Raw genomic sequence first — 121,896 nt, forward strand, 5'->3', positions numbered from 1 at the left:
ACAAGAGAACAGATTCTTATTGAACTTATGCAAATAACTGTATTGCCATGAAAATAAGAACATTCACTAAATTTCTGAAGGGATCAGATAGAGAGAAAAAGATAAATGTTCCAATTCTTCTTATAAAAGAATAACTTACCAATTGCTGTAGTCATAGATGGCCTAGGAGAAAAATGTCCTAATATCTGGAAAACAAAGGATTAAAAAAAGTAATATTTCAGACAAAAAGTGATAAAAATTATAATCATATTTATCAGTTCATTCAGTCCTCTATAATTAATTCTTATTCTGTTTGAAGCCAGTTTTTCAATTAGTTCTCTTGACTTTGTCTGATGATTGAGGGTAATAGGAACAGTGATAACTCCGTTTGCAAGTTTTCTATTAAAGCTCATATAATTTGCACAGTGAAGTGGGTGCCTTGATCACTGGAGATTGTGGAAGGTATACCCTAAGTGGGAGATGCATTTTCTAACAGTTTTCTTTGTCACTGTAATGGCATTAGCTTTGTGGCAAGGGAAGGCTTCATTCTATCCAGAAAATATACACACAATAACAGGAACATATTGTTAACCCAGACTGAGTGGCAGTTGAATAAAGCCCAGCTGTAGGTGCTCAAAGGAACCCCAAGGGGAGAATTCTGAGGCTTCTGGGGACAGAAACAGGTTTTCCTGTTGTCAGTGAAGGAACGTAAAAACCAAAAAATGGGGTTTGCCAGGGAGCTAAGAACCAAGCATCCATCTAGTATTTCCTGTAGCCCCGATTGTTTGTTTAGTTTATAGCCATTGTTTACCCATCTTAATTTCTCTGATTCAGGAGCAAACTGTTGTCGTGTTGCAAGGACATCAGGATGGCAAAAAGCCTGACAATAAGGGGTCAATCTATTTATTTATTTTTGTAGAAGCAAAATAGACTTCATTCACATGCGTATAACTGTTCCAGATTCTGTCGTTGTGGCCTTTGCATGAAAGTCAGCTAAGGCACTTATCTGATTTTTTGGTTCACTCCTTTTGGTGTGAGCCTCAATTTTGATGACAGACAACATTTTATATTAGGACATTTTAGACTTCCATGAATTTCACATAATTTCTGGAACTCATAACATATACCTATACAGATACAACATAAAGAAGGCTTAATGTTATTTCTTTTTTTTTTTAAGAAGATTAGCTCTGAGCTAACTACTGCCAGTCCTCCTCTTTTTTGCAGAGGAAGCCTGACCCTGAGCTAACATCTGTGCCCATCTTCCTCTACTTTATATGTGGGATGCCTACCACAGCATGGCGTGCCAAGCGGTGCCATGTCCACACCCAGGATTCAAACCCCGAGCCGCCGAGAAGCAGAACGTGTGCACTTAACCACTGCACCACCAGGCCAGGGCCCCCCTGTTATTTCTTATTTGATAATGCTTCCCATGTAATTTAACATATCAAATAAGCCTAATTAGTTTAATGTCTCTCTTTTTATAAGGAGAGAGAACAAGTTTTTTGAGATGTTTCAGGGATCCTCCGAAAAATCCTAAAGTTAGCTAGTGGTCAAAAAAGACTTCATTTAGAATTTGGTTTGGGGAAGTTCATCAAAAACATCAAAAAGGTTTTAAAACACTTGCCTAAATAGGATCACAGATTATTATGAAACATAATATTTAATTACCTATTTAACCAAAGCAAGAAAAAGATTTCAAAGACAAATATAGAATATTACATAGCTTCAAAACCTTAAAGCACAGGAAATAGTTCTGATAAAATATAAAAGGGTAAGGAAAAACCTTTCATAATCTCTTATCAGGAGCAGATCAATATTCCATGAATATTTCATTCTTTTAAGAGATGAAAAGAAACTTAAGTTCCAATTTTATATAGATACATTATTGATATTAAAGGTTATTTTTAAAACTCTTAAAATAATTTAATTTTAGCTGACCTGACCACACAAGGTAAAATTTTTTTCTCTCTCTCTTTATTTTTACTGAAAACACATATTTTATACTTAAGATGTTTCCCTTATTATTTTAGTGATTTAAATTACTTATATTAACTAGAATTTTTAACCCTCAGAAACCTCAATTTCCAGTAAAAACTAAGAAGTAAGCAACTGAAACTGTCTGCCATATCACCATTCTTTAGATCAGCAAATTTATGAATTCACTTCACAATTTCTAGAAACATATGCTTCTTGATAGTACAATCTTTCAATAAAGCATGCATGTTTACTATCAGACCCAAATTTATCTTTTAGTTTCTCTGTAATAAGAGGTCAAAAGTGGATAAACTTAGACTTGTTTAGCAATTAATGTTTCAATATTTTGTCTTAACTGGAAATTATCTATGACATTTCCTGAATTTCCATCATTTAACATAATTTAGCAAAACTCTAAGGTTTCAAGTTACGAAAAAGATTTTGGAGTTATTTTTCAGTACACCTACCATAACACACAATTATTGTTTAAAAGTTCACCTAAAAATCTCTTTATTTTACTTACATGTATTTAGTTTACTTGTTCCCAATAATTATGTTTAGATTACCTACAAAACTTATTGAGACATTAGACAAAGTTAGCCATTTGGTTTTTTTTGCTGCCACATTTTATAACTGGGATAACATGAATTTGTTTGACTTTTAGTAAACCTGAGTAGAACAAAAATTTTATATTTAATGCTGAGTACGCTCAAGACATGCTTACTTTAATTAAACTAACAAACCTAAATTAGCTTTAATACCAAATATTTTCCTAGATCACATGATCTTGAAATTCCTCTGGGTTACTTTCTATTACATATACTCAATTTACATAGTGCTTGTTTGTTTTTAAGCCAATTAAATAGAGGTTTCTATGAATTAAATTTGTTAATAGCATCCAGAGGTAGAACAATATCACACATTTGTAACATACATGTATATAGACACACATACATGAAGACCCCATAGCTACCATTTTAATATTACTGCCATGAATTAGGTACAGTAATACAAAGCTCACTAGTTTTGAAAAAATAGTTGGATCCAAATTGTGTTTCTGGCGGATGGAATAAATTAAGGTTGCCTGCTTAGATGGCCAAAGCTTTTTTTCTTACTAATATTTGTGAAGAAGACACTTAAGGTGCCAGATTTTGGACAAGGGCTCTTCTATAGACTTGTCTCTTTTTTCCTTCAGTCTTGGGAATTGGGAATGGCTTAGATAAGAGTTCCCAGAGAGGGGCGGCTCTGTGGCAGAGTGGTTAAGTTCACGCGCTCTGCTGCGGTGGCCCAGGGTTCGGATCCTGGGCGCGGACATGGCACCACTCGTCAGGCCACGTTGAGGCGGCGTCCCACATCCCACAACTTGAAAGACCTGCAACTAAGATATACAACTATGTACAGGGAGGGTTTGGGGAGATAAAGCAGAAAAAAAAAAAAAAAGACTGGCAACAGTTGTTAGCCCAGGTGCCAATCTTTAAAAAAAAAAAAAAAAGAGTTCCCAGAGAGGTTGCAGCTTTTTCAGATAAACAGGGGAGGACTGGGGGATTAGAGAAAGGAAATGGGTGGAAGCTGAACACCTCTAGAGCTGAATTTCCAGTTTTTGCAAAGATTTGAAGGATAAGGACAGTTACTCTCAATTCCTCAGAAACTGGGTTGTAACTTAAATGACATCATAGGTTGATCTACCTGTTCAAGAACATTATCCCTAATTTTCTTCTTTCCCTCTGGGTATATAGATTTATTTTAACTTAGGGAAGAAAGCCTATAAAAGAAAATTCCTATCAGGTTCTGAATATCAGCTTCCAATTTGACCAAATTTTTTACCAAAGAGCTACTAAAAAAAAAAATCCTTCTAAATATCGTGCCGGTTTTTAGCCAGGACAAACAGTAAATATTTCTGACAGGATTGAACAACTCCATGAACTGAAGAGGCATTCTCAAGGATTACTACCTTCCCAAGATCCAGAGTCACTCCCAAAGACAGCCAAAAGAAAGAAGAAACAGCCTGCAGGTGCCAGGCAGACAGAAAGCCAAGCCAAGCCCTTAGGACAGAAAACAAGACAAGAGAAAAGACAATAGCTATGCGGGGGAGAAAAAGGGTCAATAACCAACGGGTCTGGATTTGGAAAGGAAGGCACAATGTGAAATTTTATTTTCCTCTCTTGACTGGGCACTGCATAATGGCCGTTGATCTTTCTATTCCTTTTCTACATTTGGTCGGCTCTTCTGAAAGTGGAGGTAACAAGACTTCACAATTCAAAAGATCTCTTGTTGTCCCAGGATGTGAATCCCTTGGGTGGGTATCTATGATATACCCACAAAAGACATTGCATAGGAAGTCCTGAAGCCAGGAGAGCCTAATTACAGAGTGGAGCAAAGCAAGCCCCACTGCCTGTTCCAGGTGCTGCTGCTGCTAAATTCATTTTCTGGCCTTCAGCATTTATTTGAGTAACCTGTAAATTCTTAGAGATTAGGTTGGAGCGCTGTCTGCAAATCTTGTGCAAAAAAGGAAGCTAAAACAGGCAGATGGGGCCAGATTTTAAGAAGGAGGTTTCACATTGCATTTTTGTTTTAAGCCTAACTTTTTGTTCTTTCATTTGTTAGGGTGTCCCTAGGTCTAGCTGTTACTTTTTTTTTTTTCCTTTTTCTTCTTACATGCTGGACAATTGTATTTCTAATGTCCTGGTTTTTTCAAACGTCTGAAGGCGAATAGAAAGGGATCTCAGTGGACCTTGATTTTTGTTTTAATTTCTGTCCTTCCATCTTACTAAGGAAGTCTTAATGGCCAGCCGTTAAGCCAATATGAGCACACTCTAAAAAAACTTTTTCCAATTTAGAAATGTTTCCAATTTAAAGGATTCATCATCTGGCCATTGATGAGTAGGATCTTAACACTGACTCAAGCCAATAAGCCTTTTTATGGCTTAACCATGGAGGCAGGAGGCATCCCCAAAAGAGAGCACAAAGGATGCAGCCCTCCAAAGACACAAAATGTACACCCAGAGTTAGACCAAGAAACTAAAGACGATAACTATGAGGGGCCCTGTTTTTAAATAGCTGTTCCAAAATACAGGAAGTTGTGTGTTTCCCACGGTTTTGAACAGAATAGGGTGATTTTTCAGATTCCCTAAGCTCGGATCCACAGTCTCCTTGGCCACCTGCCAGATGCATCTACCAGCTGGCAGAGACAAAAGAAAAACAATGACCATCTCTGGGAGGAACAGGATCAACAGAAAAGAAGAGTATTCATCCCAAATCTTTACCAGAGTCGATTTTTTGCCCAAGCAACTAGTTTCACCAATATCTTCTCTTGCTAAGCTAAATTTAGGAAAGAGAGAGTTTCTCACTACTATCACTTCCAATAAACCCTGTAGCAGGCAGAGATCTGGGATACTGACAGGGCCAGACACTTACCTTCTGCCGGTCCTTGTCAGATGTGCCAGGATCTCTGAGCTGCAGCAACCTTGGAGGGAGCAGGGTTCAGCCAGGGAAATTTACCCTGCCAACTATGCCAACTGTGGGGGAAGAAGAAATTTTCCTCTACCCTTCTAGTTTCTTCTGGCTGGTCTAAGAATTAAATTGACATGAGACAGATTAATAGGAGAAAGTCAAATTTAATTGTGTGGGTATGGAAAGCTCTCATATGTGTGGTATCTCTGACCCACTTATGTATGTGAGGTTCCTATAATCTGTCTCATGTTAATTTAATTATTAGACCAGCTGGAAGAAGCTAGAAGTGTAGTGGAAAATTTCTTCCTCCCCAACAGCTTCATCCTGCTCACTGGCTCTGTAAAAGTTTGCAGCATTGCACTTGAAGAATCTTAAGTATTTTAATAAATTTAAAAAATTCATTTAATAATGAATGAATAGAATGCCACATATTTCATTTCTTTACACTTTTTCTATGCTATGCATTAGAATTTCTCTTCAATTGTTTTAAATTATGCTCAGGGGGAACGAGCTTACTTTTCCTTATTCCCGTCACAGTCTATATGGAGATCTTAGGGTGGGTGGGACATTCCGGTATTTTAATTTTATGGCCTTACTGGCAGTGTTCTTAAAAATGTCCTCTAACATATTTTGTAACATATTGTAACATATTCTGTAAATCTAACTATTTTGTAATTCACTGAACTCCACCCTTTTGTTTTCCCCTCTTGCTTTTTCCTTCTCTTTCCAAGATTACAAAATATAATCAATAAATGATACAATGTTCCAGTTTTCATGCTGTGTGCCCCCAAATTGCATTTCCCCACAATGTCTTGCTATTCAAATCCAGTCTTTTAAAATTATAATCAGATGTGTGATCTCTGAGAACTTCCCTCTCTTCCTCTTTCTCCCCTCTGTCCATGTCCACTTGATATTTCTCCATATCTTTTCCCTGTTAGCTGAGACTGAGCATATCAGACAAGATCGGGCACAATCAGGGTGGTATGGCCATGGACAAGACTGAGCATACCGAAATGATTTAAAATGCCTCCTCTTGTCCTCTGACAGATGTTTGAAACGCTACTTTGGAGTCTCACTTTTTAGTTTAAAGTCTGTGTAATAGTGACATCACCTAAACCACTGTACCAGCTTAGATTTTAAGTTTGTTCACTGCAGTCTTAGTCCAAATCAGATGTAGAGTTCTCTCCATCGTGTCTTTAGGTATGTAGTAGCTACTTAGGCTTGTGGGCATTGAAATGTTGTGGAAAAGCAACCGAAAGGGAAGTGCCTCTGACGAAAAACAGTCTTACTGGGTTTTCAGCCAGTGGCTGGCAGGTGCAAAAGGGGCCACTGATGAAGAGATGGGGGGGTTGGGGGGTGGGCTGCATTCATCCCTGAAGGCAAAGCATTTGACTGGTAAAGTCTTCTGAGCCCTTAAAAGGAAATGTTATCAATGTAACTTTTCTACTGGGAGCTGGGCAGAGAGTGCCTACCCATCTTAGACAACTTCCCAGATAAGTTCATAGGCAACACCCCCATCGATGCTCCTCTCTTCTCCCTCTTGTCCTTCCCTGGATTCCCATCCACACTTCATCTTTTCCATATAAAAATGTCACTCCTTTTTCCTTCCACAATAGAATTAAACAGCCACTCAAAACCAGAACCTACAACATTAGGCACTGTTTTCTATTTGCTTGATGATAGGGAGGACAGGGTTTCCCAACATTGTACAGAAGTGAGGGGAAATATTTGTACTCTGCATAGAGAGTTGGAAGGGGGAAAAAGGAATCCTCCACCCTAGATTGGGTTAATCCATCAAAGCAATCATTAAATTTTCATGTTAAATTAAGTTGAACATTCATACCCTGCTACACTTGGAGCTTCGTTAAAATACAAAAGGACAAAGAAGGGTATCTGTTAGTTATTTGACCTAAGTAAAGATTAATTTCCAATCCTTTCTTTAGAGTAATTTTTGATAAATGAAAACTAGGGAGAGCTGGATACTTTAGAGAGATGCAAGAAAGGCATGGCCAGAGAATGTGACCAGGCAAAATAATGGGGAAGGCTGTGATGGTTTTGCTGGAGCCTTGTGCAAGTAAAGTTATATTTACTTCCTAAACCACAAACTTAAAATACTCATACAATTCCACTTTCCAGAGAAACATCATAGTTTGTTCCTTGGAACTATCTATTCATCCTATTCTCACTGACCATGCCTGTCTTCTCCATAGTTACACCCACCTGGTCTAGACTGTATTCTATTTTGCACCAAACTTAAACTCTCTGACCCTATCAGTGAACTAGGATGCAATTCCCTCATCTGTTCTTTGCCATGGGCCCAAAATAGAGATTTTGACCCCTGATACCTTTGTGTATACTTCAATGAGGGTCAGTAAATTCCATACCCTCAACCTACCTCTCCACAACTGCTCTTTTGAGCAGAGATGAGACCAGGGCAAGCCTTCGATGACCAGTGCAAAGATGCCTAAGGGATTTAAGGCTGACTTCAGACCAGAGCATGTCCAAAAAGCTGGCTTTTTCAACGGATTCCAATATCACTGGAGGGACTAAGAAAACATGAGAAAAATGAACATAATGGAAGCAAATGGAAAGCAGTTTGGTAGCAAGAGTAGAGACACTAAGTAGCAAAGAATGACCTATAAAAGAAGAGAAGCAAAAGCTGCCAAAAGATGGCTGCCAATCATCAGGAAAGGTCACTAGCATCAGAGCACTACGGATATTACCAGACATGTTACCCAAGGACCCTACACAAAAGGAGAGGAAAGTTTGGGATATTTTAAGACGTGGAAACCTTACTACGATAATTATTACCTATTATTTTGATTATCTTTAAAATTAGAGCCATTTGGGGATGCCGGGGCCATATTTTTATTAACTTTGTGACTACCCATCCACCTTTGTCCCAAAACCTCAAGGATTTGTGGCCTGGGGACATTTGTGTTATAATAAGATATCCCAAACCTGCTGGAATGTCCTAAGGCTCTGAAACTGAACTCCTTTTGTGGGAGCTAACGTATTTACCTGCTAACCGCAATAAGCCAAAGACTGCCAACAGACTCCACCGCAGGACAAAAGCAGACAGAGGGTAAAGGAATCCTACATCACTGGAGACAGTTTAGGATTTTGGCAAACTGTGCACACGTTTTGCTTTAAATTCTCTATACAAGCTTGGCAAGTTTTAGGGAAAACTAAAGTAACATTACCAGGGTCAAGTTCAAGATTAATGCTTAACCCTAAACCCCATACTCCTTAATTGACTTTCTGAAAATAAAACATTCAGCGGTTTCTCTGAAAATTCCTACTGAAGCTTTTTCTAAAAAAAAATTGGGGCTGAATCTGCACCAAGTTACACGAACTTCCTAATAGAAAAGTGTCTGTGACAGACAGAATAAACGAACTCTGTTCCAAATAAGTGAAGTTTAGAATGTAGATGGTCATTCTATATCCTTAGTCTTGGGTGCCAATGCAAATGAGTCAGAGGCTTTGCTCCAGACACTGAGTTAATTGTGTAACTCCACAGCGGAAAATGCCATTGGAGAGTACTTGCTGACCTCACAGTTGAAAAAAACCATTTAAAAGATGTGGAAACCAGATGTTTCAGTCACATTTCAGCCTCTGCTCTGAGAATTTATCCTGAGCAGCCCCTAACAGGCTGTTACTTCTCTACAACTGAGCTATGATCATCTTAATTTACGTACTTGTCTTGCTGTGGGAAGAGGCTCACGGATGGGGATTCAAGAATGGAATTTTTCATAACTCCATATGGCTTGGTAAGAAACTTCACTCCTGAGCTTCTTGTGGGGAATGCCATTTCTTTAAATTCGTGGAGAAGTGCATCAAAGCAATAAATTTTTCTTTTCTGTTCTGTTCCAGGCTGACGTTTTAAAAAAAACGTGCTTAGGAAAGATAGCTATTGGAATGTATATTCCACTTTCTAAAAAGTGTTCCTGACTTCCAAAATTGGAAAATAGCTTTTTATAAAGTGAACTGTTCTGTAGAAAATAGAGGTTAATATTTATATTCCGTATGAAAATATATTTTAAAGTTTTCAAAGCAGATGTGGTATAGTGGGGAGTGTTTCTTTAGCAAAATAAAAACACCAATATATTACTTTGTTTTTATTCTAATGCACTTGCAGTCAGATTTCATAACAGGTAATCATAACAGAATCACAACAGGTAAGTTGGAATATACAATAATTTTATAATCATTGCTCCACGTACCCTGACCTGTAGCATATTATCTTGCTTTTTCCAAACATCCTTTGACTAGTTTGACAAAACCAGCTTGTAATACAGAAAAAAATGAGAAAGGCTTATATTTCTGAATGCATTCTTACCACTTTGATTCCTTTTGTTCGAGCCATCCGTATAAATACTTTTCTACCCCTTTTGTTAGACAAGGAAAGTTTCTTTTGTCATTTTGTTTTGTTAGATGTAAGGAATGACATAGGTCTAACAGTGAATATAAACAATAGACGAAAAAAGGCAAGTACAGAAAACCCAAAATACCCCGTATAGTAAACGATGCTTTAATTGTCATGATACAGATTAATATTGCTTTATGTCCGTTCTTGTGTTTGATAGTGAAAAAGTTTTCACTATTGCTGGAGAAGAAAATTGACATTGTTGTATAAAACAAAGAGAAAGCAAAATTAACCTAGATCTTGGTTTTATGCTTGCCAAGCAGCACACAGTTGTAGAATATTTTCTCTTTCAGCATATTTCTCTCTAGTCATAACTGCAGCCACGCGGATTTCATTAAAAAGCTGGATTTGCAATGCACAGCCTTGCTGCCTCTTTTTTCAACTTGAGCCAGTGAACTAGTTTCATGCTGAACAGCGAGATCCATTTGGCCAAGATGGGGTCTGGGATCTACTAGAGGAATAAGCAAGTCTCTTTGTTTATTTTCATTGCACACTATCAAACTTAGGAGAAATACACCTATTTGTCAGAAATGAAAAAATCATCATAAAGCTAGTAAGAATTAAACCCATATGGATAAACTTGGAAACGCTCGAATGATCAAGTAATTTGGAGGTATTGTTGTTGAAGTAAGGTTGAATATTACAAAATATAAACCTGGACAATAGAAGTTCTGTCCTAGAGGTAGACAGGAGCAAACCCAAATGTTTGTTAATAGTATGCTGCAAATCTGAGGCCTGGGGTAATTGCAAAGAGCTACAATCTGGGACAAATTATTGACCAGTCAGCCCAGCACAAATTGTTTACAGTTGGTTAAGTCCATATAGTATTAGAAACTATTTAGGAAGGAAGGAGAGTTGGATGAGAAGGCAGGAATCTGCTAGCAACTGTCAAGAACAAGCACTTTAAACTCTTGTCTCAGTTCCACACCAGTAAAATGAGAAGGTTGGAGGGGACCCCTAAGGTTTGTTTTTAACTCTGGGATCCTCTAATTCCTTAAATAGTAATTTTTTTTAAAAATGCACTTAAGGACAAGAGATTTCAACTAGTTTACATTGACGATGAAAATTAAAGATGCACAGACAAGCAATTCTTTTTAGCCATTGTACTGAATCTGAAAAAGAGAAAAGGGAAAAGTCACATGATTGTGAGCTCCTACTTGGATCCAAAAGCTATGCTTACAGGTGTTAATGACTTATTTATTCCAAAAAGAGCTATTATTATTCCTATTTGATAGATGAGGAAACTAAGACTCAGGCAGTAATTTATGCAAGGTCACACAACTCGTCCACAGTAGAACCAGGAGTAGAAACGACAGCCATCACGCTACTGTCACCACTTGCTAAAAGGGGAAAGAAAGATCGGTTAAATAGATTTTCAGTTTCAGTGACTGGCTATTAACTAGAAAAATGAATATTATTTCTTCTGGATGGCAAACCTTTTAAAAATAAAGCATTGTCTAACAGACCACTTTAGTAGTTTAAAATTCTGAGTTGAGGAATACTTTAGTACATATGCCAAGAGTTCTCAACTTGTTCATAAGGCAAGATACTGGGAAGTTAGGTGCTCTTTCAGGAACAATGTGGAATGTTAATATTATTTAATAAATTAAAAATTATAGCATAGACATTTCTGCTATTTAAGTTACTATCTTATTACTAAAGTTTCAACAGGTACAAAGTGTTTAAGAAAAATTACTGGGAAGAAAACAAAATTATTTTTTAAAAATTTGTATCTTAATTTATTTTATTCCTGCAAATATTTGTTAAAAGATAAGCTGAGGCATAGTAAAAAGTTTTAAGAGTTTATTTGAGCAAAAACTAATTCGAATCAGGCAGCATCCAATCTAGCAGATAGAAAGGAGCTTGGAGGAACTGTACGAAAGGAAAGACTTTCATAGGCGGAAGGAAGCAGGAACAAGGAAGGTATCCTAGATGAAAAAGTGGGTTGGTTATTGCATGGTTACTTCAGAGGGTGGCAGGGATCTCTCAGGCTGATTACCTAACTAGTGCTGATCAGATGATTTCTACTGACTGGTTCAAGATTCCATTTCTGGGACAGTCAAGGCTGTAATTACATTAAGTCTCGGCTTGGTGGGGCTTAGCATGAGCGACTCCATTTGCGGCCTGTTTTCGTGTTTTTAACAAGAATCTCTTTTACAAAATATATGTAAGTTGAACATGTCTCCCTTCTCTCCTAAAAGCCTTAGTCCTCCTGTGCTTCAAAATAGAGGTACTTACATTGCCCACTAGTGTCCAATTGCTGGAGAACAGGACTGGATCCACAGCACCAAGAAAAGTACCTTATGGTATAGCCACAAAACAATCAAATTAGAAACTAGTTGGAGTTTAGTTAATGAAGCTTTACCATATGCAGGACACTTGGGCAGCAGGTGACTTTCAAAGGGGAAAACGACTTTGATGTTCCTTGTGTTCTCACACCTGGAAGAATCAGATTGACTAAGGTCCTCGATGTATAAGTGATAGGCCTTCTTACCATATAATGTGTAAGAGTAGGACCCCTTGGAGTTCAGAAAAAGAGAGAAAATGCCAAGCAACATCTCCTATTGAGCTGTGGCAGAGTCAACTTCAGCTTGGGGAGAAGAGCAAGGAATGGTATTTCTTTCTTTTCTTCTTTTTTGAGGAAGATTAGCCCTGAGCTAACTACTGCCAGTCCTCCTCTTTTTGCTGAGGAAGCCTGGCCCTGAGCTAACATCTGTGCCCATCTTCCTCTACTTTATATGTGGGACACCTACCACAGCATGGCGTGCCAAGCTGTGCCATGTCCGCACCCGGGATCGGAACCAGCGAACCCCAGGCTGCTGAGAAGCAGAACGTGCGAACTTAACCACTGCGCCCCCGGCCCAGCCCCAGGAAGGATATTTCTAATACTTCTGGATTCACGTCTTGCTGCATGCCAAGGAATATGTGTTCTCACTGAAATGGTCTTGATGGTGGTAGATTGCACAGGTCAGGGTACAAAGGCTTAACCGCGATCTGACAATCTACATAGAACTATTAGAACTATGTTATAATTATAGCTCTGGGAATCTTATCACATTGTTTCCATGGCAATATGCACTCCAAACTCAAAACACTCCACTTAAACAGTCATCTGTTCGGAGACAACTCATGTATGACTTAACACTACCTCAAATACGTGACTAAAAAAGACAAAACAGACAAAGAAATTAGAAACTCGTAGTTAGGTGTGCCCAAGTTTTTTCTCTACTGTGTTTGAATCTATTTTTCTTTTCTTTAATGAAATATTTGTTTGCTTGGATTCCTTAAAACTTTTCCTCAGTTTTTGATTTGTTTACTAAATTCTCAAACACATTGCTTTAGTCACTTCCCTCGTGGATATTTTGGGTTATTTTTTTCCACCATGTGATCCTACATAACGGATCAATTTTCATTGGCTTTCTTTTGCTTCACCTCCTTTTTCTCCTATTGCTTACCTTTCCAAGTTTTTATGTGACTTAAAACCCAAAAAAGGTCAAAACTTAGTCATCTTTGGACAGTGTAGAAATACAATGTTGTATTAAAACTTTCAGGCTATCAGTTCAGAAACATAATTTAGCCTCAAGTTTCTGCCTATTCCCCCAAATTCCCCTAAAATTTCCCTCATTCATATTTTTCTCCAAAGTTTTCTAACAATGAAAACTTAGCCACCCAAGGCAGCTGACCCAGGGAACCCTTTGGCAGGAACACTAGCTGATGCAATCTTCCAGCTGAGGCCACAAAATTTCCCTTATTCCACAAGAATGGATAATAGTGCATTTACGACATTTTGTGAATTCACAGAACAAGCAGCAGGAGTATACCACAGAGAAGCACGGTCTGGAAAATACAAGCTCACCTACGCAGAAGCGAAGGCGGTGTGTGAATACGAAGGTGGCCATCTCGCCACCTATAAGCAGCTAGAAGCAGCCAGAAAAATTGGTAACTGATTTGACAATGATTTTTTTTCTTTTTCACCTTTGGGGGAAAACAATTCCACCTTTCCTGTAACCCCTTAATAGGACTTCTCTCTCTACCCCTACTCATAGTTCTATGAGTCTTTATGACCTCTCTGCCCTCCAGCTTATCCCATTTTCTCTGCCTGGAGATGGTGGAAAGTTCCTAGGACTAGCAAATTATTTGGCGTCACAACCCATTGTGAGCTAATAAATAAAAGTCAAAAGAAAATGAAGACATCATTTAAATTCCTCATTAATTTTAATACCACTGCTATTCATTTTTAATATTGTTCTATCTCTTCTTAACTTCTGGGTATGGGTTTTCTCAGCTGTTAAATGATCTTACTATGTTGACTCTTACAGGAAAATTTTACTTGGTAGGAGAAATACTGAATTTAGCGGCATTTTTCCAATTATTTCTTTTTTCACATTTAGTGGGAGAACATATTTGTACTCTAGGATCAAAAGCTATGAGGAGGGGCAGCCCGGGGCGAGTGGTTAAGTTCGAGTGCTCAGCTTCGCTGGCCCAGGGTTTCACAGGTTTGAATCCTGGGCACGGACATGGCACTGCTCATCAGGCCATGCTGAGGCTGCATCCCACATGCCACAACTAGAAGGACCCACAGTTGAAAAATCTACCACTATGTACGGGGGGATTGGGGGAGAAAAAGAAAAAAAAAAAAGCTATGAGGAAAAGGAGGGTAAGCAAGTTGTAAGACAGCAGGGGAAAGAAACTGGGAAGATGATGTCAGGAGACCTGGTGAAAAACCTAGCAACTAACTAGTGCTATTTGCTCTCTCCTGGACTTTCAGGAGAATCCAAAAGGCCATCTTCATTTGGAAGGTTCTTCCTCATTGAAGATACCCCTTTGCTGATAAGAAAATACTTGGCAAAGCATGTGCTATTATTGTATATATTACCCGAGATAAAAATAAGAGTGTTCTCTGAAATGCACCAAAGTCTCCCCAGATGACTGCGCAGTCTATAAGCTGAGGTGATGCAGTAACTGGAATGACAGATACAATGGCCAGAGCCATTAGCGGCCATCTTGGACTTCTAGTAAAATCATTCTTGAATAACATCAGCAAATATTAAAACAGCCTCCAAAATTGAGCAAGCAAAACAGGGCTGACACTTTGTTTGAAATTTCTAAGTGCTTTTGTCCCTAATCAAATTTTTAAAAATATTAGCAACATCTTAATTGATCCTGAAATAGAAATGAATTAAATTATCATTTGAATTCTTCTCTCAGGATTCATAGTAATTTTAGGAATTATCTCATGGCACTAGATAGGTCATTTGCAAAAAGAAGCTAGATCTGAACTTGGATTGTTTTCATATCCATGGCATTAAGATTTCTAGTCTGTCTGCATCTTTTTTTTTTCAAGTAAGATGTCGTTTTCTAGTAAAAGTCAGATGTCAGATTCAATATGTGTTCAAACTTTATTTTATTTTTAAGAAAACAGTTTTCTTCCCTTTTGCATGAACTGGATATGGGCAGTCAAGAAACTGTCACTGTTGGAAGGGTCCATCATTGTTAAGATGAACTTTGTTCGGCTGAGGGAGCTTACCAGTTAAGCCCATAACCCTTTTATTCTCTTGCAGGATTTCACGTCTGTGCTGCTGGGTGGATGGCCAAGGGTAGAGTTGGATACCCCATTGTGAAGCCAGGGCCCAACTGTGGATTTGGAAAAACTGGTATTATTGATTACGGAATCCGTCTCAATAGGAGTGAAAGATGGGATGCCTACTGCTACAACCCACACGGTTTGTTAAAAATAATAATTTTATACTTTGCAAAAACAGTCACATGTTACTAAGAAGTTGTTAAAGAGAAATAGCTTCTTCTTCCAGAGACAAATCAATTTAGTAATGATAATATTAATAACTACCATTCACAGAGTCATTATGCTCTACCAGGCACTGACTGACGTTCCTTCATCTACAGTCACTTAATATTCACAACAACTCTGCAAGGAGCTATTGTTATACTTATCTTAGAAATTAAGAAACTAAAAGTCTAAGAGCTCAAGTAACTTACCCAAAATCAGACAGCCAATAATTAGTAGCCAGGTAGGATTGTGAATTCAGGTCTGTTCTGCACCGCGGAACTTCCCGACAACAAAGGGGAAAAAAGCAGGTTATAAACTTGTCACAGTTAAGTAGCTAAAACAATAAACTGATACTACCAAATGTTAACTGTTCAAAATTATCCCTTTGATAGAATGGGGAAAAGGAGACAGAATAAACTAACTCTTGCCCTAATTTCTTATTGCGCATAAATTCTTAAACTTCCAAACTAAACAACTCTCTCTGTGGCTTAACAATTATATGCTGGATATACTAGTTATTACATAGTATATTTTTATTCATATTCTTTTTCCAGGGTTCACTGTAGCTAGGAAAACATTAAACAGAAAATTAACTCATTATAATTATTATAAAGAGTTATTCTTTGTTCATGTTCTTGGAGACAAAATAGACTGTTCTTTTTGGATGTATTTCCCCAGAATATTAAAAAGTGTTACAAAGTCTCTCCCACATTTATGATCATAAACATTCTCAGGTTGTGTCCCATTTGGATCTACCTTATAAGGAAGTCCATAACACAATAGAAGTGTTATAGTGAAGTTCTAGCATACTATTATAGAATTTGTTATTTAATGATTTAACCACTGGAGAACAGTTTCTCATGTTTGTAACATATATCTCAAAATAATGTGTATTCCAACTAGAAAAGAATTTTTCCTAGACCTATCACTTATTCTCATTTGAGAAAAAAATACTTATTGCATTTATATAAGACTATAACTTTCAAAGCACTTTGACATACTTTAAGCCTATACTATAATCTATTTAATCCTATATTTAGTCATTGTTTAGTCATATATTTTATTTTCCTCCCTCTCTGCCTTTTCTTCAACATATTTATTCAGGCACCTCTCTTTTTACTCTCAAGAATAACTTTTATTTCCAAATATATTCTCTGATTCTTCATTTGCTTGGTAAACCTTATGATCTCTGAGCATCTGTTCATTTGCATAGGTCAAAGTCTAGGGGAGATGAAGAAGTACTATTGTAAACGTTCTTACATTATTTTATTGCCCTTTATAAGAATGCCACCATAACACAAATTTTTATAAGCTGCTTTTGTTTCTTGTAGAGTTCAGATACATTTTACTCTGGCAATACGTGTACGGAATCCCGGGAAACTTGTTCTTACTCAATTCTCAGCTTACTCTTAGATGCAATGATATGTCGCTTGTTGAGGATGTGGTTAACCTGAAGGGGACTGGGGACTGCTGAACTAGCATTGGGAGTTTATTGAAAAACTATTGGAATGAAAAAATCATAACAGTATCAGAAAAGTTAAGCAATGGTTATTCATTAATCAATGTCACCATGTTAGAGTTGATTGAATTAAGAAAGAATAGTTTAGGGGCTGGCCCCGTGGCCGAGTGGTTAAGTTTGCATGCTCCGCTGCAGGCAGCCCAGTGTTTCATTGGTTCGAATCCTGGGTGTGGACATGGCACTGCTCATCAAACCACGCTGAGGCAGCGTCCCACATGCCACAACTAGAAGGACCCACAATGAAGAATATACAACTATGTACCAGGGGGCTTTGGGGAGAAAAAGGAAAAAAATAAAATCTTTGGGAAAAAAAAAAAGAAAGAATAGTTTAGAACTAAACTTGTTTATCAAGTTCTAAATGTGTGACATGATGTTGACTGCCTTTTATATAAATACTTTTTAATCAATTAACAGTCCACAGGGACCCAGCCAGCGTTGAGAATCTGTCATTTTCTAAATAAGCAAGAGATGAGACAATAACTATACGTAACATAAAATCTAGAGCTGAATAGATATAGCTAGATTACCAAAATAGTTCAAAATTTGAACTTTTTTCCTAATCTAATGATACATACAACAAAGATAGGATGCTATGGGACAGAGCAAGTCACTCCAAAAGCTGGCACTGTACATGCTTATGTACACATATAAATTATGTATTATATAATATTTAATAATGCTATAAGATACAATATACAATAATAAAATAAGCTTACATTTTGCATAATATCCTTAAGTTATCCTCTATATTTTATCTTAAGAATAATTCTGTGAGGGAGGGAATAGGAGAGGCATGATTATATTTATTTTACTGTAGGGGAGGAAGAAATTTTGCTCTACTCTTCTAGGTTCATCTAGATTGCCTAAGAATTAAATTGACCTGAGAGAGACTTACAGGAGAAAAACAAAATTTAATAACATGTATACACAGGAGAGACCCAGGAAAACTGAGTAACTCACCTAAATGGCCAAAGCTCCCACCTTAAACACCACTTCAACTAAAGATAAAAGAGGCTGTTGGGAGTTGGGAGTGTCAGTTATGGGAGATTACCAGGAAAAGCACGGTAAACGAGGATAAGGTGGCTACGCAGATTTAAGTTGTTGCTTTCTCTATTGATAAGAGTTTCTAGAAATTCAGATAGCCTCCTCTTTCTGGTTCAGCTAGAGAGACACCCTTACAAATGGAGATTTCCTTTACAAATGTCTTTACAAAGGGTAACTTCTATTTGGTTTTCAGAGCTACTCCCATGCCTGCTATTTCTTAAAAAATAACCAGCCTAAAATAATCCTTATGCCAAAGAGATATGTTTTGGGTGGCAAATTCTGCTCACCTACAGTCCCGCCTCTGAAACTTCCCCAGGAAGTTTGACAGTCCAGAAGCTAAGTTGATGCATTGCTCCATATCTCATTGAACCAGTCACTCAGTCCTGAGAATAGGTCAGTTCAGTTAAACAGTTGTGTCTCATTTTAGGAGGTGGTGAGGCAGCTGGACTCCCAAAGTTAGATCCATACTGTGAGAGAAACCAGATATTTAATGAGACATTTCCATGGGAATAAAATAAAAACAAAGGTTAATGATTGAGCAAATTATAAACCAGTTTCTGAGTTCTGAGTGTAGCCAGTTGAGAACACTACTAGATATCAGAGTCAAAGCATCTTTTGCAGTTTGAAATATCTCTGATGATGTCATTGAGCATGCAGGCAAATTTTCTAAGTGGCTTACATAGCATCAGGCACACAGATTGTTCAAATATGGATTATTGTGGTGACCTCTCCTAAGTCTATATCACGTCATTTACATTCAGCTTGCAGGACTTTAGGAGAAAGGGCAAGTTTGGTTCTCAAGAATTCCAAGTCAAACATGGGAGAAAATTGGAAACATTAGTGTGTAGAGTTGTAGCCAAATATTTGAGAAAACTAGAAGAATTCAGGATCCAGCCCAGCATACAAGTGAAAAACAAAACCTCAAAAGGCAAATGAACAGCTCCAGAATCTAATATCCATAAGTGTATTATATTTTCTACTGAAACTAATTTTTCTCTCTAAAATCACCCTTAATTTTACAAAAAATAGACAAATCAAGACTAATTTGTTGCAAAATAAGTTTAGTTTCAGTAAACTTGGCTGGATTATTTACATAAGTGCAGCAAGAATAGCAATTGATCATATAGGCTCTTTTAAATCTGCTTTGCTGGAACTTTTCATAAGGAATCTCCAGAGGGAACTTTTTTTTTCCCCCTAAAGATTGGCACCTGGGCTAACAACTGTTGCCAATCTTTGTTTTTTTTTGTTTTTTTTTCCTGCTTTATCTCCCCAAACCCCCCCTGTACAGAGTTGTATATCTTAGTTGCCGGTCCTTCGAGTTGTGGTATGTGGGACGCCGCCTCAACGTGGCCTGATGAGTGGTGCCATGTCCATGCCCAGGATCCAAACCCTGGGCCGGCTCAGCGGAGCGCACAAACTTAACCACTCGGCCACAGAGCCGGCCCCAGATGGAACTTTTACTAGCCTCTTGAGGCTAAGAAGCCATGCCAAGGAGTTGCCATCAGACTCTGCCTACATATCTGTAGATTTGGGCAAGTTCCTCTCTTCTTGAGGTCCCCCAAAATATCCTGAGATTTCTACACCTGCTAGGAAGTGACCTTCCTTACTCACCTGGTAAGGCTGTTGGAAACCCTGTAAGCAAACAGCCAGTTGTTTTTTCAAGGGGCTTTATTGGCTCCATAAAATCAATCTTAGTACCTGAAAGCTATTGGGTCATATCTGAGTCTATGCATGTCTCTCTCAAATATGATATTTCAGTCAAAACCTTGGTGACATAACCAGTTTCCAATTGTGTCCCGTTACAAGGAGAAAAGATTCTTATTGAACTTATGTAAATAACTATATTACCATGCACATAAGAATACTCACTCACTAAGAGTTTGCAAATTCTGAAGGGATTATACAGGGAAAAAATTTTTCACCTTTGTTCACAAAAGTATATATTTTACCAAATTGCTCTCAGTCAAAGCAAAAATAGCTTAAGCAAAAAACGCTTCTTTAAATCTGGAAAACAAAGATTAAAGAACCACTAACATTTCAAATAAAAACTCATAAAAATTATAAATCATAATCAGTCATATAATCATGGTCCCATGTAATTAGCTCATATTGATCTTGATCTTTTGTTAGTGGTTTTATGAAGCCAGTTTTTCCTTAGAGTTCTGTAAATTTTTCCCAGTTCAGTTTTATGATCTTAACTGATACATTTCTGGAGATTTAGATATCCTCCTCTTCCTGGTAGAGCAAAGAAGACATCCTTCAAAATGGAGATTTCCCTTACAAATATGAATGTATTTTACAAAGCGTAACTTCTGTCTGGTTTTCAGAGCTCCTCTCATGTCTGCTGTTTCTTAAAAAATAACTGGCCTAAAATAATCCATATGCCAAGGAGACATATTCTGGGATAGCAAATTCTGCTCCCTACATTACCAATGAAGAAACTGAGGTCTAGATGTCACAGAGCTCAGACTAGATCCCTGACCTTTTGTCACTCCCCAGCCTTTCTAAGATCCTGTTCTGCCTTGGGGAGATAAGCTTCCTTAACTTCTATGGCATTAAGGCAATTTTTAAAAATAGTTATTTTAAAGCAGAATATTCATGTAAAAAGCCTCATTGATTTAATGAAAAATATCTTTTAATGCTACCCAGAGTCACCACCATCACCACTGCTCATATTATTTTTGAGATCCCAGGTTGTTACTGTTTTCAAGACACCAGACATTTATTTGTTGTGGAATTAAAATTAATTAGGGCCTCTCCATAGCTTTCCCTCTAGGTCATTCTGTAGAATCACTGATTCTGGCAGAGGTTGATTGCTTGTCCTTATAACAAGTTATAGTACATGGCAGAAATCTATGAAATGATAAATGACTTGAAAAGAAAACAACATAAATATAGCTGCCAAATCCTCAAATATTAGGATTAAGGTGCTAATTTAGGACCAGTAAAAGAGATAAAGAATTATTATAAACTATTCCTTTTAACTGGATTAGTGACTCTCAAAGTCCCTTGTGATCCCAAAATTCTATAATTATTTTCCAAACAAAATATATTGGACTCATTGAGTTCCCGAAGACACAGTGTGACACCACAGGACAAAATCCATGCCATCTTGATTGGACTGTTGGTAATATGGTGTAGGGGAACAGAATTTGCCACTCTAAATTTTCTCTTTGGCTTGAGGATTAATTATTTGAGACTGATTGCTTTTAAGAAGAAAAATCTCAGGAAGAAACTTTGACCTTCCCACTAACTGCCTAAAGGAATTTAAGATAGAAAGCCTGTTCCAGGAAGGATCTATCACCAGAGATAACTATGGTACAATATGAACTAGGTGTGGGAGGCAGGGAGAAATCTAGCAAGGCTTATTTGATCAAAGTCATCTCCATCTCTCATTGTCTTTGCAAGGCATGGCAAACATATGTTTACCAAGCATTAACTCTTTCATCTTCCTATAAATTGCCTCCTTTCCCTTTGAATGCCCAGACGTCTGTCCCCTTCTCCTTAGTCCAGAATGACATATATACCTCATTTTGCCTGTCTTTGGAATTCTTCATGCTTATGTGAATTCCCCGTGTGCACGTATGAAATTTTGTTTGATCTTCTCCTGTTGACTTGCCTTATGTTATTTTAAATATTTGACCAGACAGAAGAACCATATGGGAAAAGGGAGGAATTTTCCCCTCCTCTACAATGGGTATTTATATTGGTGAAACATACATAAGACTTGTGCATTCTATGCTTAAAATGTAAAAAGAAGCAAAAAATGTAAACAAGAGCACAATCAATTTAATTAGTATTTTTTCTTGCTATTTTACTTTTTAAAAAATTCAAAAATAGTCTATGTTCATTTTAGAGAATTTAGCAACTATTAATAAAAAAATTTATTCCTTAGCTACAAGTATACATAATATATTATAGATGCTGCATATGAAGCCATTTCTTTACCATTTCATAAAAAATAATGAACAGATGGACACTAAGACATGAATATCATTTTAAAGTAGGAATAATTTCTTTCTAATGCTTCCTTCTCTTTTTTTTCATTTTAGCAAAGGAATGCGGTGGCATCTTTACAGATACAAAGAGAATTTTTAAATCTCCAGGCTTCCCAAATGAATATGATGATAACCAAGTCTGCTACTGGCACATCAGACTCAAGTATGGTCAGCGTATTCACCTGAGTTTTCTGGACTTTGATCTTGAAGACGATCCAGGTTGCTTGGCTGACTATGTTGAAATATATGACAGTTATGATGATGTCCATGGCTTTGTGGGAAGGTATGTGTTGTTTCTCCACATAGGAAGTTAAATGAACATCCAATATTTTGTTTGATGTTTCTTTCATTTTCCCCCAACTGTCCCTACAATATTGGTTTTCCAGTATTTCTACTCTCCAGCAACACTATATTCTTTCTTAAGAAAGATTTTTTCTTAGAATATCAAATCACAGTCAGCTGCTACATGTACGTATTTATTACTAAAATAGTGATAGCTGCCTTTTGATTAGTAAGTTGTAACAATTAGTTAAATAGTCTATAAAGACCTCAAGATTTGACTAACATTATGAGGGAGAAGAGATATGTGAATAGGGAAATTGGTTGGAGTTTTTAAGTGTTCTAATTTATGTCAACCTCCTAAAAATAATTATAAATTCAAGGGCTGGCCCAGTGCCATAGTGATTAAGTTTGCATGCTCCACTTCAGTGGCCCGGGGTTCAATGTCTAGATCTGAGACACAGACCTCCACATTGCTTATCAAGCCATGCTGTGGCAGCATCTCACATACAAAAGAGGACAATTTTCCTCAAGCAAAAAGAGGCAGATCGGCAATAGATGTTAGCTCAGGGCCAATCTTCCTCACCAAAAAAGTAAAAATAAAAATAATAATTATTATAAATTCAGTAATTGTTGCCTCTCTTCTGCATATAAAGCATTGTGCTAGGCATTATGGATGTAAGGTAAATAAGCAAAGTATAACTCCTTCTCTCAATTTAGCAAAACCTACAATGGATATCTTCTTAAAAATAGCTTTCTTTTCCATAAAAAACAAGTGCTCTTGTCCTCAATATTTCTCTCTTGGTTTTTCAACGTGCTTCGACACAATATTTTTGCGTTCCCACTCTAAATCTTGTCCACACAAATAATCCATAATCAATCTGTAAATCAAAATTGGGGTGAGTTTATTATGAGCCAGGTCTGAGGACTATAGCTCAGGGCCTTCCTTCTGCAAGGAAGAAAGGGCACCAAAGAAGTAGGGTGTACAGCGTGGCTATTTACCATCTTGGAATAAAGAGTATACATCACACACAACAGGAATATCTCTTTTACTACTGTTGTGAGATGTTTAACGGGCAGAGCAGGTTGGTTGTCAGCAGGTCAGTGGTCACAAGGGGAGCACAGCAGGTCAGTAATTAATACTTAGTGTCCAGGAAGAGATGCTTATCCTTAAAGAACTGCTATTGTGGGGGGAAGCTACATCCCTACGTTTAAGGGCATCATTCTTGTCTTTGGGATATTGTAAATGTTTAAAGCAGATGTACAATGCATGCTCAACAGGCCACGTCAGGCCCTTCTGGAAAAACAAGGTCAGGCCGAATTAGTTTGAAACCAAATGGCTTCCTCACATACTCCAAAATATACTGTTGCTTTTCATTTATTTATCATTCTTTAATATAGTTTAAATTTTGAGAGCCTTATAAAATATCACAAATTAAAGAGTATATAATTAAGTGTTCTATGTATTCAGGTCCCCACCTAATAATGTATATTTTAGATTATCCATTATCAATAGACTATTAGTTATCAATTCTCTATTATCCATGATAGTAATTTAATGAAAGAAAATGGAAGAGGGGGCAATTAAAAAGAACAGATTCAATAGCTTGTTGTGTTGACTTTGAAATGAGTAACTTAAATACAAAGAAAAACAAAGGCATTTCTTGCACAAACAAACAATTTTTCGAGGACAAGTATTTTTTGTTTTGTTTTGTTTTGTTTTTTGGCTGAGACTACTGCTATAGAAAAAAATACAAATAGTTTTCAAAAATAGTTTGAAGAAGACATGAAGAAGGGTTAGAGAAATTAAAAACAAAGCCTTTTTTGAAAGAATAAACCTCCTACCTTGGGAATTAAGATGACATTTTTATTCTAAACCATTTCAGAAATCAATTACAGCCCTAGATAAAACATAAACTATTTTTTAAAAGGTTTTCAACATGCTAATTTGTGATTGAATGGATTTATATTTTGTGATTTACCTTTACAATAGACTTTCCCTCCTCTGGAATAAATTACATTTTTGGAAACAGATAAAACTCTTTCCTTTTATATAATGTGCCAGGGCGTTCAAGTCATGATTCAGATAAAAATCAAATCCTCTTTTAAGGTCCAACATAATTTCTCCACTTTTAAATCAGTCCACTCTAGAATTCAAAATATTAACACCACCAACCATACACCCATTCTTCTTTACCTGTGAAGGAAATGTTATGAGATTAATCAGATTAATTTTTCCAAATACATTCAAATTGTCTACTACACAGTTTCCCACATTTCTACAGAGTAGAGATGCCACATGTCCTTTCTTAAGAAACTCATTAATACTGTGAGAAGGTTATTTCAAACAATGTTTTAACCCTTCTTTTCCCTTACAAATTCAAGTGAAAAAAATCATGCAATAAAACATTGCAAAATAATAGGAAAATGAGCCATTACTCAGGGGAAATAAAGCACTTTAATTATCAGTGAGAACAACTTGAAATAGCTGTATAATATTCATTCATGTGATCTCTCGTTTTAAAACTTCCCTTTCAGATACTGTGGAGATGAGCTTCCAGAAGACATCATTAGCACAGGTAATGGCTCTAAATTGAGGAAAACTATGATTTGTTTTCTTACAGTGTCACTGAAAGTGAAGGATCCAGGAGTTACCATTTACTTTTTAAATTTGAGAGAACTGAGGACTGATGTAGCTTGCTGGCTTGTGAAATGCCAAGAAGTGTTTATTTATACTTAAAGAACGACTTATGCCAACTCCTTGCGCTAAAAATGTGTAGACTCTGGTTGCTGGCAGAAAATCCAGTCTGAGATAGTCTTGAATTTGCAAACCCATGAATACTGCTGTAGCTTATGATTTCCATAAAATCTGGTAATAAAAGATGAAAGTTTTCATTGATAAATGATTGAAGTAATTTATAAAGTTGTTAAAAATACCTGCTGTCACTGGAAAAATTTTACATCACTTTTATCGAATTTTTACCTTAGTACCACATTCCCCAGAGGATGTTGTTAAGAACACAGTTCTGTGAGATGGTTTTAACAGGTGTTACATGAGAAAAGGGCTCTAGGTCAAGTAAATTTGGGAAACATTGGGTTAATTGATGTTAAACAGATTTCTTTACTGGAAGATGTCAGGGAGCTTTTAATATGCTAATTATGCACAGTAAATCTCAAAAGCCTAGCCATAATAGGCGATGTTTTCCAAATCGTCTTCCTCCCGCAAATTGTGTTACTTTGTTCCATGAAATAGTCCTCGAGAAATATCCTTGTAGTAGCCTAAATTTATCTGCATAAGCAATACCACTGCAATTGCCCCAAACTGCTATTTTCTGCTTAAGAACCTGTTCTTTCTTAGATGTCTTCATTTTTCTGTTTCATTCACCAGCACTAATAGTTGGCATTCTTACTTGCTCTGTTTTTTTGCGTCCATAAAATTATCACAATGCTTCTGCATCTAAAAACAACAAAGCTACACTTAGTTGCAATTTCTAAGTAGTCTTTAAACTCAGATCTGACTGGCTAAATTACTCCCACAGCCTAGCCTTGCAGCCCACATAATTCTCATTTATGCTCATTCTTACAAGAGGAACTTCCAGGTCAGTCCTTGCGTGATTAATGCTTAAAAGTTATTATTTCATTACTCTGTTACAATAACCCTAGGAAGGAGAATCCATTAAACCTTTTGTTTATCTCTTGTTCTTATCTTAAGAACATATTTTACGTTAGCAGAAAGTTTAAAAAAGGCATCTTGCGAGGTGTAAGAGGTAGCTGGGGTATGAGAATCCTGTTAAAAGAAAGAAAAACAGAAGGAGAGTCAAAAGGAAGCCTGAAGCTTGGACATTTTTCTTGTTTTGTCTGAAACAGACAAAACTTACTCCAGTGTAATCAAATCAGTGTTTTTCTTGCACAACTGCAAGAAACTTAAAAAAAAAAAAAACCCACACAATTTATTATCCAAAGAGAAAAAAATTGACAAACAGAAAAGAACATAATTAAATACAAAAGCCAAAGATTTAGCAAAACAACAGGAAGAGGAAATTGGTACAAAGTAATAGAAAAAGAAGATATAAAATATATTTAAAGTACATGCCTATGAGTCAAGCATAATGCTGTTAACATTTTGATCTAGTTTTCTTCTGAAATATGTGCTTACTCACCCCAGAATATTTACATTAAGAAACAAGAAGAGGGCCGGCCCCGTGGCTCAGCAGTTAAGTGCTCACGTTCAGCTTCGGCGGCCCAGGGTTCACCGGTTCGGATCCCAGGTGCGGACATGGAACCGCTTGGCAAATGCCATGCTGTGATAGGCGTCCCACGTATAACGTGTAGGAAGATGGGCACAGATGTTAGCTCAGGACCAGTCTTCCTCAGCAAAAAGAGGAGGATTGACAGTAGTTAGCGCAGGGTTAATCTTCCTCAAAAAAAGTAAGAAAAAGAAAAAGAAACAAGAACAGAAAAAAATAATAAACTAAAAACTATAATTGCACCACTTTAGTAAAAGGTATACGACGTAAGATTGCCCACTTTCATCTCTTCCCACCCAAGAAAGGCTTTGGATAACTGAGTAGTGACCGTCCTTCTGGATGTTTTCCTGTATTATACAAATGTTATATATGTGGAGACCATGGACATATTTCCAAATCAGAGCACAATATATAGATCATTCTAATTCTTTTTAGTGGCTGCCTAATAGGTCACTGTGTGGATGTGCCATAATTTGTCATCTACCAATATTTAACATCCTAAAGATGGTTGCTTCTGATTTTGTTTTCTTTTGCTATTCACTGTTTCACAAGACATTTTTAAACCTCTACTGTGTAGTGCTATTTTTTTTTAAAGTAGATTCCTAGAAGTGAAATTTTGGAGTCACAAGTGATGTGCATTTTTAAATGTTGATCGATGCAGTCAAGATAGCACTAGCCTTACAGTGCCAATTTGTGTTTTAACCAGCTGAATAATCTGCAAAGAAAATTTTTTTTTTTTTTTTTTTAATTTAGACAACTCATCCAAGTCTGAGAAAAGTGTAGTGGATCAGAGAAAGAACTCTTGAGCCAGACTGCCCAGGCTCAAACCTGGTTCTGCCAATTTAGCTCTGTGGCCTTGGGCAAGCTACTTAGGCTCTCTGTGCCTCAATTTCATCTATAAAATAAATATTTTAATAGTATCCACCTCATAGTGTTGCTGAGGGGAATAAATGAGTTTGTAGATGAAACACACTTAAAGCTGTGCCTGATACACATTAGCATTCAATATATAAGGGGGTTTTTAGTAATTACTTGCGGATTTGTGATCTGGATTGAGAAGGCCTTTCTCTCCCAAAGAAGAAAAATATTCCTATATTTTATTTTATATAATTAGGCTTTTCCTTTGAATTTTTAACATGTTTTGGTCTTTAATGCAGGTAAAATGTAGTTAGGTACTCTGTATAAAGTAGGAATCTAACTTTGTGGCTTTGTTTCTTACAAACGTTAAAGCTTGCTGCCCCCGCCATCATTTAGTAAATAATCCATCCATACCTCACGGGTTGAACTGCCTGCCGTTCTTCTGTAATTCCGTGGATGTTCCTTCTACAGTGAACACCTTTTAAAACAGAATAGACAAAATTTCCTACAGGATAGATTAGAGGGCCAGAGGGAAAAATGGGAAAGTCTCTCACCCTGCTCCACTTGGCAATGAATCTATAGACTCTAGCTGGATTCTGCTTGAGAGTCCTGCTCTGAACTCTGGGGATCTTACCCACAAGTTGTGATATTCTCCTCTGAGAAGGATGAGTCTTTGAATTGTCAGCCAAACTGAAGCAAAGTAACATTGTTCTTCCGCGATCTTCTCTTCCCCAGGAAATGTCATGACTTTGAAGTTTCTAAGCGATGCTTCGGTGACCGCAGGAGGTTTCCAAATCAAGTACGTGGCAGTGGATCCCCCATCCAAACCCAGTCAAGGAAAAAATACAAGCACTACTTCTACGGGAAATAAAAGCTTTTTAGCTGGAAGATTTACCCATTTATAAAACAAAAAAAGGACATTCAGTGTTTATGGTTGTCTCTTTTGGAACCCCTTTGATCTCACTTTTGTATTATTATTAACATTTATTTATTATTTTTGTAAATGTGAAAACCATACCTGATAATTTGGGGAAAATTGGAAAATACAGTAAACTTTAAATGAGAAAAATAAAATCTCTTATAATTCATCTGCATAAAAACAGCAAGTGTTTTTCTTTTGGTCATTTTTCGACTTGTAGTATATGTATATATATATATCTATATGTATTTGCATGTGAAATTTTGGAATCCTGCTTTATGTACAGTTTTATATTTTGGGTTTTTTAACCTTGAGCTTTACAGCTTAATTATTTTCCCATATCACTGAGTACTCTTCAAAAATGTGATCTTGAACACCTGTAAAATATTCCATGATATGATTGTTCTATACTTTATTTAAGCCTGTCTCTATTGTGGGAATTTTAAGCTGTTTTCATAACTATTGCTTAAATAAACATCCTTAAACATATGTATTTGTACAGCTCTCTAATTATTTGGGATACGGTCCTAAAAGTAGAATTATTGAGAAGTATTGGATCAGAGATTATTTAAAATAGAATTTCTTTCTTCTTCTTCTTCTTCTTCTTCTTTTTTGCTGAAGAAGATTCACCCTGAGCTAACATCTATGCCAGTTTTCCTCTATTTTTTTTGTATGTGTGACACTGCCACAGCATGGCTGGTGAGTGGAGTAGGTCCACACCCAGGATCTGAACACATGAACCTGGGCCGCTGAAGTGGGCCATGCAGAACTTTAACTACTCAGCCACAGTGCTGGGCCCCAGAATTCCCTTTTTTAATAAGCAAAAAAGACATATCACTGTGGTTTGAATTTGCAGTGAGATCGATGGTTGGTTTACATATTTTTTGGACAGTTTTATTTCTTTTGTGGATAATTTTTATAGGTCTTTCACCCATTTTTTTTACTTGTATAATCTTTTAGTGATTTGTAAGAAATTATTATATATTAGGTATATAATTCCATGTCTTTCATATATGTTGCAATTTAATTTTAAGTTTGATGTTTGCCTTTTACTTTTATGATGTTTTTAATTTACTAAAGGTTAAATTTTATTTGCTGTCATACTTAGTGATTTTGCTGAGGTCATTTTTCTTGCCTTTATGTTTAGGATGAATATTCCCACTAAAAGATTAGATTTTTATTCCTTTTGTTTTATGGCTTTGCTTTATTTATTTGTATATTTTTTTGCTGAGGAAGATCTGTCCTGAGCTAACATCTGTGCCAATCTTCCTCTGTGTTGTATGTGGGTTGCCGCCGCAGCACGGCTGGTGACAAGTGGTGTGGGTCTCTGCCCGGGAACAGAACCCAGGTCACCAAAGTGGAGCACACCGAACTTAACCACTAGGCCATGGGGCTGGACCTGGCTTTGCTTTTTTAGAGGGAAAAGGTCACAGTTGTTATTCTGTATATGTGAAGGGCAATAGTCACCATCCAATTAAATTCAACAAAAATTTATGTGCCAGGCACTGTTCTAGACACTTGGTAAACACCCAAGAACCAAATAAACAAAAATCCTTAGGCTTGGGAGCTTATGTTCTGGTTGAGGGAGAGAGAAAATAATTAATATACATGATAAACTAGTGAACTACATCTTAGAAAGAGATTAGAGAGCATTTCTTTTTAAATTATTAATGGTACAAATATAGTTGGAAAAAAATAGCTAAAGACTGACCCTGGAAGAGGAAGAGCAGCAGAGATGACTGAGAATGAGCAAAGGGTGAATTAGAAGGAAAATCCTTTGGAGTCCTAGAAGCCAAATGGAAAATATATCACGGAGGAAAAGTGATCAACTGTGTTAAATGCTGCCAGTAGATCTACGAAGATGAGCACTGAGAGTGGTCACTGGGTTTAGTAACACAAAGATCATTGGTCACCTTGCGGAGCAGTTTCAGTGATGTGGAGGCAAAGGTCCAATTAGAGTGTGTTGGAGAGTGATCTAGAGGAGAGGGCTGGAGACAGTAAGTTTGGCTGTCAAGGAAGTGGTAGCTGTCAGGAGAACTGGGTTGAAAGAAGGGAGAGATGCTGAGGCCATTTCCTTGAGTCTGTGTGGTAGTCAGGGTCCTAGCAGGAAGCAGATGGCACACTCAAAAGAAGGAGACCAAAGAAATTACTAGGGAAGTATGGGCTGACTTAGGGGAAGCTCCCAAGAGATGGTGACTCAGAATCCACCAGTTTACCGAATCCGGAGAGGTATCTTCGGTTGCAGGAGAGGGTTGCACAAACAAAGCTGGAACCAAGCTACTGACAGCCCAAAGCTGTGGGGAGGAATTATGGATGAGTACCCAACTTCTCCCTCCTCCCACTCTTCTGTGTCCTGCTGGTGCCTCCCATTGTCTGAACCCAAGCAGAAGTCAGAACACAGGAAACCTAGTTGATGCTGTCCACAGAGACCAGCTCCAGGGCCAACAGCAAGGAGGAGAAAGCAGAGCACAGATCTGGAGGGGCAAAAGGAGGACACGTGGCACAGTGGGTGAGAGGAGATGGGATCTAGTGCACAAATAGAGGTGCGTACTGGCTTTAGATAGGAGCACGGATTGTGCCTCCTTAGAAGGGGGTTCTTAATCCTCTTTTATGCCATGAATCCCTTGATAGGTGAAACATATGGACACTTCTCAGAATAATGTTTCTGAATGCATAAAATAATAGGCATGCAAAAAACCCCTAATATTATATTGAAATACAATTATCAAAAACTTTTAGGGGCTGACCTTGTGGCCAAGTGGTTAAGTTTGTGCACTGTGCTTTGGTGGCCCAGGGTTTTGCCAGTTCGGATCCTGGGCACGGACCTAGTACTGCTCATCAGGCCACACTGAGGCGATGTCCTACATAGCACAAGCAGAAGCACCTACAACTAGAATATACAACTATGTACTGGGGGACTTTGGGGAGAAGAAGAAGAAAAAAAAAGAAGAATGGCAACAGATGTTAGCTCAGGTGCCATTCTTTAAAAAAAAGAAAAAAATTTTTTTGAAAGAAAATCTGTAACACCTTAATCCATGTGTTTCTTTATTAATACTACAAATAAGATCTAGCACTGGGGCTATATACCTACTATAATTTCTTTTTTCTTTTTTTTTTTTTTTTTGAGGAAGATTAGCCCTGAGCTAATTGCTGCCAATCCTCCTTTCTGCTGAGGAAGACTGGCCCTGAGCTAACATCCATGGTCATCTTCCTCTCCTTTATATGTGGGATGCCTACCACAGCATGGTGTGCCAAGCAGTGTCATGTCTGCACCTGGGATCTGAACCGGCGAACCCCAGGCCGCGGAAGTGGAACGTGTGTACTTAACCGCTGCACCACCCGGCCGGCCCCTAACTACTATAATTTCAAAGTAGTGATATATGTGTGTACAATATTCTGAGATACTGCAAAAACTGTTTCATGATATAAAAATATTTATGATGTCTATTGATGGCAAAAGCATAGGTTTTGTTAATGCTACTATGATTTACTACCTACATTCTCAGTTGAAGGAAATGCTAGATATCAGTTAAGAGTTACTAGAAATAAAGACACATTTCTGCATGCAAGATCATGACCGCTGGAGTTTAGTCCAAAGATCCATTAGAAGGAAGACAGAGTGAGAGGACACAGAGGCTGACCTGTGGAGAGAGAAGTGGGAATCTGCAGGGCTCTCTTCTGCTTGCTTTGCATTTCTCAGTGAAGAAAGAGTCAAGTCATGAGCCAAGAGTACAGATGGAGAAGTAGATGTAAGAGGTTTGACAAGACAGGAGAAGGCATGAAATAATCTTCTAGGAAAGTGAATGGACCAGAAAAATAGCATGGCATTACCAGGCAGCATCAAGGGCCCGTTTGAAGTTCATGGTATGGACTTTAGTAGGAGAATGGTCAGCGAGACTGTCTTTTCCTCTGGCCATGTTCAGCTAGACAACGACAAAAGCAGATTAGGGGAGAGTTGGAGTCACCAGAGTTGGGGTTTTGCCAAGTGAGAATGACAAGAGAGGGTCAAAAGAGTAGAGGATGTGAGTAAAGGAGGGATTGTAGTGATAATCCATGGAATTTAGTTTGATAAAGAGGGAAGAGAGGACATTGAGGAAAGGACATGAAAAAGTGGTAGACTCGATAAAGCAAAGCTCCCGCAAGGGCTCAAAGGATTGTGGAACCAGGGTATGAAAGGGGACACACTGGAGAGACAGGAGATAGTGGTCAGAGAATGTAATTTTAAAGATTTTATTTTTTATTTTTCCATCTTCTCCCCAAAGCCCCCCAGTACATAGTTGCATATTTTAGTTGTGGGTTCTTCTAGTTGTGGCATGTGGGACACCACCTCAGCATGGCCTGATGAGCTGTGCCATGTCCGTGCCCAGGATCCGAACCAGTGAAACCCTGGGCCACCAAAGCAGAGCACGCAAACTTAACCACTCGGCCACGGTGTCAGCCCCAGAGATTGTAATTTTAATATAACCTTATGTGGTAGGCAAAATATTGCCGCTCTCCCAAGATGTCTATATCCTAATCCTTAGGACCTCTGAATATGTTATCTTAAGTGGCAAAAGGGACTTTGCACATATGATTAAGTTAACGACCTTAAAATAGGAAATTATCCTGGATTACCCAGGTAAGCTTAATGTAACCACAAGGGTCCTTAAAAGAGAATGAGGGAGGCATAAGAAAAAGATAGTCAAAGAAAGCAAGATCAGAGAGATGCAATATTGCCAGCATTCAAGATGGAGGAAAGGGGCCATGAGCCAAGGAATGTGAGTGACCTCTGGAAGCCGGAAAAGGGAAGGAAAGAGATTCTCCCCTAGGGCTTCCAGAACAAATGCATCCCTTTTAACACCTTGATTTTAGCCCAATGAGACCCATGTTGGATTCTGAACTACAGAACCCTAAGATAATAAATTTACGTTAAACCTCTAAGCTTGTTATAATTTTTATGGCAGTGATAGAAAGCTAATACATCTCTTAATCAGTTTAATGGAGGTTTAGATTTTGGGGAGTTAAAGTATAATTCTAGATGACAAAGCCTAAACACGAAGCAGCAGTGAACAGAAGATAGCTATTTTTCTAAACTCAGAGAAACTATCTTAAGTAGATATTATTTAAGGCTAGTATAACATTTCTGTGTTTCTATGTTTTCCTGCCTACATCTAAAAGATTTTTACTCCTTGCTAATGATTTGTTTTCACTCTCTTCTTTTTTACTCTTTTCCTCACCTCCATAGGCTTTTGGTCTATATCAGAACTCCTTCCCCTTTTTTCTTTGTTTCCTTTGGAAGTCTGGATGAATGGAATTTAAATAGGAAATTGAAGAATACATGTAAATTTGGAAAGTATAATGCACTCTAGGATGTAAGGTATTATTATTGATGATGATGATAGTGATGATGACAGATGTAAATCTTCTAAGATTTTCCTGAAAAAAATATTCAGATGTGCAAAATCTTTAGTGTGATATTAGATGCCATCTATTATCACTGACATAGATTCCCCTATATCTCAGTAGTGCAGTGAGAGGAGGATATAGAGGGTCAGAGATGGGTTATCACAACTTCTGGAGATTTGGCTGAATCATTTACAAACATTCCTACCAGGGTGTAGAATACATTATAGTTATATTCTAAGATCTATGGAAATAGTTGGAAAGGAAGAGTTACACAGATAATTTTTTTGAGTAAATTGCTAAGTTAACCTGGAGAACATTTTTTAAAGCTTGATTTTCTTAGGGAAACTTCACACACTGCTGGTGGGAATGCAAACTGGTGCAGCTACTATAGAAAACAGTATGGAGATTTCTCAAAAAATTAAAAATAGAAATACCATATGATCCAGCTATCCCACTACTGGGTGTTTATGCAAAGAACATGAAATCAACAATTCAAAGAGATTATGCATCTCTATGGTCATTGTAGCATTATTCACAATAGCCAAGACATGATAGCAACCCAAGTGCCCATCAGCGGATGAATAGATAAAGAAGATGTAGGGGCCGGGCCCGTGGCTAAGTGGTTAAGTTCGCACGCTCTGCTGTGGCGGCCCAGGGTTCGGATCCTGGGCGCGGACATGGCACCACTCGTCAGGCCATGTTGAGGTGGCGTCCCATATGCCACAACTAGAAGGACCTGCAACTAAGATATACAACTGTGTACCAGGGGGGATTTGGGGAGATTAAGCAGGAAAAAAAAAAAAAAAAAGGTTGGCCACAGTGTTAGCTCAGGTGCCAATCTTAAAAAAAAAAGAAGAAGAAGATGTAGTGTACATGTACAATGGAATACTACTCAGTCATTAAAAAAGACAAAATCTTGTGATAACATGGATGGACCTTGAGGTATCATGTTAAGTAAAATAAGCCAGACAGAGAAGGACAAACACTGTATGCTTTCACTCGTACGTGGAAGATAAACACATGATAAGGAGAACAGCTTAGTGGTTACCAGAGGGAAAGAGGGTGAGGGGAGGGCAAAAGGCGTTAAGGGACACATATGTATGGTGACAGATAAAACCTAGACTATTGGTGGTAAACACAATGCGGTCTATACAGAAACTGATATATAATCATGTATACCTGAAATTTACACAATGTAATAAGCCAATATGACCTCAATAAAATAACTTCCCAATCTTTTTCTTTTCTTCTTCTTCTCCCCAAAGCCGCCCGGTACATAGTTATATATTCTAGTTGTGAGTGCCTCTGGTTGTGCTGTGTGGGATGCTGCCTCAGCATGGCCTGATGAGCGGTGCCATGTCCGTGCCCAGGATCTGAACAGAGGAAACCCTGGGCCTCCAAAGCAGAGTGTGTGAACTTAACCACTCGGCCACGGTGCTGGCCCCTCAATAACATAATTTAAAAATTTAAAAAACAACTTGATTTTCTTTATTCAATTTAGCATCCTTTTATATATCTACTTTAGTTTTCTTTATGTTTTAATAATTCCACTGTATTTGAGTGTTTTTCAATTTAATACCTGCTCAGATGTATTTATAGATTTTTTTCTCTATTGTTTTTCTCTGTCATGTTTATGTGTGGATTTGGGAAGTTCTTTTTTGTAAAATAATGTTTATTTATCATTTAATGTGACCTTTATGGCAATATCATTCTCTGAAAATAAGACAAATGTACTGATGTTGATATATGTATATACTCAGTATTTACTTAATATGACATTTAAGTTCAGATTTTTAGAAGAACATTTTTTGAAAAAAAAGGTTTTTAGGAATAAGCTTTATAACTCATCCTCCTCAAAAAAATTTTTTCCAGGCTCTGTCATTGTTCAGACAAATTGTTTTCATGTCTTGTGTTGCTTTTAACATTTCTAAAACATATATCTACAGCTGTTTAATTTCCTTCTGAACAAATGCCCAGCAAAGAAAACGACTAGAAGAAATCACATCCCACAAAACCTAAATGTATAAAAGTACACTCTCTAAAAACACAGGGTTCTTGAGCCTCCATTGGAAGGGCCACATCCTTAACAGTATTTATAAAATACAGCAAATAGTTTTTGAACATTTATTTGACTGTCAAACAATTTTAATAGGGCTATTACTTCCCTAAGTATTAATAACCTCACAGTGATTTTCATGATGCCAAAGGAAAAGTTACATGGTATTAGATTTAATCAAATCAAGATGTTCATTTAAAATAAAATTAAATCTACAGTACAGTGCCAAAACTAATTTTTATATTGCTTTCTGATATTTTATGCCTGCTGCAGTGAATGGGGATCACTTACAAAACAAACTACAAAGAGTTCTTTTGTTTTTCCATTCTAAAATACCAAGTATTTTAGTAATCTTTTTTCTTCAAACACAAACAAAAGAACTTAATAGTGTATTGAGGATGACGATGGTGATAGCCTTCTGTGTCACTCAGAAGGAAAGCCAAAGTCATTCCTACGACCTAGAAGACCCAAGACTCATCATCATCTGGGCCCTCCAACCTCTCTCATCTCATCTCCTATTTTTCCCCTTACCCCTCCTCCACTTTCATCTCCACGCTGGTGTCCTTATTGTACTTTGACATATTAGCATACTCCTGCCTCAGGGCCTTTGTCCATGCTGTTCCCTCTGTCTGGGATACTCTTCCCCAGATAGCCACATGGCTCACTTCCTCACTGCTTTTAGATCTTCCTCAAAAGTCACATTCTCAGTAAAGTCTTCCTGAGTCCTTTATTTCAATTATCTTCTCCCTAAAATTTCATATCCCCTTCTCTACCTTCTTATTATCCTTAGAACTCAACACTATTTAGCATATTACATATTCTAATTACTTGCCTTGGTTTGGTCCTCTACTAGAATGTAAGCTCCATGAGAACAGTGATTTTTGCTGTTTCTTTGTTTGCTTGCTTGTTTGTTTTCTTACTTTTGTATCTACAGGCCCTGCAACAGAGCTGGCACATAAAGATTCTCAAGTAAATGAAGAAATAGATTAATACTAGCCTTTTATTTAGAATGAAATATGGTATATGAAATATAACTAGCTTAAACATCATAAAGCCAAGTGGAAAAAATGTTAAGGTATGGCCTATCATAAACATTTTTAGTACCTGCCAAAAGTTAAGAAATAGAAAATGTTTTATGCTTTTTTGTGTATGTGAGGAAGATTGGCCCTGAGCTAACATCTTTTGACAATTTCCCTCTTCTTTTTTTGCTCCCCAAAGCCCCAGTACATAGTTGTACATCCTAGTTGTAAGTCATTCTAGTTCTTCTATGTGGGATGCCACCACAGCATGGCTTCATGAGCAGTGCATAGGTCTGTGCCCAGGATCCAAACTGATGAGCCTTGGGCCACTAAAGCCATGTGTGAACTTAACCACTCAGCCACGGGGCTGGCCCCCATAAAATGTTTTATATCTGCATCAGTTAAGGTCCAGTCAGGAAAAAGAAATAACACAGTAATTTGAACAGAAAAAGTTTATTTTAGAATTATTAACTACAGGGGAATGGAGCAAGAATCGATTGGATAGTGGGAAGTAAACATATAAAGAGATATAAGCAGCTATATGGAACAGCCACAACCCCTAGGGCTGAGATAGAGCACCCTAAGAAGAGTGACCCCAGGACTGGGATCCAGACTTTGCTGAAGAGAGTAACAGTGGCTCCAGGTGGCAGAGAAGTCATTGTGGTACAGCACTGATGGAACTTGCTGGAAAGCACCGGGCCAGGGAAAGGTATTCACAGAAAGATGTCTCACCGAAGACCCTTCATTACCAAAATCATCTGAGGTGGCTGCCAGGAGAAGCTGGGTGCTGCTGACCCTGTGGCACTGCAGGAGCTGGGTGCCAGAGAAGGCACATGCACTGCAGGAACCTGCTGAACAAGCACACTGAAAGCAGAAAAGAAAGCCTCCCCCTACCTGCACTGCACCTCCCCTCTCCAGCGCCCTCTACTGACAAAGCGTAACATTGTGTAAAGACCTGTAAAGGATAAATTTTAAAGGGCACGCCTTTATTTTCACAGGGCAGGCAATGAGGTACTTAGAGCTGAGAAGCAATAAAGAATACTGGCACAATATCTATGTCCAAAAATTATCATAATAAATACTGTACTATATTACATACCTGTGAATATTTGGAAAAATGTATATTATCTACTCTAAACCTGTATTCTTAGAGGATGATATGGCATAGGTCAGTACTTTATTCTACAAAATTACCATCTGAAATACATAGGCATTCAGAGTATTTGGACTTTCTAAAGTGAAAATGTCATCTGTGCTCATCGTCTACTGGACAAACTCATTCAAATGTTACAAGTGGTAGCTATATTAATTAATGAGCTGTTCAGGAATGGTAAATTCAAGGGTAAAAAGATAAAAGGGTAAAGGGAAGAGAGTTTAGAACGAGAAACATTAAATGTTAACTGCAGCAATCACAAATATGTCTTATGTCGTCATTTTTGGTGGAAAGTATCCATATTTGAACGCCGTAACATAGATTTGCTTAAAATATTAAGGCGTATGCTTTGAACAGAAGTCTAAGATAAATAAATTCTTTTTTAAAGATTTTATTTTTCCTTTTTCTCCCCAAAGCCCCCTGGTACATAGCTGTGTATGTTTAGTTGTGGGTCCGTCTAGTTGTGGCATGTAGGATGCCACCTCAGCATGGCTTAATGAGCGGTGCCATGTCCGCGCCCAGGATCCGAACCAGTGAAACCCGGGGCTGCCAGAGCAGAGTGCGTGAACTTAACTACTCAGCCACAGGGCCGGACCCAGATAAATCAATTCTAAGAAAACTTGGGTCCATTAGAATAATGTCATGCATGAAAATTGCTTGTTTAATTGTACCTTAAATTTGTGTTTGCTGTGTTTCTTTTTAATCCAAAATGACCAGAATGTTCTTGGACAAGGCTGCTAAACATTCTCTTTCAAGGGTTCTCAATCAAAACATTTCCCAATAGAATCCCACACTTTACCCTTTCTAAGAGTTTATTCAAGATGTATGACATAGCTCCTGCCCTAAATTCAATCTGAAAATATAAGATAGCATCGGGCATTTAAATGTCACAGAGAATCAGAGGTTGGTGGGGTGCATAGGCAGGAGACCTTGGTAAAACCCAGAAGGCTGGGTCTAGAAGGTTGGTTGTATTCGAAATCAACTTTTTCCACATTACTAATGTATTTATATACCAGATAAGTATGCTTCATCAACAGTTTATTCACATCTTGCAGGCAGGAGTAGGAAAACCTGCTCCAGTATATGAGTGATGCCTTACAAAACCAGAAGGAGCAAGGCTAGAAGGTAAAAATGATTAGAGTTGTGATGGGTTTTTTTTTCAATTTAACAGTTACAGGTGGTCAAGTTTAAAAGTGCTGTAGAAGACAATGCCGTGCTAGACAGATATTGGCATTCTAGCTACGGGGGGAAAGCAACCTGTGCTTTTTGCCTAAACAACAGTATCTTTAGCGCTGCTTACACGCCTCTTCGTCTAGTCAAAAAGATTTTTCTTTTGCTTTCATTTTAATTTTTGGCTAGTTTATCTGCTTGTACTTACAAAACTCTGAATTTACAAATGATGTATTATGAATATTCTTTCTCTTACCCTAGTTCTGCATCTACGCATTTCTGTTCCTCAGGAGCTCTCATTTCCAGTGTCTTGGATATCCTTCCAAAGACAGTCTACATAAATGCATATACATATTCTATTTTTCCCTTCCCCACTCTACTTTTTTTGTAGCATGTTATACACACTCCTCTCTATCTTAATTAATTCATTTTGTTTATGCCCATCAGCTATATTATGATCTGTTTACACAAAATACAATTTGCCAAATTTAGGTGCACAATTCAATGAGCTTTGATAAATGTATACATTCGTATAACCACCACCATAAACATGAGATATAACATTTCTATCTCCTCAAATTGTGACCTTGTGCCTCTCCAATCAATACTCTCCTGCCATCCCTTGGCCCCTGACAATAACCGAGCTTTTTCTTTTTATCACTGTAGTTCTGTTTTTCCTAGAATTTCGTATAAATGGAATCATAGCTTATGTCATTTTTTGTGTCTGGCTTCTTTCATTTAGCTCAGTTCTTTTGAGATTTGTTCGTATTGTTGCTTGTATCATTGCTTTTTATTGCTAAGTAGTGTTCTATTGCATACCACAGTTTGTTAGGATTCATTGGTTGACAGACATATGCTTTTTCCAGTTTTTGGTTATTATGAATGAAGCTGTTCATGTACAAGTCTTTGTGTTGACGGATATTTTCATTGCTCTTAGGCAAATACTTAGAACTGAAATTACAGAGTTGTATGATAAATTTATATTTAACTTTTTAAGCATCTGCCTACTGTTTTCTAAAATATCTACCATTTTGCATTCCCACCAGAAATGAATAAAAATTCTAGCTGGTCGTATCCTCATCAAAACTTGGTATGATAAGTTTTTTTAAACTAGCCATCCTAGTGACTATCTAGTGGTATTAATTTGCATTTTTCTAGTGGCTAATGATGTTAAGCATCTTTTCCTGTGCTTATTTGCTATCCATATACTGCTTTTGCTGAGGTGTCTGTTCAAATCTTTTGCCCATTTATTTTATTTTTTAATTAATTAATTTTTTATTGTGGTAACATTGGTTTTTCACATTGTATAAATTTCAGGTGTACATCATTATATTTTGATTTCTATATAGATTATATCATGTTCACCACCCAAAGACTAGTTACAATCCATCACCACTCGTATGTGCCTAGTCACCCCTTTTGCCCTCCTCCCTCCCCTCTTCCCCTTTGGTAACCACCAACCCAATCTCTATTTCTATGTGTTTGTTTGTTGTTGTTTTTATCTTCTACTTATGAGTGAGATCATACAGTATTTGACTTTCTCCCTTCTTTGTCAATCGAAAAAATGTTATTGTTTGTCTTTTTATTTTTTTTTTAAAGATTTTATTTTTTTCCTTTTTCTCCCCAAAGCCCCCCGGTACACAGTTGTATATTCTTCATTGTGGGTCCTTCTAGTTGTGGTATGTGGGACGCTGTCTCAGCATAGTCTCATGAGCAGTGCCATGTCCGCGCCCAGGATCCGAACCAACGAAACACTGGGCCGCCTGCAGCGGAGCGCGCGAACTTAACCACTCAGCCACAGGGCCAGCCCCTGTCTTTTTGTTTTTGAGTTGTAAGAGTTCCTTGTTCTGGATATAAGTCCTTTAGTGGACATATGTTTTACATATATTTCTATCAGTCTGTTCTTCCATTATCTTAACAGTTTTTTGAAGAGCAGAAGTTTTAAATTTTGATGAAGTCTAATTTATCAATTTTTCTTTTATAGTTTGTGTTTTTTTAAGTCCTATTTAAGAAATATTTGCCTACTCCAAGGTTATTAAGATTTTTGCCTATATTTCCTTCCAGAAATTTCATAGATTTTGACATTTAGGTTAGTTAATGCGAGTTAATTTTCTATATGGTATAAGGTAATGGTCAACTTTTTCTTTCTTTTTTTGCCTATGGATATCCAATTGTACTAGCATTACTTTTCTAAAAATGTATCCTTTCCCCCACTGAATTTCATGGGCATCTTTGTGGAAATTCAATTGACCATACATGTGTGGGTCTATTTCTGAACTCTATTCTGTTCCATTGATCTGTGGGTCTGTCTTTACACCAACACCACATTCTCTTGATTACTGTAGCTTTATAATAAGTTTTGAAATCAGGGGCTGGCCCCGTGGCTGAGTGATTAAGTTCACACGCTCCGCTGCAGGCGGCCCAGTGTTTCGTTGGTTTGGGTCCTGAGCGCGGACATGGCACTGCTCATCAAGCCACACTGAGGCGGTGTCCCACATGCCACAACTAGAAGGGACCACAACGAAGAATATACAACTATGTACCGGGGGGCTTTGGGGAGAAAAAGGAAAAAATAAAATCTTTAAAAAAAAGAAAGTTTTGGAATCAGAAAGTTTCACAAATTTCTGCTTATTTTTCAAAATTGTTTTGGCTATTCTCTCATTTCTGTTGTTGTCGTTGTTCCCTTGGTTTGGCCATGTTTCCCTGTTTCCTTGTATGCCTTGTGCTCATTTGTTGAAATTTAGGCATTTGAAAAACCAATCAGCTTTGCTAGAGATTCTGGGGACCCTCTCAAATCTTTTCTGGGGATGTGTCTTCTCTGGACTTGTGCATGTAATTTCCCAGTTAAAGAGGCTTGCCCTGCTTCTTCTCAGGAGCCCATATTCTCCTTCTCCCCTAAGCGTCTGTCTGCATTTCTGCAGTCTCTCTGGTGCTGGCCATTGTTCTCAGCTGCATCCTACCTGACACCCAAACACACCTCTATTCCTTCCCCTTTAGCACTCCAGCACTTCTGGCAAGACAGAAACCAACCCTTTAGGCAGCCCTCTGAAAAGCCAGAACATGGGATGCACATTCCACTTTTCTCTTTCCCTCCCAAGGGAGAAGCTGGGTGTTGGCAGTTTTCTTCTGATAGTGTGGTGCTATGCTGGGGTAGGGGAGGGGTTAGGCAAATGGAAAGAACTTTCCTACCTGCTTCCACATGTCTCTTCTTGGCTTTGCACTCACCTGGCTGCTGCCACCTCTTCACTGGTTTCTGGAGTTCTCACAAAGGCATTTGGCACCTATATTGTTGTTAAATCAGTGTCTCCATGACAGAACAAGGGGTTGGAACTTCCTATTCTGCCATCTTGCTGATGTTGCTGCTCTTGTTTATATTTTTAATTTTGAAAGATAGTTTAAACTTACAGAAAAGTTATAGACTACTATACTGAAATTTCACCTAGATTTACTAACAAAATATTGTCAACATTTTTGCCACATTTGCTTTATCTGTTTCTCATATAAATGAACATTTCTGAATCACCTGAAGTTAACTTGCAGACATTATATATTTTACTCTAAATATTTCATGTGTATCCTTTAAGAACAGGGTCATATTTGTCAAATGATGATAAGACCAACACTCAATATCTAACATAAAAAAAAAAAAGTTGAATCCATTGTTTACTATAGGAAGCATTTTTTTTTTAATAGGACTTTTGGGATTGGCAGATTTTCAGAGGCACACATGGCTTAATCTTAATCAATCAATGTTGATGAGGTCAGTTGAGGCTGTTGTTGATTGACTCTCCCAGGCATGATTACTGGAGTGAGTTCATACGGCTTGGTTGACTTTCAAAAGTGAGGAGTTGATGTTGATTAGTTGCCTTTTAAAATTGTGTTCCCTGAGGTGAATTGTTGATCAATTGAACAGGTTTAATTTTTGAATAAGCAGTGTTTTTCTACATTTGTGGGGTCCCTTATTCTCTGTTCTCCCTTTTGGTCCTCATTCAACCAAAGTTGAAAGAGAGACCACTAGTCCAGATCTTCACCGCTGTCGTTGATTGTTCTTGAATATGAGGTTTCCTTTGTGGAGATATGATTTTCAATTTGCACATTGATTATTGTGATTTCATCTCGCTTTTGCCTTTGAATTATTTGTTGAGTCACTGTTAGCACAGTGGCTGTGTGGAAACATTTATTATTTTGGACACCAGACATTGAACAGCAGTGAGACAAACAAGTAAAACTAGAAGTACCTGTAATATTAAAAGGGAAAGGAAGCCACCCCACAACCATGAACCAAGATTTCACAAGCTTGGTGAATAAAACAAGGACTTACAACTCCTTGAGTCTACCTTGGCCAGTGTGTCTGTTCTTTTATCTTAGATATAGATTGTTTTATTTCACCTACAGTGTTATTCCCTGTACAAGGAGAAGTCTTAAAAGTATTTAAGAAAGAGTGTAATATATAGAAGAATGTCATTCTGATGGTCTTGGGCAGACACATTCTGCAGTGTATAGTTATCAACTTATTCCTAAGATCCTGAGTGAGCTGTCCACTCTTAGGAACCATCAAATTCTGGAGGTTATCTGGAGAATCTCAGTTTAGGATCTCTAATAGATGTAACTTTTCAGTTATGTTAAGGTCCTTTATATTTTCCTAGAGGATTGTCAGTGATACAGACAATAAGGTTTTGGAATAAAGAGCAAAGTCCTGTGTAACTAAACTTCATGAGTAACTTCCAGGTAAATGTATCCCCATATTGCTGGGTAAATAAGATGGAATGTCCTACACAGAAAATGAGCTCTAATGGTATTGTAACCATGTGAGTGTTGTGGCTTTTCAAAAGGAAAATGTTTTAACTTACTCAGCAAAGAAATGTACTATTAATAGTATGTATTCATAAATGATAGAGGGAAGCAATTGATACAATTCCTTCGGTGATGCTCCGAGGATATTTCAGGCCAAGATCCTAGTCTATGCCCTACCTTTACTATTTTTGCACGTTAATTTGGTTCCAGATAGTGCATGAACTGGCTAAATCTTCTGTTCCTAGAAGTTTTCCCATAAGGGTTTGATTCTGTGGCTAATCTATCCCTACTGTGGGTGGGTTCTTTCATGGAAGATTTCCACAAGTGTTCATTTGGGCTTTTATTGGGTGCTATCAGGTGGCCATTCTGTATTTGCCAGATTACATCCTCATGGGTCTTATAACCCCATCATTCCCAGTGTTTATTTTCAGAATTTGGGTGTTCAGATTTTGGATTTTGTATGTCTATGATAGAATCTTTGAACTTCTACATGGATTTATTGTTATTACTTTTTTTGTTGTTTTTTATACGACGTCCTTGTATAAGGATTTTAATCAGAGAAATCTGCTTAGCACAATGATCTGTTAATGTATTTCTATAGTATATGTAAAGTATTACTGTAGTGATTTTAGTATGGTATACTAACTTATTCTATAATATGTCTTATACTGTGAGTCTCTAGCTTTATGGCAGCAATTATTTTAGCATGAAGACATCAGGTAATTGATGTATTTGTTATTCAATTTTAAAGGACACCTTAGAAACTCTGTATATCCTTCTAAAGAAGTGATTTATTCTAACAGCTTGCTAATCTTAGTTTACATATGTGCTTTTCTTATACTAACAATTTTTTTTTTGAGGAAGATTGGCCCTGAGCTAACATCCGTGCTCATCTTCCTCTACTTTATACATGGGATGCTTGCCACAGCATGGCTTGACAAGTGGTGTGTAGGTCCACACCCGGGATCCCAACCGTCGAACCCCGGGCCACCGAATTGGAACATGCGAACTTAACCACTTTGCCACCAGGCTGGCCCTTATACTAGCAATTTAATATGGCCTAGAAAGGATCATGGTCAGTCATTTGAACAATTTGGCTTTTGGTCAGAAATTGGATTTTATAAGAGAGACAGGACTATTTTTTATATATCAAGACTGACATTTTTTAATATTTTTAATATAAAACCTATCAACAGGCAATATTGAGTTAGGATTTGGGACTATCGTGTCAAAAGTTCTGTTCTGATCATGGACATCTTCTTGAATTAAAGGAACAGAGTATGGCATTCTCCTTCATAGGGTTATGGAGTTGCTGGATTAAGAGTGCTACATCAGTATTTGGTTATAGGAGGAGAAAGTGACAATAATTCATAATTAGTTAATAAGTAAAAAATATTGAGTGGTTTCTGCTAGCAATAGTGATTTAGTACATGTGCCAACACTAGATTGAAAGGCCTAGTACAAGATCTAAGGCTATTTTGAATTATCAGTTGAGGCCCATAATTGCTCTGAGGCAAAGAGGTTTACTTATTTTGCTTCTTATTTAAGGGATAGGTTTTACAGCCAATGGTTTTTTAATGAGTCAAAATCGCTACAGCATGGCCTAACATTTTCATGTTTGTACAAAAAGAAAGATTTATGTAATTAAGGGAAAAAAATCCATCTGTAATCTCATGGGCTCTGCTCCAAGTTAATCTGCCTACGTCTGTGGAGTCTTTCATCCATAGGAATTCTGGAACCAGAGCTATTTTTTTTTTGGTAGTTTTTAAGTCATACATACTGTATGCATTCTCATATCCAGATGAACTGTAATCTGATCATGTTTAACAGCTGCAGTATATTTTTGCCTAAAAGTAAATCTTACATATTACATTTGTAGATGTTGGGATTAGACATCCCCAAGACCACCCTGAGGTACAATGATTGAGTAGGAGGACTCTCAGAACTCACATAAAGTTGTACAGTCATGTAGAGTATAATGACATTTCAGTCAACGATGGACCACGTATATGATGGTGATCGTATAAGATTAGTATAGATCCCATGTAGCCTAGGTGTGTAGTAGGCTATACCATCTAGGTTTGTGTAAGTCCACTCTACGATGTTCACACAATGACGAAATCACTTAATGATGCATTTCTTAGAACGTATCCCTGTCACTAAGAGATGCAGGCTGTATTCATGGCTGAGGAGTATAAACAATATAGAGCAAAATCAGCAAAGGGAAAAGGCACCTGGGCAGAGTCTAGGGGAAATCAGACGCAAGCTTCCAGAGATCCTCTCCCAGTGGAGTCACACAGGACATGCTTAATTCTCCCAGCAATAGTTATGACAACCTGTGTGAAATGTTGCCAACCATGGAAGCTCGAGACTCATTGTGCAGGGTTTCCATTAGGGGCTAATCACATAGGCATCCCCTGCCTGGCATGTACCCAAATTCCAGACTCCCAGAAAGAAAAGCAAGTGTTCAGCAAAAACACATTGTTTGTACAAACAGTTTAGTGAGCCACTCATATCAGTTAAGGTTGGGAATCCTCCTGAAATCTAGCTCCCAGATGCCAGCCAAGGGCCAACATGGCAAACAGGTCTTTCCAAAGATAGCATTTCAAGCCTGCTATGTTGTCTATTTGCTGCACAGTGTTGTATCACAGAGAATAAAGTATATTCCTCTAAAATGATCTCAAAATGTCAGTTACAGTTGAGACATTGAATTGTTAGAGATTTTGGCTACTTGAGTGATTCTACTAAACCAAGGTAAAGTTTACTTCTCAAGCCTTTCACAATTTACTGTATATATTCAAATTTGTTTTGTCTTTTTTTTTTAAACAATCTGGCACTTTGTGCCTTTTTTACTTTAATACAAAAAATTTTTTCTTGTTTTCTTTTCTCGTGAAAATTCAATTTGCCTTTCTCTTTGCTTTTTAGGCAACTTATATTTTTCCTCTGATATAGAGGTGGAACTACTGGTAGATAAAGTGATACCTATATAAACAGGAAAGCTGTTTTATTTCCCTTGGGAAAGAGAAAAAGAATTGGTGATTATTGGGTATTCTTGTCTACCTCTTAGCCATATCACTGGGTAGATGTTTGGATAGTTCTCCTGTTTTTTAGCAAGTGTGATACACAGTTTCTTTAATTGCCCTTCTGCTCGCGGTATTCACAGATATCCTTATCTATAGGCTCACACATCTTTGAGAACAGAGACACTTTGAGGCATTTCATTTATGGAACCATAAGATGTATTGATTTCTAGCTTGTCTACTTTTTAAAGCTATCTAGAAACATAGAGTCACATATTAGATAATTTCTAAACTGGCAATTTCACATTTTTAATTAACACATTTTTAATTAAAACTCCTAATTCAGGTTTGAGCCCATTTATAAAAGGAGAAGACAGGCTCCTTTACTCCAGATCCTGAACGTAGCCCAGAAGACTGTTTGAAAGTTTCCTGAAGTATGTTTTGTATTTTTATTTAGGTTACAATTTTGGATCTTTGTCTAGTCTACTCTTAAAAGAAAGGCTTCTATAATTGCTTTATGTAGTGCATTTTCTTTTTATACTTTAAAAATTTTCCCAGATGAGTTTTTAAAATCTCTTCTTTCATACTTTGTTAATTTTAAACATTTTTCCCTTTGGAAAGGCTTACAATTCATTTATTTGGTACAAATCTGTAGTTCAGGATAATAAGTATCTTTAAGAGTCCTGGATTCTATAACAAAATTTTGCCCATCTTTCTGAAGATTAGGAAATTCTTTAATTATAGCCCTCAATTTGGCTTTACACCAGGATTTTTTTTATTGAGATACAATTGATAGACTAGGATTTTCATTTAACTTCAAATGTCCATCAACTGATAAATGGATAAACAAAATGTGGCATATCCATTCAATGGAATGTTATTTGGCCATGAAAAGGAATAAAGTACTAATACATGCTACAACATGGGTGAACCTAGAAAACCGAATGCTAAGTACCAGAAGCCAGTCACAAAATGTCACATATTATATGATTCCATTTCTGTAAAATATCCAGAATAGGCAAATCTATAGATAAGAAAGTAGATTAGTGGTTGCTTGGGGTTGAAGGGGGGTATTGGGTAGAAAGGGGGGTGATAGTTAAAAAGTATAGAGGGTTTTTTTTGAGGTAATGAAAGTGTTCTAAAATAGACTTTAGTGATGGTTGCACAAATCTGTGAATATATTAAAAACCATCGAACTGTGCACTTTAAGTGGGTAAATAGTATGGAATGTGAATTGCCTCAATAAAACTGTTAGAAAAAAAGGGAGGCATGAAAGGCATCACATCTATTCCATGTAAGAGAATAAATATAAGTTGCTCAAATTCATTATTAGAGAAATGCAGATGAAGACTACAGTGAGATACTATTTTACAGCAGTGTGACTGGTTCAGATTGAAACTACCAAGTGTTAGAAAAAATTTGGATCAATGAGATCTCCTATAAAATTACTTGCGAGATTGTAAATTGGGAACAGTTTTGGAAAACAAGTTGTCATAGGTTTATAAAGTTAAATGTTCTCATATCCTATGACTCAGAAATTCCACTGCTTAGTATCTACCAATGGAAAGACTTTTCTGAAGAGATTGGTGGTGATATTAACAGATGTGATATTTGGTAACATATAAAGAAATGTGTCAACATTTGGAAAATCCACATACCTCAATGACTTCATGTTTTTCAAATGACCAGTGCATACTGATACAAAATCATGCATGGGGAAAAGATCCATTTAAAATTCAAGATAGACTAATATATTTTAAGGTAACAGAGGGTGAAAAGTTCATTGATACGATTTGATTCCACATTGCAATTCATCTTTAAGAAACTATTGCTTGTCAAGTTTTGACCTTCTATCAAAGAAGAATATCCATAATTATCTGAAAAGTTATTAAAATATTGGTCCCTGTTCCAATTACATATCTGTGCCAGGCAGCATTTCCTTCCTATTCTTCGCCAAAACAACATAGCATATTAAATTAAAGGCAGAAGCCTTTATGAGAACTCAGCTGTCTTCTATTAAACCAGACAACAAAGTAAAACATAATGCCATGCTTCTCACTTATTTTTTTTCACAAAATCTTGTTGTCATTAAAACATATTTATGTTAACATATAGTGGGTCCATTATTGTTTTTAAATGAATTTTTAAAATAAATATTTTTAAATTTCTAAAAAGGTGAAACAAAACCCAAAGCAAGCAGCAGAAGAATAAGCGGGTTAATGGCAAACTTTCAAATGGTAGACCTCCAGAGCAAAAGGTCCAATAACCTTATTAAGCACCTCAGTGTAACTAGCAAATGGTGCTCTTCCATGCCAAAAGGTCTAATTGCTTAGAACAAAGACCTAACCCTAGTGATCTATGCAAAGATCTACTTGGTTACATATCCTAGGATAAAAGATTAAATGTAGGGATGAGAATTCAGTGAAAACAGAGCTCAAGTGGTTATTGAGACAGACTCATCTGGCAGCTGACCTAACTAAGAAAATCTGGACACAAGGGGCACAGTAAATGCACCTGTTGGCTTGAAGGTTACCTGGAATGCTGCCACCCAAGAGTTTTCAAAACAACTTTGGTGGAACCTCCAGAATTACCAGAGCGTAATGAAACTACCACTCAAAATCTGAAATAAAAAGACAAAGCTGAATTTACTGCTTACTATAGTAACAGACAGCTATGCTGGTCAGGCAGAGTCTGAGCAAAGCAGACTACTGGACTCACAGGATCTCTGGGAAGCCTGGAGTTCAGGATGGGTGGGCTTTCAGAGCCACAAATGACTTGGCCTGATGCTTAAAAGCTTGGTTACTCATGTGACAGTTGTTGGGCAGTTGATAGCCCCCGAGGCATCTTTTTTGGAGTGTGCTCATCCAAAGTGACAGGCTGATGCTGATTGGCTGGCTTGCAAAAGCAGGTTCACCAAGGTGAATTGTGTTTATCAACTGAATGTGTTTAAAAGTGGTTTTGGTTGCAACTTGATTCTATGGCCCAGAACAATCAATCTTTTCCTAAATTTGTGAGAATTCCTTATTCTGATTTTCTTACATAATCACAGTACAGTTATCAAATGTAGGAAATTTACAGTCTTCGTTCACATGTCACTATTCCTTTAAAGCAAAATCTATTGTGTCCAAAATGTATCGATCCATGATCACACACTGCATTTACACATTGCACACATGCAAGAGAAGTTGCATGTCTCTTGAATCTTCTTTATTCTGAAACAGTTTCTCTGCCTTCCTTTGTTTTTCATGACATTGTATACAGTTTCTCTGCCTTCCTTTGTTTTTCATGACATTGTATACAGTTTCTCTGCCTTCCTTTGTTTTTCATGACATTGTATACAGTTTCTCTGCCTTCCTTTGTTTTTCATGACATTGTATACAGTTTCTCTGCCTTCCTTTGTTTCTCATGACATTGTCATTTGAAGAATATACGTCATTTGAAGAATATAGGCCAGTTTTTTGTTTGACTTTTGTTTTTTGGTTTTGTTTTGTTTTTATAGAACATCCTTCAATATGGATTTTTCTGATTCTTTCCTCATGGTTAGATTCAGGTTATGAATTTTTGGCAGGCATACCATAGTAGGGATGTTGTTTCCCTAGTAATCACACGAGGGAATCTTAGTGATAACAGTTTGTACCAGTTTTAGTGGTTTTCATAGCTATCTCCACAATAAAGTTAGCATTTATCTCTTCTTATTTAATAAGTATCTTATGGAGAGATACTTTGAGACTGTGTTCCCCATCAGACTTTTGCTTAATGGTTTTAGCACCTGCTGATGATTATTGTCTGAATCAATTATTACTATCATGATTGCAAAATGGCGATTTCCTAACTCTGTAATTCCTTCTCCTCCTTTTATTTATATATATATATATTTTTTTTTTTTTTTGGAGGAAGATTAGCGTTAAGCTAACTGCTGCCAATCCTCCTCTTTTTGCTGAGGAAGACTGGCCCTGAGCAACATCCGTGCCCATCATCCTCTACTTTATACGTGGGATGCCTACCACAGCATGGCTTTGCCAAGTGGTGCCATGTCCGAACCTGGGATCTGAACCAGCGAACCCCGGGCTGCCAAAGCAGAATGTGTGCACTTAATCGCTGTGCCACCGGGCTGGCCCCTATTTATTTATTTATTTTATTTTTTTTCTAAGATTTTATTTTTTTTCCTTTTTCTCCCCAAAGCCCCCTGGTACATAGTTGTATATTCTTCGTTGTGGGTCCTTCTAGTTGTGGCATGTGGGACGCTGCCTCAGCGTGGTTTGATGAGCAGGGCCGTGTCCTCGCCCAGGATTCGAACCAACAAAACACTGGGCCGCCTGCAGCGGAGCACGCAAACTTAACCACTTGGCCACGGGGCCAGCCCCTATTTATTTATATTTTTAATATTAGCACAGGCTCATGGATTCTTTTTTTATTGAGCGGTTTATAATCCATTGTTCCAGATCCAGCCAGTGGGAGCCCTTCAAGCTGGCTCTTGAGTCCTTTTAACATTGTTCTCATCATTTTTTAAGCATTTCTTCACTTCTGGCACAAAAAGATGTTTCAGGCTCTTCTTACAGCCCTGGAATTACCCATTTCTCTATGGATGTCTGGTTCCTTTTAGTGAAACTTTTTTTCCATTAAATATATTTTAGATATCACTATATATTAGTACATACATAGCCACATAGTATTTTACAGTATAGTTGCCCCATAATCTATTTAACACGTCCTCAATGGTTGTTTCTGATCTTTTTTTTCACAAAAATTCTGCAATGAACAAAAGTCTCCATAGTTTATTTTGTCCATGAATGAGTATATTTGTGGGATAATTATCTAAAAGTAGAATTTCTGCATCAAGGACTTTGGGAATTTCTAATTTTCATAAATACTGCAAACTGTCCGTCTAGAGGTTGTATCAATTTATATTTCTACCAGTATCACATGATAGCAGGCAACCAAGCTTACAAATTTAGCTCAAAATTCTGTTTTATCTTTAATACACTCAGAGGATTTAAAATTTTCAGTGATATTAGTTTATTAGAATAGGCAGTTTAAGAAAAATTTCCAGTGATCAAGAAAATTAGAACATTTAATCCCGCTCATGAGTAGCCCTAGTGATGAACTCAAACTGGATTAATTTTCTAAATTTGTAATTATGTTCTTTCCCCAGAAAGGCACTAAGCATAACAATGAGTCACTTTCCCTTTTGACTTCTCAAGGCTGTCTGTTTCAATTATTTTTGTAGCTTTGAGATTCTAAAAGACTTTTGTTTTCTCCCCATGAATATGTTTTGAGATATAGGCAAAGGGTTTCTGCCATACATAACTGGGTTCTTTAAAAAATAGACATTTGTATTCTAATTAAAAATAAAATAGTTGAGTTGTTCCGTAAAAGTTACAGAAAATTCGTGCTTTGAACATAGTAGGAAGCTCAAACTTTGGTGCTGAAAAGAATCATTGTGGGTATGTATTAAAAATGCAGATTACTGGGCTTGCCCTGGAACTTCTGGTTCAGTAGGCTGGAGAGGTATGGCCGACATATTTGCATATAAAGAAGCTCCCCTGTGATTCTGATGCAATCATCCTGGAACCATATTTTGAGAAATTATTGCTGATTCGCTGTAGCCTCATGTTTTTTGTATTTTTATTTATTTTTTAAAATTATTTTTTATTGAGGTCATAATAGTTTATAACATGGTGAAATTCCGGTTGTACATTCTTATTTGTCAGTCACCATATAAATGTGCCTCTTCACTTTTGCCCAACCCCCTTCCCCTCTGGTAACCACTAAACTGCTCCCTTTGTCTATGTGTTAGTTTATCTTCCACATATGAGTGACATCATATGGTGTTTGTCTTTGTCTGGCTTATTTCACTTAACATAATACCCTCAAAGTCCATGCATGTTGTTGTGAATGGTACAATTTTGTCTTTTTTTATTGCTGAGTGGTATTCCACAGTATATATATACCACATCTTCTTTATCCAGTCGTCAGTCTATGGGTACTTGGGTTGCTATAGCCACTTCTTGGCTCTAGTGAATAACGCTGCAATGAACAAAGGGGTGAATAAGTCTCTGAACTGTTGATGTCAAGTTCTTTGGATAAATACCCAATAGTGGGATAGTTGGGTCATACGGTATTTCTATTTTTAATTTTTTGAGAAATCGCCACGCTGTTCTCCATAGCAGCTGCTCCAGTTTGCATTCCCACCAGAAGTGTATGAGGGTTCCCTTTTCTCCACATCCTCCCCAACATTTGCTATTGTTTTTGTCTTGGTGATTATAGCCATTCTAACAGGTGTAAGGTGATATCTTAGTGTAGTTTTGATTTATATTTCCCTGGTGATTAGTGATGTTGAACATCTTTTCATGTGCCTATTGGCCATTTGTATATCTTCTTTGAAAAATGTCTGTTCATATCCTCTGCCCATTTTCTGATAGGGTTGTTTTGTTGTTGTCGTTGAGTTGTATGAGTTCTTTATATATTTTGGATCTTAACCCCTTGTCAGATATATGATTTGCAAATATTTTCTCCCAGTTGGTAGGTTTTCTTTTCATTTTGTTCCTGGTTTCCTTTGCCTTGCAGAAGTTCTTTAGACTGGTGAAGGCCCACTTGTTTATTTTTTCTTTTGCCTCCCTTGTCCCAGTAGACATGGTATTTGAAAAGATCCTTCTAAGACTGATGTCAAAGAGTGTACTGCCTATATTATCTTCTCAGGTTTTATGGTTTCAGGTCTTACCTTCAAGTATTTGATCCATTTTGAGTTAATTTTTATATATGCTGAAAAATAAATGGTCTACTTTCATTCTTTTTTTTAAAAAAAAGATTTTATTTTTCCCTTTTCTCCCCAAAGCCCCCCAGTACATAGTTGCATATTTTTAGTTGTGGGTCCTTCTAGTTGTGGCATGTGGGATGCCGCCTCAGTGTGGGCTGATGAGCGAGCGGTGCCACGTCCGCGCCCAAGATCCAAACCTGCGAAACTCTGGGCCGCCAAAGCGGAGCGAGCGAACTTAACCACTCAGCCACAGGGCTGGCCCCTGCCTTATGGTTTTCATTGTATAGGTCTTTCACCTCCTCGGTTAAATTTATTCCTAGATATTTTATTCTTTTTGTTGCGATTGTAAATAAGATCGTAGGGGCCGGTTAAGTGGTTAAGTCGAGTGGTTAAGTTCACGCGCTCCACTTCAGTGGCCCAGGGTTTTTCTGGTTTGGATCCTAGGTGCAGACATGGTGCCGCTCATCAGGCCATGCTGAGGCAGCATCCTACATGCCACAACTAGAAGGACTCACAGCTAAAAATAAATATACAACTATGTACTGGTGGGATTTGGGGAGAAAACACAGGAAAAAAAAAGATTGGCAACAGTTAGCTCAGATGCCAATCTTAAAAAAAAACAAAAAACAAAAACTAGGATTGTATTCTTGAGTTCTCTTTCTGTTAGTTTGTTATTAGAGTATAGAAAGGCAACTAATTTTGTAAGTTGATTTTGTACCCTGCAACTTTGCTATACTTGTTCATTATGTCTAATAGTTTTCCAATGGATTCTTTAGGGTTTTCTATATATAAAATCATTTCATTTGCAAACAGTGAGAGTTTCACTTCTTCATTGCCTATTTGGAGTCCTTTTATTTCTTTTTCTTGCCTAATGATTCTGGCAAAAAACTTCCAGTACTAAGTTGAATAAGACTTGTAGCCTCATAATTTTAACGTAGGCTGAGAAACCCATTTCAATGTAAAAGTGTTTTTTGGAAGCATTCATGATTTTATAACGTGTTGTTTTACTTGAACCTGAGAAACCAATGTTTCTATGGCTAACCTTTCTGAAATATTTATAACATGGTGCCTACTTTTTTTTCAAGCAATTTCCATGTATTAACCTACATATACCTCACGAGCCTATGAAGTAAGTGCAATTACTCCCATTTTACAGATAAGGAAACTGAGGCACAAGAGGTTGAGTAACTTGCCAGAGTCACAAAGCTAAGAAGTTGCAGAGACAGGATTCAAACCTTATCAATCAGGCTCCAGGTTTAACTGTTATACTATGTTGCCTCTCTCTTTCATTTGAACTTGAAGGGGCTCAACTTTTTCATCTAAAATGGAGTTGGTTTGGTCATTAACAGTAGGAACTCTGCCCAGCTCTGTGGAAAGAGTGAAACCATTTTTCCAGATAAGGCCTTTGGTCTGTTAAAGGATTAAAATACTTAGTTAACATAAGTTGATAACATTGTGGAGCAGGTCCGAATGTAAGAGTAGCAGATTTCAAGCTATCATAGGGCATGTTATTAGCTGTGTATATTTATTGTATATGAACCAGTAATGGGATAAAATAATCTAAAAAAGATTTTTTTGTCCATCAAGAGACTAAAAGCAACACAGAACTGAAAAGCTAAAAAGATTTCAAAGCATGGCTTTCTTTAAATAAATCCAGTAAAATAGTTATCGTGCTGGCTGATACTTCAAATTTCCCACAGAACCCTTATACTACGCAATTTTTAAATGACAAAAATTAAAATAATTCCTATATTTTAGAAAAAAAATTATGAGATTTGCAATTAATATAATTTATTCATACATTCATGTAATGAACACATTAAATACCCACTTTGTGCCAGGATTTGTGCTAGGCACAGGGTAATAATAATTACCATTTACTGACCTTTAGTATTGTTTTTCTTCTCATTTTATCGATGAAGACACGGTGAAATTAAGAATTTTTCTAGAAGATCTCAAGTTGCACAGTGGCAGAAGCAGTATTTGAATCCTTGTCTATTTGACTCCAAAGCTAGGCTCGTTGCAATAACTCTTGTAATTTGGGTAACAGATGGATACTTCATTTTACTAAATGAATTACTATAGTGAGCTTCCACAGGACTCTTTGTATTGAATTTTTCTTACAATGTCCAAGAGTAAATCTATGATGAAAACCACACCACCACAGTGCTTTCTGCAGGGTAGAGCGGATTAAATGTTGATGAATGCATGTAGCTAAATGGATTAGCTTTGGAGTTACACATGACGACATTAAAGTTCTCTATTTCCCTCTCTAAGCTTCACACTGGTTATTTGTAAATCCAGGAAAAGCACTTCTTCATCTTAGAACCATTGTGAGGAACAAATGAGATAAGGTATGTAAAATATCTAGCACCCAATAGAGCATTAAAAAAAGCAATGTTGTAATCCAGAAATGATATGTTTAGGCCATAAATTGAGATCCTAGGTAGATATTAGGTGGATAGATCTAAGAATTATTAGGTAGGAAGAATCATTAGGATCACTGGGGGCAAGTAGGAGAAAGGAGTCAAAGATACACATAAGATTATAGGATTTATATGTGCTGAATGAGGTGTGGTTAAAGACAGGAATGGGGAAATTAGAAAGGAATATTTGTTTGAGGATGCACGGCTTTTCATACTGAAGGAGAAGATGTTCTGAGGTGAAAAAGAGATTTGGAGAGGCAAAGAAGATAGAAATTGTATATTAGTTGAACAAACAGATAAAAAGATGGATGAATTAATAAATAAATTAATTCAAAATATTTATTGAATGCTGGGTACTATGAATTTATTGCTCAGTGGGAGTAGATCCATGGTAGTGGCTCCAGATTTCTATAAAAGAGAAGCTTGGGAGGAGTAATCTGGGTAGAAGGGTATGTGAAGAGGGTCTGGGTCGGAATGGGATTTGTTTTGACTCCGTAATCTTTTAGCACTTTAGATCAGATTGAGAAAATACCAACGAACAGGGAGGGGCACTGAATGAGATTATGGGTGGAACTAATTCTTCTCAGGCTAACCCTCAGCTCACCACTGCAGGCATATATAACTAAATAATAATAAATTAACGATGGGGCCGGCCCAGTGACACGGCCGTTAAGGTCTCACGTTCTGGTTCTCAGCGGCCCGGAATTCGCTGGTTTGGATCCCAGATGAGGACGTGGCATCGCTTGGCAAAAAACCACGCTGTGGTAGGTGTCCCACGTGTAAAGTGGAGGAAGATGGGCATGGATGTTAGCTCAGGGCCAGTCTTCCTCAGCAAAAAGGAAGATTGGCAGTAGTTAGCTCAGGGCTAATCTTCCTCCAAAAAAAAATAAAAAATAAAAACAAACAAATTAATGAGGTACTCATTTTAACAGGCTTGTGTACAAACAGCCATGTCAGCATGGGAGCAGAAGCATTTAGTTCTTCATGAAGGGAGAGTAGATGAGAGAAGGATTTCCTAAAAAGGTGTGATTTTAGTTGGCTCATTTGTCACCCTTGAAAATTTGAATTAATTTTCTAAACACAAGGAACAACATAGACCTTCAAAGACATAGAAAAGGTAGAGATCCTGGCAGATTATTCAGAACCTGGCTGGAGTAGGGGTAAGGCTGGGGATAAAGTGTGAGCTGTGGTCCAATCATAACAGGCTTGCGTGTTATGCCAAGGGTTCTGAAATTCATCCTGTGATTGATAGGAACCACTGAAGGATTTCAGGCATGAGAGTGATAATGATAAAATATTACATAACATTTTAGGAAGTTCATAGGACAATGCATTTGAAAGAGCTATAAGCAGCATGACCACCCTAAACTCTTCTTGGTAAATGAGAAATCTGGGAAAAAAACAAATAAAACAAAGACCCTATATACTTAAGGAATTTACATTCTAGTGGTGAGAGGTGACAACAAAAAAAAGATATATAATGTACTATCAGGTAGTGATAAGTGCTAGAAAGAAGAATGAAGCAGAGTAAGGCACATAAGGATTGAGTGGAAATACTTGTCTTAAGGCAAACAAGTTCTTTCCACTAATTTTTTATGGCCACCATAAAAAAGAATAGGGTTTCTAGATTCTCGCTTTTTCCAGCACAACAGCTCCTCTATACTGAAATCTAAGTGTTGCAAACCTGTCCATATATTTCATTTATTGTCTAATAACTTCTTTACCTGCTTAAATATCTGTGACATTGCCAAAGCTCAGAAAATGAGGAAAATGAGCAAATTCCCCTCTGAAGCTTAAAGTATTTGTTATCATGTTGTGCCGAAAACCTGTCTCTGCCACGACTTCCGTAGTGTTTCTACATTTCACCCAGATACAACTCTTCACTATTTCTTAAGTCTTTAATTTCCACAGCTTGGCTTACAAGACCCTGTATGTCTTCTTCCCTCCTTTCATTTTTTTCATTTAAGAAATGTTATGTATTGAGTGCTTGGTTTGGCAGACACTTTGCTAGGTGCAGATAACACAAAACAGCAAAACACAGCCCTGAATTCTGGAGCTGACAGTTGTACTGTGTGTGGGTAAGTGGAGGCTCAAGCTGGATGCCCGGAACCCCTGAAGGCAGAGTAGAAGGACCAGTTGCTTCTGGGCCTTAGATGCCTGGTTTAAAGTTGATACAATCCTGCGTGTTGTGGAGAGGGCTCAGAGACCCATGAAAAGGGGAGCAGCATATTAAAAGCAGGAACAGACTTTTTTTAAGGGTTTACTGTCGTTTCTCCAGGTGTGACGTCCAGACCCAGACCCACCCTTCAACACCTGGGGCCTAAGAGATGAATGCAGATCCTTGGGAGCTACGTAGATCTGCTGAATCACAATGTCCAAGGGCGGGGCCAGAAATCTGCAGTTTAATCAGGAATATCCCTAGGCCATTGTTATGTACACTTAAAACTGGAGAACCGTTGGCCTCTCCTACCTTTTGTCATTTCATTTTCACCTAAAGTAGGTACTATTATTATCTCTGTTTTACAGAGGAGGAGACTGAGGCATAGAAAGGTTGATTAACTTGCTAAGGTCACACAGAAAGAGGGCTGGAAAATCTAGACCAATCTAGGCGCACCTCTTAGTCTTATTAAACATCACAGTATGGTTATCTCCTCTTGCTAAACGACTTGTTGCTACTAATACTTCCACAAGCACTGAACTTGGAGTTTGAAAACTTAATCTGAAGACCCGCTAAATTTAGTCAGCTAAATTTGAGCGATTCACTCACATTCTGAATTTCAAGTCCCAGTCCCAAACACTCCCACTTGCAAGATGACCTGAGGGGCGGGGCGGGACAGCAGGCAGGGAAGGGAGGCGATCGATGACTTCGGCGCGCCGCCGCGGCCTGTTGGATTGGCTCGAGCCTCTCTCGCCAGGCCTGACCTACTCCCGCGCGCTCCGGGGCCCGCCCCCGCCGCCATCTTGGTCTAGGAGGGAGCGGGCCGCACGCGTGAGTAAACAGCCCCAGCCGGACAAGTGGAGCTCGGGCCGTGTCCGGGTGCTGCGGCGCGGCGGCGGAGAGGACGCAGTCTTGATCGCCGTACGTGGGGGTCCAGATCCGGGTCACGGTGCTAGGCCGCGCGAACCGTCAGTCTGGTGCAGCCTCCGCCCCCTCGCGGCGAGATGCCTAGCTCCCCGGGCTTCTCCCGCCCCCCGGCGGTCTCCTCCCCCTGTTGAAAGCTGCCCGGGAAAGTGGTGGCGGGAGCGGGCCTGGCCGAGCGCGGCGTGGGCCTGGGTGCGTGTTGCGTGGCGCCGGTGGAGGTTAGGCTGTTGGGGGTGTGCGCAGGGGGCCTGGGGTGCGGACGCGGCGCGGCGGCGAGGCTGGGGCGGGCGCGCGGGCCCGGGGCCCGGACTCCCCTGGGCCCCCGCGGGGCTGTTTGCAGCGGTCACTGGATTTTCTCCTCTTCCGGTGCGTGCCGCAGGGTGGCCGACATGACGGCCCCGGGTCCGAGCCCCCTCGCGCCGCTGTTGGAGACTTTGGAAGACCCTTCTGCCTCTCATGGAGAGCAGACCGACGCGTACCTGACTCTGACCAGGTGAGGCCCGCGGGGGTGGCGGGGGGCGCGGCGCTCCGCTGGGCCTTGTGGAGAAGCTAGTCCGGGTGGGGCCCGAACGACGGGCTTGTGTATTGCACAATTCTGGCAGCTGTGAGGGCGTTGGGGTCGCTGGCCGGGAGCGGGGGGGTGGCGTGCTAAGTGACGTTCCCGGGTGCTGCTGCAGCGCCTGGGGTGTGTGTTTGGAATGACGACGCCCGCACGTGTTTCTTGCAAGGGAAGGATTTTTTAAAGTTTGGTTGCAAGTGGAGGAGAGGTTTTCACGAAAGCCGCCTATGTATTGCGATAAGTGGCAGCTCAGAATTGGTTTTTTAATAGAGAGCAGTAACGCGAGTTGTATTGTAATTGCACCTGTTTCACACTGTTTTTTCCTCTGCAAACCGTATTTTTCGGAGTTATCTATAATTATTTGGAAATTGCTAGGAAAGGGTAACCACTGATACAAAACGATAAAGATTTAGTAAGTGTGTAACTAATAATAGGTTTCCCTGTTCCCTCGTCACATAGTGAAACTATCGAAACGTGTACACCGTGGATGCGAAAGTTACTTTTTGCATCTATTTCAGATCTATATTGCATTATATGTTTTATATATTTTTAAGCATTGTAAGTTCTAGGTCAATTTTAATTTGCCAGAGTTCTAACAAACTTTAAAGAGATTATTTCAGGGAGTGATTATAGTTTTTTTGTGTCTTCTATTTGCATAAACTTGTGGTGTTTCTCCTTTTAAGTCGCATGACTGGAGAAGATGGAAAAGAAGTCATTGTAGAAATCGAGAAAAAACTTCCTCAGCTATACAAAGTCTTAAAGGTATGCATCTCTGTTGTTTATTAAATAGTTTTTTACTTTGTGAAAAAAGTTTTACCAGCTAACTCATAAAAGCTTGGAATCTAAAATAACAGCAGGGTTATTATAGTACTGCTTGAGGATTTACAATATATCAAGTACTCTCTTAATTATCTTGCTCGGTTCTCGCCCTTTATCCTGCGTGTCCCTGTGAGGTTAGTCTTTAATCTTCCACTTTGCAAAAGAAATTGGTTTAACTTACCTAAAGTTGCCTATGGCCACTTGACTCCAAAACCTGTGCTCTTAATTTAAAAGGAGTAATTAGAGATTATTTAATCTGTTCTCTCTCCTTTTGTAGTAATGTACTTCTAAGTAAATGATTCTATAATCTTGTCTTTGGTCTACTCTGTGGGTAATACTCATTTTTTTGTGTTTACTCACCCTCAGTTTTTGCCACTCTTGCCTGGTTAAAAAACTCATTATTATGGTTATCCTTTTTTGCTTGTTTATAGGGAGGTGGTGTAGTTTAACATCAAACTGAAGACCTATGTTCTTGTCATCACTTGAGAACACTGGCTTTGTGACTTCCCTTAACACCTTTTAATTTCCTTGTTTTTAGAATGAAGAGGTTGAACTAAATCTCCACAGTCCCTTGGAGTTCTTATTTTTATGACTATTTTGTGCTTTTAAACAAAAGTATTCTGTCAAGATGTTTGTTGTACACTTTAGTATGATTTATGGCTAAGTATTGAGGCATCGAGGTACCCTTAGGTGTTCCTGTTAGAGTCATCAATGTTTGTTCATGTAAGCAGGAACTGTATTGTGTAGTAGTTAAGACTTAGTATATTAAACGATATTAATGATATTTTGTGTCCCATTTTTCTTTATGATCATGTTCCACATTCCAGCAGTATATATGATGTGATGAAGATACACCTCTTCATGTATTTGTATTTGAGAGCATATAGGATCAGGAACTCAACTGCATGCGTTTTAAGTCAAGTCACACTGTTTGTAAGGAGGGATTGTAACTAAAATGTCTGATGAGTAATTAGAAGCACATAGGAAGTTAATGATTGGACAATCAACAGAAACTTTCTGTGTGAATAATTAAGCACTCAAAGGACACTGGAATTCCTTCAGAACAGGAACCACACTAGGTGAAATATTTCAAGTTATTCTTTAGAATTCTGCTGGTATTGTGTCTAGGAACCCACAACATTCTTGAAGATAAGACACACCACTGTTAAGGAACACTTTCATGTAATAGCTATATTTAACAGAAGTTGATCACAGACCCATGCTAGCTGTATTGCAGGAGGTATGGTAGCTCTCAAAGTCTTAAGTGTTTGACTTGTCTATTTTTGGTTGTCTGAACTGATTGCTGTAATATCGCTTATACCCCAAGGTTTGGGTTTTTGTGTTTTGTTTTATTAATTATAGAAGGAGTGTCCCAGGGAAGTGTCTATTTATATATTTGACTGCTATTTACTAGTCTTGTGTTCAAAAGTAACAAATAGCCGAGGATTCCTTGGAATCTGATTCAGAAAAATGGGGGGATTTGAAGTTATATCACTTTGGAATACGAAGTGATACCAAGAAAGACACAGGATTGCAAGTAAATGTAGGGGTGGGGGATATAGCAAGACTACCTTTGACGTATTTGAGATTTTATAGCTTTTACATACATAATATGGGTTGGGCTTTGAATTTCAGGTGAGCATGGATTCAAATTCTCCTATCTGTGAAGTAGAGTTTTTTTTAAAAAAAATTTGAGGAGCCAGCCCAGTGGCCAAGTGGTTAAGTTCGCATGCTCTGCTTTGACAGCCGAGGGTTCACAGGTTTAGATCCCAGGTGCAGACCTACACACTGCTGATCAAGCGGTGCTGTGGGAACATCCTGCATACAAAATAGAGGAAGATTGGCAACAGATGTTAGCTCAGGGCCAATCTTCTTCACCAAAAAGCAAAAAAGTTTGAGATAATGTTTAAAGTTCCTGGCAATTTAGATCCTCAGTAAATGTTACATTCCAACCCCTTCCCCTCTTTGTCTTAGAGGTGTCACTCTACTCTACAGCTAGGATGTTGGCTTTGCCTTTGAGTCTCTTGCTCACCCTCTGTGGAAGAGCTTTGCTCCTTTTTTTTTTCTTTTGAGGAAAATTAGCCCTGAGCTAACATCTGCCAATCCTCCTCTTTTTGCTGAGGAAGACTGGCCCTGAGCTAACATCCGTGCCCATCTTCCTCTAGTTTATATGTGGGATGCCTACCACAGCATGACTTGCCAAGCGGTGCCATATCTGCACCTGGGATCTGAACCGGTGAACCCCGGGCTGCCGAAGTGGAACATGTGCACTTAACTGCTGTGCCACCAGGCTGGCCCCTCTTTTTTTTTGAGGAAGATTAGCCCTGAGCTAACTCTGCCAATCCTCCTCTTTTTGCTGAGGCAAACTGGCCCTGAGCTAACATCTGTGCCCATCTTCCTCTACTTTGTATGTGGGACGCCTACCACGGCATGGCTTGCTAAACAGTGCCATGTCTGCACCTGGGATCTGAACCGGTGAACCCCGGGCTGCTGAAGTGGAACATGCGCACTTAACCACTGCCCCACTGGGCTGGCCCCGACCCCTCTATTTTTAATTTCTTGAGAACTCTGCATGCTGTTTTTCCAAGGGGCTGCACCACTTTGTATTCCCACTACAAATGTATGAGGGTTCCCTTTTCTCCACATCCTCTCCAAGATTTGCTGTTTTTTGTTTTGTTGATTATTGGTGATTTTGTCTTGGTGATTCTAACTGGTGTAAGGTGATAACTCATTGCAGTTTTGATTTGCAGTTGCCTGATGTTGAACATCTTTTCATGTTACTGTTGGCCATCTGTATGTCTTTGGAAAAATGTGTGTTCATATCCTCTGCCCCTTTTTTGATCAGTTTGGTTGTTTTTTGGTTGTTGAGTTGCGTGAGTTCTTTATATATTTTGGAGCTTAACCCTTCGTCAGATATATGATTTGCAAATATTTTCTCCCAGTTGGTGGGTTGTCTTTTCATTTTCTTCCTGGTTTCCTTTGCCTTGCAGAAGCTCTTTAGTCTGATGAAGGCCCGCTTGTTTATTTTTTCTTTTGTTTCCCTTGTTCATGTAGATGTGGTGTTTGAAAAGATCCTTCTAAGACCGATGTCAAAGAGTGTACTGCCTATATTTTCTTAACTGGGTTTTATGGTTTCAGGTCTTCTTCAAGTCTTTCCATTTTGAGTTAATTTTTGTGTATGGCAAAAGATAATGGTCTACATTCATTCTTTGGCATGTGGCTGTCCAGTTTTCCCAAGATTATTTTTTGAAGAGACTTTCCTTTCTCCATTGTATGTTCTTGGCTCGTTTGTCAAAGATTAGCGGTCCTTAGATGTGTGGTTTTGTTTGTGGGCTTTCAGTTTTGTTACATTGATCTCTGTGTCTGTTTTTGTACCAGTACTGTGCTGTTTTGATTACTGTGGCTTTGTAAAATATTTTGAAGTCAGGGATTGTGATGCCTCTAGCTTTGTTCTTTTGTCTCAGGAGTGCTTTGGCTATTTGTGGTCTCTCATTGCCCCATTTGAATTTGAGGAATCTTTGTTCTCTTTCCATGAAGAATGTCATTGGGATTCTGATGGGCACTTCGTTAAATCTCTAGATTGCCCTATTAGGACTGCTTTTGCTGCATCTCCTTTGAGTCTGTATGTTGTATTTTCCTTTTCTTTTGTCTCCAGATATTTTTTGATTTCTCCTTTAATTTCTTCAAAGATCCATTGGTTGTTCAGTAGCATGTTGTTTAGTCTCCACATATTTGTCGCTTTCCCAGCTTTTTTCATATAGTTGATTTCTAGTTTCAGAGCACTGTGGTCAGAAAAGATGCCTGATATGAGTCCAGTCTTAAATTTGTTCAGGCTTGCCTTGTTTCCCACCATATGATCTATCTTTGAGAATGTTCTGTGTGTGCAACTGAGAAGAATGTGTATTCTGCTGTTTTTGGATGGAGTATTCTCTGTATGTATATGTTAAATCCATTTGGTCTAGTTTTTCTCTTAAATCCACCATTTCCTATTGACTTTCTGTCTGGATGATCTATTCATTGATGTAAATCTGGTGTTAAGGTCCCCAACTATTATTGTGTTGTTGTTAATATCTCCTTTTAAGTTTGTTAATAGTTGCTTTATGTACTTTGGTACTCCTATGTTGGGTTCATAAATATTTATGTGTTATGTCTTTTTGGTGGAATGTCTCTTTTATCATTACATGCTGCTCCTCTTTGTCTCTCATTGCCTATTTTATCTTGAAGTCTGCTTTGATATAAGTATGGCAACACGTGCTTCCTTTTGTTTGCCATTAGCTTGGACTGTCATCTTCCATGCCTTCACTCTGAGCCTGTGTTTGTCTTTAGAGCTGAGATGTGTTTCCTGGAGGCAGCATAGTGTTGGGTCTTGTTTTTTAATCCATCCTATTCCTCTGTGTCTTTTGAGTGGAGAATTCAATCCATTTACATTTAGAGTGATTATTGATATATGAGGGCTTAATGCTGCCATTTTATCAGTTGTTTTCTGGTTTTTCTGTATTTCCATTGTTTTTCGTCCTGTGTATTTCAGGCTGCCAATTCAGTTTGGTAGTTCTCCATGATGGTTTTCTCACTTTACTCTTTATTTATCGTTTGTGTCTTTGTTTTGATTATTTGTTTAGTGGTTACCATGAGGTTTGTATAAAAGATCTCATAGGTGAGCTAGTCCATTTTTGATAGCCTCTTATGCCAATTCAGTTCCGTTCTTCCCCTTCTCAGTTGTTCTCACAACTTATTCCATCTTGTGTTGTGAGTTTGTGGTTAAAATGATGAGATTGTATTTTGTTTTTGATGTTTTCCTTCCCTTTATCATTAATGTTATAATTTGTGTTTGCTAACCTGTTATGATAGAGAGCTGCAATTTGCTGATTTTGTCTGCCTCTTTATCTCCTTACTCAAGGCTTCGTAACCCCTTTCTTTTTTTCTTCAGGTATGATGGCTTTCTTGGTCATTTCCTGTAGGGGGGTCTTGGGAGTCTTGTGACTATGAACTCCCTCAGCTTTTGTTCATCTGGGAAAGTTTATTTCTCCATCATATCTGAAGAATATTTTTGCTGGATAGAGGAATATTGGCTGAAATCTTTTGTCTTTCAGAATTTTGAATATATTATTACGTTCTCTGCTAGTCTGTAAGATTTCTGCTGAGAAATCCACTGAAAGCCTGATAGGGGTTCGTTCCTTTGTAAGTTATTTTCTTCTGCCTTGCTGCCTTTAATATTTTTTCTTTTTTGCTGAGTTTTGCCAGTTTTACTATTATATACCTTGAAGAAGGTCTTTTTACATTGATATAATTATGAGTTATATTAGCTTTTTTTACTTGTATTTCCATCTCCTTCTCCAGGTTTGGGAAGTTCTCAGCTATTATTTCTTCCAAGAAGTTTCTCCTCCAGTCTTTCTCCCTTCTCCCTCTGGAATGCCTGTAATCTTTATGTTGCATTTCCTAATTGAGTCTGATATTTCTCAGAGAATTTCTTTTTATTTTAGTCTTGCTTCTCTCTTCTCCATATGAATCATTTCTATATTTCTGTCCTGCAAACTGCTAATTTTCTCTTCCGTAATATCAGCTCTGTTATTCAGGGACTCCATATTTTTATCTCCACCATCCTGATTTTCATCTCCAACATTTCTGATTGGTTTTCCTTTATAGTTTCAATCGCTTTTGTGAAGGATTCTCTCTGTTCATTAATTTTGTTCATCATTTCATTGAACTATCTTTATTTTCTTGTAACTCATTGGTTTTTTTTAATGATAACTTTTGAATACTCTGTCATTTAGATTGTAAATTTCTGTGCCTTCAGGGTTGATTTCTGGGTGCTTGTCATTTTCCTTCTGGTCTGGAGTATTAATATGTTTCTTCAGACTGTTTGATGGTGTGGATTTTTGCCTTTGCATAGGGATATATCAGGTTGCAGTTTCCACCTGCCACCATTCAGGGATGTCTGAAGCTGTGTATTCTGCGCCTGCCATGATCCCTGGCATCTGTGCCTGTTCTTAGAATCTGTGCTGACAGGACCTGTCTGCAATTGCTTGCTAGCTTGCTCACAGCTGTTGCTTTTCTAACATATACTTGGGTGCTCTGGCTGACCACCTGAACTGGAGTGCTGGGCAGGAGGAGGGGCACTTTGTTTCGTGTGCGCGATCCAGGGGGCATTTTTACTCTGCCCTCACTATCTGCTCTTCTGGGCTGCTGGCTTGGTAAAGACATCCATGCAGTAGCTTAGCCACCTTTGTGGAGTTTATTCCTCTGGGCAGTGAGGGAATTTGGAGAGCAAAGGTGTGCCCTCGGAGAGATGCCCCTCCTGCCTCTTTTCTCAGAGCTGCGTGGTCCCATGCCCTGGGTTGCTGCTGTTGGGGTACGAGAGGAGATTGCCTTACCTCCTTCCACTTCCTCTCTGGAGGTTCAGCCCCTCCACCTTCAGACGTATGGCTGCTTGGGTCTCTCAGATGTCTTTTCTGTTGTGTGAATGTTGTCTGTTGGTATATGAATGTCCTTTTCATTGTATCTTGTGGGGAGAGTGTAAGAGAAGAGCTCACTCCACCATGATGCTGACATCACTTCAGTCTGTAATTGATTTTAAACAATTTTTGCTCTCTGAAAATAGTTTTACAGTTGTTCTTGTTTGTGACAAATGTGATTTTGTTTTTGTAGACTCACATTTCCAGTCAAAACTCAGAGCTCAGTAGTGCTGCTCTACAGGCCTTGGGGTTTTGCTTATATAATCCCAAAATTACCTCAGGATTATCAGGTAGGTAAATTTATTATGACTTAATGTTTTTACCGTTTATAAGTATAAATAATTTGATATTGAAAGTACTGTTTATTCATTTCATAACTTGTAGTTTAGGGTTTGCTTTTGAGAAAGAGAAATTGTTTAGATTATCATTGGAAGATTTGGTTTTCTTGACATAGTTCTAACTTTGATAACATAAAATTTGCTTTCACGGAAAATAAGCGTATTTAAAAATAATTGCTATAAAAACCACCTTTTCCTTTATAATACACAGCTGCTTTGGAAGTTAACAATTTAGATGGTCATTTATTTTATACAAGTGTATACACTGAGGAACATGACAGATTGAAAAGTTCTTTTATGTAATGGTAAATGGAATAATTTGGAACTAAAAGTGGTGATGAAAGCACAGGACCTGATTCTAAGTTTTCAAGTGATCTTAGTTGTTGCTCTGTAGTTAGTGGTTTGCCATGGTAAAGGAAGCCTAAGAGGTAATCTTTACAGAAGGGAAATCAGGAATAGGGAATAACGACGTCAGAAAGTTGTTACCATCTTTTTTTCTGTGCAAAAAGTTTCTTCTCTTTCTTTTTATGTCTAAAAATTTTAGCAGTCTAAAGTAGGAGTTGGGCTGGCCCATGGCGCAGTGGTTAAGTTTACACGCTCCACTTCGGTGGCCCGGGGTTTGCTGGTTCCAATCCTGGACGTGGACCTATGCACCACTTATCAAGCCATGTTTTGGCAGGCGTCCCACATATAAAGTAGAGGAAGATGGGCACAGATGTTAGCTCAGGGCCAGTCTTCCTCAGGAAAAAAAGAGGAGGATTGGCAACAGATGTTAGCGCAGGGCTAATCTTCCTCAAAAAAGAAAAATTAAATAAAGGTAGCAGTTGTTCATTCTGGAACAGATATGTAGGATTCATAACATCATGCCAAAAATGGTCTTGTGTGTGTTCAAACCTACTAATGAGACCTATAGAATATTTCAGTTGCACAAAATGTCTGATTTGGAGTCTGCTCTGTTTTCTCTGAATATACCTTCCCATCTGACCTGAATTTTGAATTTTGAGAAGTTTCATGTCAACATTGGTTCTCTTGTCCTTTCTGGTTGTGAATTTAATTTGTTGACAGGGAAGAGTACGGTATTTTTGTTTTTTTAATCTGAGATTTTAAAGGATGTAAACTTCCACACAATTAAATCTGCTTATTTTTCAGAGAAAAATATTCAAGAACTGCTTTCAAAATTGAATGATATTGTTAAGAGTTCAGACAAAAATGTACGTACCAGGGCACTTTGGGTGATATCCAAGCAGACGTTTCCTACTGAAGTTGTTGGCAAAGTAGTAAGTATGATTTTTGTATGTGTCTTCTTAACTCTATGCCAGTTAAAAAATTCAGGCTTATTTTGTGTTTATTTGCTTATATCTTTTAGGTATCCAGTATAATTGATTCGTTAGAAATAGTATTTAATAGAGGAGATGTGCATTCTGCTGTTGTTGATTATGAAGCATTAAATGTCATCATAAGGTATGAGTCTGGGTGCTGTGCAAATTAGAATAGTTTCAGTAAAGTTAGAATTTACTTCTGAGAGTGGACTTTTGTGACATGAATTTGAGTTAGATGTTGAAAGAAGGAAATGTCTTTTAAACTAAAAGTCTCAAGAAAAAGTAACAGGAAGAAGGAAGTAGTTGTGCATAAGTTACTAGATTTCTTTGTTTATTTTTGCTGAGACAGTCTTAAAAATAAAGTCTTAGTTATGCTGCTGCTGCTAATATGGTTCTGGTTTTAAAAATTATTTCTGTTAAAGCTTTTGCAAGAGTTTAAGGAATAATATAGATTCCTAAGTGGGCTGTAGGAGATGTATAGGGTGAGGGCATTAACATTGTCTAGCAGCAGATAGGAGAACAGGAAAATCCCCATGTTTTTCCTACCCATCCCTGCTCTTCATAACAGACGTACTAACAGCACAAACTCTTTGTTGATATGCTTTGTCTTACCTTGTTTTTCTTTCTTTTAAAGTTTTCTTTAGTTGTTGAGCTATTTGTTTAACTACTTAGTGTTCTGATGCCCTTGTGATGCTCACATTATATCATAGTTTTCTGGCTGTCCTCTCCTGTGAGAACATTGAATTTAATTGTATAAAAATAATTAGTACTAAAATTTTTTTAACCTGAAGACAAAATGGTGTGTTCTCCTTATTTAAGAAATTTATAAAAATAATACAGAAAACTCCAAATTAGCAAGTAAAAATTAGACTGGTTTTTTTGTCTGTATATACATACATGTATGTATTCTAAAAGAAATGGGCTATAGTATGCATATTTCTGTGTTCTATTTATTTTCCTGTTAGTTTAACCCTAAAAGGTAAGGTCAAGCTAATTTATTCATTGATTTCTCTGTTATAGGCTAATTGAACAAGCCCCAGTTCAAATGGGAGAAGAGTCAATTAGGTGGGCAAAACTGGTTATACCTTTAGTGGTTCATTCAGCCCAAAAGGTACATTTGCGGGGAGCAACTGCTCTAGAGATGGGAATGCCTTTGTTACTTCAGAAACAACAAGAAATAGCATCTATCACAGAGCAGCTTATGACTACCGTAAGTATTACTTTAGGTAAGGATTTTTTGGATGCTGCCTTGTTGCACTATGGTATATGAAGTTCCTCTTTGAATTAAAACATAAAGAATTGCTTAAGTTAGTATAGACACACTGCTCCTACATTACATAAGGAAGGGAGCTGTCTGTCTGGATTGCAGTGTTTCTATGATCCCAGCATTTTGCCCCATTCCCCATAAATGGATGGTGATTGAAAAGGGATTGAATTTTTGGGAAATGGAGACCATTAACTGATTCAGTGCTATTTGGGTTGTTAGAGTGTAATCCCAGTAGATATTAATTTAATGCATGTAAGTCCATCTAGTGTGTACAATTTCCTAAATCTGTTACAGTAGACCCCTCTTATTCATGGTTTCACCTTCCGCAGTTTCAGTTATCTGTGGTGAACTTCAGTGCAAAAATATTAAATGGAAAATCTCGGAAATAAACAGTTCATAAGTTTTAAATTGCATGTTGTTCTGAGAGTGTGATGAAATCTCATGCTCTCCCGTCTGGGACATAAATCATCCCTTTGTCCAGGGGATCCACACTGTTTACGCTACCTGTATGTTAGTCACTTAGTAGTCATTTTGGTTTTATCAACTGTTGTGGTATTGTGATGCTTGTGTTCAAGTAACCGTTATGTTACTTACTAATGGTCCCAAAGCACGAGAGTAGTGATGCTGGCATTTTGGATATGCCAGAGAAGCTCTGAAAATGTTTCCTTTAACTTGAAAAGGGGAAACTTCTTGACTTAATTATTGAAAGAAAAAAATTGCATGCTGAGGTTGCTAAGATCTGTGGTAACTTTTATTACAGTATGTTGTCATAATTGTCCTATTTTATTATTAGTTATTGTTAATTTCTTACTGTGCCTAATTTATAAGTTAAACTTTATTATAGGTATGCATGTATAGGGAAAAAACAGCATATATATAGTTTGGTACTATGTGTCATTTCAGGCATCCACTGGAGTTCTTGGAATTTAGCGTCTGCATGTAAGGGTGGACTATACTTGCCCCAGGTTTTAGGTTTTTCAACCTTTGTTCTTGTGACAAATATTTATTGAGCACCTGTTATATGCTGGGCATTGTTTTAGGCACTATGAAGATAGCTGTGAACAAAAGGAACTTGTTGTGAAGCTTCTTTTCTATTGGGAGAGATAAAATATATAGTATGGTAAGAGAAGAGCATTTTGGAGAACAGCATTATGAACAGCAGGGACTGAATGAGAGTGCCATTGGACAGGAAGGCTGAGGTGGTCAGGGAAGGAAAAAGAATAGGATATTTGAACAGTGATTTGAAGATGATACAGGTATTCACTGTTTTGATAAAGTGGAGTAAGCAGTTCAACAGAGCAAATGGCCATGCTTTGATGGTGGTTTTCAGCAACTAGGCAGAGGCCGTATGATAGCAGAGTGAATGAGGGTGAGAGGAGTAGGAGATGATGGCAGGGAAACAGCTAAATCACGTAGGACCTTGGGGGCCGTTGTCAGGCATTTGGTTTTCACTCTGGGTTATACTGAAAGCCATGTTTGAAGGTTTCAAGTGTAGGAGTGATGATATGTACTGGCTTGGGTTTTAGAGGGCTCACTTTGCCTTTGTTGAGAATAGACTCTAGAAGGGAGCTCAGTAGAAGCAGGGAAACCAGTTAGGACATACTGTAGTAATCCAGGCAGTGAAGGAGTCTTCCAGATTCTAAAACCTGGGGTTTTGTTTATTTTTTCAAATTCAAGAGGCTGCATGGTAATGTTGGGGTCTAAAAAAGTAACTCCAACGTCTGTGAGTTTTTTTTATTCTCATCAGTTTATTAAGTTTTTAAGCGCATATTATAAAATTCTTTATCAGTTTAAACTAAAATTTTCTCAGATGTCTATTATTCCTGAAGCTCTTGATATATTTTTAAAGTTTTTAGAGTAAGAAGTTCAAACATCATCATTTGAACTCACATTAATGATATACATGCTGAAGTTTTTAGGGGAAAGTGTATATGGTAGGGAACAAAAAGCTGTATTGCTGGATGGAAGGATGGCCGGGTATGTGATAAGACAAACATAATGAAATTTTAATGGTGTTTACATTGGACATTTACTGTAAAACTCCTTCAGCTTTCTATATGCATGAAAGTCTTCCTAAAAAAATTGGGAAAAGTTATTTGGCTGACAAACTCGCATTTTTTTTCCCCTTTCCAAGAGCCTTTGTGGTAAATATTTTTGCTTTTGTTTGCAGAAATTACTTTCAGAACTCCAAAAGCTATTTATGAGTAAAAATGAGACTTACGTGTTAAAATTATGGCCTTTGTTTGTCAAACTTCTTGGGAAGGTAAGTCCACAGTTAATGAATAGTTAGTTTCTACCTACCAGGCCTTTTCATTTCTTTAACTTTCCATAGTACAGTCGATCCTCGTTCGTCTTACGTGCCACATATGCAGATTTGCCTGCTCACTAAAATGTATTTGTAAACCCGACATCGTTAGTTGTGCTGCTTTTGCAATTGCAGACTTGAAGAGTGGCAAAAAATTTGAGTTTCCCAGTGTGTGCATGTTCCCAGCTGAGGTTGAGCAAAGTTATGCTCTGCCTTTTTGTTTCACTTCTCAATGTCTGTTAAACAAATGTCCTTCTCATGATTCATTTAGTGCCACATTTTTTACATTTTGTGCTTTTACTTGGTGATTTCATTTTTAAATGTCCCCCAGCTGTAGTGCTGAAGTGCCATCTATGGTTCCAAAGCACTGAAAGGCTGTGACGTGCCTTAGGGAAAAAATGTGTATTTTAGAAAAGCTTTGTTCAGGTGTAAGCTACACTTCTCTTGCCTGTGAGTTCAATGTTAGTGAATCAATGATAGAAATTAAATCAGGTGTCATTAAACAGAAATAAACATAAAAGAAGGTTATGTATTGATTGGTTGACTAGAATGTGACCAGAGACTCCGAGGAACCTAACCTTGCATTTTTCCCTAGGAGTGATAGCTCAGTATTCACTAAGACAATGTTCAAGGCAACTCTTTAGAATATAACTATGGTGAATAATGAGAATTGATTGTATATTCTGTCTTTAAGCCAGATTTTTTTTTGAGGGGAGGGAATGTGTTTTTTGTTATTGTGGTAAACAAATGTAAAGAAGCATCCCAATGTACAGTTCAGTGATATTAAATACATTCACAAGTTGTGTAAACAACACCACTGTCTATACCCAAAACTTTTTCATCCTCCCCAGCAGGAACTCTATACATACTAAACAATGACTCCCTCTACCCGTGTACCTCCAGCTGCTGGTAACCTCTGTTTTACTTTCTGTCTCTATGAATTTGCTAATTCTAGGTACCCTATATAGGTGGAATCATACACTGTTTCCCTTCTGCGAATGGTTTATGTCACTAAGCATAATTTTTTCAAGGTCTACCCATGTTTAGCATGTATTCAGATTTCATTGTGTGTATATACCTCACTTTGTTTATCCATTTTTTTACGGACATTTTGCCTATTCTCCCCTCCTGGCTGTTGTGAATAATGCTGCCACAAACATTGATGTGCAAATACTCTGTTAGATTCTCTGCTTTTAGTTCTTTTGGATATACACATAAGAGGGGAATTGCTGCGTCATCCAGTAGTAGTTCTATGTTCAACTTTTTGAGAAACCTCCAAACTTTTCCATAGTGGCTGCACCGTTTTACATTCCTGCTAGTAATGTACTAGAGTTCCAGTTTGTCCACATCCCTACCAAAACATATTTCCCTTTATTTGATAATAGCCATTCCAGGAAATGTGTTGGGTTTTTTTCTTTCTTTCTTTTTTTTTGTAAAATTGGGCCATTTTAATGTTTTGTACAATATAATAAATAGTTCTCTTGATGATTGTGGACATGTAAGACTGTTGGGTAGTATTCAGAAACATCACAATAATGGTAGTTTTTCGTAACTGGTGTGTAGTCTTCAATAATCATAAGGAGTTACTTGTATGAGACTGTTGTCAAGCCAATAAGACTACATTTATGCATCCATCATTTTCATGATTGTTAGTAACCTAGGCATATTGCCCCCGAATAACCTTGTCTCCTTTCACAAGGCCTCACTTGCTCACATTCACCTCAATGACCATATCTTTGGTAGTAATACCCAAAAGTTGTATATAGTGGAGACAAAAGATTTTTCTTTACACCGTGTGTTTACAGGCAAAAGGTGACTTTGATTTCAGAATATATTACATGGGCTGCCTTGAAACATAAGCCCATTGGCCTAATGAATCTTTCATATTTAGGTGGTTTTCACACAAAGCCATTTCCAACAGAGCAGGCTTTAGTAACCAACCTCTTTGATGCTTTGTTCTTTCTCTTTTCCTGTTCAAATAACTTTTAAGATTTGTTGCTCCCTGAGCGTGAACCTTGGGTAGAAGGTCTTTCCGTATTTTTGCATTTTCTTTTTGTTTTTGTTTAACCATATTTGAAAGTATTTTAGCTCCAGACTATCCCTCTGTGTCCAGCAGATAGATAGGTACTGTTCCTGTGGAGTCTTTTCATCATTCTTTTGTTTGGTATTTCTCTTTTCATGCATCTTGGTAGTATTTTTCATTTAGTATTTTTCTTTTCTTTTTTTTCCCCTAAGATTAGCACCTGAGCTAACAACTGTTGCCAGTCTTTTTTTTTTCTGCTTTACCTTCCCAACCCCCCCGTACATAGTTGTATATCTTAGTTGCAGGTCCTTCTAGTTGTGGGATGTGGGACGCCGCCTCAACGTGGCCTGATGAGCGGTGCCATGTCCGCACCCAGGTTGCGAACCCTGGGGCGCCGCAGCAGAGCGCGCGAACTTAACCACTTGGCCACGGAGCCAGCCCCTCATTTAGTATTTTTCATTTGTGTTTTCTCAGCATGGCTCTGTTTATCATAGAGCTTAGCCTTCAGACCAGTCATGTCTGTCTGTCTTTGAACATTCATGAGCCTCTTGATGCTCCTTCTTTCTCTTTTTCTCATAATAATCCAAGTAATATCCATAGCATATATGATGTAAAATTATATTCATTTTCTGGCATGACGATGGCTGCACAGCTGCAAAGAAGCCCTAAATTTTTGGATCTCTGAGACCAGGAGCAGACTCCATGCAACCAACAACAGGAAAGCCTTTGCCCATTTTTGAATTGGGTTGTTTGTTGTTGTTGAGTTGTAGGAGTTCTTTATCTGTTCTGGATGTAATTCCTTATCAGATACATGATTTGCAAATTTTTTTCCCATTCTGTAGGTTGTCTTTTTGCTTCCTTGATAGTATCCTTTGATGCACAAAACTTTTTAATTTTGACAAAGTCCAGTGTAAATTAGGTAAATAGATAACTATTTTCTCTTTTATTGCCTGTGCTTTTGGTGTCATATACATTAAGTTGTTGCCAAATCCAATATCATGAATCTTTTTTCCCTGTGTTTTCTTCTAGGATTTTTTGTAGTTTTAGTTCATAAGTTTTGATCTTTGATCCATTTTGAGTTTATTTTTGTATATGCTATAAGGCAAGGATCCATCTTCATTTTTTTGTACGTGGATATGTAATTTTGCCAGCATTATTTGTTGAATACTGTTCTTTGCTTATTGAATGGTGTTGGTACCCTTGTCCAAAATCGATTGACAGTATATATGAGGGTTTATTTTTGGGATCTCTGTTGGTCTGTATGGTTGTCCTTATGCCATTACCATATATTTTAATTGCTGAAGTTTTGTCGTAAGTTTGGAAGTCAAGGAAGTATGAGTCTTCCAACTTTATACTTTTTCAAAATTGTTTTGGCTGTTTGGGGCTCATTGCAATTCCATAATGAATTTGAGGATCAGCTTTTCTTTTTCTGTGAAAAGGTCGTTGGAATTTGAGAGAGATTGTGTTGAATCTGTAGATTCCTTTGGGTAGTATTGACATTTTAATACTATTAAATCTTCCTATCCATGAAGGATGGCTTTCCATTTAAGTCTTTTAAAATTTCTTTTAGCAATACTTTATATAGGTTTTAGTGTACAAGTCTTTTACCACCTTGATTAGATTTATTCCTAAGTATTTAATTTTAGGTGCTATTGTAAATGGAATTGCTTTTCTAATTTACTTTTCAGATTATTCCTTGCTGTTATGTAGAAACACACCTGATTTTCATGCATTGATCTTGTACTCTGCACCTGCTGAATTTATTTCATTGGCTCTATTAGCTTTCTGGCAGATTCTTTGTGATTTTCTAAGCTGGGTGTTTTTGGTTATTGTTTACATTCTGTTCTGATTATATGTGGTTTATAGCCACTTAGGACTGGTTAATGTTTTATCTTTTTATAGATTTTTTTCTTGAGATACATTGTGTACTTGTCATTTATTCATTTTTCCCTTATTTTTCCTGCTTATGTCAGTGTATTTGAAAAGACTGTTTTTTGTTAGTTTCAGGGTTCAACATTTCTCATTTTTTTCTTTAATATTGATTCTCTGTTTCCATAGGGATATCTGTTCTTTGTTTTTTGGTATTGGTAAAATTTGGGATTTATCTTACTTTCCTCATTTTCTCCAATGTTTTGATGTTTCTCTAATGTGTTATGCATTACCTGCTTCATAGAGCTTTATATTTTTTGATCTTGAATTTTGAACGTGCATACAGAATTCAGTACTTTTTAAAATTTAAATTCCTAAGACTTTACATAGCTAACACTGAGTGAATTAGGTAAATGAATGATAATGATACCTATATATTGTTTCAGGCAGGTAAATAACTTGTTAATGATTTTTCCTTTTTAGACCTTGCATCGAAGTGGGAGTTTCATTAATTCTCTATTACAGCTGGAAGAACTAGGATTTCGTAGTGGAGCACCCATGATTAAAAAAATAGCTTTTATTGCCTGGAAGAGTTTAATAGATAATTTTGCTTTAAACCCAGGTAAGTAATATTTTAAAATTTCAATTTTCTATGACTTTTACTTAGGCAAGATGAAAAAACCCAAAGCTTATCTGATTTTTTGACTTTATATTGAAACTTAACCTTTTATTTTCTTATTTTAAGAGAATAAATTTGTAGCTAAAAATAGAATTCACAGGCTGAACGTTATTGAAAATCACAGATATAAAATTTATTTTAAGCTATTTGAAAAACTGAACAAAGTGACAACTACTATTTGTGGCTTTCTTAGTATGTTCCAGCGCTTAGTTGAGCACTTTATGTACCTCTCATTTAATCATCACAGTGAACCTAAGATGCTAAGTATTATTGGTTTAGAGAGATCAAATAATTTAGCAGTCACATAGCCAGTAGATGATAGGAAACAATTGTGATTGCTGTGGAATAAAAGCATCATTGAGAGATGAACTTTTTCCTTTCAGGACCTTTAAAACAGTATCTAATAGTGGGTTTAACGTTAATAGATAGAACTGATACCTTTTGATTTACTTTAATCTTATCATCTTCTTGTCCAATGGAGGTGTTTGAGATATATATAAGAAAGAGTACACTGCCCCAAAGTGAGTCAGTATACCTACTAAACTGGGTAGTTAATCTTAGGTGTAATGAATACTGTATATTTGCAAGATCTGGTAAATAATGCTGATTGCATCTTATATTTTCTGTTGCCAAATACCATTAATAATCTCTTTTCTTCCCCCTTTTAGTGTGTTTTGTAAAGTGATTATTTGCATTAAGTATAATTACTTTTATTGAAAATATTGGTAGAAGTGCATTGCCAGGCACAGATTTTAATTGGAAACATCACCTTTTTTTGTTGTTTATGAAATGGCAAAGTGAGGTAATGTTCAGGACTAGATATGTTGGAATTATGTATGGTTGAATGTTAAGGCATAAAGTAGGAGTGGCTTAAAGAAAATAAATAAAATGCTATCTCATTTGAAATAAGTCCAGAGCTAGAGAGTCTGGTATGACTGGTATTATGGATCCAGGAAGTCATTAAGGAATCAGACAGCCGGTCTTTGTTCTCTCATCTTCAGTATGCCTTACCTGTAGACTACAGAAAGGAGGGAAGGCAGAGAGCAGAAATGAACTTCTTCCCAGCTGAGCCAGCTATCTATAAAGTGCATTTCAGAAATTCCATGTACACTTCCCCTTAAATCTCCTTGGGTACAGTGGCTAAATGGGAGAATAGATAAGTCAAAAATTGGGCATCCATCGCTGTACTGAGTGAAAGCAGTTCTTGTAACCAAAAGAGGAGGATTATTGCATGGCAATTGGCAATCTCTGCTATAGGGATATTATTGTGAAGCTCCTCTCACAAGTAGAGTGGAGTTCAAAAAGGATTAGAAGGTTTGTTCCCACAGTGGTAGTCTGACTTTATTTTCTTCTTATGGAAATGTTAATTGAACGCCTAACGGCAGAATAGTTGTAAGGAACATTGATGAATGCCGTCCTGCCAAATGCATGGCTTGACAGATGTTTCAGAATCCTTTTTAAGTCTTTTTAATAAGTTACTTGAGCACAGACTGTCTTATTTTATGTATCTTCAGTCACACTCACATAGTACACACTTCTGGTATTAATATTTTGTTTAAAGAATTGGATTTAATTTTTATGCTGAATTGTGACATTCTGGTTATTGATGTAGAGTAAGACCTGTAGACTTGAATCTAAAAGAATCTGTTTAGATTTCCAAAATTTAATTAGTAGCACCAGTACTTATAATGTTTGATAAAATAAATTACTAGTAAATTTTTAAAGTGACAACTTTTTTGACAATGTAAAAATCTGCCTCTATTTTTTATCTATAATGAGGATAATGCAACTACTGTCAGCTTGGACAGAGTTTCTTAATGTTTTGTTGGCATCTGAGGCTGGACAGTTGGTTGTGGAGGACTGCCTGTGTACTGTAGGAAGTTCAACAGCGTCCCTGAATGCAACCCACTAGATTCCAATAGCATTCTCTCATACCCTTGCCTTTCAGTTGTGACAACCAAAAATATTGTAGACATTGCCAAATGTCCCTGGAGTTGATCAAAGTGAAAATTTTGGCTGGAACAGGAACAGCTGGTGATTGAAAACAATTTTTTAAAATCTGTTTTCTTGCTATTGTAAAAGGAGACTATTGCATACTCATTTTTAAAATTAATCTTTAGCTCTTAAATGATTTTACCTGGGTGCTTATTTTATTTTCTTTTAAGAAATACTATGTAGTGCAAAAAGACTGAAGTTGCTAATGCAGCCTTTGAGTTCCATCCATGTGAGAACAGAAAGTCTAGCGCTAACAAAACTAGAAGTCTGGTGGTATTTATTGATGAGACTTGGACCTCATCTTCCTGCTAATTTTGAACAGGTAACATTAAAAGCGTTGACTCTAATACTGTATGTGTCTTTTTATTAGTGTAGTCTTAAATTCTTACCAATCTAAGCTTTTGGTGTTGTTTTTTTACTATGTCTTAGCAGACCACAGTGTATAAAAGATCTTTTTGTTTTCCCTGACAGAGAACTTGAGTTCATTTCCCTCAAGGGGTGTTCTCCAGTTGTGTGACACGGAGCTGCTAAAGCTTGTTCAATCAGTGTACTCTCAAATATCTGTTCTTATAATTGAATGTAGAGTCACCATTACTGATACAGGAATCAGGTGCAACACTGGGTAGATATAAAGTTGGATTAATTCTTATTTTTTGTATGTTCTTTTCTAGCCTGCATAGTGATAACCATTTTATTCCCATCATAGCTTTTCAGTTATTGTTACAAATGAGTTTACAAATTCCTTTAAATTTCTATATCCTTCCTGGCATTTCACTGTAAGACTCAATCTTACTCATACCTCTTTGTCTTCACAATTAATCCATCCTTGGTTTCTGAATTTTTTTACAGTTAAGTAAAAAAAGATAGCTCTGGTAACTTTTATCTTTTTTTTTTTTTAAGGTATGCTTTTTGTTGTTGTTAAGGAAGATTGGCCCTGAGCTAACATCTGTTGCCAGTCTTCCTCTTTTTTTCTTTTCTTCCCCAAAGCCCCAGTACATAGTTGTAGGTCTTTCTAGTTCTTCTGTGTGGGATGCCACATCAGCATGGCTTGACAAGCGGTGCTAGGTCCACGCCCAGGATCAGAACTGGCGAACCCTAGGCTTAGTGAAGTGGAGTGTGTGAACTTAACCACTATGCCACCAGGCCGGCTCCGCATTTATCTTTTTCATTTCTTTATTGCTTATCTTGGATTTTGGAGTATAGTCATGCATCACTTAACACTAGGAATCAGTTCTGGGAAATGCATCGTTAGGCAGTTTCATTGTTGTGCAAACATTGTACAGTGTACTTATAACACAAACATAGATGATATAGTCTACTATACACCTAATCTGTATGGTACTAATCTTATGGAACCACTGTCATATATGTGGTCTGTCGTTGACCAAAACATCATTATATGGCACCTGACTGTATATTTTACTTTTGGATCTGTAGTCCTTGTCTTCTAGTCTGTATAAATAACTGCATTGCAGTGAATGTTCTTGTAAAGGAGGACTTATAATAAATATACTTGAATATTTTAGCAAGTTCTTTTTAAAGTTTTAGTTAATATTTTAAGGCTTTTAAACTTGATAGAACATGACTAAGTGAAAGTGGTCATTGATAGTAATATGTAATTTGGATCATAATTTTTCTAGATTCTACCATTATAAGGTCCTAGTAGGCTAATCTTACCCAGTTGTCCCACACATTCATTAGTGTAATTTATTCATTGGATAGATTTGACTGATACTGGATTAATCTTAGAAATGAGCTTGAAGTTGTCTTAGTTCCTATTTTCTTAGGGTGTGTTTTTAAAAAGTTTAAAACAGGCCAGCCTGGCGGCGTAGTGGTTAAGTTCACATGCTGCAACTTAAGTGGCCTGGGGTTCACAGATTTGGATCCTGGGTGCAGACCTAGCACTGCTCCTCAAGCCATGCTGTGGCAGCGTCCTGCATAAAATAGAGGAAGATTGGCGTAGATGTTAGTGGCAGTCTTCCTCAAGCAAAAAGAGGATGATTCGCAATAGATGTTAGCTGAGGGCCACTCTTCCTCAAAAAAAAAATTTTTTTTAAAGTTAAAACAAGTCTGTCTACCAATAGCATTCGAACTCAGGTAGATGTTATTTGCAAAATTGCTTGTGTATAATTTTCTGTCTGGGATTTAGAACTGAAATTTATAGATAGTATACATTTAGGGCAAATACAGTTGTAATAAAAATTTCATTTTTCCAAATTTCAGTTTTTAGCCTGTGCATCGAAATAGCCAATAAAATTCAACATATCAAAAGAATTTAGACTGCTTCTTAAAGAAATTTAACTGTATTATGCAAGACTTGAAGAAAATATGACATTTGTGCAGTTTACAGATCGTTGCCCTTTTTTTCTTTTTAACCTCAATAGGTTTGTGTTCCTCTGATTCAAAGCACAATAAGTATTGATTCTAATGCTTCAGCTCAAGGCAGTTCATCTCGTGTAGCACCTTCTCCAGGTTTAAACCCTATGACTCCTGTACACAAAGGTAAGAGGTGGACATACTTGGTTTTTCTTTTTTTTTTTTTCTTTTTCTAAAAAGGCTTTGAGTGAAGGTTTTGCTCAGTGTTATTCGCATAAAATAAAGCACTTCATAATTTTGGCCCTCTTATCACAAAATCCATTATATATTCTTGATGATTTTTTTCCTGTGTCTGTTAGGTTTACTGCTATAATTACATTGTTGGAAAAGATCAACTTTTTTCCACTGCGTTGTGTGAGATACATTACAGACTGTTGTGTTTGTTTCAGAACCAGAATCCTAGGGCTTTTATTAAAAAGAACAGACCTTAACAGATCTAAGAAATGTGGCTTAGTATGTATACCATTGAAAGAAAGTTATTTGCTATTTATTATTTTATGTTAGCTATTCTGAGTCAAATTTTCTATTTAAGGCTCCAGAATGTCTGCATATTAATATTTCCAGGTATGGAATGATACCTGAGAATTGTCTTTGTTTACATGATGTGTGACACTAATCTTGGTCTTAACCAAGTAAGATTAGGAACTCTTGTGGACCTTAAACAGAAACTCTCAACTTTTATTTGAGAAACAAACTATTTACTTTTAAAGGTATATTTTGTAGAAATGAATGAAATATATTCATTGGGATAGCTAATTTAAGCTTAAATAACTTTTCTTTTTTTAAGGTGCCTCGGCATATGGAGCCCCTGTAACTCCCCGGATGAACTTGAATTCCAATTTTGGTGGAATGGCCACAATCCCCTCTATTCAACTTTTGGGACTTGAAATGTTGCTTCATTTTTTGTTGGGTCCAGAAGTCTTGAATTTTGCTAAGCAAAACAAACTTGTATTGAGCTTAGGTATTTAATTGTTTTTCAGATAATTTCAATTATTAAAACAGTTCAGAACACAGTGCCTTGGGATGAGGAGAGGTGTTATTTTCCCCCAGCCAAAATATTTTTTAATTATGTATAAAATAAGTATAAATCTTTTTAATAGAAAACACATCAGACTGCCCAAAATTTTATATTGAGAAATTTATTTCGTAAAGCTTGAGTTTTGCATAAGTCTCTTTTCTTCTCTTTTAGAACCACTCGAACATCCGTTAATCAGCAGCTCTTCTTTTTTTTCCAAGCATGCAAATACACTTATCACTGCTGTTCATGATAGCTTTGTTGCAGTTGGAAAAGATGCTTCTGGTAAGTATTTGAGAGATTTTTTATTTGTTTAAACCTGTGATTAAAAAGAAATAAGAAGCAAATATTTATATCATGCCACCTATTGGTCAGATTGTGCTTCAAGCACTTTACATGTAATTCATTTAATCCTCACAGTAACCTTTTGTGTTTAGTCCATTTTGCAGGTGAGGAAGTTTCATTGTACAGAGGCATAAATAACTTGTGCAAACTCAGATAGTAAGTGATTCAAACCTGTGCTCTGTGGCTCCAGCATCTACACCTAAACTCCTGTGTTCTAAAACCTATCAATTAATGAAGAGAAGAAATTTCAAAAATTAAATAGTTTGCTATTTAAGTATTGCTCAGATTTTTTTTTTAGTACAGAGATGAAAGGGAGAGTGTTTTATGGTCATCTTCTTCATTCTAAAGTTCTTTTTATTTTGTTTGACAGATGCAGTTGTCAGTGCTATTTGGAAGGAACTAATTAGCTTGGTGAAGTCAGTTATTGAATCAGGTAAGCACTATAACACTGATCAAATGATCTTTATAGCACTCAGCAAATTGTTTGGCTTTCATATATAAAATTTATTTTACAATCATTTTTGAAGTATCACAGCTTTCAGACTTTACTTTTAAACAAAACACTGTTGAGTTACATTAAATTTTTGTAACTGTATGTATTTTCACCCTTAAAAATACTGTATTTTCACCCCTAAAATACTTACATGTTTAGAACTACCTACACCCCTCCTTTTGCTTTTTGTTAGGTAACAAAAAAGAGAGACCAGGTTCTGAAGTTTTGACTCTCTTTTTAAAATCTTTGGAAAGCATAGTGAAGTCAGAAGTATTTCCTGTATCGAAAACACTGGTAAGTATAACACCTATATGCTGGAATTTAAGTACTGTATTCTGAAATTGCGTTTTACGTTGAAGATATTTGCACAGATCAGGATTCGGGTAGACATTTGATATTAAGTATTTATCAGCAATTCAGCCGTGTAATAAATGGCTATTCCATTGACCTTAGAGTCATTTGAAACCTTAATGAAGTAAACGACAACAGCAACTACAAAAATCTTTCAATGCGTTAAGAAAAATAATAAGCCATATGGAGAAAATAGGGTAAAGGACATGAAACTTGAACTGAAGTAAACGCAGATGACCACTAATTTTGTGACAGAATTGCTGAGCTTCACTAATTGTTTGTACCTTTTAAAAAAATACCTACTAACTCTCTTGGAGCTTTTGCATTTAATGATTTTGGTATTGAACACCATTTTTGTTCTATATAGTAAAGAAAGAAAAAGCAAATTGGCTATACCTTTTTTTCCCCTTTCCTCCCTAAAGCCTCTGTACACAGTTGTATATTCTAGTTGTAAGTCCTTCTAGTTCTTCTATGTGAGTCCCTGCCACAGCATGGTGACTCACAGGTGGTGTGATTCTGTGAGTGGGAAATGAACCCAGGCCACCCAAGTGGTGAGAGAGCTGAACTTTAAAACCCTTTGGCCATGTGTGCTGGCTCACCAGACTTTTTTTCTTTATGGGTGAGTAAGATTAGCCATGAGCTAACGTCTGTGCCTATCTTCCTCTGTTTTGTATATGGGACACTGCCACAGTGTGGCTTGACAGGCAGTGCGTAGGTCCACACCCAGGATCCAAACCCGTGAACCCTGGGCTACTGAAGTGGAGCACATGAACTTAACCACTGTGCCACCTGTACTTTCTGTAATAATCTCCCAAAATTCTTTCTGAGTCTCTTTCCTTTATGTACTATGACAATGATATCTACGATGACAGTAGAGCATAGTGGTTAATAGCAAGGGCTCTGGAGCAGAGTAGGTTGAATCTCAGCCCAGCTATTTATTAGCTGAGTGAACTTGGGCAATTTCTTTACTCTCTTGCCTCTTTGTAAAGAGGGAATGTAGTCTTTGTAATTATATGAGTTGATACTTGCAGAGCAATATCGGCCTGGAACAAAAGAAATGAGTTAACAAGTGCTATTTACTATTGTCATTAGTGTCTGCTTCAAATGAGAATATGTGAAAGCGTATTTTCACTGGCATAACCCTTTTTTGTCCTATCGTGAAGTTTTACAGTTCAGGTTAATGCCAGTATAGTAATATTTTTGGATAGCTGTTTGGTAAGCTCTTGTCACATTTGAGAGGCGTGTCTTAGACCCAGCTTCTAGTTAGCAGTCCTTTAAAATATTTGCTTCTGGCACTAGTGAGTACATAATTCATTGTAGAAGTTCTTTTTGTGCTATAAAATAGAAACAACCTCAAGGGCCATTAATAGAAAAATGTTTGAATAAACTGTGCACTTCCGTATAGCAGTTAGGAATGTGTCTTCATTTATTAATGTAAAAACTCCGTAACACATTAAGATGAACAAGATCAGTTCTAGAGTACCTCACAGTATATCATCATTAATGGCATAAAAGAATATGACAGCCAGCTCAACAAGTTATGTTTCTTTCTATTTATATACATGGAAATCTAGGCAGTCTAGAAAAATAAATTCTAAACCTATAGCATTATCCCTGGAGATAAATAAGGATTTTGTCACTTTATTTTTTTATATTTCTGTATTTAGAACTTTGTAAACTAATGCAGATGTATTCACATTAAGTATATAAACGTTACTACTTTTGAACTAATGAGAATATATTTACCTTTCATGAATGAGCATTACTCATAATAAATTGTTAAATTAAAAATGTAATTAATACCGCTAGATTGTCACTAAGGTACTATTTTTGTGCCTGTTTTACAATAAAACCTTTTATCTTTCTTAGGTCCTCGTGGAAATTACAATTAAAGGACTTCCTCAGAAAGTATTAGGTTCACCAGCATATCAGGTTGCTAATATGGATATTCTTAATGCAAGTATCTTAAATGTGATGGTATGATTGAAATTAGCCACAAAAGAAAAGTTCCATCATATTTCCTTTTCTTAAACTTAGGTTATAAAATTCTGAAAGAATTGGATTTGGATATGCTGATTAGGTTTAAAGGAAAAAAGTGATAGACAAAGTAATAGATTAATGGAAAGAGTTAAATATGGCACTATTAATGGAACTGTTTTCTTGGATTAAACAAGGGGTTCCAGAAGGAAAGTTTTCTATTCGCTTGTACGTAATAATAATGCTGGTTACTGTTAAGAATTTTGGAAGCTAGTACCATTGGCTTAATTATGGTGAATTGTACTTAATATCTGCAGGTTATAGGTCCAGCAAGTTTTAAGTTGATGTTCTTTTTATACCTAGAATCACTCACCATTCCTCAATTGCTCATATAGATGGAATAGCTATGATTAACATATAAAGCGCTTCATTTTTGTGTGCAGTTTATGGAAATAAATTTGCTATCATTTTTATCATATAAGTAATGTCAAAAGTGAAATTTCTCAAGCTTAAAAGGATCGTATTTCACATAATTGACTGTAGAAAACAAATGTAACAAGAAGATTGACTACAATCTCCCATCTTTCTTCAGGGAACTCCTGCTTTGTTCTTAATTCAATTAATTTTCAACAACAATCTCTTGAAATGTGTAGAAGATGAAAGGTAATTTAAACTGAAACCATTCTTTAGGTCTTTTATCTTGAAAACTTTATGTGCTGAATCAGATTTTTTTCAGTTATGCTATATCATAAATTTTCTAAAAATTAAAAAATTGAAAGGAGACTTGGATTTCATCATTTCTTGTTTCCTTGTCAGTCACTTTTAGAATTTTCTAATAGTGTAATTAATGTATTTTGGCAAAAAGTACATGATAATGCATGATTCACAATTTTTTCTTTAGGTTTTTTCTCAATCTGGAAACACTTGTAGGCTGTGTTCTTTCTGGTCCAACTTCACCACTGGCTTTCAGTGACTCTGTTTTAAATGTTATTAATCAAAATGCAAAGCAGCTGGAAAACAAGGAGCATCTTTGGAGAATGTGGAGTATTATAGTCACCCCATTAACTGAATTGATTAATCAGGTATGATATAAGTCTGCTACATATTTCCCCTCAACTTTAAGAAATATTTTCCTTTTGCTTCTTGTTAGAGCACATGGGGGAATGAATAGAACTTTGAATAGAAGATGTTACATATTTTTTCCTGTGGAATTGCTAAATTTTCTATTCTTTAGATTAGTTGAATTCTTTTCATTTGCATTTCCGCCTTATTCAAAAAAGTATAACTTAATGGGGACTAAACAGGTCCATTTTCTCCAGTAGTGATTATAATGCCAGAAGGCTCCCATATGATACATAGAAATTCTCATTTATGTCTTGGATTCTTTCGGTGTTTGTACTGTGGAGAAGAATAATGATCGTCTTGACTAGATTGTGTATCTGTAGGATTCCCATGGTAAAGCCACATTGGTGATTATCTCAAAGTTATATAGTAGTCCCTAAATCAGTAATCTGTTGAGTAAATCGTACATTTAAATACTTAACTAAAGTGGCAATATTGGCAGAGCATGGAGCTCAAGTTCTGTCATTATTAGTGGTTCGTCAGCTGCTTTATCAGTCTTCAATTGGAAATAATTGTTTCAGAAATATTCTGCTGTAACTCAAAGAAAGGGAAGACTCCTAAGAATTTATTATGTGATAGTGCCCTAGCCCTTATTTTGGCTACTCAAACCAACATACCATTAAACATACTTTTCTGAAAGAAAAAAGTTTACTGTCCTAAGTAGTTTCCCATTGTTACAATTATAGCAGAGGCCCTTTTTGTAATTCCTTGCTTGAATAGTACCTTCTTTGTATAGTAAAAGATTTTGGAGTCACCTCTGGGATTCTGTTTTAGGATTTAAGCACAATGCATTGTTTCCCGGGGTTGCTGTAACAAAGTACCACAACCTGGTGGCTTAAACAACAGGAATGTATTCTCTTACAGCTCTGGAGGCCAGAAATCCAAAAATGAGAGTGTTGGCAGGGTTGGTTTCTCCTGGAGCTCTGAGGGAAAATCTGTTGCTTGCCTTTCTTAGCTTTGGGTGGTCACTGGTAATTCTTGATGTTTCTTGGCTTGTAGACGCATCACTCCAATCTCGGCCTCCATCTTCACATGGCATTCTTCTGTGTGTCTTCTCTATCCAAATTCCCCTTTTCTTAGAAGGATACCAGTTACTGGCTTAGGGTCCATGCTAATCCAGCATGACTTCATCTTTACTTGATTACATCAGCAAAGACCCTATTTCCAAATAAAGTCACATTCAGTTACAGAGGTTTGGAGTTCATCGTCTCTTGACCATCTCAATATTGGAGGAAACAGTTCTACTTACTACGCATAGCAAGGTGTTACTACTTATGACTAGAGTTAGATGGTAATTTGTCTAATTTCATTATTTTTCTTGTTTCAGACCAATGAAGTAAATCAAGGTGATGCCTTAGAACATAATTTTAGTGCCATCTATGGTGCACTGACTTTACCAATAAACCATATTTTTTCAGTACAGAAATTTCCAGTGGTAAGGCAATGTCAAATTTTTACTTGAGGAATTTGCATTTTTCTGAAAATATTATTTTACCCTTTATAATGAACTGCTACAGTAATTTTTCCTAAAATAAGACTACCTTATGACTTAATTAGCTTGGGGAAAGGAAAATGGTGAAGGAAGATAGAAGTTCCTCTTGACATTTGATAATTGCTGGTACTGTGGCATCATAATAATTCTTCAGTTACAACTCCATGAGGGGGGCAAACTTACTACCCTACGCTAGTCTCTTGTATGACACCTTAAATGTTAGTGTTTTTTAAAATGTTAAAGGTGTATTTTATTAGACGTTTGATATGTAGGTATACATTTTGAAATTTCTTCTTTATTATTGTTAGACCACCATGAAGACCTTACTTAGAACTTGGGCAGAACTGTATAGAGCATTTGCCCGCTGTGCTGCTTTGGTGGCAACTGCAGAAGAGAATTTGTGCTGTGAGGAACTTTCTTCCAAGATAATGTCCAGTTTGGAGGATGAAGGCCTTTCAGTGAGTTTATCTTGATAGTGACCTTTTTTGTATTTAAAGGATTCTTTTCAAGTAAATGTAGACAGCATTTGTGAACTATCATTTACTTACTACTGCTTTTAGTTGACATGTGACTAAATAAATATATAAAACAAGTAACAGCTTTAGGAAACAATTTTGTATCTTTGCATTCTAACGTCCCTGTTTCAGGACCATTAACAGTGATGCACTTTTACTTCTCTGTTGTGTACCTGCTTATGCCTGTGCCATTCTAGGTTAACAGTACAGGGACCTTGCAGTCCTGGACTTTACTTTCTCATATTTATATGTTAGATCTTTAAGGTCAATCCTTTGGAAGTTTGTAGGCTTAAACGTGTAGGTCCCTTTTTACTCGTCTTTCCCTTACTCAGTAAAAAGGACAACCAATGTCAGTAGTTGGGTATGTATCATTCTAGAATAGACCTCTTTCTTTGTTTTTACACATAATTTACATATTGATACTCATGTGTACGTGAATACAATGTTCTTGCCAGTTGAATTCCATTGTATTTGTTACTCTGATGCATGCGTTTTTTCATCTGAAATCAGATGGATTTCTAGCTCCTGATAGTGGTCCCCATGGTAGAAGAATAGAGATATCTATCAAGAGCTAGAAATCCATCTTTTCAATTTTTTAACGCATTTATAATATCCACTTTTTCAAAATACTAGCACAGTTCTGATTATTGTGTTTCGATAAGATTTGTCATGGTGACTAAAAATGTAAACCAGGTCTTGTCACTTTTCCCTTTTTTTTGGTCACTCTTAAAACACTTCTGTAGCTTTCTGTTGCTTTTGGAATAAAAATCTGAACTGCTTACAGCTGCCCAAGAGGCTTGTTCTTCCTTCTCCAAGGGATCTTATTTAATTAGTTTTGTTAATTTCTGTCATAGCACTTGTTACTTCCTTTTGGGCACTTATCTCAAAATCATTTGTGTACTTCATTGTTACTTCACCCACACTCTGTGAGCTTAGGAGTGTTTCATCTTGTTGATGTGTGTCCGTGGCTTTTATCTGGCATATAGACAGTGAATTTGTTGGATGCCTTTATAACTGTTAATGGAGAAGGTTGACCTTCAGTTTTTGCCTTTTAAATATTGTCTTGGTTAGGCTTATATCTTTTTTCTCTTCTGGAAGAATTTAGAATGTGTCAGGTTTTATAAAATACCCTGTTGAGAGTTTGCTTGGCATTAGTTGGTTACATTGAATTTGTAGATTAATTTGGAAAAAAATCTACATCTTTATAATGTTGAATCTTTCCATCTAGGAATATTTGTGTTCATGTATTTCGTTCTTCTGAAGTAAACCTAACTAACTTCCTTGATTTTTGGTAATTTTAAAGCTATTTTTCAGTTATAAATGGTCCCGCCCACGTCATTGTCATCCCTCTCCTCACCTCACCCTCCCCATACTTGGTTGCTGCTGGAGTATATAAAAGCTATTGCTAATTTCCTTATGTTGAACCAGTCTTTTGTCCTTGGAATACCCTTCTTGGTCACAGTGGAATTCTTTTAAAACATTGCAGGTTAGTGTGCTAAGATTTTTGCATATGTCTTCATTAGTGAGATTGGACTTGCTCATTGTCCAGTTTTTGTATTGTAGAGATACTGGGCTCTTGAATGATTTACAAAGTTATAATATTTGCTGTGTTCTTCAACAATTTAAATAGTTTAAGAAGGATGCCATATCTATAATTATATTGTTCTTTTTTGTCCTTAAGTCTTATTCCCGTTTTCTTGGTTGGACTTGATAATTGAAGGCTTACCTATTTTAAGACTTACCAAAAAACCAATTTTTAAGGGTTTTGTTTGTTTTCTTTTTGTTTTTTTACTGGGAAAGATCATCTGTTGCTGGTTGTCCTCTTTTTTTCCCCCCTTCCCCAAAACCCCAGTACGTAGTTGTATATTCTAGTTGTAAGCCCTTCCTTCTAGTTCTTCTACCTGAGGTGCCACCAGATCATGGCTACTGACAGACGAGTGGTGTGGTTCTGCACCTGGGTACCAAACCCTGGCTGCCACAGCCGAGCAAACCAAACTTTAACTCCTAGGCTGTTAGGGCTGCCTCACATTTAGTTTCATTTTATTGACCATCGCTACATCTTTAAAGCACTTTGACAGATTCTGTCATATCACAATATAATAACCAGTGGCTGGCCTGGTGGCGTACTGCTTCTGTTCTCGTATTCTGCTTTGGCAGCCCAGGGTTTGTGGATTTGAATCCTGGGTGCAGACCTACACGCTGCTCGTCAAACCATACTGTGGTGGTGTCCCACGTTCAAAATATTGTCACAGATGTTAGTTTGGCGACAATCTTCCTCACCAAAATATACATATATATATATATATATGAAATAACCAGAATTGTGCCAATATTTTCTAACAAGAATATTAGAAATGCATTAAAAAGTCTGAAAAGATGAATTTTTAAATTTTGCTTATCATTACATATATACACTTTTTGTTTTTATTTTCTGGATTATTTTTCTAGCTTAAGTCTGAAAGCTTGACTTTTTTCATCTTTTCCAATATATGCATCTAACACTATTCTTATTATTCCTATCAGTAGTCATAGAACATTAATTTTGATGTCTTTATAACAGGGTTATTTAGAAGGGTGCTTTTCCGTTTAAGAGAATAGTTCATGAGTGTATATGGCTATTCTATCGTTAATTTCTAGTTTCATAATTGTGATCAGAGAGGATTTTCTATACAACTTCTAATTTTGGGATCTATCCTCTAACTCTTGTGGTAGTTTTATAATTGTTCATTTCTAAGAGACTTTTGATTCAGGTGTTTACCTGACTCTTGATTTGATGTATTTAAACATGTTTATTATTTATTTTGATGCTATATTGTCATACATAAAGGTTCATGACTGTTATGTCTTCATGGTAGTAAGTTCCTCTTGACTGCCCTTTTCGTGAATTTTACTGATTTGAAATTAATGTACCATTTTGGGAATTTCTGTCATTTTTTAGAGAGTAACTTACTGGAAAAAAACTTACTGAGTAGTATAGAAAAAATTGCATAAAGCAGTTTATGTGCACTTTAACAAATTGTTATAATGAAACACTTGTGTAGCTACCACCAAGGTCATTTAATAAGAGTATCATCAGCACCTCAAACTCTGCTGTGTGTTTTGAATCACAATGCCCTCTTCTCCCCAAAGAGTAGACTACTATTCAGACTTTTTTGATAATCCTTGATATTTTATATTTTTATATAAATATAAAATATATATATTTTTTATATTTATACTGTATATATTTGTTTAGCGTTGCCCCTCTTTTGAATAAATCGTATTTTGTGTCTTTTGGGCACAATGTTATATAGTTGGAAGGTTCATCCGTGTTGTGTTTTGCTGAGTTCATTGACTTTTATTGTTATGTATTATTCTATTGTATGGGTTTAGGATTTTCTTTGTGTATATATTTATCAATTTATTTTAACCTTTCTGTGTCTTATGTAGCATCAAAGTAAATATAGGAGTCTGTTTTAATAAGTATTTAATCTTCTCATATATAATAAGAAATAGAGAATGTGTTCTTATCGTTAACATCTTTTTTGTTTTTTCTCATTAGATGACATTTTAATTAAGCCTTATACTTTAGAGTTTTCTTGTGTTTTCTATATTATATATCCTGGTTTTTTTCAGATACTACTCTTAAAACTTGTATCTCTCAAATTTGAGGATGAATATCCATAACATTCTACCATAGCAAGTGAAGACATTGATAGGATATCACTATTCTACAAATTTTTATACTGCCCACCTTTCAGGTTTTGTTTAAAAATGTGAATTTTAGTTAACAGTTACTGTATTATTATAGAGAGTACTATAAAGCTTGGAAAATAAATATGTTTCAAAAAATTGAAGCTATTTTGTTGCTCAGCTTTGTTTTTTTAAAGATTTTATTTTTCCTTTTTCTCCCCAAAGCCCCCTGGTACACAGCTGTATAGTTTTAGTTGTGGGTCCTTCTAGTTGTGGCATGTGGGGTGCCGCCTCAGCATGGCTTGATGAATGATGCCATGTCCGTGCCCAGGATCCAAACCAGTGAAAACCTGGGCCACTGAAGCAGAGCATGTGAACTTAACCACTTGGCCGTGGGGCCAGCCCTCAGCTTCGTTTGTTGTATTCCATTTTTTTCCTCCTTGTTTTGCTTCACTGTATTTTAATTCCTTTTTTTGTGTGTGTGAGGAAGATTTACCCTGAGCTAACATCCATTGCCAATCTTCCCCTTTTTTTGCTTGAGGAAGTTATCCCTGAGTTAACATCTGTGCCAGTCTTTCTCTGTTTTATATGTGGGATGCCTCCACAGCATGGCTGATGAGTGGAGTAGGTCTGAACCCGAGAACCTAGGTAGCCAAAGCAGAGCATGTAGAACTTTAACTGCTTGGCATGGGGCTGGCCTCCAATTTATTAATTCTTTAAGGGAAAAAAGGGACTAATTGTCAGCAAACTTATATGTATATGACTGATATCCTCTTGTTCAATATGCAGTCAATTGATTAGTAATGGTTTTTAGGTTCCAAAAATTTATATCACAGGATTTTGAAGTAAATGTTCATTTGTTACAGTTTCTACTATTGCAAATGCATAGTTTGATACTAGTTTTTTCTTCTTATTATTAGTTAACCTCCTTTTTGTTCTGTAAAGTTACAGGATTTTTCTCTTATCTTCAGAATTTAGATATTTGACCAGAGTGTTTCTTGGGACATCTTTTTAAATTACTCAGTTCTAAGTTCTTGATAGATGCTTTTAATCTAAAGTGCTGTGCCTTCATCTCAGGAAAATTACCTTGCTTTATTGGTGCTCCTTTGCCACCTTTTTGAGTACCGTTTTAGATGGTTTTTAGACCCTTAGGGTTTATCTTCTGTGTCCCTTACTTTCCTTTCTCTACATCTCTTTGTGTTTTGCTTTGGTTTTGGTACTGCTTTCTGGGAGCTTGATATTTCTAACTCTGTCAACTCCTTTGCAGTTTAAATGCTGAGGTGTTTTATAATGGTTCTGTTTTTACATTTAGTATTTTTAGGTGGATATGATTTCGTTTTACCTTTAAGGATATTAGTTTTCTTCTCTTTCTGTTATTAGCTTTTTCTTCATGGATTAGTTGTGTTGGTATTTATCACACTTTCTTCATGGTACTGGTGCTCCTCATGATTGTGCATATTTGTCATTAAAGGTTAGTATTAAACAATATTGGTAGCTGAAGTGTGTTTCCTAACCCAAGAGAGAACCCCTGTTTTCCTGGCTTTGGTAGCATGTTTAGTTACAGGAATCCTTGTAATTGTGAGTGAGAAGGAAGCACCTGAAACTTTTTTTTTTTAATGTAAGTGTGTAGATGATCTGCTGACCTTCATAGATTAACAGGGGCACTATCTTCCTCCTCCTGGCTCTTAACACCCGTTGTGGCAGGCTGTGTTTGGGGGCAGACATGAATTAGTCTGTTGAAGTGGACAAGTGGAAGACAACGGAGAATAAAGTAAGAAGAAAGTGCACCTGTTCTAGGGATTTTTAATTTCATTAGTCTTTTAATCACTCATTTGCTTTTTTAACAACCATCAGATCTTTTTCTCAGAACCCTCGCTGTGTCTTCTGTTACTCAGGTTCTGCTAGGAAAGCTCACTGTTTTTGAGGTGTTCTTTGACTCTTGGTGCTGCTGGGATTTCCTTTGTTCTGTTTTTAGTCTCCCTTGCCCCCAACCTTTAAAAGAAATTTCCAGAGAAATTTCTGATGTTTCTATGGATTTATTTTTATTTCAGTTGGATTACAGGAGGAGGAAGAACAAAGGGCATGAGGGAGCTTAGCAACTGTTTCATTTTTTGTTTTAGTTTTGCTGGGTTTATTGAACACTTGTAATTTTAAGGAGGAATTTCATAAAGAATCTAATTATGAACCTAGCTCTTCCTTTTCTCAGTTTGTTGGTTTGTATGCTGAGTTTTATGGGCATCTAAAGCTGAATTACTTTTCCTAAGTGTTGAGAAACAAAAAGTGGTAGTACTTGGCACAGAGCAGTTAACTGGGAAATATTCATAACCTATTCTTAATGTACCTTTATTTGGTATAAGCTATGACATGTGTGTTGTTACAGTTATATATGAGAGTAAAAGTCTTAATATTTTTTGTTGATGCTTATTACTATTTTTGAAAACTATGTCAGTAGTTGACAGGTCCTAATATAATACTTACCTATTCTTCCATAGAATTTGTTCTTCTTGGATAGAATCATTCATGTTATTACTGTAATGGTTGATTGCATCGACTTCTCACCATATAATAATAAATATCAGCCCAAAGTTAAATGTAAGTATTTTCTTTACCTTTGTTTACCCAATATTTCATAGGCATGGCTGTCTGAACCGTTGTCACCGCAAATCCTAATGGTTTTTCCCACCTCGTTTTACCTACTTTTCATGTTGTATAACCAATGTCAGTTACTGTGCTGGGAGCTCACATGCTCTTTCTCTTTCTCTCTCTCACACACTACTCAGGAAACATCTTTACTCTTTTTTTATAACACAGAAGGAGAAATACTATCCTATTTAGAGATTGCCTGAGTAATAATAATACAAGTGATTTTACTTATTCCATCTGGTGCAAGGGATTATCGGGACAAAAAACTTTTTGTTGTTTTTGAGGAACATTAGCCCTGAGCTAACATCTGCTGCCAGTCTCCCCCTTTTTTGCTGAGGAAGACTGAGCTAATATCCGTGCCCATCTTCCTCTACTTTGTATGTGGGACACCTGCCACAGCATGGCTTGCCAAGTAGTGTGTAAGTCCACACCTGGATCCAAACCGGGGAACCCTGGGCCGCTGAAGCAGGACTTGTGATCTTAACCACTGTGCCACTGAGCCGGCCCCTGGACAAGAACCTTTGACATTTGTTAAAGTGTTCTTATTTGGTAGCCTGATTGAGAATAATCATTGACTTGGCATTAAATTGAATAGGAAATCATGACAGCGGTTAATTGGTTATGGTTTTACAGGAAATTTAAAATGATTCTAAAAATTTTTGCTCAGTTTTTAACATTTTAGTTAAAATTGGACAAGTAAAATAGTAATAAGCTGTCTGATTTTTAAAACTACATGTCCTGGTTAATTCTCAATTATATTGTAATAGGCAGCTGTTTTAAATCACTAATTAATTCTTTGAAATTTAATCTTCCTACAAGTGATTATATGGACATACTGTATATGAAGTAACCATCCATCCAGTAATGAAAAATGTTGATGTTTAAAGATAGTACTTTTCCTGTTTAAAGATTAGGAACATACTCAATTTCCCTTTAATAAGAAGATCTATCATTGATGAATTAGTGTAAAGATTTCTAGAACATAGAATATTTTTATTTTTTTATTTTTTAGTGTTTCAGTTTGTACTAAATAATTAATATAGAGAAATATGTTAAGTGCCTAAAATGTATTACAGGTCCCAGCATCACAGCATCACTGCCACAGAAATAGGTTGTAAATGTGTTTGAATTTTTAATCTCAGCCCCCCTCTTGGGCTGAATGGGCCTACTCAGAAAAATAAAATTATCTCTAAATACCATAACCATATTAAAAGGTTGTATAACAAATAATCTTAGAAATTATTTTGTAAGCCTCTTCTTGGCTTTGAAAAATTTGATGAAGCCAAGATGACGAACCCCTTGTTGACATATTTTGTTACTTCTGCAAAATTAGAATTAACCGAATATGCAGTCTATCTTTGATCCGTAAACCTACAATTACAAGTCTTTTGTCTTTTTCACTCCTTGTCTTGTAAGAGGTGTTCTTGCTGTTTAAATTTATGGAAACTGGGAGAGATTTCTAAAATCTGCCAGCAGAAGTTGAGGAGGAGAGGAAAGAAAAATTAGAATAGGTAAAAGGAAGTAGTAGTATTTGTGAGTGTGCATCAGGATCACTTTGGGGTTTTTTTGATAACATTTACTGTAATAATTTCAGTTTTCAAGAATATTGCAAGAATTATATACAGACACTTCATATCCTTTACTCAGATTCCTCAATTAACAGTTGATTGCATTTGTCTTAATCCTTTCACACCCCCCATTTATTTATTTTATTCATTCTTTTTTTTTTTCCAGAACCATTCAAAGTATGTTATAGACAAGCCTTCAACCTGAAACAGTTCCCAAGTCTTGTCTTCATGGTTTATTCTAGTTACCGCTTTCTGTATTTACCTATCTTTTCTAATAGTGAGAAGCTTTATTCCCGTTAACATACGTGTATTTACTGTTCTTTCGATCAGTCTCTTCTGTGTAACCAGTCTCTTGACTCGCAGGCTATCTTTTCAGCCTCAGCATCGTGGCCGAGAATTTCTGGGTGACCTTTCTAGTTTATGGTTCTAGAGAGGAAGGTTGACTTCGTTTTAAAAGCAACAGTTGTTTTTCATTTCACTACATGATGTTTTTAATTAAGAAGCATTGAATTAGAGTTTTCTCTTAAATCTGAGATGTTACCTTAAAGAATGGATTCTTTGAGGCAAAGGTAATTTTGGAATGGCTGTGCTTTTCTTAACAAGCCAGATAGGGGTTTATCATCGTAGGTAGGTATCTGGAGAGTGAATATAAGAAAGATACAAAGGAAGGTCAGCTGTTGCTTTTAAGGTACATCTTTTTCTTTAAATCTAGGCTTTTGTTCCTTTATTCTGGCTTAGGATTTGGATCTCTGACTTGTTCAGTGTTTATTTCTGGGTTCACTGTTCTCTAGATAAGCCAGGAAGCAATAATTTCTAAAGGAAATTTTGTTGCCTTATTTTAAAAACTGACTTGTAAAATTTTATTCTGGAACCTGTCTTATATAATTTAGTACTTTCTTACAAATTAGTTGTTGAAATTCTGAGACTATAAAATAAAAATTTCAAATGCGTTTAATAATTGCTTAGAGAAAATAGATTCATTTTTCTGGAATTGTTGTTCTAGATTTCCCAGTTTTCCTTTGTCTCTTCTTTTGTTTTAAAGATAATATTATAATTATATTTATCTATTAATGGTATATCATTTTAAGATTTCTGGGTATCACTACAGAAACATGTTTATTCGATGTATGTGTCATTTAAATGTGAGATATAAATTGTAAAGATGGACAGTGACACTTCCAAGTATACTTGTTTTAATAAATTCAATTTTATCTTAGCACCGCAGAGAACTTCAGATTGGTCCAAAAAGAAGAAAGAGCCCCTAGGGAAATTGGCTTCTTTATTTAAACTTATTGTCAGAGTGATCTGTTCTTTCCACACTCTGAGCCTCAAGGAAGTACATTCTGATACTCTCCTTGCTGTCGGCAGTTCAATCACCAGCATTCTTTCCAATGTACTTGGACATATTTCTTTACCTTCTATGATCCGAAAAATATTTGCAACTTTAACCAGACCTCTGGCATTGTTCTACGAAAACTCAAAGTAAGTATTTTGGGCTTAATAGCTTTGAATTAAATGTGTGTAATTTAGATCCAGGTAACAAACTTGTTATCTTCCTTTCAGCTTTGTTGTAGATAATAATCTTAACAACTTAGTGGAGAGGGTGCTATATTAAACCATACTTTTGTTAAAAAGATAGTTGAAATAGTACATAAATATGAGGTAGAAATTGGAAGTTTTATTTTGCATGCTTGTCTGACCTTTTCAATTTAGTACTTTTCAGATTTGTTAATACAAATGAGCATACATGTTAGGTGTATGGTGTATGTGAAAGCACACTTGACGTACTAATTTGCAATTAAGTATATGGTATGCACTTAATATATTTTATGCATCTTGCAACATACACCTAAGAATTTCATTGTTTTTATTGTCTGCATAGGATTCCATGAAACTTTTTATCCGGTTTCCTGTTGGTGGGCATATATGTTTTTCTAGCTTTTCCCTCGTAACTAACAGTATTACAGTTGAAGATATTTATACATCAATCATTGTTCACATTTGCCACTATTTTATGTAGAGCAAGGTCCTGGAAGTGAAGTTGTTAGTTGAAAGGGTATGCATGCTTAAATTTGTAATCGCCTCCAAAAGTTGGTATTAATTTACATTACCCTTTACAATTGAATTGAAGCAACCAGTGCCTTAAAAAAAAATCTGAAAAATCCCAAATAACAATGTTCTTTATAACAAGCTTGTATGCATCGATCATAGTACAGTCTATCTTTTATAAATTAAAGTCACAGAGAAAGTTTTAGGACCAGATTTTATAAAGTACAAACAAGAACCACAAATCCATTAATGTTTGCAAATCTTTTTTGTAGTCCTTAAACTTCGTCTGAAATGATTCATGCTTTTTAAAGAAAAGTACAGAAACAAGTAACTAGTATTAATGCTTTGAGTTCTATTCCAGATATTTTTCTGTGATTAATTTTTTAAAAGTAGATTCGTTTAATGTTTGGCGATTGGACATTTATTTGTTAAGTCTTGGGGCACCTTTTTATAGCACTACATATCTTACTTTTATGGCTGCATTATGATATTTTTAGGTTTAACTTTGTAAAATATTTATGTATTTTTCTTCCCAGGCTTGATGAGCTTCCTAAAGTGTATAGTTGTATGAACAACAAGGTAAAAATAGACAATTGTCCGTAAAACGTACTTTCATGATGAAAAAATGTTAAGGTTTAAATAATTGTCTTACTTAAATACAATTCTGTTGATTTTGAAAAGGATTATTATTATACTTCGATTTTTTAATGGATGTTTAATAACATGACATGGACACAATCAAAGGATAGTTTTTTAAAGAAGAATTTAAAATTATTGCGTTAATTCGTGTAACTCATCAATTCGTATCTCATTTCTTTATATATGAGGGTAATGGGCTCTAATGTTTCGTAGATAAAACTTGTGTAGGCAACTGTTAATATCTATTATAATTGACGTGCAAATAATTTTTTCAGTTAATGGAAAATGAGTTTACAATAAGCTGTAATCCCAATAATCAAAGTAAATTCACCTGATAATTTGTCAGAAGATAATTTGTTAGAAGAATATATATTTAAGCTTGATGGAAGCTTTTTAAAAAACCCTTTGAATTTTAAAAATTGTAATAGTAACGTGTTCTCTGAGCTAATTTAGTATGCTTTGTGTTTTTATTTTTTCCTGTTTTAAAAGTAACATTGCCAAATGTTACCCTAATAAACTTTTCTTTTTTCCTAGTTAGAAAAGCTTCTTGGAGAAATTATTGCTTGTCTGCACTTCAGCTACACTGGAACTTATGACAGTGAACTTCTGGAACACATCTCTCCGTTATTATGCATAACATTTTTGCACAAGAATAAACAGATTCGAAAACAGAGTGCTCAGTTCTGGAATGCCACATTTGCTAAAGTGACGATGTTGATTTATCCTGAAGAGTTAAAGTATGCTAACAATAAAACTCTTTTATACAGTTATTCTATTGTGATCATGTAAATTGGTATTTTGGTTTTAACATAAACTTTTCCTGTGAGGAATCATTGCAGAGGTTTCCTTAGTTGAAATATTATTCTTTGGAGTACATGGTAATTATTAAGTAATATTCAACCCTTTGCTTTGGTCCTTAAAGAGTAGCCTTGGTTTTAGGAATGTAAAAAACAATTTAAAATGTTCCTTAGTAAAAGAAATGCAAAGGGCAGGAAATTGATGATTATTAAATCTAGGTGATGTGTACATGGGTACTTAATGTAAAAGTGTACTTTTGCTTGAAATTTTCCATGATGAAAATTTGGAATATTTGAAGTTTTTAAAGAAAATTCGGAAACTGAAGAGTTTCATGAAAAATTCAGATATTGTCTGTAATTTCTCCCAATTTTGTGTCTTTAGAGTAAGAAACAGTCTTTAAGTTAAATGTGTTTTGCCATTTTATAATTAAAGTGTTCCTGTTAACATATCATCAGTACTCAGCGGTACTACTTGACTCAACCTATATGTGTTTATGTACTTTTTTAAAGACCAGTACTAAGACAAGCCAAACAGAAATTTCTGCTTCTATTGCCTGGTCTGGAAAATGTTGGAATTATGGAGGAATCCAGTGGACCATATTCAGTGGGAGTAAGTTTGATTTTTTTTTTTACTTTTGAACGGTGTTTGAGTTTTGATGTAATTTTAAAAAGGATAAAAATGTAGAATGTTTTAGTGAGGTAATAAACAAGTAACCTGAACAGAAGAGCTCCTTAACATAGGATTTTTCTCTAGAGTCAGTTGTGTGGCCTGAAATACTTTTGTGAATTGGGGACGGTAAATTTCACCACAGATTCTTATGTAAATAATCTCTGGTTCTTATTCATTAATGGTCTTTTTTGGACTACAGTACCTCATGTGTATTGTTTTACGAAGATTGTAATTATTAAGATACATGAGTAAATGTTGCTTTAGATAACAGTAGGAATGATAGTTACTAGTCCACGTCTAAGCAATAGCTGCCCTTTGTCTTCTTGTTTCTTTCCATTGAATCCCTCATTCCTTCTGTCCATCTTTGCCATCACGTCACCCATTTGGACCAGGGTTACTTTAGCTTATAATACTTTATTACTATCTGAAGATCAAGGAGTAAAGGCCTGGGTACCATCTACCCACGAGGTGGAACATCCTTAGACAACATTTTTCTATTCAACAACAAATGGAATCTAGCTCTTTTTTGTTTAGAATGTATAAGAGAAAAAAAGTAGTATAGCTAGCTTAAGTGCACCCTATTTAGTTTTGGTTTTTGAGTAAAACAAAAATTCTTATCAAATAATTAGCAAGATTTCTTGAGACTGGTTCAGTGTAATTTGGCCTGAAAAAGCCGTATTATGTGTTTCGAGTCACATGATAGTTAATATTTTCTACCATACATGCTTCACTGTTTAATGTTTAAAGGTTTTTTTTTTAAAGATTTTATTTTTCCTTTTTCTCCCCAAAGACCCCCAGTACATAGTTGTGTATTTTTAGTTGTGGGTCACTGTCGTTGTGGCATGTGGGATGCCGCCTCAGCATGGCTTGATGAGCAGCGCCATGTCCGCGCCCAGGATCTGAACCATTGAAACCCTGAGCTGCCAAAGCGGAGCACAAGAACTTAACCACTCGGCCATGGGGCCGGCCCCCTAGTGTTTAAAGTTTCTATGGCTTTGATTTTTCTTTTAGAAATATTTCCAGTAATTGGAGGGGTGTTTGGGTCTAGTAATTTGATTCACTTTTGTATTATTTGTTTGGTATATCTTATTTTAGAATTCATAAAATTAAAAGCAGCTATTGTATAAGTTGGAGACACCAGCGCTATTCGTTGTTATTGAATTAGATGATGGCTTTCTTTTCTTTGACATAATTTTAGTAGGTTTGAATAATCGAAAGAAATTTGAAATGAGTATTCATTACACTGGAATTTTCAAAATGAAAAGGAGAAATAGAACAGTTGAATTTAGTGAAATCACTTTATTTTTAATAAAACAGACAGAAAATTCACAGTTAAATATGAAGATAAGTGGCATGGAAAGAAAATCAAGCGGAAAAAGAGATTCTTTTTTGACACAAACCAAGGATACAAAAGGAAATATGAAACCACCAGCCAAAGTATGTTTTTCCAAAGTTTATTTAATAGAACTTTTAAAATTAAAATAATATGGTACCTTGAGAACATACAGTGTCTAATTGGAAGAAAAAGCTGTTAAAGACTAAATAAAAGATTGGACTGCAGGAGAATAATAGAGTTTGGTCTAGAAAGACTATTGGAATGACTTCCGTGCTTTTGGAGATGTTTTCTTCTTAGTAGAGTTCAATCTGCACAATATTTGGCATCCGTTAAGTATAGTTACTCCAAGCAGCAAGCCCCTTGAGATGGAATGAAACTAAGTATGCCTAACTATAACATGGGTGGCATAAGAGGAGAATATTTTTTAAAGAATAATTCCAACAGTCTTGTAGCAACTGTTAAGTAGAATGAAAACAGTAATCACACTGAGAATTTGTGAAAATGACATTATAGTACCAATGTTACTTGTATGTAATGTAGGGCATATTATTTTTCCAACTTTTCCTTAACGTGACTAGTTCATGCTTCAGCTTGAGAGCTGTAGATGTACTCTCTTCCTGCCAAACCATTTGATTTCTATGCGTTGGCCTGAAAAACATGTTTGCCCGTGCTTTGTTGGTAAGCACACACTTGCCTACTTTTTAAAGAGATAGTATTTTTATTTTCTGAGTATTTATTAGAGGCAGAATCAAACTGGGGGACATTCAACTAATTGTTACTAACCGGAAATATCGCATGACTTTGTACTTTAAAATTCCTAGTCATTAATTGAAAAACTTTATCAACATACTACAAGACAGATTTATTGAAGTATTGGAAAATAACTTGGAAACTCAAGTGTATATTTATTTTTTTTTCAATTTGCAGTTCAAACCAGAATCAACTCCAAAAACGAAGAGTGAAATGCCTTTAGAAGAAGAAAAGTCTGTTGACTTTGTGTTTATACCTCCAGAAGGAAAAGAAGCCAAGGAAAGAATACTGACTGAACATCAGAAAGAAGTACTCAAAACAAAGAGGTTTGTAGTCTTTTTATCTTGAATTGGGTATTCTGTATTCACACTTAGATTTCATGCAGCAAATTATAACTTTGTGTTTAGAGCTAAGATACTGCGTATACTACATTTTAATGCCAAAAAGATAGCCTGTATGTAACTACATTTTATACTGTAGAAAGCTACCTAGTACTGTACCAAATGTTTCTAAACCAAATTCTTTTGTGGAGATAGTGTGCGAGGAGAAGGTAGGGAAGATGGTTTCATGGAAAATCTGGAAAATAAGCATCTAAGCTTTGATTTTATATTGTTCTTAAAAGATAATTAGACGTAGAATTCTAAATTTAATTTTCTAATTGTAGGAGTATATAAAGTCTTATATAAAAGTTACTTATATAAATCTTTTTCAGGTGTGATATACCTGCCATGTACAATAATCTGGATGTTTCACAAGATGCTTTATCTTCTCAGTATGGTCAGGAAGAATCTATGTAAGTATGGAAGCTGTTGAAGTAACTGGTTTTCTAATTTTTATTTAAAAAGACTTTTCTGATTTATGTACTTATTTATTTCAGGGAAATTCCTACCTTAATTGAAAAATCAAAGGAAGATTCAAAGGTGATGTTTAAGGTCTATTTGGTATTTCATATTTCAGGGTTTTTAGAATTGCCCGTTAATTTTAAGGTTTTATTATATATTAATATATTAATTAATTTTAAGGTTTATTATATAACCTTTTAACTCTCACTAACAGGCTTTAGGACACTTGTAGTCATTATGTGTGTCTGTGTGTCTGTATGTCTGTTTAAAATAAATATATTTGGCTTTATTGAATATTTATAATTAGACACCCAAATTATTGGGCATCTACCACCACTTTTGGAATATTGAAAAATATTGAAAGTCTGTGATTGTCTTTTGAACCACTGAGGTTTTACACTAAAATTTCCCCAGAAAATCAGAGTTGTTTGCTGGTTAATCTATATGTATGTACATTTCTGTGCAGGAGGAACAAATGGAGAGTGACATTGTCATTCCTCAAGATGTCACAGAAAACTGTGGTATGGATGAACGTCTTGAAAAAGCTTCCCTTTCAAATAATGGGTGTGGTTCCATTGAGGAAACTAGTCCAGAAGTACTGAACAGTAATGATGCTGGAAAGAAGGCTTTAATTTCATCAAAGGAAACATCATCTGAATGTGCAGCTAGTGCAGAAAACACTTTTGGTGTCAGCAGTAGCTCAGTTTCTAATGCCACCATTTCTGGAACTCCCCTACAGCCTACAAGTCGAAGGCAATCCTTTATTACTTTGGAGAAGTTTGATGGTTCAGAAAATAGACCTTTTAGTCTGTCCCCCTTGAATAATATGTCTTCAACTGTTACAGTGAAAAATAACCAAGAAGACACTACTAAAGCAGATGCTCCACTAAAAGCGAAGGGAAGAGAAGTGGCTCTTTCAAAATCTGACTCTGAAAAAATAGTGCATGGAATTAAGAGATCAAGCCGGAGGTCGAATAAAGCTGAACAAACAGGGAATAAAAGATCTAAGGCCTTAATGAGAAGTGATCAGGGAAAAAATACGCAGGAATTCATTGATGGCATGGCAGCCTTAGAAAATAACCCACCTGGTTTGCTTAATCAAACAGAGTGTATTTTAGATAATCAAGTTCATCTCTCTGAATCTGCAATGGAGTGTGGAGATACAATGCTTAAACCAACGATGGAAAATGCTATATTATTAGAAAATACTGTAGAAGAGAAAACCTTAGGAGCTAATTTGGAATCTAAAGAAAATACACCCCCAGCTGCGATACCAGCGGATCAAATGATAAATGAGGATAGTCATGTTCAGATAACTCCAAATCAAAAAACCCTCAGACGCTCCTTAAGGCGACGTTCCGAAACAGCAGAGCCTACCACTGAGAGCCAAGATAAAGAAAATAATCATCAAAAAAAGGAAAGACGTAAGGAAGACGAAAAGGCTCTTCAGAAGAGTCCATCACATGTAAAAGATGATGTGTTACCTAAGCAAAAACTGATTTCTGAACAAACCATACAGGAAAACTTAGTTGAGAAAGGAAATAATTTACATGAGAAGACTTTTGGGGAAACCAGCACAAATGCTGAAATTGATGAAAATAGGAGAAAGGCAGACCTTGAGAATACTAAATCTGAGGGAGATGGTGCCCAGGACGTTGCAGATAAGTCCTCTGAGAAACCAGTAATGGGACGAACACGGTATCAAACAAGAAGAGCATCCCAGGGTTTACTTTCCAGCATTGAAAACTCAGAATCTGATAGTTCTGAGGCGAAAGAAGAAGGTTCCAGAAAGAAGAGATCTGCGAAATGGAAAAACAAAAGCAGTGACAGTGTTGACATTGAAGATCAGGAAGAGAAAATGGTGAAACAAGAATGTATAAAAGTTGAAAAGCAGACAGATGATTATAAAGGAAATTCTGAAGTAGACATAGATATAAAATCTCAAATTTGTGAGGAAAAAGACAAAAGTAGTACTATAACTCTTCAAGATTCTACAATATCTTCAGATGTATCTCAAGTTTCTGATGATGTGTCAAATACTTATGAGGGAAAAAGCGAAGCCAACAAATGTTCAGAATATTCCTTTTCAAATCTTCCTGTACCAGAATCAAATCTAAGGACTAGAAATGTCAATAAGAGATTACATAAGCGAGATTCTATAGAAAATAACAGTGTGGGAGAATCCACAAGTGCAGTGACTCCAGATGTTATTTTGCTTTCTGAAAAAACTCTCCAAACACCTGAATGCCAACACAAGAGAAGTAGGAGGGTGAGGAGATCTAAAGGTTGTGATTGCTGTGGAGAAAAATCACAGCCTCAGGAAAAGTCATTCACTGGGTTAAAGAATACAGAAAATTATGATATAAAGGTCAGTGAAACAAAAAAAACAGATGTGCAAACACCTGAAGCTATATCAGAAACTTCTAAAGCTAATCTGTACTGTGGGGTAAAGCTTTTAGATGAGCATCATAGTGTGAATTTTAATTTGGGTCTCAAGGAGGAGAATGATACTACTAATAATTCATTAATTGTATCTGAAACTGAGTTGAAAGAAAATACTATTCAAGACTCGCTTCCTTCTGAAATGGTAAATTTTACAGAAGAAATTTATGATACAGATTCTGAGGAAGCAGTATCTGTCGAAAGCCAAGAGCTGTCCGATAAAAAATGTAAAACTGTTGGCCCATGTTTAAGTGATTCCAAAAATATTTCGCTGGAATGTTCTACTTTCGAGACCAAAGAAGAAATATCAGAGGCTATCCTGAAAAAAGAACCAAGTATAGAGGACAGTGTTAATATTGAGGCAAATGCTTGTAAATTAAAAGCAGAATCCAATCCAGAAGGAGTAGAAGGTATGGAATTGGATGTAGAAACTGATAAATCTGAAGTTAGCTTTTCTGAACAAAAGAGTGCCGGAGGTGGTGTTTCTGAGGAAAGGATAACAGAGGAAAACTGTGAAAGAAGTGATGAATCTGAAGCAGATGCAGGTGAAAAATTGAAAGCTGAAGAAGCAGTAATTGAGGAATTTAATTCAGTTATTGGTCATTCTGATAACACACCTGTAAAAGTGAGTGCTCAGATAGAGATTTCTGAACAAACAGCAGTTGGGGAACAAACGGCAGTTGGGGAACTAAGTGGAGGAAGTGATGAATCTGATCTAGGCTCATCTGAAGAAAGGGATGCTGAAATGGAAAATTGTGAAGAAACAGTGATCAGTGAGGTGAATGCTGAAACTGACCATGTTAATGAAACAGAAGATGGAGACCTGACTAGCAAAGCCTCTAAGCCTGTAGAATCCAAAACAGAGAGATTGAATGTAGAAGTTGACAGGGCTGTTCCCAACACACTTGAGGTGAGCACTGAAGAAGGAAAAGTTGACTGTAATAAACCTGAAACAAATATGAAACTTAATAGATCTGAAGTAACAAAATTAGGTGACAGTCAAATGGTAGTGCGAAATGATGAAATTTTACAGGAAATTCCTACTTTAGAGAAGATGGAGGAAACAGCACAGTCTCTGAAATCTAAAACAACTATCTCTGAGCTGGTAACAGAAGACAATGATACATCTCCTCAAAAATTAAGGGAACTTGATCCTTTACTGATGTCAGCAAATGACAGTCCTAGGGGCACGCAGACACGCTGTGTCTGGTCTCCTTTGGCTTCTCCTTCCACCAGCATTTTAAAGAGAGGACTAAAAAGGCCCCTTCAAGAAGATGAGATCTCTTCACCTGTTCACAAGGTAGGGGAATTGAGGCTGAATAATAAGTCCGTATTTAAATAGAATACTTTGGCCATATAGTGACACCTGGTGAATGACAGAATATTAGACTTCATATGACAACTCATTTTGAATATTTATCATGGCGGCTAGGGATGAGGGCAGGTAGAAGGAAAGGTGTTGAGCAAAGGAGACTGAAACCCTTTAGTTACTCCTTTATTTCGGGACACTAAACTAAAGATCTTTATACAACCACGAATACTTCACCCTCTGCAAAATCGATGGGAATCTTTCATGATGATTTTTTTCTACTGACATGCTCATATGAGTAAACAGATTTAGAAACTGATAAAGCACCTTACCTAGCACTTACTGTGTACTAGGACCTTATGCTATCCATTGTACATTTAAGTGTTTATATAAAATCTTATTTCCAGACCTTATCTAATTAAAAAGGAAAAAACAGTCTCCTTAGGCTATGCCTTCATCAATTTTTGGATGTGATTTCATTTATAATTATTTTGTTTATATCGCCATCTTCACTAAACTATAATTCCTTTAGTTTGTAAACATTGATTATTGATGTATCTACTTAGCTTCTGTTCCTGTAACGTGCACAGTTTGTTGAATGAATAAATTAAAAAAGGAAGAGTTAAATGTGCTTAATAGCTCGACTTGTCCTCTACTTACCAAAGTAGATGTTCTGAAAAAGGTATGATGTGGGCATTCCTTATCTGAATTTTGAAATCGAACCTACTGTTTACTGTAGAATACCTGTGTAAATACAGTCATGAGCCACTTAACGACATTTCAGTCAATGACGGACCACATCACATTTTCAGTGGTGGTCCCATGACATTAGTACCATATCGACTAGGTACCTGTGTAGTAGACTATACCATCTAGGTTTGTGTTAGTACACTTTATGATGTTTGCACGATGACAAAATCACCAACACATTTCTCAGAACATACCCGCTTCGTATAGCGAGACATAACTACAGATGTGTATATATAGATATAGTGAAACTGACACTTAATTTTGCTTTTAGCTAGTACATTGTGCACACTTCCCCAGGATATACCACAAAGTCTTATACTGAGAATACAGAGATTAGTCCTTGGGAAGACTTAACACCCCTTGAGTGTTTTTTAGTTTTGGTTTGCTTTGAGGCTCTTAGTGTTGTTTTGTTTTTGTTTTTGGGTTTTTTTGGTGAGGAACATTGTTGCTGAGCTAACATCTGTGCCAATCCTCCTCCGTTTTGTATGTGGGATGGTGCCACAGCATCTTGATGAGTGGTGTGTAGGTGCGCGCCTGGGATCCAAACCCATGAACCCCAGCCTGTGGACTGCTGAAGTGAAATGCACAAACTTAATCACTATACCACCTGACTGGCCCCTGTTTTTTTTTTTAAAGTATCTTAAGTTTAATTAAAAGGCCTTAGAAGTTCTTGAAAAGTTTATGAAGATAGAATGTGTTGGGATTGATGTGTACTTTAGATTGCTAATATGAGTTAACTAGTCATGTTTTGTTTGATAGTAGCTCATATTTAATGTTTATTTAGTCAGTAGTACAACATAGAGTTTTCTGTAGCAGATATGTACAGAATTTGCCCACTCTTGGCAGTCAAGACCAGGAGGCATTTATATACATATTTAATGGTATAAGTGCTCTGTTGTGTATTTATGTCAAATAGTTGAATGAGTGAACATATTGTAGGAGTTTAGAAGAGGACAAAATGACTTCAAGCTGGGGCTAAGAAAGGCAAAAATTGCCATCTCATTGCTGTGACTTTTGTACTCAAATAATTTAGAACAAGATTAGTAAGATATACCAAAGGCCAGTTAGTACTGTTTCTACCTCTTTGCCTTGTTCTTTACAGTCAATGTAGTAAGTTCATATGGTTAGTTGAATTTGATTATACAATTTTAACTGCTGTGTGCACTTTCATTAAGTTTCTGGTACTGTTCTTGTTTTCACTCTCTTTGTTGCTCTGTTAGGAAACGACAGTTTAAAACATAGATAATTGGAATGACCTGTGATATTGAGTAATATCTGTGAGTGCAGTCACTAGAAAGAACTACAACCGGGGCCAGCCTGGTGGCCGAGTGGTTAAGTTCGCGTGCTCCACTTCGGCAGCCTGGGGTTCACTGGTTTGGATCCTGGGTGCAGACCTACGTATGGCTCATGAAGCCATGCTGTGGAGGCATCCTACATAGAAGAACCAGAATGACCTATAACTAGGATAGACAACTATGTACTTGGGACTTTGAGGAGGAAAAAAAAAAAGAGGAAGATTCGCAACAGATGTTAGCTCAGGGCCAATCTTCCTCAAAAAAAAAAAACATAAGCTCTTTTAAGACAAAAAAGAGCTACAACTATGTGGAGTTGGCTTCTGGTGAAATGAGTTAAGCTTCTAAAGCTACATTCTAATTTGGGGCAACCTTATAATGAGAGTATATGGTATAATTTCTTAAAACATTAATTTTGTTAAATAAAAACGTGACCTGTGTTTTCAGGTTCGCCGTGTCTCCTTTGCAGATCCAATATACCAAGCAGGATTGGCAGATGACATTGATAGACGGTGCTCTGTTAGGTCCCATTCTTCAAATACTTGTCTCGTAGTAAAAAATGTTAAAACTTCACCTACTGCACAGTTTAAGGTAAGCTATAGGCTTTAAAATAAACACATATGTATGCAAACAGAATTGGCATTACATAATTTGTCTTAAAATTAACTGAGGAACAAATCTTTGGTTTGGATATATTGTTCTTTTGTCTGCTACATGATAAGCAGACACGAAGAGAAGAGGTGGTAAGAGGCAGTAATGATCCAACAAGTAATTGATTTGGTACTAATTTATTGCATTTTACATTTTCTGAAAATCTTAAATTACTGCAGTGTAAGTTATGAAAATAAATTTGTAAAATTATAGTTATCTAGGGTTCTGAGTTGTTTTTTTCTCTCCTTTCTTCTATCTAGCATATTACCACTTCAACCAAAGGATTTCTGTCCCCAGGATCACGTAGCCCTAAATATAAGAGCTCAAAGAAGTGTTTAGTAAGAAGTGCTTTAGTTCTTAAGCAACTTTATATTCTCATGTTCAGTCAGGTGACCTCTATTTAATGGCTGTTGAAATTTATTCTAAGATTGCAGAAATGGCTAAAGAATCCATGCCATGCCCAACAGAAAGTGTTTACCCAGCTTTGGTGAACTGTTTGGCACCAGTTGACATCATTTTACCTCAGATTACATCAAACATGTGGTAAGTGGTTATTAAGGCTTCTGGCTTATACTTAAAGATGTTACCTGTTTAAAGGAATACTTAAATGATCAAGGTTCGTATATTTAGAATTGATTTACATGCACTTTCACACACATTTTATTTTAGAAATAAATAAAAATTCAGCTGAGAAGATGGGCCAGATAGGGCAATAAGGGAAACATTTATCATAAATAGTAATGGCTAAGATAATTCTGTGCCTAATATTTGCCAGGTGCTGTGCTGAACTCTGTGCGTGTCTTATCTTGTTAATCCTAATGTAAACCTATAAGGAGTATAGTTATTTCTACTTTATAATATGAAATTTACAAAGGTTAATCCAACTAAGTCACACAGCTAATAAGTCATAATGTAAGTGAAGGATGAGGCACACATTAGGCTTAGTCTGTTTCCAGCGCTATTCCTTAAGCCAGACATACACATGAGATTTAAATCTGGTTTCATATTAAAGATACGTGTGCTCGTCCTCAGAGTGGGTTAGGTGGGCCTATATAAATTCAGTTATGACCGAGCTTAAATCAGGAAATTGAGCTGGGTAGGCCTTCACAAATAGAATAAATAGAAAACTAATGACTTTTCCCCCTTTCTTTCATCATTGGTTCAGGGCAAGAGGACTGGGACAACTTATTAGAGCCAAGAATATAAAAACAATTGGTGATTTGAGTACTCTTACAGCATCTGAAATAAAAACTCTTCCTATCCGTTCTCCGAAAGTGTCCAATGTAAAAAAGGCTCTCAGAGTCTATCATGAGCAGCAGGTAACAACTTAGACGTTAATTATAAATCATGTATAACAGAATGAGTATACAATTAGCCACATAATTACCGGTTTGTATTTAATCTCTTCTTACTTAAAAGCCCATTTGATGGTGCTTTTCCTTCTCTCCCACAGTCAAAAGTGACTTAAAATATCACTTTGTGATTCCACAGGGAAGTTTGCTTATTTATTTTGTACTCTTTTTGTGTGATACACCTGTTTATTTGCATTCTGTTCTCTGACCCCCTTACCTCTTATTTCCACCAAATTGATTGGTTCCATGGGTGCTTTTCCTAAAACATAGATGTTCAAATCTAAACATTTACAAAAATCTTACAGATTTGTAGTTAACGGTGTTTTGATCTTGATATCCAACACAGTTGTGACTAATTCTTTTACTTGCTCATCCTATCATCTTTTTGCACATAAACATTTTGGATTGTGGTCATTTTTCAAGATTCTGATAAAAGCCAAGATTATTCCCTCCTATAAAAATATGTTTGGAAAATTTTATGTTTTGTTTCAGAAGGATTCAGACTCTCCTGAAACCCATTCAGAGACCCTTTATGTATCCATTGAGATTATGCATAATTCTGAATAAATGAAAAATAGGATATGTTAAGGGTGAAAACCAATATTCTATACTAGAATTTGAGACTAGAGTTTGCTAACTACTGAAGACTTCTGTTATACTCTTGAAAGTCCTTGATTTAGTATTAATTTATTTATGATCTTTAAAAACATTGTTAACCAGTTAAAAAAAACTGTATTAGCAATTTTCAGTCTCATATATCAAGAGTTTAGTTTCTGAAGTATTTTCAGTGGTCCGTGGGCCCTGGGAATTGTCTCTGAAAATTACGTGTGTGTGTGTATGTATGTATATGTATGTATGTGTGTATATATATATATATATATATATGGTTTTTTTTAATTGAGTTCATAATAGTTTACATCATTTTGAAATTCCAGTTGTACATTATTTCTTGTCTGTCACCACAAAAGTGCTCCCCTTCACCCCCTTTGCCTATCCCCCACCCCCCTTTCCCTTGTAACCACTCAACTGTTCTCTCTGTCCATAAGTTTGTTCATATTCCACATGAGTGAAATCACACATAGATGTTTTTAAACTGCTTTATTGAGATACATCCACATACCATAAAATTCACCCACCCAAAGTGCACAATTAAGTGGTTTTGGTATATTCATGAAGTTACACAACCATCACCATGATCTAATTTTAGAACATTTTTCATCACCCCAGAAAGAAACCCTGTACCCATTAGCAGTCACTCCTCATTTTCACCCCCTGGGCAACCACTAATCTTTTTCTTTATAGATTTGCATATTGTGGACATTTCATAAAAGTGCAGTCGTATAACTTGTGGTCTTTTGTGGCTGGCTTCTTTCACTTAGCATAATATTTTCAAAGTTTACATGTATCAATACTTCATTCCTTTTTATGACTAAATAATACCCCATTGTATGAAGATACAACATTCATGTTATTCATTCGTCAGTTGGTGAATATTTGGGTTGTTTCCAACTTTTGCTATTATAAATAATGCTGTTATGTACATTCATATACAGTTTTTTTTGTGGGTAGGTGAACATTTTTATTTCTCTTGGGTATATACGTAGGAGTCAAATTGCTGGGTCATATGGTAACTGGTAACATTCTGAAATTAGTGTTTTCTCAATCAGTAATCAGTAACCCTTGGGAACAGCTATGAAAATTGTATTCTTTTAAAAAGAAGTCTGTATTTAAGCTTGAAAATCTACCTGAGATTTTCTTTTCCCATGTTGATAAACTTGGGAAATATAATGTAATTTTCTTGGCTACCATGGCTTTATTTCTTGAGAAGTCCATCAGGAAATATCAATTCCTAACCATCTCTTTGAGAAGACCCTTTGTAATGCTATTTTTTGTGTTGTTAGTAGAACACAGTTTCTTAGCAATATTAGCTAAGCTAATAATCATGTGATGGGCTATAGAACATATCATGTCAGATTCTTTTCCAGCATTAGTACTGTTAGTCCTATTAAAAGTAACTGTCAATTTGTTGGTTTTGTTTTGTTTTTACTGGCCTGAATGTATAATCAAGGTGAAGTCTCGTGGACTAGAAGAGATTCCAGTTTTTGATATTTCTGAGAAAACAGTAAATGGAATAGAAAATAAATCTCTCTCTTCTGATGAAGACAGACTTGCCTCAGGTATATTTTAGCAAAATGAGACAATTTTATTTACAAAATCAACTGACTTTCTTGAAGAAATAATTTGTTATGGTTTTACAGATCTTTCTCGACTTACAGTGAGGTTGCATCCTGATAAACCCATCATAAGTTGAAAATATTGTTAAGTCAAGAATGCATTTAATGGCCTGGCCTTGTGGCTTAGTGGTTAAGTTCAGTACACTCTTCTTCAGCGGCCTGGGTTTGCGGATTTGGATCCCATGTGCAGACCTACAGCACTCATCAGCTATGCTGTGGTGGCGACCCACATATAAAATAGAGAAAGGTTGACACAGATGTTAGCTCAAGGCTAATTGTCCTCAGCAGAAAAAAATAAAATAAAAGCATTTAATACACCTACTAAACATCATGGCTTAGCTTAGTCTCCCTTAAATGTGCTCTGAACACTTAGATTAGCCTACAATTGGGCAAAATCATCTAACACAATGCCTATTTTATAAAAAAAAAAAGGGTTGAATATCTCATGTAGTTTATTGAATACTGTACTGAAAGTGAAAAACAGAATGGGTGTATGGGTAGAGAATGGGTGTAAGTGTATCGGGCTGTCTACCCTCATGATTGCGTGGCTGACTGGGAGTTGTGGCCTGCTGCCACTGCTCAGCATCACCAGAGAGTATAGTACCGCCGCACATCGCTAGCCCAGGAAAAAGAATCAAAATTCAAAGTACAGTTTCTACTGAGTGCATATCACTTTCGCACCATCATAAAGTCAGAAAATCGTAAATATTTTTTTCATGCTAGTTGCTGAGTGTATAAAAAAATAACTGATTTGACTTAAGTATATTTCATTGCCTTTCTCTCGTTGTCAACTTCTACTCCATCAAGCTCTCAAATAAGGATATAAACTAAACATTGTGTTCCGGTTACACTGTTAATAAAAATGAAGTAGTGTGACAATTTATTTATTTATTTATTTTGCCAAGGAAGATTGTCCCTGAGCTAATGTCTGTGCCAGTCTTCCTCTATTATGTATATAGGATGCCACCACAGCATGGCTTGATGAGCATTGTGTGGGTCCATGCCCGGGATCTGAACCCCGGGCCACCGAAGCAGAGTCCATGAACTTAACCACTGTGCAACCCTGCCAGCCCCTGGAAATTTCTTTTATAGCCTAAAATAAGCTCTGGTCGATTTTTCTGTCACCTTGTTCTCTTGAGCAGGGCTACCTCAACTTGTACTATCACCTTGAAATTCAGGGACTTAAACTTTTCATTAACCTAAAAGGAGATATTTATACAGCTTAAGTTTTATCTGGAATAGATTTAATTCTGCTTTTTTCTCTTTTAGATTTAATTAATCCTGTTGCTTTAGAAACTCCGCTATCTAAAAATCTCGTGGCACAGATTAGTACACTTGCTCTTCAACTGAATTCAGAAGATCTCCATAATTATTCAGGAAGTCAGCTATTTGAAATGCATGAGAAACTTGGTAGCATGGCAAACTCTATAATAAAAAATCTGCAGTCACGTTGGAGGTCGCCAGCCCAGGAAAATTCTGTCTAGTATTTTAAGAGGAAATTGAAGTGTTTTTAACATCACTGAATTTGTTGATTCATCAAATAAGTCCTGAAATATAGCACAATTTCAGAGTGAATGTTTGCAAAGTTGATAACATTTCAAATCTTGAAGGGCAATGACTTAGTATGTAAGTTCAGTTTTGTAAGTTTATTATGTGAGATCATTTCTTTCCACATAATGTATTTTCTTGGCTGCTATGTGTGCTTTCCCTCCAAATTTAAATATCTTACTGAAATGTAAAAGCAGAAAATAGAAACAAAAGCATACTTTTTATTTTACACTTAAACTCATGCATATTCTAATGAAACATTTTATGTAAAATATATCTTATTTTTAAATAAGTAAAATTGAAAATTTTTATTTGAACTTTTTGCTGAACTGATACAGGTGTTTATACTTGATTTTTTTTTTAATCTATTTTTGTTTTGCCCAAGGTTTAAGAAACTTGTTCTCAGTAAGACACCTCAAATGAGATGCAAAAGAGTTGTAACATTTTTCACAGATGTCAGCTTTGTTTGGACAACTTTCAAGAAAAGTACCAAAAGTTTCAACTTTTGAGGTTAAAATATTAAAGCAGAATTTACTAAGATTCCATTCATTTATTTGCATTAGCAAATATTTGTGCAGCAGCATTTGCCTGTGAAAATTAACTCTTATGAGACATATAGTATTCATTTTGAAATGCACGACTATTTGTACATTATGTATAGATTACAGTGGTTTTAATTTATAAATTTCAGCCTTCATTAATTGCATGAATTTTTCTGCAGCTTCTTGTGAATACATTTGTTTTGTTTATAGAAGCATATTTTGTATATATTAAGTACTGAATATCAGTATGGACAGTACAAGTGCTTTGTGGGCTTGCTGCAGGTGTTTGTAGGGTTCTGTATCTACAGATAAAACAACAAATAGTTTTGTACTTAGTTAATAGTCTTAGTTAAATCACAACTTTATTTTCTAAAGTAACCAAATTGAGTAAAGTTATAGAAATGAGAAAGTGTTAAAACTTTGCTACTCATACCCACATCTTTTTTTCCCGCTTTTGGTTTGGAAGAGGGTATCAGCCACTAGACAGTGTGCCTCATGACATTCTTTTCAATGGAGCGTTAGTTTGAGTATTTTAATTACCACTTGGACTATAAGAAACATAGAGTTTATCTGTTCTTTCACCTACGCCTAAAGCAAACTTGGAAGAAATTTGAAACTGTTCTTTTGGAATATGTTTGTTTTGCCTAGTTTTAAAAAACAGAGTGTATATAATTAAAATATTTGTAAATTTTACCAACTAGTATTAGTGCCTGGCTTCCCATATTTGTTTTGTCTTTCTAACAGTGATAATATCTCATTTGTTCTTTGCGTAGAATGAGTGAGTGATCTTCTCAGTTTCACACTTTAATAAGAACTAACCCCTACTTGTAAAGGTGCACATTTCTTCAGCAAATTCTAGAAAGTTTCATCCTGTGTTTCGTTTGCTCCCATGTTGAGAAGGGGACCGCCAGCCAGCCACAATAAAAGTTGGTGTCTTTTTCATAATCATAAATCCATCATCATTACAAATATTTTAGGTTCTAAGTTTGATATTCATATACCAAGGATAGTTTTAAAGAAATTCTGGGACTGCTGAACTGAGGATTGTAGCTTGAAGAAATTAATGAAAAATAGGAATTTTTTTTAACAATTGTAATTGTGGTTTAAATTGTCTCTCATTTATTTCCCAAATTATACTGATGGTAAAGAACACAAATTTTTAGTGAACAAGTATAGGAAGGGGTTGTGTGTTTGAAGGAGTCAAAATTAACTCATTTCATGACTACGTATTTTAATGCTTCTGTGAACTAAACTTGCTGGTGAAATGAAGTTCTTGGGAAGGTGAACAGTGTAGCAGAAAATGATGAAAATGATTACTATTTACTCAAATCACTGAATTTGAGGTGAGCACAGATACTTTAAAACATTGTGGCTCAACAAGGATATATTTTAAATATTATTTGAGGGCAAAAGCCAGTTTGCTAAGTCTTCATTCTTGATAATAGTTACAAGTGTATATTTGAGGTACCTTATTTTCAATATTCTTGCCTTAAAGTTTTCTACAATTTTCCCTGAATGATTCCTGAATAGCAGAAAGCATTAATATTCCTTGATCAGCTCTAGTGTGTTCTTTCAGTATTAAAGTGATAATAGTTTTTTCAAATATTTTCTAATGATTAATAAAACAAATGGAAAATATTAGTAAGAATACTCAAATGTGAGTTCTTATTTTATTCGTTTATAAAAATCTAGTTGCATGCAGAAGCATAGTATAATTTTTCGTGTTCCAAAATGGATTTCGTAGTGGATTTCAATTTTCAGTATTTCAATGAGCCCATTAATAAAGATGCTCCACTATTTGAGCAAGTTTGAAAGCCAGTGTTGAATGGTCTGGAGCTTGTGCTTTAATTCCATGTAGTGCAGGAGGAGTCAGGGTAAACAGTAATGCTATTGGGCAATACAGTCAAAAAGGAGATGTAAATCTGAATATTAAAAGCATGATAGTTCCTGACATTCCCCATGGCTTCCTTTTTTTCTGTACAGTTTGAAAGTAGTCAGAGATTCTCTTATATATTTAAGAATCATCAAAATGTCAAGAAAGTTGGATTATATCTTACCTAAAAGGGACAGGGCAAGTAACAAAATTTAGGAAAAATGGGAGGGTTAAGTGTAAAATATACAAGTAGAGGTTTTTTAAAAAAAGATAAAAGAATGAGAATAATTAAATGTGAGTGCTGTTTAAAAAGCTTGGTTAGTGGAAATTTGACAACATGAATTAAAAGGGGTCCAATTGTCTCTTAATGCCATTCCTTCCAACTTTGACTTAATAATCCAGTAAGAAAGGCCTATCTTCCATCTCATACCTTTCATGATTGATTTTCAGGGAGATAATCTGTCAGGCTGGGAGGCTATAAAGTAGCAATTGTTGACATTAGGCTAAGCTTCGGTGAGGGGAGAGAGCTCTTTGCTCCTTAGCACAAACTGTGTCCATTTTATCCCTAAGCCATTAGAGAGGTCTTGTACTTTGTATACAAACATCAGAGTGAAGTTCTGACTTTTAACACAATGCTCAAATTTGTGTGGATGTGTGAAAATGCAGATTCTGATTCAGTAGGTCTGCGATGTATGGGGCCTGATAGTTCTAAAAACTCCCACGTGATCCATACAAATGCTCATGTCTGAACTACACTTGTGGTAGGCAGGCCCAAGAGGCTTCAAGCTGTAAATTAGGTTTTGATGACCCAAGCAAGTTTAAGTCTTTAGAATTATTCCCACAAAAGATAAAAGGTGGTCAGTCTTTAAGTAACCTCTTCAAATTTATGAATTGGGGATGCAAACTGGTCTTGAAGGCTTCAAATTAAAGTTCAAAGTTTTAAATTGTTGAAAGAATTTTACCTCTTTTAAATATGGAAGATTTATGTTTTTAAATAGGCGGTTAAGTGTTTTGTGTTATGAAGAACCCTTTTAAGCAGTTTGGACAATGAGAGTCTTTTCTCATGAGAATATGTGGATTATGTTCTGATTTTTTTATTAATATAAAAGTAAATTCTAAAATATTAGAGATATACTGAGTCTCTAAATGATTCTTGCCTTCTAAGTTATGGGACTTTGTTATTTTATAAATAAACATTGAAAACAGACTATTCCTCAGATTAATTTGCTAGTAGTTAGTACTGTAAGTCGTACCTGACAGATGTGCCTTGTCATTTTACTGAAGACTTGTGGTGACTTTGCTGTTATGTTACATGGTTGAAAATTTCTATTTCATTATAAAATGGAATTTGAAAGACAGTTGAATAATTTGATTTTCTAAAAGTGAGTTTTCTTGGCATTCTGTTACGACGTTATATTTCCCTCACATATTTAAATACTCTTTGTAAGAACTGCCCTCATCCAAAGCCCTTAAGAAAATGTAGCCAGAAGTTAAGCAATGGGTTTTTTTAATTGATTTATCAAAATTTATTGATTTGTTGATCTGTAAAGGAAATCTGGGCTTTCCGGTTTCTAATGGCTCAATTAATGATATGACTGTTATATACCAGGCTTTGTATATTGCTTTTTGAAAATAGCCATTAAAATCTGAGTCGTTTGGACTTGAAGATCTGTAGATATTTGAGTAATAGTCTAACAGAATCATGAGTGTTAACTCAGTTCTTGAAATAGAATCTTAAATTTTATAATGTAGTCTTAACCATTTTTTCCTTTATATACCAAGCCTTTCACCAAAGAACAATTAAAACCAAACATGGAGTGCCAAGCTGTAAATTTTGATTCCCCTGAAATATACCATTAGAATAAAAGATAATCTCTCCCCTTACCTGAGAGTATAAAATTGAAAGCAGTGTTTTAAATTGATGTCACATGAAAGAGAAAACCTACATAGCTCTTAACCTCTCCTTCCAGCAGAGGAAACATCTTAATGCCACAGTGTACAGATTTATAATTGTGGATAAAACTAAGCTTATTAGCACACTTATATGCAGGTAGAGATTGATATACTGATAAAAGATAAAATTAGAAAGGAAAAGACCGACTGAGCTGAATTATTAATAGAGTGGTTAGGCCATGTAGTATAGGGACAAACATCCCTATATACTTGGAAATAGCTGGCAGCCAGTGGAATCCGAGTTATATACATACCAGTACCATAATTAATGTTCATAAATACCTTGTGTAATTATTAAAAATATATGTTATTTAATACTCTGCCCCCCAAAAAGCTGTAAGTTAAGAAATAATTTCCAACAAAAGGCAGCATTATTTCTTAAATGGATAAATTACATGTAACTAGGAAGTTCACCTTCAAAAGTGTCAGGGAGCTGAAAATGGAATATGGTATAGTAGTTATTTTGATACTTAATTAAATAACAAGTGTCTAAAGAATTATTTTTATAGAATGAGACTTTTCTAATAGAAAAATGGAATTAAGGACAGAATCAGTTTTGAATATAGAAACTGAGAGATGGTAGTCTTACCCAGTAAGTTTTTAATAGAGCAGGGGTTGACAAACTACTGCCTGCCACCTGTTTTTAATATATCCTATAAACTAAAAATGTTTTTTACATTTTCTAAATGGTTGAAAAAAGTCAATAATATTTTGTGACACATGAAAATATAGAAATTAAAATTTCACTGTCCATAAATTAAGTTTGAAACAGTCATACTTATTCACATATTATCTTTGGCTGCTGTCCTGCCACCACAGCAGAGTTGAGTAGTCTGACAGACTGTTTGGCCTGTAGCACCTGACGTGTCTACTGTCTGGCCCTTTACGTCCCTTTTGGAAGTGATAGTTTTGTTCATACCTGGCATGTAGTCAATTTGGTTATTTGCTTATAGCTGGTAGAATGGCGATCTTGCTTCCTTAATCTCTTAATTTCTATTGCTGTTATTTAGATTTTACTTCATAAAGTGGGCTCCCCTGATTACATTTATATCTTACGATTGCTCAAATAGACGTGTACTAGGAGATCCAAGTACTTTGTAGGTAAACTTTTTCCTCCTACTTAAATTCTTAAAATGTAGTTAAGTGTTTGCCATGGATACTAAGGGACCATGAGGCATGAGCGAAAGGCATTTGGCACTAATTGGTTGTCACACCTGTGAAGTAAGTCAGGGGATCCAGGAGTTTGCTTTCTGTGTTGGTGAGTAATCGATTGCTTTCCATCTATCTTAACACTACCTCCAGTGGATAGACTTGATTAATATGCACTTAGAGAAGGACTGAGAGAAGCCAAATCAGTCATTTATTAGCCCTATAATATTTTTGTTCTCATCATTTGATGTACTCTGAGAGCTTAGTTTTACATTCAGAAAGTATTTATATTTGATAAATGATTTAAGTTGAAACTTCACAGAAGCATCTGTTCATTCCTCAGCTGCACTTGTAGATGGGAAATTAGGGTGCAGCCAGTTTTATTTGTGTAATGCTTGTACAATGTTTGAAGCAGGTAGACCTATACGAAAAGTGTATTTTCGGGTTCATTATGACCAGGTGGAGGTAGGGAGAATCTATGTCTGATCCACAGTAAAACTTTTCATGATCTATTGAGAGTTGACTGTTACCACTTGCCAATTGAAACTGGATATTGAAACATTTTTAAAGAGATGCACTTTAATCTGAAATAAAACTATAAAAATTAAACAATTCTGGTCCTTGTTTTTGTTTGGTTTTGGTTTTTTGACTTTTTTGTTTTCGTGAGACCTGAAATGAGTAAGAATAGCATAATCCAAATGCCTGCATAAAGTGAGCATTGTATTCCTCCACAAACACGGGAACCGTTTTTCTTCTTGTCTCCTTTTATGGCCTGTTTTTAACCATAGAGGCTCCTGTTTAATTCCTAGTTTCATGGGTTCTACACAGTTCTAAACCCGTGCTGCTTTTAAATAAGAAAAACAAAATAGACTTAGTGATGTTGAAAGATACTGTATTAGTTTACTATGGCTGCTGTAACAAACCAGTGGCTTCAACCAAAGAAATTTACTGTCTCACAGTTCTGGAGACTAGAAGACTGAGATAAGGTGTCAACAGGGTTGGTTCCTTCTAAGGGCTGTGTGGAGGACTGTTCCGTGCCTCTCCCCTAGCCTCTGGTAATTTTTGGATTCCCTGGCCATGTGAAGGCAGCACCCCAATTATCTGCCTTCATCTTAACATGATGTTCTCTGGGTCTATGTGTCCCTTTGTCCAAATCTCCCTCTTTTATAAACACCAGT

General features: G+C 36.5%; 2 protein-coding genes and 1 pseudogene across 9 annotated transcripts; 2 read left to right on the forward strand and 1 right to left on the reverse strand.

Annotated features, from left to right (window-relative positions):
- The first annotated feature begins 8,976 nt into the window (after positions 1-8,976).
- Positions 8,977-28,976, forward strand: TNFAIP6 (TNF alpha induced protein 6). Of its 2 annotated transcripts, XM_014831267.3 has the most exons (6): positions 8,977-9,176; positions 13,634-13,771; positions 15,394-15,555; positions 22,236-22,464; positions 24,999-25,039; positions 28,301-28,976. In XM_014831267.3, exons 1-6 carry the CDS (start codon positions 9,083-9,085, stop codon positions 28,468-28,470), a joined length of 834 nt encoding a protein of 277 aa, XP_014686753.1. In that variant the 5' UTR covers positions 8,977-9,082; the 3' UTR covers positions 28,471-28,976. The 2 variants fall into 2 exon arrangements, with proteins under 2 accessions (XP_014686753.1, XP_070363811.1); XM_070507710.1 differs by lacking the exon at positions 13,634-13,771 and having other exon boundaries at positions 8,995-9,176; positions 28,301-28,973.
- Positions 28,977-59,183: 30,207 nt separating this feature from the next.
- RIF1 (replication timing regulatory factor 1) lies at positions 59,184-121,330 on the forward strand. 7 transcript variants are annotated; one of them, XM_070507755.1, is made up of 36 exons: positions 59,184-59,343; positions 59,726-59,839; positions 60,589-60,667; positions 67,370-67,466; positions 68,664-68,791; positions 68,881-68,975; positions 69,854-70,043; positions 72,271-72,363; positions 76,781-76,919; positions 79,142-79,293; positions 81,356-81,473; positions 82,135-82,308; positions 82,537-82,647; positions 83,078-83,140; positions 83,394-83,494; positions 85,421-85,483; positions 86,121-86,191; positions 86,430-86,610; positions 87,978-88,085; positions 88,451-88,600; positions 94,822-94,921; positions 97,758-98,022; positions 99,126-99,168; positions 99,763-99,965; positions 100,536-100,635; positions 102,013-102,132; positions 102,959-103,107; positions 103,494-103,574; positions 103,659-103,701; positions 104,090-107,365; positions 109,864-110,007; positions 110,328-110,405; positions 110,495-110,610; positions 111,233-111,386; positions 113,488-113,596; positions 114,923-121,330. In XM_070507755.1, the coding sequence occupies exons 2-36, from the start codon at positions 59,736-59,738 to the stop codon at positions 115,135-115,137; spliced, it is 7,413 nt and encodes a 2,470-aa protein (XP_070363856.1). In that variant the 5' UTR covers positions 59,184-59,343; positions 59,726-59,735; the 3' UTR covers positions 115,138-121,330. The 7 variants fall into 7 exon arrangements, with proteins under 7 accessions (XP_070363856.1, XP_070363853.1, XP_044624868.2 ...); XM_070507752.1 differs by having other exon boundaries at positions 59,207-59,343; positions 85,421-85,507; XM_070507754.1 differs by having other exon boundaries at positions 59,273-59,538; positions 85,421-85,507.
- On the reverse strand, positions 73,865-75,064 carry LOC106824677 (ribosome biogenesis protein NSA2 homolog; annotated as a pseudogene).
- Positions 121,331-121,896: the final 566 nt, after the last annotated feature.

The sequence above is a fragment of the Equus asinus genome, chromosome 4 (genome assembly GCF_041296235.1).
Source record: "Equus asinus isolate D_3611 breed Donkey chromosome 4, EquAss-T2T_v2, whole genome shotgun sequence".
NCBI lineage: Eukaryota > Metazoa > Chordata > Mammalia > Perissodactyla > Equidae > Equus > Equus asinus.

What these genes read in the sequence shown, in the direction of transcription:
- TNFAIP6 (XM_014831267.3), top strand. Translation starts at nt 9,083, where the DNA reads ATGATCATCTTAATTTACGTACTTGTCTTGCTGTGGGAAGAGGCTCAC. An exon ending in AGAAGCAGCCAGAAAAATTG is followed by an intron (nt 13,772 to 15,393) that starts GTAACTGATTTG and finishes ATTCTCTTGCAG; the next exon opens with GATTTCACGTCTGTGCTGCT. An exon ending in GTCCATGGCTTTGTGGGAAG is followed by an intron (nt 22,465 to 24,998) that starts GTATGTGTTGTT and finishes CTTCCCTTTCAG; the next exon opens with ATACTGTGGAGATGAGCTTC.
- RIF1 (XM_070507752.1), top strand. Translation starts at nt 59,736, where the DNA reads ATGACGGCCCCGGGTCCGAGCCCCCTCGCGCCGCTGTTGGAGACTTTG. An exon ending in GCGTACCTGACTCTGACCAG is followed by an intron (nt 59,840 to 60,588) that starts GTGAGGCCCGCG and finishes TCTCCTTTTAAG; the next exon opens with TCGCATGACTGGAGAAGATG. An exon ending in CAAACTTGTATTGAGCTTAG is followed by an intron (nt 82,309 to 82,536) that starts GTATTTAATTGT and finishes CTTCTCTTTTAG; the next exon opens with AACCACTCGAACATCCGTTA.